The 121,896-nt window shown below is 39.9% G+C and overlaps 2 protein-coding genes and 2 non-coding genes across 4 annotated transcripts; 2 read left to right on the top strand and 2 right to left on the bottom strand.

Annotated features, from left to right (window-relative positions):
- Nucleotides 1-486: 486 nt before the first annotated feature.
- Nucleotides 487-28,254, top strand: Decr1 (2,4-dienoyl-CoA reductase 1). The gene is given in 10 exon segments (NM_057197.2): nucleotides 487-600; nucleotides 12,649-12,851; nucleotides 14,787-14,844; nucleotides 14,962-15,048; nucleotides 16,108-16,255; nucleotides 22,485-22,584; nucleotides 24,289-24,361; nucleotides 27,394-27,540; nucleotides 27,939-28,001; nucleotides 28,102-28,254. Coding segments are annotated over 10 exon segments (1,008 nt in total). The 5' UTR covers nucleotides 487-531; the 3' UTR covers nucleotides 28,162-28,254.
- Nucleotides 28,255-31,401: 3,147 nt separating this feature from the next.
- On the top strand, nucleotides 31,402-31,530 carry LOC120103326 (small nucleolar RNA SNORA17). Its single transcript, XR_015621603.1, has one exon. It is a non-coding gene; the product is annotated as a small nucleolar RNA SNORA17 (small nucleolar RNA).
- A 7,985-nt stretch (nucleotides 31,531-39,515) lies between these two features.
- On the bottom strand, nucleotides 39,516-63,849 carry Calb1 (calbindin 1). Its single transcript, NM_031984.2, is given in 11 exon segments — nucleotides 39,516-40,434; nucleotides 40,757-40,828; nucleotides 43,634-43,687; nucleotides 43,811-43,850; nucleotides 43,953-44,008; nucleotides 45,843-45,920; nucleotides 49,113-49,169; nucleotides 49,271-49,354; nucleotides 59,517-59,591; nucleotides 63,100-63,176; nucleotides 63,656-63,849. Coding segments are annotated over 11 exon segments (786 nt in total). The 5' UTR covers nucleotides 63,735-63,849; the 3' UTR covers nucleotides 39,516-40,320.
- A 40,925-nt stretch (nucleotides 63,850-104,774) lies between these two features.
- Nucleotides 104,775-104,904, bottom strand: LOC148005689 (small nucleolar RNA SNORA15). The gene has a single exon (XR_015621563.1). It is a non-coding gene; the product is annotated as a small nucleolar RNA SNORA15 (small nucleolar RNA).
- Between the last annotated feature and the right edge of the window lie 16,992 nt (nucleotides 104,905-121,896).

Below are 121,896 nucleotides of genomic sequence, written 5' to 3'. Positions count from 1 at the left end.
CAAGTCACTTATACTATACTGTGCGTTTGCTTTTCAAGTGTGCACTGGTTCCTTGGAGAAAAAAGCAAGGGCTTTGAGGGTCAGGGCCAAGCTTATTCTAATAGGTGGTGGCGTGCCCTCCGACATTTCACTGTCTGCTTGGCTTTAGAAAAGAGGCCATGCCTTTAGAAAAGAGTACATAATATTAATCTGATGGTATGTGACAGAGCTTCCCATGGACCATGGCTTTACACCTTGGAGGAATAAACTCCAACTGACCACAAGGCATTCAATGGACTAACTTCAGGTCACGTTGTTTCGGGAAACTTTTGTATTACGCAGGGCCTGGTCCTGAACCCGTTCCCCTGTGGACGAAATTCTCTCTTAAGAGGGAGCCGAGGGAGCCTAGAACTACATGGAGGAGGGGAGCCACCCCCTTCTGGGGCTAGCTGGTCCGGGATCGCAGCCTGGCCCTGCCCCTCCCTCCGCCCCTGAACTGAGACTTCCGGGCGGGGCGGACCCTGACACTAAGGACTCAGTTCTGCTGCAAACATGGCGCTGCTGGCCCGTGCGTTCTTTGCTGGGGTGTCCCGCCTCCCCTGCGATCCCGGTCCTCAGAGGGTAAGGCAGCGCGGCGTGGGTGAGGGCCAGGCTCGCTTCCACAGGCGAAGCTGAGCACGCAGAGCGCAAGAACAGGGGCCCCGGGCGCAGGCAGCTGAAACAGGGCCTTCGGGTGCAGGGAGGTGACAGATGCCAGGCGTCCCAGGGAGCAGAGGGTGCAAGGAGAGGGCTGAGGAGACCAGAGTTCCGGGATGTAAGGAGTTGTAATGAAAGAGGAGAGCATTCCAGGGACGCAGTGAGGGGAGAGAGACACAGCTAATTTTGAGAAGTCAGGGGTCTCAGGGCGCTGGGAGATGAGAGAATGAGGGGGTGGGGTGGAGGCAAGAACTCCCCACAAAGGAACTTTCATTTGTAAATAAACAGGTAATGCTACACGTGTCAGTCTGGATGAACTCTGGTCTGTTCAGTGAACAGCGGGGTTTAGTTGGGAGGTGGAAACCAGAGATTGCTTTGGCAGAAATCCAGGGACCTTTTACCTACTTTTAGCAGTGGCAAACCCTTAGTCAAAGCTAGCCTGAAGGGCATAGCTGCCAATTCTGTGGGTAGGAAAGAGAAGAGAGTAGGCTACTAGGTTGGTTCTGTTTCTGAAGCCTTCCTTGAGCATTGTTGCCCTTTTCCAACCCCCTCTCGCCCCCACCCCCACCCACAGTGCCTTGTTTTGTGGGACATGGCAGGGGTGACTTCATTTTCTATAGTTATTTTTCCAAAAAACAAAGGCACGCAAAAAGGATAATAAATGAAAGCCCTAACCTTGTGGAAGTTGGCTCTCACCTTCTACCTTGTGAAGTTAGTTCTCACCTTCTACCATTGGATCCCAGGGTCCAACTCTTGCTTGTCCGGCCCAAGTAAACAAGCGAGATGTAATGAAAGTAATTTGAAAATATCAAACCCAAGCCACATTTGGATTCACCTTCTAGGGGTGCATCGCGGTGGAATCCACGTTGTTTCCCTCCAGCTTATATTGCTTCGCCTGCCAACATTTCTCCCACCGGGTCAACAGTGGAAGTGAAATATATAAGTGAAGGAACCAGGGGAGAAATCGAAGAGGAAGAAGAAAAACCAAAAAGCATTAGGTCAAGACAACCCATGCCCCGTTAAAAATCTTTAGCTAAAAATCAGAATTTCCTTATCCCAGTAGAGAAGTCAGTCCATTCATTGATACCCCATCTCTACCTGCTTTGAGTTTGATAGACAGGCCCTGCAGTGTTCACTTTAGAAAAAAATGTGGGGTGATCCAAAGAACTGGGTACTGGAGGGCAGGGAGCTGTGAGAGGCAGGAGTGGGGGGCATGGAGGTGCAGAGAAACAGGAGGCCAAACAGGTCAGGACACAGGCTAGAAAGAGGCTCCAAATGTTAAGACAGAAATAGGTGTGGTGGCTTCTTCAAGTCAGAGCACCTTTTTCTGGAAAGAGTCTGTTCACTGGTCCAGTTGAGTTGATACTGTTTCTCTTTTCAAAGATAATGCCGCATGGCAAAGACAAACAGACAAAACCTCCACATTCCTTTCTGAGAACTGGTACTTTTCCAGGCCCGCAGATGCTCTTAGCGTCGCAGCAACAGAGTCACGGGTCAGAATCCCACTCTTTTGACACCACCGGACAGCACATTTCAGGAAAGAAAAAGTAATCAAAAAGAATTGCAACCTGACGTTTTGAAATTCATTTGCTTAAGAAAAATGTTAGAAGTCAGGTGTAGTGGAGCACACCTTTAACCCCAGCAGTTGGGAGACAGAGTCAGGTGGATCTCTGTGAGTTTAAGGCCAACCTGGTTCACACACTGAGTGACAGTCAGGGATGTGTAGAGAGACTCTATTTACAAAACACAATAGAGGTGCCTGTCTCCTTGACATATGAAGGCAGGAATTAAAAGCCTGTGGGGGAAGGAATAACATCTGTGCTTTGGAGGCTACCAAGCAACATCATGGTTTCGAGGGTAAATATATTATAGCTAAAACCTCATGTGTGAGAGAAATGTTCCAGTTGTCCTAAGCTCTATCTGTGAATGCTATTTCACACTGAACCTTGACCTAGGAAGGCCTGAGTTCAATCCAGTAAACATCTAGTATTCCCTCTGCTGAGAAGGACCTTGCCCCTTAGTTTGCGTTTCATTCTCTGATAAAACATTTAATTTAATCAGTTGTTAATTATGAAATGTGATTGAGGGCTTTCTTCAGAGAGACTCCCTGGCTGGAGAGGGAAGCCTGCATTCCGTGTGGAAATATCCTAGTTACATTTCCAGAGCATGGCTGGTAACTTATGATTGCACTTTGAAATACATTTAGTGCAACCAAAACAGGTGTAACCAAGAACTGGAGCAAAAGGCGATGCCGCCGTGTCTTGCAGCAGGACGAATAAAATTCTATTATTCCTTCTGTAATTCCGTTATATCTGGTTAGCTCACTGCTTGATCCTAGCACAGGGCCTGGCACAGAGTAAACACGGAAGAGGCGTGTTACGTGGGTGACTGTGCGTACCATGTGGAGTTGGAAATTTTATCGCCGTGGTGCACAGAACAATGTGTGGAAAATGATAGTTCAATGAGATACCACCAGCTCCAGCGGACTGAAAAATGTGGTGTATTATAAAGCACAGAGGAACGAAACTGTGTGCAAGGGAGGCAGGAAAGGCTGCCTCGAGGTGGATCCTAGCACTGGCTTGTGAGTCCAATGTCAGATTGCAAGGCCCGCAATTTCAGCCTAGGGCAGGAGAGATGGTTCTGTGGTTATGATTGCTTGCTGCTTTGTCGGACGACTGAAGCTTGTTGTACAGTACTCACATCGGCTAGTCACGAGCACTTGTAAGAACAGCTCCAGGGAATCTGACACCTACTTCTGCCCTTGCTGGGCACCTGCCTTCGTTATTGTTGAGGCACCATGACCAAAGCAACTCATAGCAGAAAGCCTTTAATTGGGGCTGCCTTACAGCTTCACAGGTGAGTCCATTATCGTCGTGGCAGGGACCATGGTGCTGGAGAGGTAGCTGACAGTTCTGCATCTGGATCTGCAGGAACACTCTAGGCTTGGCATGGGCTTTTGAAACCTCAAAGCACACCCCCAGTGACACACTTCCGCCCACAGGGCCACACCTCCTAATTGTAATTCTTTCAAATAGTTCTACCCCCTGTAGATGAGCCTATAGAGACCATTCTTGTACAAACCACCACGGCACAGCACAGCGCACACCCGTACATACAAACACACAGACACACACACATTAGTTAAAAAGTATATAAAAAAAGATAATTTCAGCCTGAAGAATAATGTTCCTCAACGAGTGAAGGTCATTGCCTGTTTCTGAAAGTCCCTATGAATTGATGTATAGAGTTTGTGTCTTAGGACCTAGAAAAAAATACACGAGGTTCTTCATCTCAGCCTACGGACATTGGAGAGCTTGGGGATGATGTTGGAGGAATCTTTTCCATTCAGGAGAAGATAACCCCAAAGTATCACTGTTTTATTTTTATCTTTTCACTTGAAAATATTTATTTTTATTTCATGTGTATGAATGTTTTATTTTTCTGTGTGTCTGTGCCCCAAATGCATTCCTGATGACTGCCGGGGGTCAGAAGAGGCCATCACTTTCCCTAGAACTGGAATTCTAGATGGTTTTAGTCACCATCCAGGTGCTGGGAACCAACCCAGGTCTTCAAGAAGAGCAATATGGCCTCTTTACTGCCGAACCGTCTTCTCCTGCCCCCATTTGAAATCCTTTTGGGTACAGGCTTTTGGGTAGCCTCAGATTCATGGTGACTCTCCTTGCCTCAAACTCAAGTGCTAGGATTAAAGTCATGTGCATCTCCCATCTTTAAGTATCTCTGTTTTTAGGTTAAGGTTTGTTCTGAGATCCAGCTGTGCCCTGTGAACTGCTGTGCTTCTGAACCGGTCCTAGTTACCACCTCAGAATGGTGTCCCAGTGTTGTCCAGTGGGGTAGCTAACTCCCAAGGGGAGGTAGGCCTTAGAAGCGTCTGTCCAGTGATTATCATCACAGTTTTCTGGATAGATGAAGCAGCTCTGTGGAAACATTGTGCCTCAAAGCAGAAAGGGCTGGGGTTTCAGAACAGTCCCTGAGGTGCCATGAAGTTCTAGGCAAGAGAGTAGCTTCTGTGTAGGTTCAGACTAAGTCCAGGTGGTGATAGCTAGGTTCCTGGGCAACTGTGACTGCCTTGAAGGACTTAGAGTTTCCCCGGGAAGGCAGTGGTGTGGTGGCAAAGATGGAGACGAGCTGACCACACTGGCTGGTCTTCCCAAATGGGAGGTGATGTGGCTTCAGGTAATGGGTTGCAGTGGAGATTAGAAGTAGAATGGGGTTCTATTCTATTCTAGTGAATGGTTAAGACAGGAGTTGGTGGGGAGAGGGATCAGGCTTCTCTGAGGGCCGCCATTAACATCTTATCAGATCCCCCCTGCACTTGCCACAGGCACCCTGGGTGCAGCTGTGTCCTCCTTCTACCTGTAACAATGCCCTACCTTCATTCCGTGTCATACTATAACTGCACCAAGGCTTAATGGACTATACATTTCACTTCATTTGTTTATCCCTTTCCCCCAAATCTAATCTCACCATGGGTAGAATAGTATATCTTTTTGTCTGTCCATTGCTGTACTATCATTGCCTACAATAGTGCTCGGGGCATAGTCGATGCTCAATAAAAACTTGCTAAGTAAGTGGATGAACTTTACCCTACCGTCTGTTTTCTGTCTAATACTTTCCCACATAAGCAAATCCTCAAATCCAACCAATCCTTTTCATAAGAGCAGTGGCTCTGATGTTTGCTCCAATAATGACAGTCATATGTTTCACTTGGCTTATGTAATAGGGAGTGAGTCGAAGATGTCTCCAAGGCAGGTAGAAATGAAGACTCCAGGGGAGCACCTCAGACGGTTTCCTAATTCGAGGCTGATTTCATCTTCTTTTATTGTGCAGTATTGGGAAGCATCTAAGTGTGCAGACAGATAAGAACTGTAATAACGGTAGGGAGTACACCCCAAAGCACAGAGTAATGACTTTTTCAAAAACTTTGGCTCATTGCTATGGGATGTGCCATTACTCAGAAATGTAATTTCTGCCTGGCTCCTGGCAACTGCATGATTCAGCCTAGCCTTTGGAGCTTGGAGTCCAGCAATGCCTTTTCTTTTACATTCAGGCTGGTTGCTGTGGCAACAAGATCTGAGCTCCTCAGAAACTCAGCACTCCAGCCTTCTGTGAGGCACTCTGCTGTAGGTTATAGAGTGGGCAGGCATGCTCAGGTGGTCCACACGGTTACAGAGATGTGCTTAACATGGCCCGTGAAGAGCCCAGCGTGACAGAGCTTGGACAATTTAGTTGTTTAAGTTTGTAGGCTCATGGTTGACATTTGGGGTGCTTGGCAGGTCTTCCCTTCTAAGAACCTACACGAGAACGTGGGAGAGAAGCTGTCCCTGTGTTTCCACATGCCTCCTGCTAAGAACCATAGGTGCTCTGCTGAAAAGGCAGTGTTTGGACTTAACCAAAAAGATCTCGTGGCTGGCACATAGAAGCGCATTCTGGCAAATGGACAAGAATTGCAAGCAGCAAAGGAAGGCTTAGTGGGCAGGCAGTACAGGGAGTGCTCTGGGAGTGAAAGATAAAAGTCAACGTGTATAAAGATACGAATTTTCAAACACATACTTTGAAACACACAGCTAGCCAGTTTTTGCCAAGCATATGTTATATGACAGCTAAAGAGTAGTCTGCACAAATGCCCACTTTTGTATGAATCTGAGTCAGAGTAAATTTGATCTAAAAATATTCACCTGACACAAATCAATTGACACTCAGCCCCACCCCCTCCCTGAAAGAACCATGGAAGGAGTTCGTTTTCTGTGATGGAACTCCCAGCCACATGTTAACCGAGGAGGCATCCTGAACTGTTTCTGTGCTGTGTTTCTAGAGTGTTGTCTCCATCTCCAACCTTCCTGTACTGTGTGCCTGCTCACGTGATTCACTTTTGTGTTGGATATTTCAGATGAAGTATAATCTTAATGAACATGTTGAATACTCAAGCAGTGTTATGCTGTGCCCATTTCGAACTCTTCTGAGTATGCTACACTGGCTAGTTTCCTGTGGATTGTTCCAGAAGCCTTTGTGTTTGTGCCAACACATATGGGAAGACAGCCCTTTATAAAAGGCACACAGATTGTGCGTCACTTCCTTTGCACCTTTCTCTTAACAAATGATGCTTCACTCTGTTGATATTCAACATACATGGTTGAGCAATTGGACAAACTGGCAGTGTTTGCCTTCAGCGTGCGAGTTGTGTGCTTTTAATAGGTAATAGGTCCATGCTTTATAAATAGCTGAATGTATGAGGACACTCTCATCAACTTTTGTAAAGAGGTAGGTAAGGATATCAATCTGTTTTCAATGCTGTCAATATAACCCAGGGCCTTGTACATGCTAGGCAAATGATTTACCACTGAGCTCACCTCTTGCCCCTTAACAAGTATCTTTGAACAAAATGGCCCTTTACCGCCCTCTTAATGAGTGGATACATTTTTGAATGTGGAAGGACTAGATCAATGTTTTATGTAACAGTTTGATCGATATTGCCAAATCGACCTCCAGAGAAGTAGGCACTAAATGGGAGGGGAAATGTTGATAATTTGCCTGGTTTTGACTGGTGATTCTGCTAAATGGAAAATGAGTAACTCAGGCTGGAGAGAAAAATAGAGCAAAGGTTAGAAGGTGAAAGTTCTTGGCAAGCTTTGGGAATGCTGCAGCATTAGTAACTGTAATGTGTCTAGTTGGAACTGATATGGTATTGTTATTGAAGAGCAAGCTGAGGCCACACTAGATGGGTGGCTTTCAAGACCTGAGTACAATTCCCAGAACCCATGTAAAACTGGGTCAGGTAGTAGATGTTTACAACCCCAGTGCTTGGGAGCCAGAGCTGGGAGAGCTCCTGTAGCATGCTGACTAGACAGTCTAGTCTAATCAGCATTTCCCAGGCCAGTGACAGACCCTGCTCCAAAAAACATGGTGGACAATTGCTGAGGATGATATCCAAGGTTTATCTTAGGCATGCGCATGTGCCCTCTCCCCCTCCCTCTCCCCCCTCCCCTCCTCTCCCTCTCCCTCTCCCTCTCCCCCTCCCTCTCCAATACACACACACACACACAATGGGAGAGAGAACAGAGATAGACAGAAGTAGAGAAACAAAGTGACTGGCAGAGAGGGAGAGAGAGGTTTTGTCTTTGATTCTGGATGTATCCTTGTTTTTGGAGGTATGCATTTTTATTGTGGAGACCTGATCAACAGCCATGACGTTGGTGGTAAAATAGCTGAGCTAACAGTTTTTAAATATCTATCTGTTCAGCCTCATAACTTCCTGTGAAAGTCTTTTGCTTAATGAATTTTACAGATTTGAAATTTAGCTTTCTTTTTTAAATAGAAACCTAGCATGTTTAAATACTATTTTCAAAAGGATATTTATATATGGAAATGCCAGAAGCTTATTTGTGGTACTAAAAGCAAAACAACACAAACAATGGCCTCTACAAAAACCCCAAACTTGTCCCACCGCTTTTTTATACTGATGCTTCGGTTTATATAGACAAGAGTTCTTACTGAAATGCCTCAGGTCACTAAAGGTCCCTTAAATGGAGGAGGCCACTGAAGTGGAAGGACATGCAGGTTGCAGAGGCTGGGCAGGCAGCAAAACTTGCCTCAGGTGGTCATGGTTCAAGGTTATGCTTACTCAATAGTTTTGCCATGAATTCTGAGTTTTCTTTGAATTCTCCTAACATTTTAGTGTTGATTCAAGGTTTCAAGACTTTGTGTTAGCTTCACAATACATATCTGGCTCAAGATTGCCAATGCATGTATCTTTTAGTTAATTTACTTATTTTAGGCTAACAAAATATCCTTAAATTAGGTATGAATCTCATGTTTTTTCATCCCTCACACAAAGGACAAAGACAATATTCCTTCTGACTTTCCATTTTGAGGAGGATACGTGTGATCACCCCCAGTATCCTCGCTGGATATGAAGTGGGAGGCTGATGAGTAAGGGGACAAAAGGGGGTGAGAGCAATTTTCCTAAGGCAGATTTAGAGCTCAACACGTAATCAGTTGGCATATCCAAAATAGGAAGATTTTACATAGTTCAGGACATGAAAGGTCTACCAAGAAATTAATGCTGGTTAGAAAGGTGTTATTTCCGATTAATAAAAACAAAAAGCCCAATTCACTTCTACATAAGCCATGTATAGGAAAACCACAATGTGAGATTTGAGGGCCATCCAGGGCACATTTACGTTACATCCGATTTTCCTAAGAGAAAGTGGCCAGGTGTACTTTTGGGGAATTCAAGACATTCCCTTATGGAAAGCCTTAGTGACAACCTGGTCCTGTGAGATCTAGTCATGTTCGTGAGTCTTTTTTTTTTTTTCTTTTCTCCATCTTTATCAAATTGGTTATTTCTCATTTACATTTCAATTGTTATTACCTTTCAGGGTTTCCAAGCAAACATCCCCCCCAACCCCTCCTCCTCCCCTTCTATATGGATGTTCCCCTCCCCATCCTCCTCCCCTTACCGCCCTCCTAAGAGACAACCTGTGAATAGGCTAAGAGATGGCAGAATTCGTGCTTACACAAGTGCTGTCAGCTGTCAGAAGCAATTAAAATAGCAAGTCAGTGTTTTCCCTTTCAATGGCAGGAAAGGAATTCATATAATTATTATTGATCCAATTGCATGAACTTACTAAGACATGCAATGATGCTTTTATTATCAAATATAACATTTTTACCTTTGTTTGCTTCCTCTGCCTGTTAGAAGGCTGATAGAATGCTTTTAAACATATGTAAATGTTCTTATTTAAATACCTAATTATCCTTCACAAAGCTTCAAATTCCTGCACAGATTGACCACAAATAAGTAAAAGTTCACGGCAGAACCTTAGGAACGTTGAAGCACTTCTTTCCCACTATTACCAGATAGTGACATCTCTGTCAGCCCACTTGCGTCCATTTCCTGAGTCATCATACTAATGGAGTCATTGTGGAGGTGGGTGGAAGTCTTAAGCAAATCTGCTGGTTATGAAGAAAAAGATGATTGTAGGTTGCTTGTATTATCGTTTCGTGGCAAAGAAGATACAGAGAGAGAGAAAAAAAAGCAGTGTTCATTAATGTGATGATGGAATTATGATGAAGATGAGATGTAACCCAGATTTGCAAAACTTGACCTTTGGCGATGATTTCGCCTGATTATTAAATAAGATACTAGCCAAGTAGATTTTGAAAATACTTAAAAACTAATATAAAAAATATTCATGACCCCATCGCTTAGAGATGATAACCGAGTATAGGAGACTCTGAGGCCAGACACATCTTGGATTTGAGGCAAGTCTTTACCTCATATTATTATTTGTTATAAATTTATTATGTTAAAATTTTTATTCATGCATCTGTGTGAGTATATGCCCTATGTTAGGAGTGCTTCATATCATGAAGAAGGTGTCAGATTGCCTGGAGCTGGCCTTACAGGTAGTTATGTCTGAATGCTGGAATCTCTCCAGCTCTCTTACTATCTTAAAAAGTAGGTTATTTGGCCATGTAGAGTTTCATTTTCGTGGTGTGAAAATGAGTCTGACAACAGAATTTGCATCATAGCTGTTATCTACAGGCAGCGTGGTCAGGCACTGCATAGATCACTGCTCACTGTTACTCTCTTCTTGTCTTTGTCCTGACTATATGTATATGTACAGACCCATCTCTACATAAATCTGTCTATATATTTATCAAGACCAGGTAGCTTCAGACTTGCTATGTATTTGGAGATGACCCTGAACTTTTCACCCCCAAGCCTCTACGTCTGTGGTATCGTGATTAGAAGTCTGTCCTACCAGTCCTACTTTTCTGTATAGTGCTGGCCATTGAATCCAGGGTTACTCTGCAGTACTCTGACATCTGAGCTACATTCCCCACCACTAAACATTGTGGGGGTATTTTTTGTAATTAAAAAGCTATCGAACCACAATAAATGATGTCTTGTATAAATTCAGTTGGGCAGCATTTTTTTTTAAATCGTTGCTCACAATCCTAATCATTTCTTTGGGAGTAATTTGAGGATACCATGGCTCAGCTGATGACAGCTCTGTAGCATGCAGAATGGTAGATTAGAATTGTGATCTTGCAACCATGACCTATCTTTTGGGGGAAATGTTGTATCCTTCCCTGGTGTATTAATGAAGCTTGAGAAGAACTTAGAGGTAAGCCAGAGGCAGTGTGTCAGGGTGTTTTAGAAGTGGGCTCCAGAGTTTGCCAGCTTGAATTTGATCCTGCACATGGCTGTGGTGATCACATGATTTGGTACATAATCCTAGCCCATAGTAACTGATAAATGAGTGTTGGTTTTTACTGTATGTTTTGTTCCACACTTGATGTTTGCTTTTATAATTAAAATGTTTGAGAATAGCAGTACTTTTCATGAGTAATTATTTTTTAAACTGTAAATAGAAAACTAAGCAAAAGAAGTATGCTTAAATTAATTTGAATTATTTACCCTTCGTTTTAAGTATAGCAAGAACATTTTACCTGCTTTGTTTATTTATTTTTTTTTGGCATAAAAAAGGCATTTGATAAAGTCTATAAAGAGTTTAAAAATAATTGTTGTCCTGGGGTCTTTATTGTTGTGAAGACACACTGTGACCACATAACTCTTATAAAGGAGAATATTTAATTGGGGCTGGCTTATAGTTCAGATGTAGCTCATTGTTATCATGGTGGGAAACATGGTGGCTCACGGGCAGACATGGTGCTGGAGAGGTAGCAGAGAGTTCTACATATGGCTCTACAGGAAACAGGAAGAGATCATAAGATACTGGACCTGACTTGAGCATCTGAGACCTCAAAGCCTCAGTGAGACACTTCCTCCAACAAGGCCACACCTACCTCAACAAGAACACGCCTCATAACAAACAGTGCCAGTTCCTAACAGCCCATGGGCCCATTTTCCTTCAAACTACCACAGTTGTCTTCAGAAATTCAAATACAAAATGAGGTTTTCATCTAAGTTACTCTTTTGTTAATAGATTGAGCTAAGTGGCCCGGGATGGCCTTGAACTTGCGATCCTTTTGCTTCAGCCTCTGAATGACTGTGGTCGAAGGTGTGTGCCGCTCACCTGGCTCAAATATGTTATTTCTCCCTCCCCTAAGACAGGGTTTCTCTGTGTACGCTTGGCTCTTCTAGAGCTAGCTTTGTAGACCAGACTGGCCTTGAACTCACAGCGATCTGCCTGCTTCTGCCTCCCACCACCAGTACCTGGATCAAATAGTCTTTTAAAAGACAAAAACCATAAAAGCTTTATGTTTTTTGTGAGTTGAGAAAGACTATCATATTACCAACTTGCTATGCATCTGAGGATGGCCTAGCATCCCTGATCCTATGCATTAGTTCTTCGTATGCTCTACTCCCCCAACTGTATTCTATTATATCATCATCATCATCATCATTGATATTGTTTTATGGTTTTTTGAGACAGGGTTTCTCTGTGCAGCCCTAGCTGTCCTGGAACTTACTTTGTAGGCCAGGCTGATCTCGAACTCTGATCTGCCTCCTGCCTCCTGCTGGGTTTCAAGGCACGCACCACCATTGCCCCTCAAGCTGTATTACTTTTTAAACTTGAATGTGAGTGTAACACCTGAGCATGGCGATGCTACCGTTTGTACCAGGGTACTGTGTACTGTGCACTGCTTCCTTTTCTTACTACTGTAGTTATTTTGCTTACAACAGTGTATGAAACCCATGGAGATGCTTCTGTTGGTCTCATTTTTGTGAGATGAGGAAACTAAGGCACAAAAAAGTTTCAGAACTTACCTACGCTTATACGACCACGGAGGAATTTCTTTCCTATGTTGTCTAAGCTCTTGAGCCCATGCTTCTTAAACCACCTCATTATACTACTTATTCACTTAATCAATGTTCTCATTCCGAAAAACACCTTAAATGCAGTCATGATAGGTAGAAGAGTTCTTCTCTTTTGTAAATACGCAGGAGTGCAAGTCTAAACTCTTTTTTTTTCTTCCTTTCAGTTTTTCAGCTTTGGAACGAAAACCCTGTATCAAAGCATCGATGCTCCACAGTCTAAATTCTTCCCACCCATCTTAAAGCCTATGCTACCACCTAATGCCTTTCAAGGAAAAGTGGCTTTCATCACAGGAGGAGGCACTGGCCTTGGCAAGGCAATGACAACTTTCCTGTCCAGCCTGGGTGCCCAGTGTGTGATCGCGAGCAGGTAAGTGTCACTTGAGAGTCTGTAAAGAAGCTGCCTGTGTCACAGTATTAAAAACAGGGCCATTTACATAAAATATTCTGTAGGTAGATTAAATAAGTTTCCTTGGAAAAATTCAGTTGCAGTTTGATTCATAAAAACAGTGGCAGTTATGAAACTGATGGTGCTTGCAGTTTCCATTTTCTGAGTATGAAGGTGGCGTTTAAAATGCCTCCATTGAAGTGGTTTTCATTTCTCTTGGAGTCCTTATCCTTTTTTGCTAATTCAATTGATAATTAACCTCATACCAGAAGAGTGGATGCAGCCCTGGTGGTTGTTTTACGGTAGATAAGAGTTACAATGTGTAAGTTGTGATGGCTATAAACCACACAGGCAGAAGTTCTTATGTGGGCGTATCCTGGCACCATCTGTGACATCTGAATCTTTAGATCCTTGTTAAAATCTTTGCCCATTTCATCATCTCAGTGACAGTTAGCAGTCTGCCATTCACAAATGAAATGCAAACTGGACAGAGTGTTTATTTTGTTCTTAGTGTTGCAATGCGTAAGAATTTTAAGATATTATTTTCACTTTAATGCTATATAGTTGGCATTCATGGTTTGTTTGTGTTTTGTTTTCTTTCAAGGATGTAAGACTGATCACGTAGAGTTATCCAAACTCATAAATTTAATGTGAAACCTATGCATATTATAACAGGAATACATTTCTTTGGTTGAAGAATGAATATAATGATTCTAATCAAGGAAGTAACGTAAATCAATAAGTAAGTCAGGGGTAGTTGCACATACCTGCAACCCTAGCACGTGGGAGATAGAAGTGGGAGGATGAAGGATTCAAGGTCACACTGTTTAATAATAGAGTTGAAGACAGCATTGATTACATAAGTTCTTTTTTCTAAAACAAAACCTTCCTAAATAATTTGATGTGTAGATAATGCTATATAAAAGTGACTAGTACCATGAATTCACTTCATATATTTAAAAGCAACCTTTATTTGCCTGATGTAGTTGTCATCTTGCAGGCTTACTGCTGAATGAACTCACCCTTTCTGAACTCTGGCTGGTTGGCTCAACTCAGCTGTTCAAACCCCTCTCCAAGCTGACTGATTCAGTCTGGTTTCGCTCAGCTTCTCGCTGAATTGATCTGCTTGGCCACAAATGAACTAGCAATCTGTTTAATCCGCTGGCTCCTTCTCATTCTCTGGCTCATTCTTCCTTCACCCATTTCTAGCTTGCTCTCTCTGCAATCTGTCTCTGTAAAACTGTAGCAGGAAAAACTGCTTCCTCTCACTCTCTCCCTGCTGCTGCCTTAAGCCCCCCTTCTTCTTGGGCTGAGAGTTGGGTATATCCCATCCTGTCGAATCTTTCTCTGATTGCTCAGTGGTTAAGAGCACTGACTGCTCTTCCAGAGGTCCCGAGTTCAATTCCCAGCAACCACATGGTGGCTCACAACCATCTGTAATGGGGTCTGATGCCCTCTTCTGGTGAGTCTGAAGACAGCTACAGTGTACTCACATACATGAAATAAATAAAGCTTTAAAAAAAAAAACTCAGGGTGTATCTGTATTCCAGCCAGACCATACTAAAATCCAGAGCAGCCATGTTGCTGGACTAAAATTCCTCTACACAGGGGCTGGGGATTTAGCTCGGTGGTAGAGCGCTTACCTAGGAAGCGCAAGGCCCTGGGTTCGGTCCCCAGCTCCAAAAAAAAAGAACCAAAAAAAAAAAAAAATTCCTCTACACAGATATATTTCAACTTAACTTTAAAAATGAAATTAATCAACTTGATTTTCATGTAAGTATAAATTTCATACTTTCGCAGAAATGTTTTTCTTTAAACTGTCCCTTGTCTGTGTTCTTAGAGAACAAAAAAGAACAATACAATATAAAAGCATTTTAGGACTCATGTGAAGTCCCCTAAGAATGTGCTTATTTCTAGGAATATTGATGTTCTGAAAGCTACTGCAGAAGAGATTACTTCTAAAACTGGAAATAAGGTATGCTTAGCAGCAACCCTTTAAGTCTGATGTGGGGATTATGACGCATTTATATAGGTTATTTGTGGATTTTGTCTTAGGAAGCCTGGAAATGGCTGAGTTTTCATCATTTTGCAGGTCTATGCGATTCGGTGTGACGTTCGAGATCCTGATATGGTACACAACACAGTACTGGAGCTGATCAAAGTTGCAGGGCATCCTGATGTAAGTGCAATGGGGCCGAAGCCTTTCAACGCACAGGGCTTTGATTCTGAGACCATCACCAGGATGCACACAGGGAATGAGCTGTTGAAATGAGAAGGGCCATGGTTGGGGAAAGCCAGCTCTGTTTCATGCAGAGAAAAGATTAGATGGACTTCTATGCCATTACCGTACAGGAATACTTAAAAAACACATTTGTAGTCACAGATCAAACTTGATTATGCTTTATTTAATGAGATTATACAATAGCAAGAGGAGTCATCCAAGAGCACAGTAGCTGGTTTTAGTGATTGGTTGGGTTAGCTTTTCCTGATAACTGTCGGTGTGTCTCAGGGGAAGAGAATGGTGCAGACCAGGGAAACGGTCGGAAATACCACACTTCTGTTTCCTGGGCCTGAGCGGAAACTCAGTGTTCAGTAATGAGTACTTCGCTGTTCCATGGCTCATTTATGAGAGAAAGCCTATTTCTTCCAATAGTCTCAAAGAGAACACTTCCCTGTGTTATAAGCCATTTCGGAGGGATCCCTAACACTGAAGGGGTCTCTTCAGTCCTGCAGTGCCTCGGAACCCAGCGGATCCTTCCCTGGGAGTGAGGAACCAGGCCACCGGTGAGCAAGTTCATTACTTAAAACTAAAGCACAGAATAACTTAAAAGGCAATTTCATTTTGATAATCTGTGGGTGGAAGGTGACATAGAGATTCCTTCTCCATGTACCACAGGCTAGCTCAAACTTCCTATGTACCCCAGGCTGGCTTTTAATTCTCAAGCCACTGCCTTCCAAGTGCTGGGATTGCAAGTGTGCACCCACACAGCTGTCTCAAAGGCATCTCGTGGTTATTCAGAGTAAAGTGTGGTTACCTGGTAAGTAAGCTGACCTACTTTTGTCATCTCTGTAGTCTACACTAGTTTAAAGACAGGACTGGGAATTCTGAGACTGGGAAGTAATACAGTTCGTCTTTACAGACTCCAGAAACATGCAAGTCAAATGAGTCTGGTGGATTGCCTCCCAGCGACTGTGGCGTTCAGATGTGCGTGCTAACACCTTGCCTTGTGTATTACAGGTGGTGATAAACAATGCGGCAGGGAACTTCATTTCTCCCAGTGAGAGACTGTCTCCCAATGGTTGGAAGACCATAACTGACATAGTTCTCAATGGTACAGCCTATGTGACGATAGAAATTGGAAAGCAGCTAATTAAAGCACAGAAAGGTAGGTCCGTTTATTCCCCCTGTGTTTATTGTGGGGGAAAGAGGGCTTTTTTTCAGTTGAGGCAGTACTAAGCCCTGACATAATTCAAGATGTAAATGAAATAGCCTGTCCTCACACATCTCATAGCCTGAAAATCCATGTTTACCGGAGGCTGTGGTAGAAGACTTGGCGTTTCAAGGGCATTCGGAAATTCCAAGATGGGATTGACTCCTTCCTGTAGCTGACTCCCTAATCATTATTATCTTCCATTTTCACACAGACTCCAATCTACTTTTACCTCCATAGAGGGCTGGTAGACGGGAAGGACAGATATATTTAGAGAATAATAAAGAATTCGATGTGGATAGAGAAGGGGACAGGAAGTAGGAAAAAATTGTGGAGAGGTGCCTAGTCATGTGACTGGGAAAGTCCCCAGTACCAAACTAGGGAGTTAGAGTCCACTGAAGTTACCTTGTGAAGAATGGTGATTTGCTGTAAAATATCACTGACCATATTGTGATGCTGGGAAGTTTGATTTTTTTTGGGGGGGGGTGGGGGGGTCATGTGGAAAGATGGTGTAGGTGATAAGGGAGGAGCCTTTAAAGATAATAGCAGCAGAACTTATGAGAGGAAGGTCTTTAGCTGGGGTGAATAGTTTGTTTAGAGGGGACATCTTGGAGACTGCAAACACGAGTAGTCAATACCACAAAGAGGCTAGATTTCAGTGGGCACTGCTAGAACATTTTTGTTATGACTGAACCAATTTCTCTATTAAGAGTTATGTCTACATAAATAGAAAATATGTAATGTCTTATATATACTTAACACATACACAGAGAAAGAGATAGATTGATAGATAGACAGACAGACAGACAGACAGACAGACAGACAGACAGAATGTTTTGGTAAATCTCCAACCCCAATAAGCCCGTGTAAAGAACACACAACTTAGTTACAGTATTTACAAGCTGCATGGCTAGATTGGGCAGATTCACCACTGCACTACTCTACTCCCCAACCATGAGATCTCTTGCTACTTGGGGCTCCTCCAGGCTACGTGGTTCTGCTCCGTCTTCCTATCACTTCCTCTTCCTCCATCTTCCTTTTTCTCTTCCTTCCTCTCCCACTCTAAAACCTCCACCTCCAACCCCCCTCCCCCCACTGCCCAGCCACAGGCTCTAACCTTTATTTGACCAATTAAAATGGGAAGAAGAGTTACATGAAATCACTTGAGAACCTGATGGATCCACTCCTCATCTGGACAGCCCCTCTTGAAGAGGCAGAATTATCATCAAAATACAAATAGCACCAATGCAATCCTTTAGAGGGGCAGTGGGAGAGGATTCCTAGAGATTGGTAGAGTGCTTTGTTTATTAGATTCTTGCTGTTGACTTTATGTAACAGACCTGTGCTGTGTGCTCTCCGGAGTAAAGACTACAAGATTGTGCCTCTCAATAATTTGGGGTCACCCACATGTGGCATATATACACACACATACAGACACCAAAACTAGATAAGATTGATGAAGCTAGAAAATGCATGCTGAAAGGGACTGGATATAGATCTCTCCTGAGAGACACATCCAGAGCATGTCCAATTCAGAGGTCAATGCTAGCAGCAAACCACTGAACTGAGAATAGGACCCCCTTGCGAGGAATTAGAGGAAGGATTGAAAGAGTTGAAGGAGCTTGCAACCCCATAAAAACAACAATGCCAACCAACCAGAGCTTCCAGGGACTAAACCACTACTGAAAGACTATATATACATGGACTGACCCAGGGCTCCAACTGCATATGTAGCAGAGAATAGCCTTGTTGAGGCACCAGGGGAAGGAGAAGTCCTTGGTCCTGCCAAGATTGGACCCCCAGTGCAGGGGAATATGGGGAGGCAGTAAGGGGAATACCGGTATGGGGGAGGGGGAGGGGAAGGAATGGAAACTTATGGACAGGAAACCAGGAAAGAGAATAGCATTTGAAATGTAAATAAAGAAATATATCTAATAAAAAATATAAAAAATATAAATTGTGGCTAGGACTTGAGCTTAGGGCACTTTTTCAGAGTAGGTAGAGCACACCAAACAAGGCCAAGGACTCTCAGTGGCTGGAGTGGGCTATGGAGGACATTGTATCTGTTCAGAAACTTGTCTGTGAGGTTCAGTTTCCTCTCCCCAGTGTGGATAATTCACAAACCAGCTTGAGAAGGCTTGGTCAAAGAAGTGTAAGGTGAAAAGCATCATCGAAAGGCACAGCTTTGCAAAAGATGGGAACTCCTTTCCCTAGCACTCAGGGTAAACCTCATCACCCATCTCCACTGTAAGCAAGGCGGATGTGATTTAGATCTGGACTTTTGTGGCACTGTTAATTTTATTTGCTGATTTATTATTTTCCCAACAGATAGATAGACTTGAGAAGGGAGTTGGAATTGTCAGCTGATTTCCTGCCTGCCTGCTGTTACTTTTTGTGTCCTTTGTCTTGTTGGCACTTACTCTCTCTGTCTCTCTGTCTCTGACTCTCTGTCTCTGTCTGTCTCTCTCTGTGTATGTGTGTATGTGTGTGTGTATGTGTGTGTATGTGTGTGTATATGTGTGTGTGTGTGTAGGTGTGTGTGTATGTGTATGTGTGTGTATGTGTGTGTATGTGTGTGTATATGTGTGTGTGTGTGTAGGTGTGTGTGTATGTGTATGTGTGTGTATGTGTGTGTATGTGTGTGTGTGTGTATGTGTATGTGTGTGTGTGTGTGTGGTGTGTGCACATGCGTGCGTGTTTTTTCTTTTTTCCCTCTAATTTCTGATCCTGCCTTTATTTCTCCGTCTCTTCTCCTTTTGCAGGCTTTTCATTTTTGGCTCTCTTTCTGTCTCAATGATAACTGTCTTTCTCTGCTTCATTATCTCTTATTTCTATTTTCCTCATCCTTAGGATCCTTAGTTTTCTGACTCACTTCCCGTTGTCTTTCATTTTAACACAGACTTCAATCTATTTTTACTCCCCACACTGGATTAAAATTCTATGGGCTTCATTATAAATGTATTAGGTTAAGCTTCTTTAAAAGACGAAGGCCCATTTCTGTTCTTCCTGGTTTGGAGACGCTGACTTCTGTGTGTCTAAGCTGGTCCTGCACTGAGGGGCTCACGTGCTTGTGGTCTCCCAAGCATGCCAGTGTGGGTGAGCCTGGATGTTGGTTTAGGGGGTGCATGTGAGCATATGTAGTCAGTCCAACACGAAAGGTCAATCTAGGAATGTCATGGGCTAGTTGTCCAGTGAGGGCTCCAGCTTCAAGTGAACTCTAGCTTCTTACAGGGTGGAGATGGGCACAGCAAGGGGTTGAGGGTCGAGGGCAGAGTAGCTAAAGTTAGAGTCACAGCTGCAGTGAGACAAAGTTAACAGTGAATAACTAACAAAGAAGTGTGCCTGGCGTGACTTGTCCCTCTACTGTTCTGGGTCCACTAAAGCCCCACACCCCTTGTCTTTCACACAAGGACATTTTGTACACAAGCTGATTTTAGAGATCGGAAAGGCCAAGTCCAATGTGTAGATGGAGTTGTGAGAATGGCTAAGGTAAGCACGCCTATTTGCACATCCTCAAGTGACAGTCCAGTACCTTCCTCCTCACACGCACTCCGGGCTGAGCTTCTTCTGGTTGTTTCTGTTCTCCGATAGGGCTGACCATGAGAATCTTTAACTATACAGAGGAGAGGAAGATCTTACAGACGTGTGCTTTGAAATGCTTTCTTTCTGGTCCTTCACGTTTAAACCACTTCCTTCTTTCCTCCTGTTGTTTTGAGGCAGTGTTTTATTATGTAGCCCAGGCTATCCTTCAGCTCTTGCTTCAGCCTTGAAAGAGTGGGGATTACAACTGTGTACCACCATACCTCACTTTCAAATGTACAGGAATTAAAATGTGTTTTGTAAAGCATATAAGTGTATTTTATCACACTTTTATAACATTAAACTTACAGATTTTTCATATCTAGTATTTAAGGAAGTAGAAAATCTAGTTTCTTGAAACCCAGAGCACTCTTCCAATTTTTAGTGCATTTAGTTTACCGAGACTCCACTGTGTCCCAGACGCAGTTGCTACGTCTGTGTGTGGTGTCACTTTTAACTCTGACTTTATGGGGTCAATTTAAGAAATTGGGAAACAAGGAAACATGCTCTTTGTCTTTGTTTCTGATATGTCATCCTTCTGTCCATCTGAATTTCTCCCTAATATTAATTTTATTTGGCTTCAAGGCTTGTCTTTAACTTCATTCTGGTGCAGATTAGGGGCTTTGACCTTTCTCTGAATTGGGGTAGAAGAAGACGGCACCTTCAGTTTCAGAATTCTTTGTTGTTGTGGTTGTTGGTTTGGGAGTTCAAAGATCACAGGATTCTTTACTCAGATTCTTAAAGGCTTCACTGTCTTCCTTGTGGCCCCCTGATGAGGGCTAGGTGAAGATGTTACCTGGGCTACCTTACCCGCCCGCTCCCGGGGGCTTCTTGTTTGCTTTTATAGTTTTCTGCCTTCTGTTTACCTCTTCTGGCATTTGTTTGCCTCCTAGAAACTGTAATTTTTTTTTTAACCAAATTAGATTTTTTTCAGTCTATGTTTCTCCCTCCCAGATCTCCGATTACACATATATTCTGCTAAAATGTCCCGTATGTCTGGTCTTTGGCTTGTAGTTAACTGTTTCCCCTGTGACTTTTGTGTTGGGTAGTTTTTATTGTGTTTTCATTGAAGATCTTCCACGGCTAAGCTCATTCCTTTAGTTATAAAATTTCAAATATTTTCTGCCATTGATGTTGTTTCTATTTTGGTATTTTTAATTACTTTTAGCGTTTCATTTATTTATTTGTTTGTGTTTGAGTATGCATACATGTGCACATATGTTTGGATATATTCTGCCGTGAGCATGTAAGGTCAAAGGACAACTTTCAGAATCAGCTTCTCTCTTTCTACTGTATGGGTTCTAGGGGTTGAACTCTGGTCGTCAGGCTTGGCAACTGGCTCCTTTACCCAGATGCTCATATAAGGGGCCTTGTCTTAACTCTTTTAACCTGTTTTCTTTGAAGTCTTTCATCAAGGTTATCATACTACATTTTACAACTCACCTTTAAACTTTATTTGTGAATGTATAGTAGCTTTCTCATTGGTATGATTCTTCTGAGCTGGCTACCAAATGTTTTGGCTGCTCATTTAGGATGCTTACCACCTCCCTCAGCCCTCTGTGAGTTTTTAGAGTCACCGTCTAGATCAGTGCTGCAATGGCAGTCGCCTTTTTCTAGATTCCATTGACACTTACCCTCAGGTATATAATGGGGCATCAGCACACACTCAGGGCGACTCTACTATGAAAAGTCATTGAGCACTGTTCCTGTTCACATCCCTTCTCAGAGCTGCTTCTCATCCAGAAAGTCTCAGATGGTGTTAAGCTTATCATCTTAGGATGGCATGCCTTCTCTGCCTGTTCCAAGGTGGCTGGCAGTGACAGTATCTACACCTCTAATACAGTTGTAGTGATGTGTATGAGTCCACCGTGGCTAGAGGTGGAAGCCCTTGATAGTTTAATTCTGATTTCTTTGTGTTGAAGTTGTTCTTGGTCATGGGATGTGTCTCTCAGATTTGGGCCTTTGTATTGAGAGGTCAGGCACAGAATCACAGACAGTGCAGACTGGCCATCCTCAAAACAGTATCTTAGGTTTCCTTTCTGTAAAGAGACACCATGACCAAGGCAACTCTTATAAAGGAAAACATTTCATTGGGGCTGGCTTACAGGTTCAGAGGTTCAGTCCATTATCATCATGGTGGGAAGCATGGCAGTGTACAGTCAGACATGGTGCTGGAGGAACTAAGATTTCTACATCTTGATCTGCAGGAAGCAGGAGAGGACTGTCTTCTGCAGGCAGCCAGAAGGAGGATCTAGACCTCACTGACCAGACTTGAGCATATATAAGACCCCATAGCCCCACCTCCACAGTGACACACTTCCTCTAACAAGGCTACACCTCTTCCAATAAGGCCACACCTATTGATAGTGCCACTTCATATGGACCAAGAATACTCAAACCTACAGACATTAAGACCAGGAGTAAGACGACACACTTTTCTTAGATTACTCTTTCAGCAATGAAGGGTAGTAAACTTAAAAACAAGAGTAGGCCCTCTAGATTTTGTGATTCCTTTCGGCACAGGACCACATTCTTGCCTGTCTTGTTTCTCAGATGTGAACAGAAGTAGCTGCAATGCTGATAACCACATCCTTTAACTTTCCAGGAGCTGCCTTTCTTGCTATCACTACGATCTATGCTGAGAGCGGATCAGGCTTTGTAATGCCAAGTTCTTCAGCCAAATCAGGCGTGGAAGCCATGAATAAGTGAGCACTACTGAGTTAATTGTATTCCTGAAAATAGATAAAGTTCTCTGGCCAAAAGGAAGACTGATTTGGGACAGGCTATGTCTGATCACAAGTTCCTGTGCCATAGGACTGATTTTACTGATGGGGACTTTGATTGATACTCTCCTACTGAATTTTATCTGTTGCAAAATTACAGTATCTTAAGGTCGTTATTATGTTAAAACCTTTCCCTTTTATAAACCTCTCAGGATGGAACGTTTTTAATGAGTTTTGTACTAAAATCAGTTGCACTTCTGAGGAAATAGTATGCTGTTTCTCACAGGCACTGCAAACTCCATACCTGTCTAGGCTATCATTTTCACTGGGTCATGGTAAGAGGAGGCAAATTTGCCATTTCATAAAACACTTTTTTTGGGGGCAGGGTTGTTGAAACTGGGTTTCTTTACACAGCCCCTGGTTGTCCTGGAACTCACTCTGTACACCAGGCTGGCCTTTTACTCACAGAAATCTGCCTGCCTATGCCAACCAAGTGTTAGGTACAAAGGCATGTGCCACCACATCTGGCTACATAAAACATCTTTAACTTTTTAAATATCTGTTTAGGTATATGGGTAGTTTGTCTGCATGCACATTTGTACAACAGAAGACATCATCAGATAGTTGCAAGTTGCAACGTGGGTTCTAGGGATTGAACTCAGGACCTTCAGGAGAGCAGCGACTGCTCTTAACCACTGAGCCATCTCTCCAACCCCCTTACATACAACATTTTAATGCATTGCTATTAGCTTCATTTGGGCTCCATTATGCTTCCTTGTCTGCTTTGGCCCTTCCCTTCCTGTCTATCTTGCTTATTTGGGCTATTTTTTATCTTTTAAGGTAACCTCGCTGTCCTTTTGCAACTGTGTTAAGTACAAATACACACACACATAAGAAACATGCCAGTCCAATCTGTAAAATATGATCCTGTTGAAAAGTAGACGTGTTAAGTACATTTCTAAGCAGGTTCATGTTCACCGTTAATACCGTATTTTCATTTAGGACATTCAGGATTTTGTTTGAGTCTTATTTCCTTTGCAGCCCTGGCCAGCAGTTATGTTAAAGCCTTGTTTTGTTAAACAAGGCTGTGTTACTGTTTTCATTAACTGTGTAATCCATCTCTTGCTCAGTTGATGCACTCGTGACAGTGCTTGCGGACATTGGGATCCAGAGCATAGTCTGTAAGGAAAAGTAATGACTTTTGTAAGTCTAAGCTTGGGCATCAGAGAGTGGTGGGGATGAGCCTGAAGTTCACATGTAAACCAGGTTGGCTTTGAACTCGTCGGAACCCACCTGCCTGTGTCTCCTAAGAGCTGGGAGTAAATGCATGTGTCACCTTGCCTGGCACGTTCGATTTCTTGTTGTACACCGTAGATTTACAGTGCTAAGGATGCTGGAATGTGTTGTGTAATAGAGGATGTAAAGGTACTAGGCGGCCTAGACTCTCAGAGGTTGACAGATTAGCGACATCAAATTGAGAAAAGTGGTTTAATCTTCCTGTACCCAGTTACCCACCTATTGGTAACTCAGGGAGTAGTAGTGACACTTACCTGACAGTGTGTGACTCCTGGGAGGCAGTGAATGTGCACTGAACCCTGGCTATTCATGCTCGAGCATACCGTACTCTGTCTTAGAATGCGCTTTATGTGCTTTAATTTTCGGTATTTTATCTCCCTTAATTTTTAGGTCTCTTGCAGCTGAATGGGGTAGATACGGAATGCGTTTCAACATAATTCAGCCAGGGCCTATCAAAACCAAAGTAAGTTTGATTTGGCACATTATAACACCATGAAGGATGAAAGAACGAAACAGTGATAGATGGGCATTCTCATTGCTGTGTGGGACTTTCCAGGGATGCCTGGATCCCAAACCCTTGTTGTAGAGAGTGTCTTTGCGTTTATCCAGTATAAGTAACTTCATATTCCCAGATACTTACATTATCAATTTTGACATTTTAGTAATTCATTTCTGTTACCATAGATACGTTATTGCCCTACATTTCTTAATATTTTTTGGCCTATTTAAAAATGTATTTTATGCGTATTCATGTATCGCCTACCTTCTTGACTGTGCACCATTTCCATGCAGTGGCTGTAGAGGAAGAAAAGGGCACAGAATGCCCTGGAGTTGGAGTTATGGGTGGTTATGTGTTGCCATGCGGAGGTTGGAAATAGAAGCCTGGGTGTCTGGATGTGTAGGGCTCTGGAGCCAGGAGGTGGTGTGTGTGTGTGGGTCTCTCTCCCAGCTAGGTGTGTGGGTTCAGGCGATGGGGAGAGAACTCAGGCGGGGGGAGGGGGGCGGGGAGGGCGGAGAGGGAGTGTTTCTGCCCGCCTCAGCTGCCTGTTCTGCTCCTTTCTGCTGCTGCTGCTTCAGTTGCTCGGGCAGGGCTGAGCCAGCAGAAGACTGAATCACAGGCAAGGCATGCAGGGGAGCTTCTGGAGGCCATTTTGGGAGAGCAGATTTCTTCCCCAAGAGGCGGTGTTACCAGTTCTTGTGACAGATGCTCTCAGATGATGGAATAATTCCCGCACACCTTTAATTTTGAACACGACTCTTAAGTACAGTTTTAGGGTGGGTCAGTGTCTGACAGCAGGTACTTCCTATTGGGTTGGCCTGAGAGCTTGGGAAGACCTCATCTACATATTTGGGGGCGTGGTCCTGCTTCTGCTCTGTCTTAAGCCTACATGATCTGTGGTCACATCCTTACCTGTGGAGGAGGGGCTTGAGGCATTGCCCTATGTGACTAGTCTGTCTCAAACCTCTCTACAGGGGTTTGTGGGGGGCTGCAGTTAGTGCGGCCTTGATCTGGGAGACTGGGAATGCACCTGCCATCCCTATTAGGGTTTCCAGGGATTCAACCTGTCTTGACCAGGAATTAGGGTAACTTTCACAGCTCACCGCCCAACATGGAGGAGCAGCCAGTGCTTGTAACCACTGAGCCACCTTTCCTGCCCAACGTTTGCACGGTTTAAAAGTCCCATTGCTTGTATAGTCTTATTTTTCAGTTGTGGCAATGTCCGTGTATCTGTAGCTTACGACGGCCTCTAGAAGTCTGAGAGGAAGGCTTTCAGGAATGTTCTCTTTGGCTCATTGCCATGTCTCTTCACTTTCAGCCAGTTATGTTTGTCTTTGACTCTACGTCTGGTGAGAATTCCCTCAGGAGGAGCGCACCTCACCAATGTCATTAACCTTGCAGACACCCACAACTCCCAGTCACTTTTATGGGCATCACTTAGAATGGCCACACACTTCTGCTCTCCCACATCGTCTCCTGATGACTTCACTCTTACTTAACATTTATTTCCTTGTAAAGCCAGAATGCATGATTCTTGAGATGCAACTTTGAAAACTCAGGAAATTACATAGACACCATACCAAGGTATAGTCATTGAGTAGTACGTAGTATTAAATTTTACAATGGAAATTGTACTACTTATTTATGAATCTAATAGATAGAAAATGCAAAGAAAGGGTGCCGGAGTGAATGGAAATTGAATATATTCAGTAATAAGAGTCTAATGGCAAAATAACTGAAAGCCAAAGTCCATAATTTGAGTGCCCTCCGTTGCACAATTTCCCAGAAGAACGGTAGTTGCAGAAGCTTCGTTCCTGGACTCCAGTGACTAGGAGAGATCATCTGTTTCTTGTGTTTATTTGTCTTGTGTTTCTTTACTTTTTAAATTTAGTTTTATTTTGTGTGTGTGTGGGTGTGTGTGTGTGAGTGCACATGTGTGTCTGCATGCACATCAGTGTACCACATGCATGCTTGGTGCCACGGAAGTCAGAAGAGAGCAGTGAGTCCCCTCAGAATTGGAGATAGGGATGGCTGTGAACCACCACGTAGGTGCTGGGAATGGGACTCGATCCTCTGCAAGAACCACAAGTGCTCATGACTGCTGAGCCATCTCTCCAGCACCTACATTGCATTTTTTGAGTTCCCATCATATTAAAAAAACTATTGGAAAAGATGTGAGGACATTTACTTTCAAGAGTCTCCCAAGTAGGAGTGTGTAGTGGAGAAGTGGGGATAGGAGTTGTTCCCAACCAAGAGATATTTCGTCTTAAAGACACAAAAGGGAAGCTGAAGAAGTTTCCTGGAGAGGTCTGATAGCATGAAAGTCGCACCAGCTGCTGCTTTTAGCCTCTGCTGCCTTGGGAGAGCTGCAGGCTCACCCAGCACCTCCAGGGCGAGCCTTCACCTGTGCTAGGGACCCTCGTTTTAAGTCTGCAAGCGTTGACCTCACCTTGCCGTGTCTGCACATCACAGCCCCAGACACTAGCCAGAGTGATTCCCTGCTCCCTCGTTCTCACGTACACTTGGAGTTAATAGCGCTTGCTTTGCCTTTTCTGTTTTTATTTTTAATGAAAAGAGACTAGATAACTTCTCCTAAGCTTCTCATATTTGAATTGCTTTTCTGTGTTTACTGAAGGAAATAGCAATCCACCGTCTCACCCGTTCAGTGTAATCCCAGAGCTCTTTTGGGTGTATTGCTTCCTCATTGGATTTTTTAAATAATGACTTGCCGAGGTCGGAGACATTAAAAACTAAGGTGACAGTTTGCATTCTTGGTAGGCCCTTTCTCCTTTTAAAGGGTAGATTTAGGGAAAATGACTTGTTTTGGCTCAGAGTGAATGTGAAACATTTTGGTGACAGTCTTTGTACAATGCCTAAGCTGTGAGCAGCATATTTTAGTGCAGCTGTGTTTTTTTTTTTTTGTGAAATTGAGAAATAAAACGCATTCAGGCATACATGGAGACACACTAACGTAACTTTTCTCCTTTGTTGTTAAGGGTGCCTTTAGCCGTTTGGACCCGACTGGAAAATTTGAGAAAGATATGATCGAGAGAATTCCCTGTGGTCGGCTGGGAACTGTGGAGGAACTTGCCAATCTAGCGACTTTCCTTTGCAGTGATTATGCCTCTTGGATCAATGGGGCAGTAAGCATTGTAGTGTCTTCACTTTTTGGGGGCTGAGGGAGCACTATTTTGGAGTGGATTAATAATGCTGAATATGGATATGATGTTAAAAAATAGGTGCAAGCAATATAAAATATTCACACATTACTCATCCTAATCCTTTACTCCGTGATAAATTAATTAAGTGCAAGTTGCCTTGGTGGACATGGTTTAAAGACGATCCTTAAATTGGGTAGAATTTTGTTGGTAAGCGCATTCTAAGCAGAAGGAATAAGTTCAGATTGTATCTCAGTTTTATCTTTTGTGATTTGAGCTTTGAGTGAGACTAGCAAGGAGGTTACATCCAGTTGGGATATGAAGATAGATAATGGTTGAGAGACTTTTCAAAAGGAGTGAAGGGGTTCGTGCTGTCTTTTCAGGTCATTCGATTTGACGGTGGAGAGGAAGTGTTTCTGTCAGGTGAATTCAACTCTCTAAAGAAGGTAACGGCATTTGGTTCACATATTATGACAGGCTAGGGTGCTGGGCTTAATTCAAACCGTGAGCAGACCCAGCTAAATAGACTCTGTTTCCTTCCATCAGGTCACCAAGGAGGAGTGGGATGTAATCGAAGGCCTCATCAGAAAGACAAAAGGCTCCTAAGACGTTCATGGCTTCCTCTGTGACAAACTAAAGTTTAGGGACTATATAGATGGACATTTGAGTTAATAAATTTTTTGTCTGATGATTTTTGTAGTTTGGGGGATTAAACCCCGGGTGTCTGGTATTTATTTATTTATTTATTTATTTATTTATTTATTTATTGTATGTACCCCGGGTGTCTGGTATTTATTTATTTATTTATTTATTTATTTATTTATTTATTTATTTATTGTATGTGAGTGCACATGTGTTCTACCGCTCATTTGCACCTCAGCCATAAATGGTCAACGTTGACCGAGTGAAAAGAGTGTGCAGGTCAGGGGTGGCCACTGTGTATTGAAGGGTAAAATTGGACAGGATATCTTTTCTTTAAAACATGTGAAAAACAAGAAGGGGTAAAGATTTCTTTTTCAAATTATTCTTGTGTTGGTGAGAGGGCTCTGTGGGTAAACGTGCTTGCTGCTAAGCCTGATGAACTGAGTTCAATGTCAAGGCCCCCCTCTGTAGGACAGAACCAACTCTCCAGAGTGGGTCTCTGCCTGCTACACATGCACACCCCACCCCAGGTGTGTGTGTGTGTGTGTGTGTGTGTGTGTGTGTGTGTGTGTACATAATGTAAAATTATTTTTCACAACTTCGACCATGTCTATAAATGGCTCAATTGCATTCACACTCTCCCATTGTTCTCTTTTATCTCCTTTCCTCTCCCTCGGAACCCTTTCTGTCCATGTCCGTCTCCTCATACTTTTAGGGTTGCTTCCATTGGTGTGGGTGGGAGGTCATTTCCTTCAGTAAGGGGGCTGACTGAACGGCTGTATGGAAGGACTATGATGCCCTTCTCCCAGCAACTATTCACTGCTGATAGTGTCCCAGGTCGGGGGAGTTGTGAAAGCTTTGATAGTACTGAGATGTGTGTGGAAATGTGAAAAATGGTTAAAAGGAGTAGGCTTCTGCGATCTGGTAAAGCAGAAGAACTTTAGGAGTGGAGGTAACCTGTGAGGTACACATCACACTGTGCCTGTGGCCGTGGGGTCTAGAAATGAGAGGAGTTACATTGATTTCAGAGGACCCTGCCTTCTCAGTATATTCTGTTTTTATTAATTAATTAATTAATTTAATGTTATGCCCTTTCCCGGTTTCCTGTCCATAAACCCCCTATCCCATCCCCTCACCTCCTTCTTCTATGAGGGTGTTCCCCCACCCTTCCATCTGCCCCTTCCCCCCTCCCCACCCTGACATTCCCCTACACTGGGGAGTCCAGCCTTGGCAGGACTAAGGGCTTCTCCACCCATTGGTGCTCAACACGGCCATCCTCTGCTACATAAGAAGCTGGAGCCATATGTCTGTCCATGTGTACTCTGGATGGTGGTTTAGTCCCTGGGAGCTCTGGTTGGTTGGTATTGTTGTTCTTATGGGGTTGCAAACCCCTTCAGCTCCTTCAGTCCTTTCTCTAACTCCTCCAATGGGGACCCCCCCGTTTTGATTTAGATTTGTGAACTGTCTTTCTTTATAACTCTGTGTTAATTCAACTTTACTATGTTAGGAGATTAAATATTATACCAGATGCTTTATTTGATACAGAATAACTGATAGTACTTGGCTCTTGAAACTAGCTAGTGGGAATGGCATAGTTGTAAAATAATTGTATCAAAGGCATTGGGATAAATATTATGTGGGATTTAGATGTTGGGGAAGGGGTAATTTATATTGCTTTTAAAGTTAGCAAACACAGTAATAAGAGATAGCAGTCAAAGATTTCTGTAAGTAGAAAATAACGAAGGCTATAAAATATTTTTGATTCTTACTAATATATATTTTTATTTGGGCTATCATCTTGTACTCTTGAGTATCAAATAAGAAAGCCATAGTCTTAAGCCTCCTAACTAGAATTGAGCCTATGTCTTTAGAAAGACCATCTGGCTTTCAGAGCAACTACTTATGGCACGTTCACTAGACTGACTGCCACCTTTGTCCTCTGTGCTACAGCAGGAAGCGGCTTTCACCTTTTCCTCACTAATAGATCTGTGCAAGAATGCAGGGTTAATGCTTACTATGTCTAAGACCTGTATGGTAACTATACATCGACAGTTATAATTGTGTCCATAAATGATGATTATTGTCCAGTAAACACATCCACAGTGTCACTGTTTTGGTTTGGAAACAGGCCCTTGAGAGTCACTGTGACACTGGTGTCCACTGGGCTGGTCTAAGATGCTAATACTTTTCCTGCACATCCTCTTAGTGCCAACTACCCCGCCCCCAGCATTACTTTGCCTCCTTCCCCTCCTCCCCATCTTCTGCGTTAAACTTGTCCATGCTTCTTCAACATTATAAGCTTTTTAGCGGTTGTATAATCTTGCAGATGTTCATCATCTCCCTCCTTCCTTTTGATTATTTTATGTACAGATGTGTGTCTGCACACACGTGTTTGGGTGCACAGAGGAGGCAGGATAGGCATTGAGAGCTACCTGCCTCCCATGGGGGTGAACTGGAGTCCTCCACAAGAGCAGTGCATGTTCCCAGCCATTTCTTCAGCCCCTGTTTTCTTCAACAAAATACTAGATTAGTTCCATTTTCTTTTTTGGATTCTACTTTATTTTCTCTTTTTAAAATTACATCTTATTTTTATTATTTAAAATGATATTTAAATTTAAATGTATTTTAATTATATTCTTCCCTTTCAAGGCCTTTTAGATTCTCTTCCTCTCCTTATCTACCCGACTTTAAATTCTTCCTTAATTGGGGCCTCCCAGAGACTTAACCAATGGAAGAGCGAGCATAGGCTGGACCTCCCCCGACTCCGTGCACATATGTAGCAGATATGCAGCTTGGTCTTTATGTGGTTCCCCCAACAACTGGAGCAGGGGCTGTCCCCAAGTCTGTTGCCTGCCCGGGGAATCCTGTTCCCATAACTAGGCTGCCTTGTCTGTCCTCAGTGGGAGAGGCTGTGCCTAGTCTTGCAGTGACTTGATGTGCGGGGAGGTGGGAGTTAGGGTCATACAGGGGACTCCCCCTTCTCAGAAGAGAAGAGGAGGGGGGTTGGGGGGAAGACCTGGGTGAGGAGGTACTGGGCAAAGAGGGGGCACTGATATGGGGATGTGAAATGAATAATGAAAAAGGAAAAAAAAATCTTAAAAAAAAAAACCAATAAAACAACAAAACTCCCCAAACCAAGAAAAACAGAATAACCTCTCCAGCCCGCAAAGAACCACCAAATCAAAACACTCTAAACAACTGAAGTCCGACCCTAGAGGCACTGCGGGTGTGGCTGCTGCAACACTTGTTTCAGTAGTTGGCAGAGAGAGAGAGCCTTTGTCTACACTTGGTGTTCTGACCTATAAACATCTGAATAACAAATAGGCTAGCATTCTCTGAAAAAAGGCCAGTCTGAGAGGACCACCAATCTGGCACCAGGGCATCTGGCGGGGCTTCTAGGGTGGGGAGCAAATCAGAAACTAGAACAATCCTGCTGGGACTGTGGGTCTCCGGAGGGAGTGAACCCAAGACAGAGAAGGGTCACTCGGACCTGCTGGTTACTGGTGCAATAGCCACGCCCCCCAACCCGGACTGGGAGCAAGCCTTAGATGACCAGCAGTCTAGAGCAGCGCAGGCCTGGGTGCTGGGGAACAGATCAAGCTCGAGATGGCTCCTACCAGGGGCCATAATGCACAAGCAGGGCATAGCACACCTGAGACCACTTCTGAGACAACCCCAGACACTCAAAGACCCCGGGTGCCACTAAGGAGCAAGTAAGTCATGGCTAAATGGAAGAGAAAGAGAAACAGAGCATTTGCAAAGAAGTGTGGACAAAAGGGTATTTGGTGGGATACACTGCAGCTTCCACAAGATTTTTTTTCTCTGTTGGAGGGGTTTGCAAGGGGGTGAAGGGGGGGGGTACTAAGGGAGGGGGATTGTGGAGCATGATGTGAAATTCACAAAGAACCAGCAAAAAGTTTAAAAAAAACACCTGAGTAGTCCATTATACATTAGTTAACTATTGAACAGGAGGCCCATCCTGCAGTGGTCGATATACCCAGTGTCACTCTTGAAAACGGATATTTTTTTCTCTTACAGCAGATGTAAGTGACAGTTTAGTTCTTAACTTTTACCCTAGTGGCTATGTTTTCATCCATTCATATATATATATATATATATATATATATATATATATATATATATATATATATGTATATATATGTATATATACATGTATATATATGCGCATATACATATATACACACATATATACACATATATAAACACATATACATACACATATATGATATGATATATATACATATATATCAGTAAGATGAAGCAATTATCGCATCAAAGTTGAACAAAATAAACCAACCAAAGGAAAAAAGCTCAAGACAAGGCACAAGAATCTTTCACTCAATTAAGAATCTCGAAACCACTAAACTGTACCAGTGATATTTACACAAACAGCCTGTGCAGGCCCTATGCTGCTGCTTCTGAGTTCATACGAGCTATGCTCATGTTGATTTAGAGGACCTTGTCTTCTTGGTGACCTCCTTTCCCTCCGTCTCTTACACTCCCTCTGCCTTCTCTCTTTTGGGGTTCTCTGAGCTCTGAGGGGAGCAATTTGACCGAGGCACCCTGTTTAGGACTATGTGTTTCAAGAGCTCTCAACATAATGTCTGGGCCTTTACAGTTTTCCTTTTGTTGCAGGAGGAAGCTCTCTGATGATCTGCGAACAGGGCACTGATCTGTGAGTACAGCAAGCACAATATCCCTAGGGGCCACATTTTTGCAACATTTCTTTTTCTCCTCCTGACAGCAGTAGTATTTGTTTCTACGTTTGGTCCATGGACTATCTAGTCTCAGGTTCTTGGTCACCCAAGTAGTGTCACATATTTGTTCTATCTAGTGGAGTGGCCTTAAGTCAAAGCAGCTATGGGTTGGTCACTCCAGCTTCTCTTGCAGGCAGGACACCATTGTAAATAAAGGGTTTGTGGCTGGCTGCTCCTTCCACAGTGCTAGCTAAATGAAGTCACCAGATAATGGGGGAGACAGTTCCATCTGGCCATCTCACATAATAGATTCCAGTACCAAGGCTGGGTTACATCTAATTGAGTTATTGGCCAATGGGACTCCATGGGGAGCCCCAAACAACCCAGGCTGTTGCCAAGAATATATATTGTTTCCCACAAACTAATATACAAGGACCCACTGCTGATGGCGACATCTACACAATTCCTGAAGTCAAGCAGGCACCTACATAGAGCCTTCATCCCAGTGTGCCAGCACCTTTAGTACAGGAAGGCACTCGTTTATTTTAAAGACATGATTATCACAGAAAGAATAAGAATACTGAAGAATAGAGAAAGAAATCTTGCTAATACTTGAGAATGTTTTATTCTTGGCCCTTTCTTTTTTATTTATTTATTTTTATAAAAAACATGTAATTTACCCAAAAAGTTTGCTTCAGGCCCACTCTGTAGCTAACTTTCTATAATAGTTTTTCTTTTTTCCCAGAACATTTTTTTAAAATGAGCATTGCTAGTTTTTGGGTCTTCCCGGTTTTCCTAAACATGTTGACTTTCTTCTGTGAATGGTGATTTAGCTTCAGTCTATTCCATACCCTCTTTCCTCTTCCCACCATTAACCAAATATATGCAAAGCCCACTCCTCCTTTCTACTGAGTACATCAATATATCCTCACCCACATTTTTGTTAAGTGGATATTGTATTTTTCTTTTTTTGTTTCACAAAATATTGGCCCCAGGGTTTTATTAGCTACCTCCTTTTCTTTTAACAGTTCAGATTATGTTATGTCCAAGGAAAAACTTAAACTCTGTAGTTTTACTTGGCTTATTTTGACTCTAAAAATTATTGAAATAAGGTAGGTGAGATTATTCAGTTAGGAAATTGTTTGTCATTCATCTGTGAAGACCTGAGTTTGGACCCTCAGCACCTCTCTCCCAAAGAAAGGTAAATATAAAACCTTGTACCTGTAATCCAAGCACTGGTGCAATGGAGACTGGAGGACCCCTGGGGTATGCTGGCGGACCAGCCCAGCCAATGAGAGACCATATCTCAGAAAAGAAGATTAAGATCAACTGAGGAAGACACCCAGCATCAACTCCTGCCTTTCACATATATAAGCACACATATACATTCACACACACATACAGATACCCTTGTAGGTCACAGCTGATCAGCCTGCTTCTAACAATCATCGGGTGATATTTCCATTAATTTCTGTAGGTAGTCCTGTTAATCATTTATGAAATTTTGTCTGAGACATTAATAGATTGATTTCCTCCATAGTGACCCAATTCTTTCCTTTTTCCAAAACAGAAGACACCAAAATGATGATAGGATATGTTCAGATTTAGATCATCTTCATGATCTACAGATAACTGGCGAGTAGGTTCCACAGGTCTTGTTCTAGAGCCTCACAGCAGCATCTGGAAGATTTTAGCCCTAACCTAAGCCTACCTTCTGGACCTTTATGTAGGTAGAAGAAGAGCTTGAAACCTCAGTTTGCTCTGTAGCTAGGGAAGACCTTAAAACTGATCCTTCTACATCCACCTCCCAAGTGCAGGGCACCACCCAGATAGCAGGGCACCACCATACACAATGTTTCCCATGCTGGGACTGAACCAAGGGCTTCTCGAGTGTTAGACATTCCCTCTATCAAGTTGTGTTACCAGTCTCCAAATCATTCTTTCCTCTTTGCCCCAACCCCTTGTTCTCAAGTCTTTACCATTTTTTTTGTTGTTATTTTGTTTTTGAAAAATCATTTTATTTTTTGAGGCAGGTCCTGGAACTCAGTATGGTGACCAGGTTGGTCCAGAGTGCTGAGATTAAATGCATGTGCCACCTGCCCAGCTTTTTAGCATTTCTGAGTGGCAATGTGTTAAATCCAGCCAGTGACAGCATAATTAGTCAGATTCTGAATTCTGTGGTTTAAATGTCTAAATTTGTTCATTCTTAGAACTAGTTTCTTTTGTAATTAAAATATTTCTTCTCTAATGATATTGATGGTTCTTTCTTAGCTAATGGATTTTAATCATTTAATATTTTGACTAATAAATTATAGTTGGATATATGTATGGATATAATTTATCTTTTTTTAATTTTTGAGATAGGGTTTCTTTGTGTAGCCCTGGCTGTCCTGGAACTCACTCTGTGGAACAGGCTGGCCTTGAACTCACAGAGATCCACTTCCTCTGCTTCCTGAGTGTTGGGATTAAAAGTGTGGGTCACCAACTGTTTGCCAATAATTTGATATCTTGGTATATTTATAAAATGTGGAATTGTTTAAACCCAGCAAAGAAGCATTTATTGACCGGTATTATTTTTATAATAAGACTTCTGAAGTTTATTTTTCCATTTTGAAATATATTATCCATCACCATTGACTGTGGTTCTGTAGTAGATCTTAAAATATTCTCTCTGTCCATCTGAACTCCTATGATTAGCTCTCCATCTCTGTGCACCCTGTTCCAGTGTCTGGGAACCATCATTTACTCTCTACCTTATGAGTTCACCTCTGTTATATATACACATATAACTGTGATCATACAACACTTTTTCAATATTGCAAATAAAACTGAACTGTAAAGAGGTAAATTATATTTAGTATTCAAAGTGTTCCTCATGATAGATTATTAGAAATTGTGTGGGTGTGTGGGTGTGGGTGTGTGGGTGTGGGTGTGCGTGTGTGTTATATGCAGGGGCATGAGTGCATATTATGTATGCTTATGTGTATGTGAAGGACAGAGAGCAGCTTTAAGTATTTTTCCTCAAGAATGATCCACCTTGTGTTTGGGGTAGGGTCTCTGCATTGGACCTGGTATTTGCCTTCTAGGCTGCCTGACCAGCAAGTGCAAATATCTGCTTGCTTCTGCTTCTCCATACTGGATTACAAGGCATAAGCCCTTACTTTGTTTCCTATGATTCTGGGACAATTTATTTCACCCTATATGCCATCTCTCCAGCCTTTCCACATTGATCAAAGGTTAGGAAGCTTTAGCATGATAAAACATTTTCACATATTTGTTCCAAAAATGTGCATGGATTTATAACCCCTGAGTACTGAAGTATCTGCTAGCAATGAAAACTATTTACCCATTGGATAAGAAACCAATCATAGTTTACCTAAGATGTATTTCATGGTTTGGCTGTATGTGCTTGGCTAGCGTATGGGTTTGATTACATTTCTATACTTGAGAATTTTGTGTTTTACTTGTTGATAGTGCGGTATTTAAAGTTTTTGTTTTGTATGAGCTTGTGTACTTTTTCTAATCACTGAGTTTTCTAATTATTATATGTTACATGAGAGATGAACCAAGGACCAAAGGTTGCAAGCGCAGCAGAGGGGATCCAAATAGAGATCATGCAAAGTTGCCCTACTAAGACTTTTATGAAAGAGAAAACTATTCACGAGTCATCAGACTGGCCACCCTTGGGCTGTAGCTACATCAGTGTGTTACCCTAAGAATTATTAGGACCACTCTCTTGGTACTCTTTTGGTACACATCCTTCACTCCATGGATGGAAGCGTTAACACTATCAATTAAAGCAGGGTTGTTGGTGACTCACAATTGCCATGTGAAAACCTTAGTGTCTCAAGATAGAGTGACAGTCATTGCTTCCTCTTGTTCATTTGTAACCTGATGCAGTAAGAGTACAACAGACTTTGAATAAAAGAAATATGCAGCAGCAGAAGTCTTAGACGACACCCTCAGGTACTTTGCTTTGCAGAAGAATCTACTGCCCATGGCCCAGAAGGTTATACGGCTTCTATCAGGTCAGGAAGTCAAGCTCATACCTGGGATCCAGTTATAGACCTTGTGAGTTCATAACTTCAAAATCTCGTGAGTTCATAACTTAAAGAGAATGGCAGGGTCTAAGCTAATTTATAAAATTCTTAACATGGAAAAATCCCATTTTAATAAACCTTCTAATTTAAGAAGAATATAAACAACGAGTCATCACAAAATCAACACATACATAATGTTCTGAAATAGACTAGAATTCAGAAACTCCACCCCTATTCCTCATAGAAGCTGCTACTTCCTCTTTGGGATGGGCATTTATACAAGCATTATGCCTGCTTTTGAAACATGCAATGCATTTCCTGCTGTTCTGGTTTTGACCGGTGCTACCTGTGTAGAAGCTGCTGATGCATCCGAATTGGTCTATACCATTTCTTTGAAAGTGTGGACTGAGTATGTACCCCAGCTTGGCAGTTCTGCTGTTGATAGATGTTTCAGTGGCTTCTAGTTTGAGTCCCTTCTCAATACAAGGTTGTTGTGAACTTGTCTGTCAGATGAAAATCTACATGTTCTCCAGTAGGTTGATAGTATGTTGATGTGAAATTGTCCAGCTGTATGGAATGGAAATTTAGTGGAGTATGCTCAAATCTAGGAGACACTGCTAAATTGTTTGCCAAAGTGTTTATACTTTAAGCTGCTATTACACAATGGGGGTATTTCCACCATACCACAGCCTCATGGGTAGGATCCCATTTTTAAAGTTTGTGCTTCTTATGATTAACAATAAAAATGATTATTAATTATGTTTCTTGGATAAGGAAATATCCTCTTGTGACATTTTATTTTCTCAATTTCCTCACATATTTCTCAATTGTGTTATATTTTAAAGTTAATATTTAGGAATAATGTGTACTTTGGCTATCTGTCTTTGTCAGTTACTTGTGTTACATTTTTTTTTCGTTCTTAGTGGTGTGTGTGTATGTGTTTTTTATAGAGAATGGTTTTTCAATGTTTCTTCTAAATGGCTAAAAACTATTTTGGTGTCCAGAGCACTAAAGATACCTTTAGTATTATCTGCATATCATTTATATTCATATTGAAACTAAACTTAAAATGTATTTTGTTTAAGATTTTGAGGCAGAATTTGTACCAGTGGTTTTACATTCATATTTCTAGATTTATATTTGTTTTATCCTTTTTTCTGCTCTCTTCCCAAGAGGAGGATCTGCTGACTTAATACAGTATAAGTATTTTGATCGTGTTCAGGAGTCCGACTCCACCATGATGATTCTGCTACTAGAATTATGACTGTTGTTGCTACCAGTACTCTAAGATCTTCTAAGAAATGCCAGTGTTGGGTATGGTGGCACACAGCTGTAATCCTGTCACTTGGGTGGCTGAGGCAAGAGGATCAAGAGTTCAAGGCCAGTATATGCTATGTGGTGAGATCCTGTTTCATAAATAAATAGATGAATACCTCCCAAAAAGCATAAAATAACATCAGAAAAACTATGACAATTTTATTTTCTATTGTAGGTTTTGTTCTACTGCTATGACTAAGAATGCCAAACTTGGTACCATTTTAAGGTCTATTTTGTTGAACAAACATTTCTATAAATGGAATTTAACACATTTTTGTCTGTTCCTATTTCTTTTTAGACCTTGCATAAAAACTGTGGCCAAATCACGTGAGGAAAAAGAAATCTCTAAATATTTGGATCGTCTAGGATTTCTTTCCTAGTTAATCTTTAAAACTCTTGATTTAAAGAGTCTAAAGGCTTGTAGTCATTCACTGAACAAAATTTGTATTAGAACTCTTAGGCTAAAATGATTCAAGGTATCTTCTTTTCTACCCTAATTGATAATAGATTGTATGACAATTAACACTTTGGGGCAAAAACAAATATGAGAGAGTAATGTAATTTTCTTTATTCTTGGTTGATAAATTTAGTCTAAAGTCACTGCTTCCAAATACATGCTGAAACAAAAGCCAGTTTATCAGTCCTCCTGGGTTTCTGTTGTTTGTTTGTTTTGACAGATTCCTTTTCTATTCATTCTTGAGGAAAAGATTCCACACTTGTTATTTTTAGGAATTTTCAGCTGACCTAAAAACTTCATTAGGTACTAACTATAAATTCATAAATGCTGCCATTGTTTCTTGCTTCATAATAAAGAATCCAGGCAACTAATCAAGATTCGTCACCGATGACCAGAATAGGACACACTAGCTAAAGGATACATGAAACTGAGTTACATGTGGGTCAGTGAGGGTTTTAGAATATCATTTGTATATAAGATAAATGATCACACTAGTATTTCTTTTCTGACCCTATCTTCAACTCATCTGGAATTCTGCAGATAGAAATAGAACTATTTTGAATGCTGATCTCAATATGAAACATAGAATCCACAGAATACACAAATTTTGATGAAATAACATTCAGTGATCAAGTTTCTGTGAATCTTACATTAAAATTCAATTACATATTAAAAATAGAGTAGTTATAGCTAGAAAAAAATATTTTCAGAGGCAGCAGATACCCTGGGTGGAAATGAACAGTTCTACATAGAAAATTCAGGAAGTATGCAAACTAGACACCAGAATACTCAGTACATTGAATTTAATCAGAGAGTACACACAGAATATGACACAAAACAGCAGTTTACTAGAATAATTGTCATCTGGAACACATGAAAATAATTTAGAAAATGGGCTAAGGTCATACTCTCTGCAATAGACTTCTTGGAAATATAGGCATAGTATCAGACAGATTTATGTGTCATCTGGCTACCTTCCCTTGCCACCAAGCCAGCTTGAACCAACAGTGTGGTATCTATTCAAGCAGTAGACATGCCACTGATCAGTAAATTAAATCTCTAGGGAGATCGTTTTATGATAAAGCCATAGTTAACTATTGATATTTGGTGCTTCACAAGCAGAAGCACATCCCTTCCACTAGATGGAAACAGCACAGAAGTGCTTTGTGGGACAGTTCTATGATTGCCTAAATTAAAAAACACTTGGCTTGTCATGAATTATTCTTTTACTCACTGACAGCTGTGCATTTACACATCTGACACTAGAATTGTTGAGATGGTAGAGTTTTAGGGAAATCCAAGTGTTCATCTGTATTTATGAAAGCAGAATCATGTTAGATTCATCTTTGAAAATGGATTATACTGACTGGCCTAAGCATAGACTTTCTTCTTTTCAATTATATGCTTACAAAAACTGTACATTACAAACAGTATAGAAACAAGCAGAAAAGAATGTGCCACACATCCTGGATAATTCTCTATATGCAGTAGAATTTACAGATATAAAAGAAAATACAGCCTACTCCTTTATAGCGCACAGTTATGGTTTTAGATACAATGTATCACTAGCAAGTGGTTGTGGCCACCAACTCTAGTTGTCCCCAGCAGAGAGAATAAGGGCAAGATCTGTTCGGTACAGCTTCCCTCCATCCGACAAGGCCATTATGTTCTTCTTGTATGTAGAAATATTGTTAATATCCAATTCCTGTATAGGACATAGATAACATTGCAATCCAATTAAAAATGGATGTTAGTTAACCACTGGCCAGTGATAAAACTTGAGGAACTGCTTGTTACACCAATCCTTTAAGAAGAGATCTCTTATAAATGCGAGTAGTCACCAGGTCGCTTCTAAATCAAATCTGTCTGTCACAGTTTACTGATTTGTGTTAGACTCAATTTGAGTTAAGAATTAAAATCTACTTCTGTCTTCTTCTTTCACTATATTTCCACAACAGGTGTATGATTGTTTCTGGGCAGTTCCCTAAAATCTGCTTAAGAAATAACTGACATGACTACTAAATTACCTGTTTGTTTTTCTCACACAGGTCTTTCAGTAAGGCATCCAGCTCATTTTCATCTATGTATCCGTTGCCATCCTGGGGGAGAAGAAATGAAACAGTATATATTAGAAGTAACTGGAGCCCTCCGATAAAATCTCCTTTAGTGAGTACCCCAACCTGCTGTGTTAGGGTAGAGCCCTTAAGAGTTCCAAAATAGGTGAGCACTTACATTTGTGAAATAGATTGAAAATTTCAGAGCATGCTCACATTTAATAATTCACTTCATGTTTGAAATATTTTCCATTGGTATAAGTAATTAAGTAAAACTAAATATTTTCTTATGACAAAGGAGACCACTGGCTTGGGGAAGCTGTGGTTGGCTTACTGTCACACCAGCCGGTGGCAGTTGTATAGAGTCTAGATCCAGGAATAGAAAAATTAGAAGCCAAAAGCATGAACTAACAAACTCCCACTTAATCTTTTCTCATACATGAAGTTGTAATTTTTGTTTTACTGAGAGAAACTTCTGTGGACTGTTTCCTCTAGTTTAATTTTCATTGAACTCTGCCAGTCATCGTCGTTATTGTTTCCCATTTACAAACAAGCTTGAGGCTCAGAGGGTTTGGGCTCCTTATTCAGATCCTCACAGTGGCATGCCTTAGGTTAGCATCTGAATCAGGTCATGGAATGCGAGAATGTTGAATGAATAACTTGGTTGTGTAATTTCATGCTTTGTAAAAATTGTGAGCCTTTAGTTTGAGGCTCTTGTTTTCTTTTGGTGACCACTATCCAGGTTTTCCAGAGGGTGAAATTATAGACAAGAAAAAAATTGAGAAACAAATAACAATATGATTTTTAAATACAGAACATTCTGAAGATAAAACATGTTGATATTAATAAGTAAGTTTAATAAAGTCATAGAATATAAAAATCTGCACCTACAAACCAGTCCTTGCAATAGTTCTAAAAATAGAATAAACTGCTTAAGAGTGAACTTAGTAATTAGAGTGAAACACAGCATGCTGACAGTTGTAAAACCTGGGTGATATATCAAAGACATAAGCCAATGGAGAAGCACCTGTGCTTATGGATTGGAAGACTTAATCTCCTTAAAGTGTTCATACTATTTAATTCTAAAGATCAGCATAATCCCTTTCTAAACTCCAATGGTATTTTAAGAAGAAATATAAAAGATACAAGTAAAATCATATATAATCACAAAATGCCCAAAGCTGAAATAGTTAAGAGAAAAAAAATAAAGGATGAAAACGGAGGTGTCAGACTGGTAAGATGGCTAGGGACAGAGACATTCTGTGGCATGTTTCCCTGTGCAAACAAATGTGAAAACAGCACCAGCAATTTCTGATTTCAAAACAAAGTACTCGAATTACAGTAGCCAAAACAGTATGGTATTTGCTTAGAGACTGATACAGAGATGAATAGAGAGGAATAGAATAGAATAGAACAGAACAGGAGTTTTGGAATTTGTCCACATGCAAAGAATCAACTGATCTTTCTCTAGGAGGCTGAATATAGGGACAACATATTCTCTTCAACAAAAAATATGAGGAAAAACTGTATCCACCTGCAAAAAGGGAAAAAATCTGGACCCCTGCTTTTCATCTGTGCAAAATTAACACAACACAAATATTTAAATCATGAAGATATAAAACCCCTAGAGCCAAGTATGGTGATACACGTCTTTAATCTTAGCTCTTGGGAGGCATTAGAAATAGGTCTGTGAGTTCAAGGCTAGCCTGGCTAATATCATGAGTTTCAGGCCAGCCAGCATGGGACCTTGTGTCAAAACCAGAACCCAAAGCAGACAACATGAACATATAAACTAGGTAGAAACTTCATGACAGCAGTCTTAGCAGTGAGCTTGTGGGTTATGAGCACAGAGCATAAACTGCAGTAAGACAATGGAACTCAACATAGATGTTGCAAAGAGCCATCCAGGGTAAAGGTAGCCTGCAGATGGGAGAAGATATCTGCAGACTATTTATCAGGTAAGGCAATAATTCCTTATCTAAAAGAATGTAATATTAAAAAGATGTAAGGAATATCTGTCATTCACCAGCATCAAACTAATCTTATTTTAAAATGGGCTAAAATATGAATAGATACTTCCCCCAAAAGATATAAATGGCTGATCAGTTTATGAAAAGGTGATCAGCCTTATTGTTCATCACAGAAATGCAAATTAAAACAAATAATGTAGCATTTCACAGCTGCAAGAAGAACTATTGTATACGAGCAAAGGAAGTAAGTGTTAGTGAGGATATGAAGAAATTGGAAACATGTACACTGTTAATAGAAAATCAAAATGGTTCAGCAATGTTGACACACCAACAAATTAAAAATAGAACTAACATGTGATAGAAAACATCACAATTCTGTTCTTTTATCTAAAAGTTCAGGATCTCTTAGAGGTATTAACATTCTATATTCGTTCAGTGTTTTCACAATTGCTAAGATGTGGAAACAGCCTAATGAAATAATATCTATAAGGAAATCATAAATACACATACAACACAAAATTATTCTGCATTTAAAAAGGACAGTCTGTAATGTATAATAAAATAGGTAAAACTTGACAGCATGCAAGGTGAAATAAGTTTGTCAGAGAAGGGTCATTATACAATGTTTCTAAACTAGTGAAACTCATGGAAGCAGGAGACTAGTGGATGTCAAGGAAGGGGAGGCAGAGAAAATGGGAAGTCACAGTAAATGTCCAGTCTCAGGTGAGTAAGGTGAGTGAGTTCTAAAGAACTGTCATCCAACCTTGCCCCTATAGCTAATACATACATGTCACATTTAACATCACAAGAGGATAAACTTCATATTAAATGATTTTCATAAGATTTTTTTAAAGAAAAAAAGGAAAGAAAATACTTTTACCTGATCATATAACTCAAAAGCCTTATTGAACTCTTTCCCACACATTTTGATTCCCTAGGAGTCAGAAGAAAGGTTCAGTCAAAAAGTGATATATATATATATATTTCTCTCAACAAATCTCCTATGATTTGAGTTTTTAAGGAAAACATTATTTACTATAGAGAAAAAACCACCTACCTGGAATTTAAGAAGGAAATTTTCCTGCACTGGTAGTAACCTTTTGGGAAAGAGAGAAAAAAAAAAAACCATTGTTAGTGGGTTGGGAATTTAGGTGAGGTCCTGCTTTTCCTAATGACATCTGTACAGTTCTGAACCTTACCTGGCCATCTCTGTCAGCTCCAGCTTCCCATCATTATTTGAGTCGAACAGCTTCAGCTGAAAGGTATTGTTATTGTTTGGGACACTGAGTTATACATTATTGAGTGAAGGAGACAAACATTCAAAAAAAATCAAACATCTTGAGTGGCTGTAACGTAAGCTCTCTAATACTGAGCTACACCCCCAGCGTGCTTTTTTGTTTTAATTGTTTTTAAAGCATGAAATTCAACAAAAGCAGTTAAGTAGGTAACAAGACTAAGTTATTTTGAATAATCTCAAATCATTTAATTTCCACTGGATACTAGAAACTTACTAATGTTTCCTAACTCACTTTTGTACTTAAATGTCACATACTGAGATGTACTTAGACATGAATACATATACTTATTTGGGAAACATTCCCATTTTTAGAAAGTAGTAAATATTGCCATAATGAAGGAAATGTTAATAACTAAATATTCCAAATGTAGCATTTTAAAATATATTTGAGAAAAAGGCCATGTTAAAGACAGTGCCTAGAGGTTTAGAGAGTTCTTTAGAGAAAAGTTTGAGATGTAAGAATTCTGTTTTGGAAGTACATCTTTTTTTTTTCAAGGTTAATATCGACACAACATTTTACAAACCCTTGACAATAAATTCTAATATTTTTACGCTGTCTACCGAGATACCGGACAACTAGATCACAGAGTTTAGTGCCCATAGGGAAATGTTTCCTCATCTATATATTTAAATTTTAATTAGCTCTTGATTAATTACTTCCTGGATTGGAACTGGTTTATGACATTTAATCAGATCTACTGGGCCAGACCAACAGGGGGAAGCTCCCATCTGAGTCACTTATGAAAGGCAGCCTCAGAGTCCTACCTGTAAAGGCGAATTTACTTTAAATAGAATCCCTTAAGATCGAGACAAATGAGAAAGTTGATAAATGTAGGTTATTGTCCACTCCCCAAAGAGAGGACCAAAGACAGCTTAGGTCTTGCCCTCATGATGCAGCAAGAATGTCTCTCACCTGTTTGATGCTACAGGAACAGATTTAACTGTACTGAGAATTTAAAACCCGGAAGGAAAATCTCAGCAGCACTGACAAGGACAGAAACCTCTAGAAGATTGTTCCTCAGGCTATCCCAAATCTAATATAGCACACAAGTAATGGTTTATGGTTTATTTATTTAACCCATGGGGTATGAACGTGTAATAACTTTTTAAGTATGTAGAGAAAATATAAACATATATATTATTTGGAACTGTTAATTCTATGATGTGTTTAGGTAAGTAAACCACCTACTTGAGACAAGTAATTTCATGACTGTTTATCTTCTCTAGAACCTCATTAATTTGTTTGCATTAGACACCTTTGTTTAAAGAAGTTTTGTGGCTACATTATTCATATTTTATAAAGGTACTTCTCATATGTTTAGTAAAACATCAAGTGTAAAGTGTGTTTGAATATGCTCATTTATAGCATGGATAACATATTTTAAAATAATAAAAAATCAAAGGAAAAGGAAACCTCATTTAAAGTCATTTAATGAATAAAATAATGAGCAGTTATTAAACTCTCGAAAAGTCTATGGTCTTCTAAACAACGACAACAATAAGCTCAAAATTTCTATGAGCAAAGGGTGATGTTACTTATCTGCTATGTATAAAGATAGCATGTAGAAGCTGTATATAACTTAGTGATACAGTTACTCCGGCTTTTAAAGAAAGGCTATGTTTTGAGAGATGAATGTGGCATAGCTTCCTCAGAAATGCTCCTCGGTAGTTATGTGGTGTGCAAGCTGTGGTTTATTTATTCCACCCTAGGTACTCTGAAGAGTTAGCAAAACCACAGACAATGCTCTTGATGAGTTCTCGCTCGCCTAAGTCTTTTCTAGTTAGCTCTTACCATGAGGTCTGTGTACTCAGCAAGTTTCGTATCATCCACGGTCTTGTTTGCTTTCTCTAGCAGGTCCTTAAGAAAGTTCTGTTGAGAAAAAGAGCACTCAGAAAATGTCACGGATAACGTGTCGCCTGCAACAAAATATATCTGGATGAATGCAGAGTATTCTGTGGTAGAGCCAGGTGAGGAGAGGAAAGTCAGGTTGTCATTGTGGCCTCCCAAAATGAAGCGACCTGTGACAGGCACAACACCTGCCTCTTCCTGAGACCCAGTGTGACACAGTCAGAGCTATGCTGTGCTCTTATGGTTGGGATTAAAGGAGAGTGTGGACTGTGTAATGTAAAAGGGCCGGAATTAAAACTTTAGATGTTATCGCAATGGATACTCCTCTTCCCCTGTATTCACGTGATCTTCCCGATAGAAGTATAAGGTGCCATATCTGTACCTCTCTAATCTGTGTGAAAAACGATCAGCAATCTGGATGGAAATATGGCTCTGATTCAAATGCATTTCCCTCCACACCCTGAGACATATTTGCCTATAAGTGTTCAGCGAGCGTGAAGCCCATCCCCCCAGATGGCCTGGTGGTTAGCTTTTAGGCGTCACCGGATGCAGACTCTTTCTTTCCATGCTTCCGCTGACTGTACCAAGTACAACAGTTGGTAACGTCAAATTCTTGAGGGACATATGAATCACATTAAAACAGAGCTTAATGTGGGAAGGGTGCAAATGACTATTAACTCGACAGTTGGAACTTGGGAGCAAGTTTCATTTTTGTTTGAGAGAGATAAAAATTAAACAAACGCTTAACAAAGGCTTGCTATACAGACGTCAGTGTGGATTCTGAGGGATGTAATAGCCTTTCGTTTCCTGCACGAATGTTCGTTGGCCATTCTTTCTTTTCCTCGGAAAATGAATTAATGCAGCTATGGAAACTGAGCAGACCTGAGCCCAGAAAGTCCTGGAGGGCCACATTTCTTTGGTATCCCTCACCGTGCTCCAGCTCCTTCGTTAAAGAGAACAAGCTCTTTACTTTTTTTCTGAGGGAGGGCTGCTTCCTGGTTTGATGCGTTTATTATCCCTTCGAACATTCTGCTTCAGATCCACAGTGAAATCCATAGAAAATTCAAAGTTATCTGGTGGGGGTGAGGTTTATTTTTGAGCTTTCTGAGGCTTTTTTGTCAGAGATTAATTGGGTTAAATAAAAAGCCTCATCAGACAGTGAAATGGTGGTCACAAAAATAGCCTTGGAAGAAACCTTGGGACACTAGGATTCAAAGTCATGTCTGAGAGCAAGTGATGTTTTACTCTATTATGGATCTTAAAATTAGCTTTCTTGAAATATCCATTAAAAAGAATGCCAATGTATCTTTAAAATTCTCCAGGGAGGAGGACTTCTATTTAGAATTTCCTTTCTCAGGATAAAATTTAGAACAAAGAATGAGACTCAGAATATTTTGAGGTCAGAATTGAAGTGAGCTAAAGTTTTCATTACGTACTGCGATAGTTTTGTTTCTTTTAAATGATTCTTTTAGTCTAAAAGAATAAAACCACAATATCTCCCCTAGCAGCTTGTGGACTCTAGCTACAGAGCAATGTTTCTAAAAGACGTTGCTTTCAAGAACCTTATGTTAAAAGTGTTAGTGCTTTAAAAAGGCTGCAGTTGACGCTTATAGCATTTTCACAGTGGTTCAAATGTACCAGTTCCATCTCTAAAATTCTATCCTTCTTAAATCATATCGATTTGAGATTTAATCATGTGTGATTAGGAAAATGATGCTCCCATTTTCCCACCTAGCCAAGCAGAAGCAGCTCTACGGTGGGTGAAGCTTGAGGCACATGCTGCTATAGAAAAACCATATTTTTTTGACGTTAGCAGACACTCTAGGACCAAGCCTAGGTTCCCTTCCCAGGCAGCTGTGTCACGATGAAAAGTTCACCAGCTGTTCTGAACTTCTGTCTCTCCAAACCTTGGGAGTCATAGTAAACTCGCCTGGCAAATTTTCTGAAGAATAAATGCTGAGAATCAATTCAGATGCGGTGCTATGCCTGTGACATAGAAAGCACACGCTCTCAACAATATTAACTTGCTTCCCTTCTAAGAATTAAAATAAACATGTGTGTGCGTGTGCGTGTGTCAGTGGGACAGTGCACAGGTGCTATGGCACACATGTACAGATCAGAAGATAGTTCTCCTTCCACCATTCGGGGCTCAGGAGATCAAGTGGTCAGACTTACTAGTGCCTTAACCCCTGAGGCATCTCAATAGTCCTTTCACCCACTAATCACTCCACATTCTGAAGGTAGAGGAAGTAGGGCCTTTCTGACTAAGGCGTCTTCCGGTTGGCTGGGGGAAATGAGGTGGAAGATCTGTTCTCATTCCTGTAATGAGTGTAATGTCCTTTCTTAGGCCTTACACTTCATAGAAGAGTGTGTCACGCCTTACTTGGGACTCAATAGCTTATCTGATACCATGGTATCGTTACCCCTGCTTTAAAGATAGGAAACAGTAGAATCCCATGGAGATTTGTCCTGAGGTTGTATTCGATTCAGATCACTTTTCCTTATGTCTCTCTCCCACATGTCTCCTCATCGCTGAGGAGTTCTGTCTGTGATGTACGAATCGATAGCTTCATTTTCAAAATTTTAGTTTTCCACACTTGTATAATTTGTATTGCTGATAGGCAGCGGGTTATGTACTGTATCTGAGGGCTTCGATACGGATGGGTCTGGGATTAAACATTACAGCCCTGTGTGTCCTTTCTGTATGGTCTTCAGTAGGTTCTTCAACATGTTACAGGCCCTTTGTCACTGGGGTAATGCTTATCTCACACAATATAGGTAAAGGTGAAATAAATATGCATAAGTACCACACGGTCTCTGTCACTTGTCTCTTTCAGAGGGAAATCTATTTAGGTGCTCGATTTATAAAATAAAATTTCCAGTTTCAACGGAGAGTGGTAGCATACTTAGCTGGCACGGTTAGCTACTTCTGTGTATGTACGACAACCACCCATCTATCTTATGTAATGATGTAGGTACAGCACAGAAAATGCTAATCTCTCACACAGATGAATAGAATCTCAAGAAGCACTTGAAGTCTGTCTTTCGATCTGGTGTTTCACTAATGATGCGAAGAGTGGGTGCAAATGTGCCACACTGCTCAACGTAAGTTTCTTCTGTAGGAGGGTTTTAGTTTTTTAAGATACGAATCCCTTAGCGGTTCATGGTTGCATCTGGGAAGAGCGTGCTGAGCCTCAGCTTTGATCCACTCACCTTAAGTTCCTCCGTTTCTATGAAGCCACTGTGGTCAGTGTCATACTTTCTCCAAGTCTGTAAGAAATTTGGAGATGGAAACCGATCTAAATAAATCAATAAACCCAACAATTGCCTTACTCCCAGCAGCTTTCTTTCAGGGAGGGTGATTTTTTTACCTTCATGAATTCCTCGCAGGACTTCAGTTGCTGGCATCGAAAGAGCAGCAGGAAATTCTCTTCGGTGGGTAAGACATGGGCCAACTGGAAAAGATGGAAAGACAGACATGAGGAGCCTGGAAAAGGGCCCACGCCATCGCCTGCTGCTTCGGTTTCGCTTCAGCATGGGCTGTGGGCAACGCTATTGGCTGAGAAAGGAGAAGCAGATAAATATGAGCTGACTAGTAGAGGAGAGGACACGGTTCACTGTCCCTGTCTGGTGCTTCGCTTCTGCAAAACTCGGTATCTGTGTCCCTGAGGACCTTCATGCCTAGAAGAAGAGATGGCGGTAGTGACCACATTTGATCTGCTGTGCATACACGCAGATGCTGCGGCCGAACCCCTAAGCCACCGATCAGGTCTTGGTTCTTTCGCGGTGCACAGGATGGGACACAGCAAGGCTGTAAATTTCACGAGGGATGAGAAAGTGTGAGAAACATGCATAAAGATGAGAGGAAGAAAAATTACACGTACACATGTCTAGTTCTGGAGAGAAACACAGTGGAGAGGGGCCTAAAACAACTGTAGAACAGTAGAAAGAGGTAGAGAGGCATATCACCAGAAAGAGGGGAAACCAGACAATACTCTTAAACTGTGATCTCTGCTTGAATCCGGAGCTCGGGTTAATCTTTGTTCATCACTGTGTGACTCTGTGACATTCTCCCTTAGATCTCTCTTCACAATCGCAACGCCTCTTCCTCTGTTTCTCCTTCCTTCCTTCCTTCCTTCCTTCCTTCCTTCCTTCCTTCCTTCCTCCCTTTCCTTCCTTCCTCCCTCTTTCCTTCCCTCCCCCATTCTCTGTCCCTCTCGAGGAGTAAGGAGTCACAGATCCCATTTGGAGACTAATCTATTGCATGTGGAGAAGGAGGGAGCTGGATTGATGGCCCCGTTGCTGGTGTGACTTCTATTTCTGGCTCTGCTGCTAATGAGCTGTGGTCCCCGGCAACTTCCCCAGCTGCATTGGCCCTCAGTACCTTCATCACTAGAAAAAGAAGGTGAAGGAGAAATGAATGTCTCAGGCTCAAAATATGTGCTGTTGGAATTACTGACCCTTTACCATTAAAGAATGAATACTCACATACAATATTTGACTGATTTTCAGCAGCGGTTGAGTTCCCTGAAGTGCAGACGTGACCCCTTATACTTGGTACCTTACATTTTAAATGTCTAGATCAGAGCTACTTAAATTTCTCCTGAGAATGTTTTAGGTGGCCCCAGGCAGGTGTAATATAAATATATAAACAAAACAGATAATAAACTGTAACAATTTAGTTTAAAATCATTCATTTTATGTAATTTTACCACTTATTAAAGAACTTAAATTGTTTTTATGTAAAGGTTACATCTCGGCTGGATGTTTGATACTACAGAATGTAGAACATCTTCAATCTCTTAGAACTGATCTGTCTGTAGCAATTTCCCTAAAGTACAATAAAATCATTAGTGTGGTGAGCGGCATTTCGTATAAATATGTAGTATAAAATGGCACAACCATGTTATTGCACCACCACAGAAATTGTTGAAAATTCTTTCCTAATCTCTAGCCAGAATTCATCCAATGAATTTTTGTGAAACTCAGTTCAGCCACTTCTAACAGAACGTTACAAAACCAAACATTGTAATACAGAACACAGATATACTAATTTGATGTATGTTCGGGAATGGCAGTAGGAAGGAAAATATTAGAAGTCTTTGCTTCCCACAATTAGACTATAATGTTAATCCAAGAGTAGAAAACTTCATATGTAGAGTAAAAAGACTGAAACTCACAGGGTATCCTAATGATAGCTGGGGAGTTTCAGGCAGTGTTTGCTGGCGTTGCATGGAATGATGCATGTGCAGTGCCAGGTGAACATGTGTGCTCAGCACCAAGGCTACAGTAATGTCGTACATGGCAAGTGAGCCAGGAACACCCTGGATTCGTTACACTTTTAAGTTTGAATTAATTCATTTTTTCCTGTGTGTTCGGAAAACTTTTACTGTTTTATAGGTCATTAGCCACAGTTTAAGAAGCTAGGGTTGAAATTAATATTAAGGCCATAAGATGTCCTAAGTGTTCAACTAAGTAATGGGCAAGATCATCACATCCACTTAAAATTCTTCCAACCTTTTAGGTCCATTAAGGTTTGAAGTTTAATGTAAAATGCCATTTTGCATTATGGATATGTGAATTGTATAATATGTCCTTTAAATTGTCTTGCTTTTCAGTCTTTGAAAAATGGCTGAAATTTCAATTTTGCCCATACTCGTTAAAATAATGTAAAAGACAAAACAAATAAATCTTGTCAATGTTTAGTATGACCCAGTCAGAGAATATCTTAACTAGAAGCAAAGGCCACTGATCTGGGTAGATGATAACTAGTGTGAGTATATATGAAGCAGTGTATGTAGATGATAACACACCTAAAAGATGAAAATAGGGCTTTAGGATTTGCCAGGAAGTTTAGAAATTAATCAGGCTTTGATCCATAAATATACTAATATCACTTTACTGTGAGATTATATGTAAATATAAAATATAATATACATAGTAATATATATGTATATACATATATGTATGTTTATATATTTGTATATATATGTGTACATGTATATATATATATATTTCAGGCATCTCATTACAACATTCAGGTATTGTCTGTATAGCTGATTTCTTTACCTATAAAATTCTGCCTGTTAGAAATAATACAGTTCAATATAATTCAAAGCCCAATATTTGAGTTGAGATACAAATTGAATGATCTGATCTGGTGACTTGCAGACTCTGAAACTCCGTTATATTTTATGACTGTTAATAAATTAAGGCTGCAACACTCTTCTTGCTTACAGAGAAGGACGAGTTGGTTGCTCCCTCACTCTTGAAATGCAAATGAAGCCTTTGTTGGTGATTGCTACCAGTGGCTATGAGAAGTTGAGCTTCTTTTCACTCAGGGAAATCTAGAAATCATTTTCCTTATGAGTCTTTCTTTCCTCTGCACCTGTATTTGGTCCTAGTAGAAAGTGACTATAAATGATTTTCATTATTAAAGAAGCATGAGTTAGGCCCACAAAGCAGATCTCCACCAAAGCTAAGAGGGAAGTGAAGAGAGAGGGAGAATTGTAGGCATAGAGCCAGCCTTCAAAGGGAGGAGAGACAACCACACTCCCAAAGCCTAGTGTAGAATACTGAAGTCATTCTGCAGAATACTTCTTTTAGAACTTCAAATGATGTGAGGAGGGAGGAAATATTTATCCAGGAGAGGGGTGAGAACAAAGAAGAAGCAAAATAGAAATCCTAGATCTTTTTTTTTTTTTTTTTTGGTTCTATTTTTCGGAGCTGGGGACCGAACCCAGGGCCTTGCGCTTCCTAGGCAAGCGCTCTACCACTGAGCTAAATCCCCAACCCCGAAATCCTAGATCTTAAAGAAGGAGTAAATAGGTCAGAGAGGAGTTGACCAATGGAACTTGATAAGCGTGCATGTTAGGAGGTTTTGTTTAATGCTGGAAGTCTGTTCGTGTTATGTGACAGCTATGATTAGCATATTCACTCATTTATGAAACTGGAAATAAGCAATCTCAACTCTTTACTTATTAGTATATAAATTTTAATGTTTTCAGTGGTTCTTTCTCAGGTCATTTCAAGAACTCAGAAAACTAGTCTGCATCCTATGCCCATCCAGACTCAAGAAAACCTAGCATATCGGGTGCCTAGGTTACATGGTTGTGATTTTTCTTGATGATTTTTTTAAATTAAAAATAGTTCATTGACATGATTTGGAACCAACATCTTTTACTAGTATAAGTTTCTATATTACCTAAATTTCATAGAACATATGTTGTCTTAAACTAAAAAGAGCGATTTCTTTTAAAAAACTATACTTCTGAAAAAATCCATCAACTAAACATAGAAAAAGTAAAAGAATACATTAGTTAGTAATGATTAGATATAAGATTTGGAAAATTCACCCACTTTTGTGCTATAAAGTTTATATAACTCACTTAAAGATCAGAGAATTCTAGACTGTCCCATATAAAGAGTCATCATCCTCATCCTCCTCTCCCTCCTCCTTTTGTTCCTTTTCTTCTTTCTCCTCCATTTCCCCCTTTCTTTCTCCTTCTCATTTTGGCTTTTCTAGACAAGGTTTCTTTGTGTAGACCAGGCGGCCCTCGAACTTAGAGATCCACTTGTCTTAGCCTCCAGAGTGCTGGGAGTAAAGTTGTACACCACCACACCCGCTGTTCTTTATGGATAGTATAGATTTATATTTCTTTGTGCATGCTGTTTTAATCTTAATTATGACATAATACTGACTGTATCTATATACAAACTGTTAAAAAATCTCATTAAGTTTTTAATGTTGCTTATATTTAAAATGAATTTTACTCATATATGAATGAGCTAACCCAATCACAGAAAGACATACATGGTATGCACTCACTGATAAGTGGCTATTAGCCCAAATGCTTGAATTACCCTAGATGCCAAGAACAAATGAAACTCAAGACGGATGATCAAAATGTGAATGCTTCACTCCTTCTCTAAAAGGGGAACAAGAATACCCTTGGCAGGGAAGAGAGAGGCAAAGATTAAAACAGAGACTGAAGGAACTACCATTCAGAGCCTGCCCCACATGTGGCCCATACATATACAGCCACCCAATTAGACAAGATGGATGAAGCAAAGAAGTGCAGACGGACAGGAGCCGGATGTAGATCGCTCCTGAGAGACACAGCCAGAATACAGCAAATACAGAGGCGAATGCCAGCAGCAAACTACTGAACTGAGAATAGGACCCCCGTTGAAGGAATCAGAGAAAGAACTGGAAGAGCTTGAAGGGGCTCGAGACCCCATATGTACAACAATGCCAAGCAACCAGAGCTTCCAGGGACTAAGCCACTACCTAAAGACTATACATGGACTGACCCTGGACTCTGACCTCATAGGTAGCAATGAATATCCTAGTAAGAGCACCAGTGGAAGGGGAAGCCCTGGTCCTCCTAAGACTGAACCCCCAGTGAACTAGACTGTTGGGGGGAGGGCGGCAATGGGGGGAGGGTTGGGAGGGGAACACCCATAAGGAAGGGGAGGGGGGAGGGGGATGTTTGCCCGGAAACCAAAGAATTATTATTAAGTATTAAATAAATTTAAAATAAATAAATAAAATAAATAAATTAAAAAAAGAAGTTTAAAAAAACATCACTAACGTGAAAAAAATATCATTGTAAGGCAAAATAGCTATTTAAAAAGCAATGCATGTGTTTGGATAATGTGTGCCTGGGGTGAATAGAAAGACTTCCTTTCAAGGTAAATTCTACAATGTGGGTGGTGCTGTGATTTCTGTTGCTCCCTTTGTCAATGCATACAAGTCATTATTCACATCTCAACCGGAGCATGGAGATTCTCCATCTATAGCAGTCAAGACAAGGTCTAGGATGTGCCAAAGGTCTCTCACAGAACGCCAGTTAGGACCACTTTATTCTCAAATGTTCAAGTCACTACGTCCACAGAAGTTCCCAGCCCTGATTCTTGGTTGATTTGTTAGTCACTAGGCTACCTGCTTTCTCTCTTATGAACTCCCCAATCTTTACTGGGAGTTGCAGAAAAAAAATTAGAGCGAATCAAAAGAATGAACAGAAAGTAAGACACATGTCTGTAGGTACAGATGGAATATCTTCAATCTTTGCTTATGGAATTGGTTGCTTGGCACTGAAAGTGGGGAAACAAACTTTTTTTCTAGTTGCCTGTCCTTGAAGATACCATCTACATTTTACTGACGCGATGAAGATGAATGATGTTAACTTTGTCTAGAGTGAGCTGTAAACCCTATCACCTGGCATTAAAGATGTGCACCACCATACCCACTTTTTTTTAATGGAAAGCGTAAATGTATATTTCTTTGTGTGTGCTGTTTTTATCTTAATTATAAAAATATTGACGACATCTATATGCAAAACATTCTTTCAAAAGCTCATTAAACTGTTAGCATTAGTCATTATAGTACCATCTTCTTTAAACAAAATTAATTTTATGTATTAAAAAAAAACAAATGAAATTACTGACGTCTACTGGAAGTAAAGTTCCCTTGGACATAATTCAGATTATTACTGGGCCATGGATCGGGGCTGGTGGGGATATTAGGAGATGCTTCTCTGAGTTGTTTCCTGTTCCAGAAGTATTATTGTGCACTCAACTGTCCCATTGCAGAAGTGTCTGCGCTGAAGACATCTGTAGGTTCAAGAAGGCTGAATCTCATGGTTAATCCACACAGGAGTATAAAAACCCTACCCTCTTACTCAAAATTTAGGAGATCTCTGAAGAGTAACCCCGCCACAAAGCTCACTATAGAGGAAGTCTCCATTAAAGCTTTGTTTATGAGGGCCCTGCGTTCCTCAGTGCCCAGGCCTATTGTTTTCATTCTGCCAAGTACTTCCTACCAATCCTTTTTACTGTGGTTTCACTCAGGTCAGCTTCCAGGGAACTCAGCCCTAGCAAGAGTTTGACTTGCTTTGCCATCTCCCTCCGTTCCCTTGCAGAATGTGGAGCATTTGCGTCATGCTTTAGAGAAGGTTGGAATCCCAGTCCTGCCTCATCTGGCTGCTAAATTCTACGTCATAGTAAGAGTCTTACAGGAAGACAGATGATTTGAAAAAGAAAATCCCTTTCCATAAAAAATTTCTAAGCAAGAGATAGACACAAAAGATAAAGCAAAATGCCACACGTCAGGAGAAGCCATGGATGGGAAGTTCATTGAGAGACAAAGAGCTGAGACAGACACATCAACATGCAAAAGAGCAGAATTCATCACATTTGAAGGCAACCGTGGGACAAATAACCCTTCCTGAGCGCGCATTAGGAAGGGTTCCTTTTTACATTTGAGGAGCCAGAGGGCTTTTCCTGTCAATGAGAAGTAAATCCAGGGAGTGTGGAAGGTAAATAATCATGAACTTAAAAATATTTGAGTTTAATAACTTAAATTTAATAAATTATGTGAGAAGGAGAAAGGAGTTTTGACATTTAGGACAATAGAGTAGGTTTTTCAGTGGCTTATTTCTGTATTTAATAATAATGCCAAATGTGCATCATAGGCTATTACAGTATTGTGCTCGACCTGAATTATCTCGTTTGACACATGCTCATAATAGACATACGAAGTTAGTGCCCAGTCGTGTTTGCCCATAGTCCAGGAAACATGTTCTGAGACTGTTTATATAACTTATAGTGTGAGGCACTTTTAAAGTCAGATAATGTAAGATTTTTATTTTGAGACACTTATCCCTTACCATCTCACCCTATATTCAAAAGGTGTTTCTAATACATCATTTAAGTCTATCCAGAACAAAATTTCAAACAGGATTTTATTATTAATCAGTTTCTACCATTCTAAGGTAGACGAGTAGTCTGGCAAGAAAATTAACTTTCATCTCGAGTAAGTGAACAAGCTTAAATTCCACCTTGGAAGAGAGGAGAAAATGGCTGAGGACTTTCCACTTCCCTTCAGTGGCTGTTGCAGTTTTTAGGTTAGAATAGCTTTTAGATCTATTTTTTTCAGTTGTATGCACTGACCTGGACAGATAGAAACACTAAGACTACAGAGGTTGATAGGCTCCTGCACAGCGCCCACGGGAACAGAGGGAGGCACTTAAAGGTTTGACCTCTAGCAAAAGGAAGAAATATCTGTGTGTACTTCATGTGAGAAAAAAAAATCGATGACCTGCTAAGTCATTGAGATTTCCTACTTAATTATTTTAATGGACCTTCTTAACATTGGAACAATATTAATCTAAATAAATTTAGAACATTTCTAACTGCAGTGGTGTTTGTTAAATTATCTCAAATTTCAATGCTTGTCTTTTGAATTTATACTAACAATTATGTTATCACTGAACTACCTTCATGTGAATTTTAAAATTTACTAAAGTCATTAAATTACCAAATTCAGAACATTAGACATATCAACATTTAAAAAATATGTTTAGGTAAAATGCATTCTGTGGAAAGTGTCAGTCTAGTATCAGGTCAGAACACTGAAAAATTAGGTAACATTTCTCCTTTTTAAAATTTAAAAAATTGGTGGTGCCCTCAGGGAAGCAGATTACTGCATGCATGTTAATTTACTTTGATTAGACTTCAATGAGTCCTGGAGTCTAAATTAAGTGAACATTACATACAAGCATACAGGTGTTCCTTGAACACTAAGGCATAGTGAACCATTTTGGAAACATGGGGTTTTGTGTTCTCTTATAGCCAGGTAGGCTTTTTATATTGGATGGCCTCATTACACACAGGACGTCTTAGCATGTAATATCTCATGTCAAATTGTGCATCTCAGTGTGCACATCCCCCAGCATCTCCCTGGTTTCTGTATGCTTCCTGTAACATTTTAATATTTTTTTCCAGGTAAGCATTCAGCTCTTAGCTACCCTGGACATACATTATAAACCACCATGGCAGTCTTCTTCCCATCCGCCTATTTAAAACTTCTCTTCTTTTTGGATAATCTCATTCAGTTGCCTTCTCCAAATTTTGGCTAATAACTGTTATGAGGGCTCACAAGGTACAGTGCACAAAGGTCATCAAGCTATGCAGTTTGGCAGGTTTGCTATTCTCTCTCTTTCTTAGAGCCATTTTCTTTTATACCCCATTTCATTTTATTCATTCAAAACCCATTTTGCCTTCCTTCTTACAGTTATTGTCTTAAATCTGTGGAGATTGTGTTTTATCATATCTTAAGACAATGCGTTTGCTGGGTGCCAGCTTCTCATTGATGTTAAAATTCAAAGGATGAGTCCAGAGTATAACCTGGATTCACTCATTTCACCTAATTATTCAACATCTTGTGAATAAGGTGCATGCTTTTGCTACATAATCTCATTTCACCAAACAAATGACACCATAAATAATTGAGTTCACTAGACTGCTTCAAGGTGAAATTGCTAAATACAAGATGATAATCTTCCTTCACCTAGAATTATAAAGTAGTCCAAGCTGTTAAAGAGACAATCTAGAATATCACGCGTTATAGACGTTCAAACTAGTTTTTGAGTAATTATTTATCTTTTACATATGGTCAGAAACAGTTTTATTATTCTGGTCTTGATTAGTCGGCCTCTGTATCAGCTGTACCTTCAATAACTATTACCTATTTATACAGTAATGAGTTGCACACAGGCAAAAGGGGAAAGTGTATGCTCCAGGGAGAAATTTTAATTACAAAGATAATAATAGTCTGTCCTCCCTTCACTCTATTTGTAGTAGGTGTTTAAAAATATGTGTATTTCACACTGGCACCACAAGTGTCCTAATAAGATAAATTATTTGGAAACCAGGTTAATTCTTTGAATCAAAAGTAAATTATAACTAATTTTTGAAGGCCACAGCACTTCACAACTGAAGAGACTGAGAATGTTTTTATGAACACAGTGGTTTGCCATATCTCAAAAAATATGCTCTTATTCATTTTTCTAGATAAAGCTTTCTATCCAGTTTAAAAAAAAAAAAACAGGTGGCAGAGCTAAACACAGCTAAGGCATCACTTGTAGGAATAAGGGAAGCCACATCTGTTTTGCAAATTGAGAATATCGATGGATGCATAAATGATTTCCTTTCCTCGATGATTACAGGCATAATAAGATGTCTTTAAGAGGAAAAGTCATTGTCAAAAGGCAAGAGTTGACATGCACAGTTTTAACCTCTAGAAATTCAACTGCGTGCCTACATACCAGAGAGTAAAGTGTTCACTCCCCGTAGGAAAGTTCTTGTGCCTTTGCTAAGGCCATCTATCAATCTGAAACAGAATTTCAGAAACCAGCCAGGATGCAGCCTTTGCCATGACAACTTCATGGGCCTGAAAAGATTTGCTTTGAAAATATCACAGAGAACTTTACACTGTTAAGTGTTGGGCACTGTGCTGGGGAGAGTATGGAGGGGACTATGAGAATAGGCTCACTTAGAAGGTGGGACTTACTTGGTCCGCCACATCAGTGAGCAGGAATGTGAGAGAGATTTAGCATTGCACTTCTAAGTCTGCAGACTAGGATTCAGACTACATTAAATGCTCCAGTCTCTTTAAGTTGTTACTATCTTTGATTTGATGTGTGGGAAGACAAGATTCTATATCACTGACATTGAATGACCTCTGTGGTTGAGTTATGTTTGACTTAAGATGACCTGATAAATTTTAAAGTTGAAGCTCACTCATTCCATCAGACAGATGCATAGGTTCCTTACCTCTACAATTCCTATTTTCCCATCATCTCTCTGCCCATATTGATCCACAAAGGTTTTCATCTCAGGTGATAGCTCCTAAAATTATAAAAAACATTATATAAGATGTTTGTAGAAAAAAGTTCTTATAATGATGTTAATAAATCACTGCAAAGAAAAAATTAAACGTGAAATAGAATAGCTGTTAACATACTTTTAAAATGTTTGCTCCATGGAAGGCTATTTTATTATGCTATATAGTCTTATTTGATAACATCTCCTTATTTTAATATAACGCCTTATCTGTGGGAGGTAGGAGTAGGTATTTGGCTCTCAACAAGCAAAATATGCATATGTGAAAGAGCTGTAAGGTTTGGAAACAATGGATCCTTCTGGCTTGAAGCAGGTGTTTGTTTATTAAATAATATTAGAGAATTAAGTGTTGGGAGAAAAGTGTGAGGAGAAAAGTGGGAGAAAATGACTGGACCAATTTGTGTTTTCACTAGGAACATATGAAAACATTGTCAAGCTTCCCTAGCTTCCATTTTCCTCAAGATACTATTTTTGCCATGTATTTTATTTTATAATAAACAGTACTTTGGCATGAGTAAGTAAGTGCTACCTTCTCCTTTGGCTTTTTACTCTTCAATGTTGTTATTCCTGTTTATAATCTCTTTACATATCAGCATACTAGAAAGTTATGAACTGTAAGCTATTTTAAATGGGTCTCAAACAAAGTCCACTTTAAATATCTGTTACGTGAACTGATCTATTTAAAATAGGTCAGTTCTTACTAATACCCTATTCTACCTCCTTGAGAAAGCAAATTAAGGACTCAATCTTCACCTTAATGAACAAGATGGCAGTGCCAGCCCTCAAGTTTACTGTAGGGGTAGAAGCTCGTCTAATATAATGTAAGGACCACACTGAAGTTGCAAAGCATGAATGCCAGTATTTACCCACTTGAAGCCATTGTAAATGTGTAGCAGAACTAAGGTAGAAAGCAGCAGTAAATGAATTTAGTTACACCGTTGTCCTTGAAGAACCCTTCTGCTATGGGTAATTTTCAGTTTGTGTTTATTAAATTTTGGTTTGGAAACAATTATAAGAAAATGAAAGTGTATAACTCAACAGTGCCAAGCATGTGAACATCAGTCCCAGACCATTCACACACCGTTTTAAGTGGACAAAAAACAAAGACTTTATATTTAAATATTAAAATTATGAAATACTACTAGCTCTAGGAGCAGACTTAATATACACCTCAGGAAGTTTCTGGGAAGCAACTGTGTTGCAGTCTATGTTTTAAATAGTGAGGAGCATGTAACCACCATCACCATCGTCATCAACTGCAGACTTATAAAGATGAGTGTGAATGGAATGATGACACATTGTTCAGAGCAGAAGAGTGGTGATTTTGGAACTAGGACACTGGACTACCATATTCACTTGGTGAAAATGAAAACATTCATATTATTAACATGATGAGTCAAATCAACGTTTCTCTCTGTCCTCATAAGTCAGGAAATGAGAAGTATGGTTTATCAGGTCCACATGTGTGCTTTTTATAGTGCAGAAACACATAAAAGTAGATTCATGGCAATAGATCACTAGTTTAAATGAAATGTGCATAATATATATGTATTCTTTCCCTAGATCTTAATTTAGATTTTTAGTTAACTAACCAAAGCCTATTATGTAACTCAGAAAAAATACTCAGGTATCAAGGTATTAAGCAATTTGATAGGGCCACATCCTTGTATGAAAGATTAATATTATCAAATTATAATCTAATTAGACCTTCTTGTGGACCAAAATTAGGTTCTAGGAGGCAGAGAAAAGAAATAAGCTCTCTCTACATTCTATAACTTCCACCTGAACTTTTTTAAATAAAAAAGTATTAAAATGAGATGAAAAATGCAGATCTCATGAACACATGTATTTATAGAATAGAACTCAATTTCAATATTAAAGTTGCTTCTGAGAGATTAAAATATGATCATGTAGCTATTAGAAGCACCATTCAAAACTGTAATTATAACATTTATGGAAAATAAGACTTTCCATATACATTTAATGTATTTTAAATGAGGAAGAAAACTCCTGCCTTATCAGCTAAAGATCCATAGAACTATAGTGATATTATTACATGAATTTATTTGCATGCTAATGCATAAGGGGAAAAGAGGGCAAAGTGCATAGAAGACATTTTTATTTGAACTTATTTTATTACACTTTAGATTGCACAATCTTAAATCTGAGTAAAACAATACCCAGAGCATGATCTGGTTTAAAGTCAGTTTGGCATGATTTTAGCAACCTGATAGTCTGCGTGTAATACATCAGAGTGCATTTACAGCTGTATGGAGATTCTTTTTACTGTTGTAAAGGAATATCTACTATACAAATCTCACCACAGACAGAACAACAGCAAAAATCCTCAGACAAACAAAAACCAACCCTCAAAACCCAAAAACTGTCCTATTAATCTCTCTCTCTCTCTCTCTCTCTCTCTCTCTCTCTCTCTCTCACACACACACACACACACACACACACACACGGCACTAGAAATGGCGGCATGCTATAACTAGGGATGATATGTGTATTATCTTTATGTAAAAACTTCTTTGTAATAATAGTCCAAAAGACCAAAGGCTATCAACATTTAACTACTCGATATCCAACCTTGCTTTCTGAAAAGCAGTCTTACATAAATGCCAACAGACCTGTAAAATTCTCAACCTACTCTTTACACATACATCTCATATGTCTAAAAGATGATTGGGTACATTTTATTTTTATATTGGCATCATCCTTTCCCAAAAAATAAATGTGGCCCAAAGGAATTCATTATTAAACAATATTTATAATTTATTTAACCAATGGCTTATGTCAAAACCATATCTTATTTAAAAAGAATCACTAATAGCTTCTCATCAGAATTCTTTTCTTTCCACGACACATGAAATTCTTACAGTGCTTTGTTTTATTGCTTTCTTAATTTGGGGGGTTTCTCTCCAACAAAAAAAGTAAAAAAAAATTCTTGCAAAATTCTCACTCACGCTTATTACAAGTTGCTTATCTTTTCTCAGGAATAAGGGTCAAGGCAAGCTGTAGTCTCGCCCCTCCCCCACTCCTTTCCCAGCTACTTTGACTTCGCAGCTGAAATTGGCATGAGAATCTGCAGATCTGCTCATGACCACCAAGGGGCAGGAATGTATTTCTACCCCTTACTTATGGTCTAGAAAAGAGAAGTTAGAAATCACACAACCAACTCAGTGATGAGGTGGGGATCTAACGAAGGGTCTTGCACATTGACATTTCCTTTTAAGACCTATTAAGGAAAGGAGGATTATAGGATATATATATGACCGATTTAAGACAGTAGGGATTTTCTCTTTAGACACCCCCCCCCACCACACACACACACACACACACACACACACACACACACACACACACATCATACCACACACTTTTTCTCCTGATGCAGTTTGGAAATACGTCCTCTCTCGCCTTTCTCAGTAAGCCTTTACTTTCACCCACAAAACCTCTTTTACGAAGCACAAGGATATGGTTGAAGGGTCCTGCACAAACCCATGCCTACCAATCCAGCCTTCTTTCGTGCCTGCAGAAGCTCCTGGATCAAGTTCTGCAGCTCCTTTCCTTCCAGGTAACCACTTCCTGAAAAGACAAAGAGACACCCAGGTGTCAGATGTCTCTTTCTAAGTTTCTTCTAGGTTCTTTCCAGGACAGACATCCTGGAAGGCTATGTATCCCGAGCACCGGTTAATCAGCAATGGTACAGCCGCGCGGCAGCGCTTGGCTTTCGGAGGTGTAAAACTTCAACTGCATAGAGGGCATAGGAGGGTAGTAGGGGTGCTGGGGATGGTGTTTGAAACTTTTGGGGAACAGAGTTTCCTTCTGTCCTACCATTACCGTTCCTAGAAAGGTGGATGCTTACAGCATGAGGATGGCGTACACACAATTTAAACTTCTAGGATGACGGGTCGGCAGGCGGGGGCGGGGGATAAGATTAGGCAGGGTGATGGAAGACGAAAAGAACAGAAGACGATGGTCGAGATGAAGAAGCACAATGGAAGGAAAGGGGAGGGAAAGGATGGGGACGGGTCTTGAAAGGGTTAAAAGAGAAAAATAATCACCATCAGCGTCGAAATGAAGCCAGATCTCAAAAAACTGTGAGGCTGTGATCAGAGATGACTGCAGGTGGGATTCTGCCATGGTGCAGCGGCTAGTTTGAGAGAGCGCTGAGCGCGAACCTCGGGACCAGAGGGCTGAGCAGGCTGAGCTGGGCGCGGCGCGGCCGGGCGCTGTCCGCGGTGCTGCTCCGTTCGGGCGTCCTCCGGAGTTCTCCGCACCCCGCACCCAGTTCTCAGTATTTATCCCGCCGGCCCCAGGCCGGGCCACGCCTCCTCCTGCCTCCCTTTCCTAGCTCCCGCCTCTTGCTCTCACCAACCTTCTTCCCCTCCCCTCCAGATTTCTCTCTTCCCTGGAAATAGCTGGAGCTGGAGTTTTGGAGTCTAGGAAGCAGCAGGTGGTGGGGATCCCTTTCTCAGGCTCATTTCTCCTCACATCCCCCTGATCCAGTGAGGCTTTTTACTCTGGAGTGTTAGAGTAAAGCAACGTATCTAGAATGACTTGATTTTTAGATGGAAGGGAAAACTGACTGATAAACTACCTTAGTGGCTATTTTGTCTGCTTATAATTTATCAAGCTACTCCAGTATTTGTTTGAACAAAATCATACTGTCAAGTATTAGGTTAAATTGATTTAATGCATACGATGGGGTGGTTAATCTAACAACGCTTCATATTGCGCTAATGGAGACCATCATGTGACTGTTTAAGATGTGAGCTGTCCTTGGAGACGGGAGAATGCAGGGCTCTGCTGCTTTTGCTGTTGTTACTTTTTAAGCTTGAGGTAAAATTATTGGAATGTAGTAGAATTAACGCATAAGAACTTAGAATGTTAGGAAGGAAGTGATTTTAGCGATGCCATCAGTTACTTGCAGCTTGCAAAGTAGAAACTGAAAGAAATGTAACACGTCGTCACCAGGCAAACCAGTGATCAGTAGGAGCCCCATCCAATGATTTTACCAGCTGTGCCCCTCCTATCTCTAGGTGAGGGATTTTTTTCAGAAACTGGACATTATTAGAGGTGGTAAAAACATCCAGTTACATGTTACAATTGGTATTTTAGTATGACAAATGCTGTATTTGGGTTATCATTTATGTATCATTTATAGTATTTATAAGCTATCTAATTGCCAATCCTTATGGTCTGATGAAAATAAACCCTAAGTGTCTGGTTATATATAATAACACAAAAGCAAAGCAGTGTGTATAAACTTTCAAAACGAGCTCATGAAGCGCCACACGTTTTGCCTGTGTTGTAGAATATGAAAACCTCCACATTTGTGCTTCTTCCAGGAGTGCGATTGTGAGACTTTGAATGCCTTCTCCCTACAGGTCTTGCGGCCATAATACTGGTTCTCATAGTTCTCAGCTTATTAACCAAGGTCAGAGGGTGTTATTTCTCAAATGTTCAGGAACCTCTCACTTTCTGGAAGAAGTGCCCACCCTTTGGACTTGCTTGTTAGGCCTCATTAACCGGCATTAAGGTGAATGGGTTCACGATCCCACGTATCATAAAAGGAGAAAAACAATCTCCAGCACAATTAAACTCTTTCCTACTTCATGTTACTGAACTATTGCCTCTCCGTTCAGTCTCAGGCTTCTATCGGTAGTTCAAATCACTCGCAACCTTTCAGGTTGAACAAATGCTTTCTCTGCCTTCAAGCATAAAAGTAAATGCTCAGATATTTTACTATGGTTTCAAGTACAGGGAGGATTTCATCACACTCTCTTATGAACCTGTCCACACATAGGACTTTTAATAGATTATTCAAGTCTTCTAGGGGAGAGATTCATGACTCTACCTGCTCGTGATTCCTGAAAGGTCCCTTTCCCCCATTCCCTAGGAGTTCAAAGGTTTATACAGATGTTTTGGTAAACGAACTCTATTCTTGGGTAGCTAGGTATAATGGGAAGTCTGTTTCCTTCAGGGCACTACCATTTCTAAAAATGCTGACCGATCAAATGTAGGTTATACAGAAGAGAGTAAATATGCTTGGGAACAGTGGGTTTAGATAAATTCATGGGGTCTGGACATGAATGGGAACTTATGGATTTAGATAGCAATGTTTGGCTTAGACGAGCTGGCCTCGTGTATCTGTTGGGCTTACCCAATGAGAGGGAGCAGACTGTATTGGAAGGCCGGTTTACTCACTGGCGGTATCTTTTACAGTTTAAACAGACTTCTTACCTTTGCAGTTCTTCACAAAGATGAGCACTTGTATAAGAGTGGTCTGTCCTCACAGGTATTCAGGGATACTCATTCATTCAAGCACTTTATTGATCACAATATATAACCCGAGGGTTAACAACGGTGAATGAGAATTTCTGCCCTTAATGGCTTAAAGTTCAGCAGAAATAATGTTGCCGTGAAGCCTACATGGTTGGCTTAGAGGTGCTTTGACTCTTCCAATCTCCTTCATGCTATAATTTTGTGACTGCTTGTTCTGGCCTATATTGGGATAAATATCATGAATTTGAATAAGAGATTTCTAGTAGGAAGCATAGGTTAAGGCCTTGAGAAGTGAATTTCTTTTGCTTTTCTTTTTAAAGATTTTATTTTTAGTTTTAATTGTGTGTGTGTGTGTGTGTGTGTGTGTGTGTGTACCTATAACATGTGTATTTGTGCGTGAGAGTGCATCACCCACAGTGGTGAGGAAAAGCTCTTGATCCTTTGGATATAAAGTTCCAGGCAGTTGGCGACTCATCTGACGTGTAGTCTAGGAATCAAACCTCAGTCTTCCATCATAGAGTTCATCCTTTCATGTCTTTCTGGCCCGTAGAAATGCATTTCTTGATGATAAACTACAGCAATTATTAAACCTTCAGCCTCACTAATTTCATTCCTGAATTACCAGAGACTGGTAAATGTTACAAAATACAAAACGCAGGTATTTTCTTTGTTTGTTTATTTGGTCGGTTGCTTTACATATGTTTTCCCTACATAACCCTGGCTGACCTGGCACTATGTAGACCAAGTTGTCCTTGAACTCTTAGAGAGTCACTTGCCTCTGTGCCTGCTGACTGTTGGGATTAAAGGTATGCACCACAAAACTTGGCCCCAAACCCATGCATTTTAACTTACTTAATGGTATGGTCGCCTTTAAAAAAAGAAAGAATTTCCTCTTTTCATTTAAGAGAAAAAGACTCCAAAATGAGAAGCCTACTATCATATATTTTTTAATAATTATACTAAAAGTCACCAGATCGTTGCAATTCATACAAATTTTCAATTCTGCACTCTGTTTTTGCTCACACTTTAGTATTTCAGAAATGATGAATCTAGAAGTTATTGCTCTATAAATCACACAAATTCTCAACAATTCTGCATTCTGTTTTTTTCTCGTATTTTAATATTTTTGAAACGATGAATCTGACAGTTATGGTTCTATAATTATCAGATCAATATTTGATAATCAGCAGTATTTTAATCATGAGGAAATCTATTAATGTCCTTTAAAAATGTCTTAGTGGGGTTAGTGACAGGCCTTTACAGATAGGGTACATATTACACCCATGATGCATTTGATTCCCAGAACCCACTTGAAGGGGAGGGGAGAGAACCAACTCCACAAAGGTGTCTTCTGATGTGGCCTGGCATGTGTGCCTATACACATCATACAAAACATAATAAAACAATAAATAAAATCTAAAAAATTTCAGTGGTTACTCATTTGCTTGACCTATAGAATTTAAATCTTTTGAGCCTAAAATTTAAACAGACATATAATATGGCATCATTTCCAATACTGCCCTTGTACTATCTAACAACAAAATCATTTATATATTTTGAGCATTGTTTCTTCTTTGGGATATCTGGTGACCCTTCATTTGGAATCTCCTTGTGGGAGCGGTATTACAGGATTTATCTCTAGCTTCTTACTAAGAGATAATATTTTGGCATTGGCATAACTTAAGCTACCTTCTTTCCCTCTGTCTTCCCTGACCCTTCAGTAGAAAGGTTCAGTTATTTACTAAGTGATTTAAAGAGTTAAACTAAGAACAATTAAGTTCATGAATTAAAGTCGACTAAAATCATGTTGGAAGTTTATTACATTTTGATTTTAATCTGATTACAAGTTAATACCCGACTAGAAGAAATTTACTACATGTTAATGTCTTTGAATTTAGAGTTGCCTTTATTTGTAAGTACAAATGAGACATGTCTAGTGGAATACCCTTATTGAAACATGAAATGGATGGAAATATTAGCCTTTTGTTTATTTCTGTGGTTCTGGGGATGGAACCAGGGTCGTGTGCATAGGAAATATGTGTCCTACTATGTTGTTAGAAGCCCAACCCCCCCAAATCAGCCCTGTGAACACATAATAGGAATTGAAAGTACACAAAGTATAAACATGTGTTTTTCAATGTCTCGTGTCTATCATCCGTCTGATTTCTATCTTCTCAGATGTTTTCTGTGTTGTTTCTCTACAGAGGCTTTTCGGTTCTCAGAGATTCCCTTTTCTTTTTTTTTTTTTTTTTGGTTCTTTTTTTTTCGGAGCTGGGGACTGAACCCAGGGCCTTGCGCTTCCTAGGTAAGCGCTCTACCACTGAGCTAAATCCCCAGCCCCGAGATTCCCTTTTCTTATAGTGTCTTTGTATATACATCCACTCTTCCTGGAACATCTGTATGAACATCATTTGGGAGGATGGTCAAGCATCATTTCTTCAAGATGTCCTTATTACATATTTTCTGCTCTGTTTCTGCTATATGCTGAGACAGGACCCAGTGCAATTATCATACCACAAAATGGCCATTGTGCAAAATAAAAATGTCCATTGTGACCAAGAGGTCACCAAGTTTTCATTTGTCTCTGCTTTTTCACAAATGCCTGGCTTAAACTTAATATTCAATAATATTTTATTTTTATTGTTTGTTTACTTTTTTATTTATGTATTGCCTTTTGAGACAGGATTTTATTGTTCAGTCCAGGCTGGATTAATATTTATGGTTCTGTGGCCTCTGCCTCTCAACTGCTAGGAATAGAGTGTTCATCACCATGTACAGCCTCAGTATTATAAAACTGATTTGATATCTGTAAAAATTCAGATTTAAGAAATTTTAATGAGCAGTCTGAACTTTCAATACATTATCAGCTTCTTACACTCTGCTTTTCTGTGACCCCAGGGACAGGCAGAGAGAAAGAGGATCAAGTGAATATACGTATTGCTTTATTCAAAGCAAATCTAAAAGCCAGTCAACAGAAATAATTGTTTGGAGGTATGGCTGAGAGTAACCGGGATATTAACGCTAGAGAAGTCTTGCCCCAAACTGAACTTACTGTATTCCAGTCTTTCCCTTCCCCACCACAGTCTACAAGCTTCTACTCTATACCTCACATTTTGCTCGAAGGGTAATTTATCTTTTAAATATGTTTTTAACAGAAATAGAGTCATATCACTTTCTCATCTCTCTTTCCTCCCTAGATTCCCTCCCAGGCCTTTTAGTCCTTCCCATTCCTTGTCCCTATTTTTAAGTTGATAGCCTTTTTCCTTTGTTATTTTTACATACATGTATATAACTATGTATATATGTGTGTATATCTATCTATTTATCTATATATATATATATATCTATATATATATATATCTCCTGCTAAATTTGTTTTTGTTGTTTGTGTGCAGATGTTTCAGGGATGACTACTCTGTGTTAGATAATCAATGAGGGGCTCATCCCTGGGAGAGGCTAATAATCTCCTCCAAGCAGTCAATATTTGCCTGCAGTTTCTTATCTGGGGGGTAGGTCTCTGAGAAATTTCCCCCTTCCATGTCACCATGCTCATTGATATCGGTATTGCTTAATTTTGTTTATGCAGCCATTTCTAGGATAGACTTTCACAGCAGACTTCATGGCACTCTGGCTCCTAGAGTCTCTCCCTCACCTCTCCTGTGACGCTCCTTGGTCCAATAATGCAAGGGGGTAAATGTAGATGCATCCATTCATGATCCATTGCTCTCTGCGTTGTGTCCAATTGTGGCTTTCTGTGATAGTCTCCATCTGCTATAAAGAGAGGCTTCCTTGATGAGAGGTGGTGGTCACATTTAACTGTGGATATAAGGATAAGATTTAGAATGTGGTAAGAAATTATGCTGGTCTAGCAAAGTGGTAGTAGCAGATTCTTTTCTATAATCCATGACTTCACTAGTTTTGGGAAGCTAGTTAGCTTTTCAGTACCACCAATGACTTCCCTCCTGTTGAGTGGGTCTTAGGTCTAATTAGATGGCTGTTAGTTACCACCAAGTTATGAATTCTACTTATTGCATGTTTGTGGATATCTTTCCATACATGTTGTACTTGTCATGCTTGTCATTATTGTGGTTCATTGGGTAGGGCTGTTTAAATGAGTACCACTTTCGGAAGCTTGCAAATTTGCCTAAAATTATACAGAATACATTTAACCATAGGCATATACCTATACATGTGCATATTTACAATTTAAAGGAAGTTAAGCCAGTTGGGCTGACTGTGTTCCCCACAAGACCCATACATTAACAAAAAATCCATACCAAGCTCAAGAAACCTCATGTTTTCTTTTGAGTGGTTGGAAAATGTAGACAATCCTAAAACAATATAGACTATCAGTGAACCCTTGGCTCGATACCTCTGCCTCTCAGGAGATGAGGATGGGTCCCTGTTGCTGAAGACACTGCACATGTCGGCCACAGGACTTTGAATGATTGCATCTGATTTGGTGGTTATTTAGGTTCCAAGCCATAGGTCTAGAAGTCTAGATGAAAGGAACATCCAACTAGGGTCTATTCCAAACCGTCTACAAACCCTCTCTTTCACCGTGTAACTCTTCAATCACCTTCAGTCTTGTCAGTTACTGAATAATTATTGCAGCTCTCACTTGCTCCCTGCCTTGCTCTGAATGCTTTTCCTGGTTCATTCTTCTCCTGAACATTTTATGGAAATATAGTTATCAAACAACAAATATTGCACTCTTAAAGTGTACATATTGGCATGTTCTGATGGATCGATTACTATTGTAAAACCATAACCCCAGTCAAGACAGTGGACAAGTCCATCACCCACGATGCTTTCTTCCCCATCTGCCTTTTCTTACCTCTCTCTTTACTTCCTTACCCATCTCTTCTCCGCTCCATATCGAGCCTTAGTTACTGTTGCTAACAATCAGTTTGCCTTTTCTAGGGCTTTATGTAAATGAGGTCATATAACATTTTTTTGGGGGGGTCTGGCTTCTTCCATTCAGTATAATTATTTTAAGATTCACTCATGTTGTTACATGTGTCAATCACTGGTTTATAAAAGATTTACACATATATTATGTATGCGGATGTGTGTGCCTGTGTGAGTTTAAGGACACCACGTACGTTCAGGAGTCCTGGAAGCCAGGAGAATGTCATGACCACTGGAATTAAGGTAACAGGTCGGTGCTTGTAGGAGGATGTTTGAGTGCTGCAAGAGCGCATGTGCTCTTCATGGATGATTCATCTTTACAACTCCATCACTTGTTATTTTTAAGATTCTGAGCAGCATTATTATTTTTTATTGCAAATAGATTTCTTTCATACAATATATTCTGATTATGCTTTCTCCTTCCCCAACGCTTCCCATATCCTCCCATCTCCCCACCCACCAAAATTCATAGCTCTTTTTGCTTGCTCTCATTAGAAAACAGGCAGAGAGAGAGATAGAGATATAGATAGATAGATAGATAGATAGATAGACAGACAGATAGATAGATAGAGAATAAAATAAGACAAAATGAAAACAAACCTGAATAAGACAAAACCAACAGTAAAGAAAATTAAAAGCACAAGAAACACAGACAGACACAAAAACACAGACAGAAATCACACAAACACATAAAAAAAATCAGAAACCATAATATATAAGTAAAAGACCTGTAAGAGGACAATGCTTAAATAAAGCATTTTGAGAAAATAAAACCAAAGTAAAGCAAAAATCCCATGGAATTTGTTTTGTGTTGGCCACCTACTGCTGGGGACAGGGCTTGCCCTTCAGTGTGGTTTGTATACCCAGTGGAACTCCATTAGACAAGATTGTGAGTGGTTACCAATTGGAGATAGCTTCTGAGTTAGGAGTGGGGGCTTGTGTGCACTTCCCTTCTCAGAGCTGGGACCCCCATCTGACTTAAACCTGTGCAGGCCTGTGAATGTTGCACAGTCCCAGACACACACACACACACACACACACACACACACACACACTCACACACATACACACACACACATTTATTTGTTTATCTATTTGTGTGCTGATGCTCATTCAATTTCTTGGTTTTACAAATAAAGCTCAAATGCACTTCCATGAACAAGCGGAGCTCATGGTGTTCTAATCCTCTCTGCTGAACTACTGGCTGCTGGAGTGGTCTGGCAGAGAGGGGTCATCTTTAGCTGTGTCCCCACTGGTGAGAACATCAAGCTCCACTCAGTAGCCCCACAGCTGTGGTCACACACACATAACACGTGTTAAACTCAGAGGGTCACAAACCAAGTAAACAGGACAAGAGCATGGGAAGGACCTATAGGGAGATAGTGGATTAACAGGAGTGGGAGGGAGAAAAAGAAGGAGGGAAGAGAGAGAGTAAGGAGAGTGGAGTTGTCACATCATCAAGTAACAAATCAGTTTAAAAAGATCACATGTCTGTTTTCACATATCTTGAGAGTGTATTTTGATATAGGTTTGCTAACTCAAATGAAAGAAACATGTTTACATTTTCAAGAAACTGTCAGATTACAAAGTTACTGTACAGTTTCACATAACAACAAGCAAGGCACAGTGTTTTTTAAACACCTCCCTAATGTCAGCACATTTTTTTTCCTTACAGATCTGACCTTGTGAGTGTGATGTCAGTTATCTAACTACATTTTTAATTTCTCCAATGGCCATCTTTCCGTATGCTGACTTCTTTCTTTCTTTGTTGTCGTGGTGCTGATGCTGGTGGTGGTGGTAGTGATGGTGGTGATGGTGGTGATGGCAGTGATGGTAGTGATTGTAGTGATGGTTGTTGTTGGTGGTGATGGTGGAGGTGGTGGTGGTGGTGATGGTGGTGATGGTGATAGTGGTGGTGATGATGGTGGTGGTGGTGGTGGTGGAGATGGTGGTAGTGTTGATTATATGTCCTGACTATATGTCCTGTATTGGATACACAATTCACAAGTAATTTCCCCTGGTCTATACTTTAAAATCCCATTGAAGCCCACTTCACAAATGTTTTTCTTCTGTGGACCACAGTTTTGGTGTATGGTATCTAAGACATCTCTGTTTAATTGAATATCATTACATTCTCATCTAAAGAAGTGGAGGAGTTTCCTTAATTCTTTGTTTAAAATTCATCTGTGCCCCTTTGAAAGAAAACATGACTGGGTCCTTGCCCTTCCATGGCTCCTGATCATGGTATATGAAGTTCTTTGCAAGTTTTCTTTCTCTGTTTGTTTCTCCCTATTTATCCCCCTTGGAGCTGAGGACTGAACTCAGGTGTTGTGCCTGATAGACAAGAGCCTACCTCCAATCTCCCAATGTCTTTTTTTTGTTTTGTTTTGTTTTAATGTTTTATTTTATGTGTAATTTATGTGTAGTGCCATTGTGCCTGTCTGCATGTCTACATGCCACATGTGTGCCTGGTGCCAGCAAAGTCCAGAAGACATGGCTGGATCCTGAGAACTGGAGTTATCAGTGATTATGATTTGCTTTTTGGGAGCTGAGGAGAACAGGCAGGCACTGCTCTTCGTATCTGAGTCAAACCCAGCAATGTCACAATGTTGTTTTGGTAAACATTGATTTTAATTTCTTTACCCAATTTTTCAACTGTACTGAATTGTTTACTTTACCCAAGCATTTTCCATTCTGAGTATTTTCATATGCCATTTCCTTCCCCCTAATCTTCCAGGATTAAGAACCACCATGTCTTAAGCCTTCTTTGACCTTTCTTTGTTGCTCTGATGGATCCGTCCTTTTTCTGTATTTACAGTAACTTTTAGTTTGCTTTCATTATATACACAATTACGATTCTCAGACTGTAGGTCTGCTCCTCTGTCCATGGGAACAGAAACGAGGTCTCTAATTTGTTGCCTCCTCATTGTGAAACACGATGTTGGGAACATGGTGAATGTTCGATTAATAGCCAGGTAGATGAGCAGAGCTGGGGTAGGGAGATTGATGCTCTATATCAGAAGGGCTTTATGGAAGGGTAAGTGCTTGCTCCAGGACCCCAACATCACAGCTGCATATCAGAAAGCTCCAAAAATCTTCTGTTGCTTAGACACTAGGATAGTTAATCGGAACCTCAAAGAATGCGACCCAGACATGAATGTATTTAAAAACTTACTATGATGATTTAAATATATAAACCAAGTTGAACAATACTTCTAATATACCAGTTTTTGTTTTATTTATTTATTTATTTATTTATTTATTCATTCATTCATTCATTCATTCATTCATTTATTTATTGTGTATTTGCATCACACTCTAACTAGGAAGCCCTGGTTGGCCTGGATGTTTCTATGTAGGACAGACTGGACTCTTGCCATCCTAGAATCTAAGGACTTCCTTTCATCTCTGTCAATTTCACTTTTTGGATACTCAGTGTAGGTGGAATCAAGCATTATGTAGTCTATGGCTGAGGTGTCTCCATGTTATAGCATGCATCCGCATGCTTTCCTTATTGAAAGCTAGCTGATAGTATGTGCTTGAGTTTATTTCCGAGCTCTCTAGTCTTCTCTTGCTCTGTGTCTCTTTTTTGTACCAGTACTATTCTGCTTTAAAATCTATAGCTTTGAATCATTTGACACTAGAAAATAGGCTTCCAGCTTTTTTCTTTTTAAAATCAAGATTGCGTTGGCTAAGCAGGGTCTTCCGTGGCTCTATGTGAAGTTAGGTATAGTTCTTTTTTTCCTTTTTCTATGGAAAAAAACTGGATTTGATATGTGTTGTGTTTTCTTTGGGTGATTTTGACACTTAAACAATGTTATTTCTTCCTATTCATTAGCCTGGAGTATCTCTCCATTCAGTTATGACTTCCATCAGTGTTTTACAATTTTTAGTGTGCAAATCCTTCATATCTCTGGTTTAGTTTATTCTTAAGGGTTTTGTTGATTTTGAGGATATCATAAGTAGTATTGCTTCCCTTTTTGGTTTGGTCATTTTTGTTAGAAAGAAATTTAAGGTTTTATTTTGTTTTTTCAGTATCAATTATGTATCATGGAATTTTACTGCATTTGTTAGATCTAACGTGGTTTTTGTTTGTAATGATTTTAGAATTTTCTATATATAGAATCTTGCTAGGTACAAACAAGAGTGATTTTATTTATTTCCTAGATAGATTTATTTATTTATTTATTTTGCATTCAGATGACTTTAGTGCTTTCATTTTTTTATTTACTAATAAATAATTTTAAGAGTCCAGAAATTATGTGAGGCAGAAAGGAGAATATTCTTTTTAAAATTATTATTATTATTTTATTTATTTACAATGCAGCCGTTGTTCCCTCCCAATCCCCCTCTTACAGTTCCTCATCCCATTCCTCCTCCCCTTTACCTCTGAGAGGGTACTCCTTCCCCACCAGGCTTACCTCTGGCCTCAAGTCTTTTGAGGATTAATTGTGTCTTCTTCTACTGAGGCCAGACCAAGCAGTCCTCTGCTATAAATGTGCTGGGAACCATGGACCAGTTCATGTATGCTGCCTGGTTGGTGGCTCAGTGTTTAAGAGATTTCGGGGGTCTGAGTTAGTTGAGACTATTGGTTTTCCTATGGGGTCACCTTCCTCCTCAGCTTCTTCCAACTTTTCCCTAATTCAACCACAGGAGTCCCTGGTTTCAGTCCAATGGTTGGGAGTGGGTATCTGCATCTGTCTCTGTCAGCTGCTAGTAGGAGATGGATTCCAAGTTGGGCTGATCATTGAACCCCTTAAACTAAAATGCTCAATACTGAGTGTTTCATTTCCCTCAGTGTCTTCTTCATTTTTGTCCCTGCAGTTCTTTTAGACAGGGACAATTCTGGTTAGAAATTTTGCTGGTGGTTCGGTAACCCCATCCCTCCACTTAAGACCCTGTCTATCTACTGGAGGCAGACTCCTCGAGTTCCCTCCACCCTTTTTGGCAATTTTGGTTAAGGTCACCCCCATTGAGTCCTGACAGTCTCTCACCTCATTTTTCTAGAGTGATTGCTTTGTCTACTAATTAACATTCCCACCAAACATGCATAGGACTTTCCCTTCCACATCCATGCCTCCCCTTACTGTCCTCCATCTGTTTGGTAGTTCTAGAGTTAACTCAAACTTACTCGCACGGAGCCTCCAAGAACGTACCAATTACAGCCCAGATATTTCCACCCTGGTGCTTCTTCCCACAGAGGTTTGTGCCTGTGGTTCTGTCTAGGGTAATCTTGTGATGTCTCTTTTCCTTTGTCCGTCTCTCCAGTCTTCAGGGAGTGGTTTGTCCTATGACTTTACCTGCTCTACAGATCAAGAACCATTGATTTTTCCAGCCACATTCGTCTCTTACACACTGTTAACTTTGAGTGACAACTTTAAAGCTCCTTCAGACAACTGCTAGTAGGATTTCAGAATGGGGGGGGGGTTTCATTTGAGTTCTTTTGGGGGAATTCTTTTGGTGACTCCAGTCACCTGCATGGCATTATTCTCAAACACTGCCCGTGTCATTAAGAAAAAGTTTTAAGACAAATTCACCAGTGGCAGCCAGATAATCCCATATAACTTTTTAATGCTGCCGGTATATGCGGGAATGCTCTGGGACATGCTTTAGTTTCTGTCTTAATGGGTATTCACGTCTAGCTTCTCTTTGTGTTTCCCAAATAATTCCATAAGAAACAAGAGTTTATGTATGTGTCAATAGGTTAAAAAATTAAAAATTTGACTTCATGATATTATGCGAACAGAAATCTAATGTGCCTTCATATTTTTAAGTTTTCCATTAAGCTGAGTGTGCAGATGTGCATGCACAGCAGGGTGCTGTGCTGTGAACCTTTACTGTACACAAGAGAGTAAAGAGATCACCATCTACAGGATGCTTGTGTACTTCCTTAGTTTCCGTTTTAGCTAGTGCTTTATGGAGGGAAAAGAAAGAGCAGATTATGAATGCACTTAATTGTGTCCTATGCAGTGGTAAAGAGGTCATGTCTTGAGGTAAAAATATGGGAGATGACTGAGATTCATGCACATTTCAAGGGAGATTATTTTTTGATTCTTGAGTTATTTTTTAAATTTTTATTTAAAAATTTTCATTCGATGTATTTGATTATGTTCCTTCTTCTCCGACTCCTCCCAGGTCCTCCCCACTCCCACGCACACCTATTTTCTTGTTCTTACACTCCTTCTTTAGGTGGCGAGTTATAAAAGATTCAGCATCTTTTAATGTTGTTCCATCCTGCATTCAACGATAACAGATATCTCTGACTGTGTGTCTTGTCATAATAGGAGTAGCACGAGCTTGGCAGTTAGGGTGACATGTTTAAAAATGCTTATCTTGCTACTTTCTAATTTGACCAAAACCAGTCTTGTCATCTGAAAAAATGGTGACATTTATCTCAGGCTACAATAAAGATTGAAGAGGATTAACAAGGAAGCTAACCATGTATATCACGCTTGACTGTGTGCTAGGCAGGTCAACATGTTAGTGATTGATGCAGTTAAAATAATCTTCTACTAACACTTACAAACTACAGCTCAATTTATATTTAAGAGTCTTTTTCTTTATTAACTTGAGTATTTCTTATTTACATTTCAAATGTTATTCCCTTTCCCGGTTTCCAGGCCAACATCCCCCTAACCCCTCCCCCTCTCCTTCTGTATGGGTGTTTCCCTCCCCATCCTCCCCCCATTACCACCCTCCCCAAACAATCACATTCACTGGGGGTTCAGTCTTAGCAGGACCCAGGGCTTCCCCTTCCACTGGTGCTCTTACTAGGCTATTCATTGCTACCTATGAGGTCAGAGTCCAGGGTCAGTCCATGTATAGTCTTTGGGTAGTGACTTAGCCCCTGGAAGCTCTGGTTGCTTGGCATTGTTGTTCATATGGGGTCTCGAGCCCCTTCAAGCTCTTCCAGACCTTTCTCTGATTCCTTCAACGGGGGGTCCCATTCTCAGTTCAGTGGTTTGCTGCTGGCATTCGCCTATGTATTTGCTGTATTCTGGCTGTGTCTCTCAGGAGAGATCTACATCTGGTTCCTGTCGGCCTGCACTTCTTTGCTTCATCCATGTTGTCTAATTGGGTGTCTATATATGTATGGGCCACATGTGGGGCAGGCTCTGAATGGGTGTTCCTTCTGTCTCTGTTTTAATCTTTGCCTCTCTATTCCCTGCCAAGGGTATTCTTGTTCCCCTTTTAAAGAAGGAGTGAAGCATTCACATTTTGATCATCCGCTTGAGTTTCATGTGTTCTGTGCATCTAGGGTAATTCAAGCATTTGGGTTAATAGCCACTTATCAATGAGTGCATACCATGTGTGTTTTTCTGTGATTGGGTTACTTCATTCAGGATGATATTTTCCAGTTCCCTCCATTTGCCTATGAATTTCATAAAGTCATTGCTGAGTAATATTCCATTGTGTAGATGTACCACATTTTCTGTATCCATTCCTCTGTTGAAGGGCATCTGGGTTCTTTCCAGCTTCTGGCTATTATAAATAAGGCTGCGATGAACATAGTGGAGCACGTGTCTTTTTTATATGTTGGGGCATCTTTTGGGTATATGCCCAAGAGTGGTATAGCTCAGGTAGTTCATACATTTAAAAGTCTTAAGATGCATATAATCCCGAACTGAAAGTGACTGATGAAATAATTCCCATGCTTGGTTTAATGCCAGAATTCCGTGGTGAATTTTATTCATGTTGATTATTAAATATGTTAATTTTTTCATGGTTTCTTATGATTCATTAACTGCAGGTACTTACCTGAATGAGCTTTTGGTGTGTGTGTTAAACACAAAATATCAGCATGAAATAAAATGGAGCCTGTTGATCATGATGAAGACCTTTCTTCACCTTTTGAGGTGCAGTCCCGTGTTCCTTCATAGCATCTGAGAGAAGCACCTGTGGGTAAGTCCACCATTTTTAATATCCTGGAACTCACTTGTCTGAGCTAAGATGGCTACAACTTCATTGGGCAATTTAATCCTGTGGGACCACTGTGCATATACAGTGTAATGACTGGATTTTCTTCACGGTAACATGAGTATAATGTTACAGAAACAGTAAAATTTTCTTTTGGGCTAGAGAGATGGATCTGTGGTTAAGAACACATACTGTCTTCCAGAGAACCTGAGACTTGCAACCAAATTCATTTGCATCTGCTACTTTCTTGCCTCTACAGGCTCCTGTTCTCTCTCTCCCTCCTTCCCTCCCCCCCCCTCTCTTTCACACACACACACACCATAAAAATTAAAATGAATCTTTAAAAGAAGTAATTTTTAAAAACAATGTCTTTTGCCCATCAGGATAGCTTATTTAAAAATTGTATTCTTCTCTATTTTGTTTTTGGAATAATGAAGGTTTTTGTATGTTCAGAATTAAGTCAGGTCGAAGACTTTACAATGCACCTTTAAATCAATTCTCTTTAAGCAAATGTGCCTATGGAACACTAAACAAAGATCCTATGGGAAAATGAGAATCAACTAGAATCAGGTACCATACTCCATGCAGAGGGAGACATCAGGCACCATGGGAATTTAAAGTAATAAAACATGATAATCACAATGTTAACAACAATAAACATTGTTTAACAATGATTTGAGCTTAAGTTAACTGAGCTTTACCCATTGATAGATAAGTGTTCAAAAAGTGAATGCACGAATATCCAAACATATGTGTAGTCAGAGCCATTTTTACTTATGAAGCACAATGATACTAATGAAATTGCAGGGAAACTGACTTTTCCATAGGTGAGTCACATATTCTGGTGTATCCCACGTCCGTAATTAAGAATGTTACTGCTCAACAGGGTCAATGGTCCCTATGTGCTCCCCACTGAATGTAAACAAAGGACACAGTTCTAAACCATCCGCTGTGTTTCCCAGGGCACACCTTTTAAACTATGACTTGTGATCCCATTTTGGGGCAACATAACTGAATGTGGGGGTTATGAAAAAATTGCAACAGTAAAACGCTTCTGAATATGTAATGACAGAAAATTAATTCCTATTATGTAATGAATCTAAAGTGTTTCTGACAGTCTGTACGTGAGTGGCAGCTCATGACTTCACCTCAGTCTTGGTTCTGAGCACACAACATGTGCACTTTGCACTGTGCATGTTGCCACACAACACCAATAGGCAGTGCTTGAAGCACCTCAGCTCAGACTTGAGATTTTGGCACAGCACAAATTGCTGTGGGTTCATTGTATATTTCTATTTCGCACTCTTACAAAAACAAAAATGTTGTAATTATGGAAAACAATGATATCAAATCAGTATGTTTTTGCTTTGTCCTGTTTTTAGAGTGCTTAACCTTAAAATTTATCGGAACACCTGAGTTGAGTTTCAAAAACAAGAAAACATTAAGTAAAATTTGGCTTCCGATTATGATAGAATTTTGAGCAACTTTTGAGATAGCTTATGGTTTCACATTTTGCCCTGCTGTTGGGGTGTGGTAATGCTGATGGGCAGGCGAAATGCAGAAGAGCGCTAGACTTTATTTACCCTGCCCTGGAGCTGTTGGTTGGTAGGCTCAAGGGAAGTGCCAACACCGCTCAGGTTGTGGGAAAACAGCCTAGGATCCAGACTAGAAGCCACTGTCTCTTCAGGAGATGGGAACAGAGTGGGCCAGTGGGCTGAGGGTGAGCCCTGGGCGGCAGATAGGGGCAGGGGGAGGGGCTAGGGTTAGGAGTGGGAGGGGAACTTTGGCTTAGCTCATTGGTGAAAATCCTAAACTTAGCTGTGGTTGTCTGGGAGTACAGAAGGGCCTTCTATAAGAGGCATAGGCAGCGTGGCTCTGTAGGCCAAGTCCTTCATGCTCCCCATGGTGGTTCTTGATGAAAGAGACAGTCCTTGGTTCCAAACTGTTTATTGATTGTTCATTGTGGAAAATAGGTGTATACCATCTCCTAAGGGTGGATCAGAGGTTAAATACCTTTTGCAGGAAGGAATGTCTGAGAAGAGAAGCTTAGTGCCTAAACCCTCGGGACCTCTAGATACCTCATTAGCATGGAGAACTCTGGGTTATGTGACCACAGAGCACATTTCCTATGTGAGAAGTAAGGCACGTGTTCCAGGCCAGGAATCTGGTAGGGAGCAGGGAGTCCCGTACTGTCCCAGGTGGATGCTTGGGTGCCGGGACTCTGAACCTGCCTAACCTTAGCAAGTTTCCTGGCATGGTCCATTGTTCCATAATACTCTTAAACTTACTTCTGAAATTTTGCCTCACTATGCATATATACATATATGTGTATATGCATGTGCAAAGTGCCATTTCCCAGCATTGATGATTCTAAAGTTCAAGTATCAGTCCATTCAGGAAAACTACGAAGATGTTCTGTATTTTTGTACTAAAGGTTCAGCCAATAACTGATTCTTTATGTAAAAATCAACAAGCACCTTATTTCATTAGTATGCAAATTTGCTGTCATTTTTAATTTATGACCAAATTACACATACCAAAGAAATGTGTGGAAATGAATGTCTTTATGATTTCTGTTTAATGTTTGATTTGTGCATCCATTTTGCAAGCTGGGAAAGGGGTTGCTAATGGGAAAAGGTTAAGGGACCCTTTACTAGGAATTCTTGGCCACAGACTTGGAAGTAGATATGGAATTTCAGCACAATGGGGCACGTGCCATTAACAGATAATGTAAATACTAAAGAGTGTACAAAGACATCAGAGCAGATCTGAAGATGCCAGTGTATACGAGGACAATGTGGAGGCAGGGAAGACGGTGGTGTTCATGGCATTTGAGGATACAACACACAGACACAGACACACACACACACACACACACACACACACAGACACATGCATGCACACAGAGGCAAGAGGGAAACACAGTGTACTCATAGACTTGAACACTTCAACTCTTGCTGTAAGATTTAAATATCTCACAATTAAGAGATGTTGATGAGACATATGTGGCCAAAATCACATATCTGAAATAAATCCACAACTTGGGCTACTTGTTGTTTGATGATTTGCTATAAACTACATTTCGAATGAAATGCTCTGCTTCATATCGCTTTCCCATTTCTGTGCTGTAAATACTCCCACAGTGTCTGACTTCATGCTAATAATAATCAAATGAGAGGCTTGCAAAAATATTCGGATATTCATGGCTCTTGAGCTTAATGAGACTATGGATTTTATTTAAATCCTATGATGTAGTAGGACTCCTCTGGCATGGTGCTAGAGAACGAAGATGCACACAGCCTCATTATTGTTCTAATAGGGGAGCGGAGGGAGTACAGGTCTTCATCCAGCTCCATGGAAACTGGAAACTCGGAGAAGGTTTTGTTATTAGACCATGTGCATTGGGATTCAGACTTTCAATTCCCTGCTCTGACCTCACTCAGATTGGGACATGGGGAGCTTCCTGCTCCTGTGAGTGCTTCACTGACACCCCTGGGGATGGCGGTTACTGTCAACATAGGTGGGAATCCTGCCTTCCTGTTCAGTGTTCTCTGACACTGCAGCAGAAGGAAGACCTGGAGAACGCATGTTCTATTTACCTCTTCATCTATGCAGGGAGGTTTGGGGTGTGGCCACAGTTTTCTCTGTTATGTATGGTTGGTGGCAGTTTTTTGGCTTTATTAGGATACCACTCTGGGGGGGATGTAAGCTAGAGATAACAGCTTTCTTGTTGCCTTGGTGCTTTAAATGTCAGATTCTACATATCTTTTAACCATTCATGAAAAGGTTACCTAGAAAGCTAGCAGGTAGGAAATGGAGAGTTTTCGATTTCAAAATCTGAGAAAAAAAATCCACAAATGTATTCTTAGTACTTGACTTGTCCTGTCAACTGAGTGCTGCTGACAAAATTGAAGACTCATGAAGTGGACTGGACCAAAATTTAAGACCTTCTTCCAACACTGAAGGCTTTGAGGCAGGTGTCACACCGTGTGCTGTGGGTTTGACTAATGAGTGCTGGGATCACAGACATGCACCACTGTGCATCATTAGACTGTGAAGTTCTTAAAACATTCGAAACAAACAGCTTCATGATGCCTTGTCTAGTGAAGAGGATTGTGGGCCTGAAGTACAGCAAGCTGCAGCATGAGACTCACGATTTTACTGCTCCTGGGGTCTTCTTGTCTGCTAGTCCCAATAAGAAAAGAAGTGTGTGTGTGTGTGTGTGTGTGTGTGTGTGTGTGTGTGTGCAGGTATGTGTGTGTGTGCAGGTGTGTGTGTGTGTGCAGGTGTGTGTGTGTAAGTATGTGTGTGTATGTGTGTGTGCAGGTATGTGTGTGTGTGCAGGTGTGTGTGTGTGTGCAGGTGTGTGTGTGTGTGCAGGTGTGTGTGTGTATGTGTGCAGGTGTGTGTGTGTGTAAGTATGTGTGTGTATGTGTGTGTGCAGGTATGTGTGTGTGCAGCTGTGTGTGTGTATGTATGTGTGCAGGTGTGTGTGTGTAAGTATGTGTGTGTATGTGTGTGTGCAGGTATGTGTGTGTGTGCAGGTGTGTGTGTGTATGTGTGCAGGTGTGTGTGTAAGTATGTGTGTGTATGTGTGTGTGCAGGTATGTGTGTGTGTGCAGGTGTGTGTGTGTGTATGTGTGCAGGTGTGTGTGTAAGTATGTGTGTGTATGTGTGTGTGCAGGTATGTGTGTGTGTGCAGGTATGTGTGTGTGTATGTGTGCAGGTGTGTGTGTGTAAGTATGTGTGTGTATGTGTGTGCAGGTATGTGTGTGTGTGCAGCTGTGTGTGTGTGTATGTGTGCAGGTGTGTGTGTGTGTAAGTATGTGTGTGTATGTGTGTGTGCAGGTATGTGTGTGTGTGCAGGTGTGTGTGTGTGTGCGTGTGTGCATGAACACATGCACACCCATGTGTGTGCAGGTGTGAGGGAGTATGAAAAGGTCATTTACTGTAGACACCAAATGTATACATTTAAGTAGCTTAGGTCCCAGCACACTTTGTGCTCATCATTTTGTGAAATCCATCATCAGCTACATATAAAAATGTTTGAATATTTAGCCTGAAGAACTTTTGAATATTTTGGAAAGTTCTCAGGAAGAGGAAGGCACTGGTTTTATTTTGGTCAAATTTATGAGCCTGTAAATTTGTAACTTCAGGTATTTATAATACAAAATTTTAAAAGTAAAATTTCAGGCATACAAAGTAATGGGTTTGATTTGACTTTTCCCTAGCATACACCACTGTCTATTGTTCTCATTGGTTCCTTTCCCCCCACTGCACTCCTCACCCTCCTCTGGCTACTCTCTTCCCTCGTCTTCCCTTTTCTACTTTCATACCACAAGCATTACATTTTCTTCTCTTTTTAGAATTTCTGAGAACAATTCAAACCTCAAGTAATGAACTACAGCATTTGCCTGCATGTATTTAATCTAACTCCACTGTGCACTTGTCTATATACAAGAAGTCATAATTATTCCTGGGGAAAAACATTCATTTTAGAAACACGTCGGTACTGGGGAGAGCCTTAATAAGCAGGAGCAGCCCTGAAATGAATCCCGGAAATTATAAAATGTATAATTCTACATGGTTTTATTATAGAGATAGGTCAATTGCACGTGACTGAGAAGCAAAGGCATTTTGAGATGGGTATCTCAACGAGGTTTTATATGGAAAAACCCATACCAAAATACACAGCCTGAAAAGGTTAACTAGTTCATCACTTGACCTCTGTGAACTTGAAATGGATTAGGTATGTACTGCTGTAGGGAGGGAGGGTTGAGGAAAGCAGGCATCATAACTGGACGTTTCTGGTACAAACTTGTTACTCAGTGTGGGAATCACCCAGATGAAATTTCTTCATTACATCTTTATCTACTCATGTTCTTGGCTATTCTCACCGCAGGCTCCAGTAACAACAAAGACCAATTTAATGTTCATTCCCAAGCCTGCTTTGATTAACATCAGTGCCTGTGAACTGTAAACGGTGAAGGTGAAATTGGTATCCTTTGTAGTTTCCAGAAGGTGCAAACTGAGGGAATTATGAAATAGAAATATTACTTTACTCTTAAGGATGTGCTGTATATTATTCCTGTGGAGATTTTCATTTAAATGGCTTAAGGCTAGACCTTTCAATATGTACATTTAAATGGAGTCATATACTTTTTGCTAATAACAGCTCATGCAGTTGAGAATGAAAAGACCAGAGTCATAATGTTAGAAAATCTGTTGTCTAATAAGACAAGACTGAGCATATGAGAGAACTGACATTTGGTGAGGGTTAGAATGAAGATCTACCCACCTGATTAATTTGTGTGAAATCTGAGACAAAATGAACTTGTTGGCTTACATTTGGTGTACAACTTTGATACTTGTGTTTCTTTAAAGCATGACCTTAAATTCCTTCTGTGTGTCAGATCCTGAATCTGTGAAAGACCACTGCTAGCTAGGGTGGTAATCAGGACACTGAGAGACGAGGGAAGAGGAGACTCTTACAATGCCTCCAAAGCAGGGATATTTGAGAGATGAGAACAGGGTGAAAACACAGATGCAGGCTCGAAGCTTTCTAGAATTTTATCACCTTGAGATTTCAGCAGCAACAGCTCTCCTCTCCCACTTGAGGTTCTCAAAGTAAAAGCACCACGTTGTTGTCTCTGTTTAAGGAGTTCTTTCATATTTTTGTAACCCTTTTAGTGAAGATTGTGCTTCTAAGGTAGAAAAATTTAGATTTGATTTCTGAGTTTCGATTTCCATGACAACCAAATTCTGCCATTCGGTTTTCTTTGCCTCTTGGGAGAAGGGGGCCATGTTTTAACATGGCAATGTAGACTAACAACTTTTAGATTAATAGGAGTTTATTTCCGTTTTATTTTAACTGAATCTTTCCAGGAGACAGAAATTCTGTTTTCTACACAAAGCCCAACTTTGTTCTGTTTTGACCTTTATCCTTATTCCAGCATTTAATGACCTTCATTTAAAATGAAATTTTCCTTGTAAATAGAATCTAAGCTTCTTGCCGCCCGATCTTGCTCCACTAGAGAGAGAAGAAACACACAGATTTGATTTTCTGCTGCAAAATTGGAGTCTCATCCCTCTGCTTATGAAAATCAGATTTTTGTAAGTTTTTACTAATATTTGGTGCTGTTTCCCTGTTGTACAACTTAGGGCAAAAGATGTTTATAAAACATAATCCAAGCTTAACAACCATTGAGAAAAAGATTATTTGGCCGACTACCATCTTTGAATTTTTAATCATGTTTATTCATGCTCCACGAAAGCCACAATCCGGTAATTTTCAGTGACCTTTCTCATCAGCAGTGTAAATCAGCTGGTGAATTTCTCAACCTGAAGTTTCATGGAAATTTGAGATTTCATAGATGTGGGAAAATTGAGATTGCTTTAGTTATTGGACACTAGGGAGAATATTTGAGAAAATAGACAGGTGGGGTATTATGAAAAACTATTCTTTCTTTTAATTTCAAAACCAACCAATGTATTGGTCGTACTCAGTGGAGCAAAAATTCTTCGTGACTAGGTTCAAAAAATGCTTATGGTACTGGGGCATTGATGACCTGGGTAGAAGAAATCAATCAGAATCTGGAGGAGATCCATGTGGTTAAACCCGTCACTCAAACTCTCCTCCTTTTCTTGATAAGTAGAGGTGACTTCTAAGCAACAATTAATAGAAAACAAAATAAATCTCATACATGTCTATATGTGTGTGTGAGTCTATGTCTATGTCTATGTATGTGCAAAAACCAACTCTATAAGGAGAGATTTTATTTTCGATGCTATGAACGTTGCCAAAGGTCAAAATTAGTTCAGTCTTCCTTTTAGTTCCTTAGCAAAGACGGAGTTGGGAATTAAATGGGCATCCTACAGCACTCTTTCCTACCGAGAAGCAGTGTTTGGTGTTGCTAGGCAGTCCTGCCCTGCTCATTCTGGCCATTCTGAATTCGAATAAGCTACCTGACAATGAAAATGGGGTTTTGTTCTCACATTTCTTCTGTCACCATGGAAATGTAAAAGAATTTGTTTTCATAGTTCAGATTCTGGTCTGCTCCTAGTTAACAAGGTGCTTGAGTTCCACGGTCTGTACTGGTTTTCTAAAATAGAGGTATTTATAAAACCATCCAAAATGGACCCAAGTATAAAGTGAATCCATATTGCCTAAGTCTACTTAAGAGACAAGGTTGAATATTGTGCAGGTAGGATGGCGAAGAGGGAGAAACCTAGCTTGGTGCGAGAAGCTTATACTTAGTGGTTGAATCAACGCTTATTACCTTTATGACTTTGGAAAAGTGATGTCAGGCTTTAAAAAAAGAAACAAAAAAATGCTTGTGCCCTCCTTTGTAACATGGAGGAAGTAAGACTTAGCTAAGCTTTTGCATGATTTAAATTGGAAGGAGCACATGCTCAGATTAACATTCTTTTCTGGTCATCCGGTCACCTTTGTCATTAATGACTAACATACGATTTACCAGGCATTCTAGCACCTCTCAACATACCCTATATAATAACTGCCCTGGGAGAGGATTAGACACTTAACCAAAGCTAAAGACATTTGACAGTGAGAATACATTCAGGTGCCTGATTACTTCTGTTTTAAAAAGCAAATAACCGTTTATCCTCTGTTTTCATCCGGTTTGTCGATGTTCCATAGTTACATTAGGATGATAAATAGGCCCTTTGGTTGTGCAGTGGAGGTAGGCATTTGCAATATTGCTAATAAAACTTTTATTAAAACTCTGGGTTACTTCCCCAAATCAGTTTACTAAACAGAAGGAAAGCATAAATCAATAATTGGCTTGTAAATCTTATCATGCGAAATGAATTTAACTCCTACAGCTTTCACACAAAATATTCTGTCCTGTATCTGTTTTATTTTTTATTTTCATTTTTATTCATCTCTTAGATGTTATGCCCCAGCTGCGGTTTCCCCTCCCTCCCCTTCCCCCAGTCACACTTCCCCCATTTCTCCTTTCCTCACAGACACAACCCTATTCTTCCAACTCCACCCACTACCCTCTCCCCTCACACAAGAGTAGGTCTCCCAGGGATGTCAACCAAACACCACATAACAACCTACAATAAGAGCAGGCACATGACATTACATCAAGGCAGGACAAGGCAACCCATCAAGAGAAATAGGGTTCCAGCAGCAGCCAAAAGAGTCCCACTGTGACGAATTACACGAGAACATCAAGGTACTCAGTCATAACATTCTGAGGACATAGGTCAGATCCCCACAGGCTCCCTGGCCTCAGTGAACCCCTGTGAGTTCGGGTCAGTTGATTCTGTGGGTCACGTTCCTGTGGTATATCCATGATCCCTTGGTTCATCCGATCCTTCCACCACCTCCTCCACAGAACTCTAGAGCTCTGCCTAATGCTTGGCTGTGGGACTCCATATATGCTACTATCAGTTGCTGGGTAAAGTCTTTCTGTCCACTCTGTAGGCAGGACGAACTGTAAGTTGAAAGTTTCGTGCCTGAGTTGGTGTCCCAATCCTTCCACTTGAGGTCTTGCCTGATTACAAAAGACGGTCAGTTCAGGATCCAATCCCCCATTACTAAGAGCCTTTGCTAGGGTCACTCTTAGACTCCATGGAGTTTCTATGGCAGTAGGTTTTTATCTCCCCCTCCCCCCGAAATGATCCCCAATTCCAGTTGTCTCTCCCGGTATTTTCTCCCTCCCTCCAAACCTGATCCATCCTGTTCTCAATCCCACCTGCCCTCAGTAAAGTGCTGAAATTGATTCTATTTTCCTTTCTTAGGAAGATCCTCGAAGCCTACCTTAGGGCATCATTGTTACTTAGCTTCTCTAGGTCTCTGGACTGTGGAATGATTGTATTTTTCTTTTTTCTTTTTCAAGCACTCTACCACTGAGCTAAATCCCCAACGATTGTATTTTTCTTTACAGCTACTCTCCACTTATGAGTGAGAGCGTACCATGTTTGTCTTTCTAGGCCTGAACTACCTTATTCAGGATGTTTTTTTCCTTCTGTTATATCTTTTTTTCCTCCAAATTTCATGGTATCCCCCCCCTTTTTTTTAAACCAAATTGTCTTTATACATTCTTTGGTTGAGGAATATCTAGGTCGTTTCCACTTTTTGGCTATTATGAATAAAGCTGCTACAAACATAGTTAAGCAAGTATCCTTATGGTAAGGATGGAGCATCTTTTGGACATATGCCTGGGGGAAAATAAAACAGTCAAATTGTCTTTCAAAATGGCTGTGCAAGTTTACACTTTCACTGGCAATGGAGGAGTGTTCCTCTTGCCCCGCATCCTCACCAGCATGAGCTGTCACTTGTGTTTTTGATCTTAGCCATTCTGAGAGGTTTAAGATGAAATCTCAACATTGTTTCCATTTTCATTTTACTGATGGATAAGGATGCTGAACATGCTCTCTGTTTAGATCTATACTCCACTTTTAAATTGGATTATTTGTTTTGCTCATGTCCAGTTTCTAAAGTTTTTTTTTAAAATATATTCTGGATATCAGTCCTCTTCAGATGTAGAGTTAATGAAAACCTTTTCCCATTCTATGAGTTGCTGTTTTGTCCCATAGACAGTATTCTGTGCCTTACAGAAGATGTTCAGTTACCATTTATTAATTGTCAATCTTAGTGCCTACGTTGTTGGTGTTCTGTTCAGGAAGTTGTCTCCTGTGCCAATGCACTCAAGGCTATTGCACACTTTCTCTTCTGTCAGAGTCAGTGTGGTTGATTCTATGTTGAGGTCTTTGATCCACTTGGAGTTGAGGATTTTTTCTTCATCTGTGTGTTTGCTTGTCTTTTATTTTTATTAGTTATTTTATTTATTTACATTTTAAATGTTACCCCCCTTCCCAGTTTTCCCTCCACAAATCTTGGATCCTTTCCTGCCCACCCACTCCCACCTCAGGGTTTCTTTGTGTAGTTTTTGTTGTACTGAAACTTGTTTTGGAGTTCAGATATCAGAACTCAGATATCTGTCTGTATCTGCCTCATGAATGCTTGGATTAAAGTTGTGAACCACAACAGCCTGGCCTGTACTTGAGTTTTGTACAAGGTGATAGATAAGGACCTATTTGCATTCTTCTACAGGCAGACATCCAATTAGGCTGGCACCATTTGTTGAAGATGCGCTCTCTCTCTCTCTCTCTCTCTCTCTCTCTCTCTCTCTCTCTCTCTCTCCTTTACAAAAAGTCAGATGTCCTTAGGTATATGGATTCACTCACTTCTGGATCAATTCCATTGATCAACCTGTCGGTTTTTATGCCAATACCAAGTGATTATTATTACTAGAGCTCTGTAGTACAGCTTGTAATCAGGGATGATGGTTCTCCCAAGTTCTTTTATTGTATAGGATTGACTTTCCTATTCTGTTTTTGCTATCATTGTTGTTTTGTTTTTCCAGAGGAAGTTGAGAATTATCCTTTCAAGGTCTGTGAAGAATTGTGTTGGAATTTTTAAGGTAATTGTGTTGAATCTGTAGATTGTTTTTGGTAGGATAACCATTTTTACTACGTTAATCCTAAGAATCCATGAGCATGGGAAATCTTTACATTTTCTAATGTCTTCTTCAAAGACTTGAAGTTCTTCTAGAGTATACCAAGATATTTTATATCGTGTGTGGCTATTGTGAAAGGTGTTATTTCTCTGATTTCTTTCTCAGCCCATTTATCATTTGTATATAGCAGGACTACTGATTATTTTGAGTTAATCTTGTATCACATATGTGTACTCGCATATCATCTGCAAATAGAGATACTTTGACTTCTTCTCTTCCAATTTGTATCCCCTTGATATCCTTTAGTTGTCTTATTGTTCTAGGAAGAACTTCTATTATATTGAATAAATACAGAGAGAATGGACAGCCTTGTCTTGCCCCTAATTTTAGTGGAATTGCTTTCAGTTTCTCTTTACTTAATTTGATGTTGGCTATCAGCTTCCTGTAAATAGCCTTTACTTTATTTATGTATGTCTGTTGTATTGCTGATCTTTCTAAGAATTTTATTATGAAGGGTTGTTGAATTTTGTGAAAGGTTTTGTCAGTATCTAATGAGATGGTCATGTGTTTTTAAACTTTCAATTTGTTTATATAGATTACATTTACCGATTTTCCTATATTGAACCATACTTGCATCTCTGGAACAAAGACTACTTTACTTGGAAGATGATCTTGTTGATGGGTCTTGGATTCAATTTGTGTATATATATTTTTATTGGATATTTTATGCATTTACATTTCACCTGTTATCTCCCTTCCCAGTTTCCCCTCAGGAACCCCCTGTCGCTTCCTCCTCCCCCACTGCTTCTATGAGGGTGCTCTCCCACCCACTCACTCCTGTCTCACCACCCTAGCATCCTGCTAAACTGGGGCATTGAGCCTCCATAGGACCAAGGGTCTCCCCTAACATTGATGCCAGATAAGGTAATCCTCTGCTACATATGCACCTGGAGCCATGTGTCCGTCCGTGTGTACACTTTAGTTGGTGGTTTGTCCCTGGGAGTCCCGGAGGGGTATTGATATTGTTGTTCTCCCTATGGGGTTTCAAACCCCTTCAGCTCCTGCAGTCCTTCCCCTAAGTCCTCCATTGGAGTCCCTGTGCTCAGTCCCATGGTTGACTGTGAGCACCCACATCTGTATTGGCCAGGCTCTGGCAGACCCTCTCAGGTGACAGCTATGCCAGGCTCCTGTCAGCAAGTACTTCTTGGCATCAGCAATAGTATCTGAGTTTGGTGCCTGCATATGGGATGGGTCCTTAGGTAGGGCAGTCTATGGATGGCCTTTCCTTCAGCCTCTGCTCCATTCTTTGCCCTGTATTTCCTTTAGACAGAAGCAGTTCTGGGTTAATATTTGTGAGATGGGTGGGTGGCCATCCCTCAACAGTGGCTGTGCATAACCTTTGGATATGATCTTCTCTATAGGTTCTCTCTCCCCTTTGTTGGGTATTTCAACTAATGTCATCCCTGTTGGGTCCTGGAAGCTTCTTGCTTTCCTGGCAAGCAAGGTTACCCCCAGTTCCCCATAGCCCACTGCTATACACCTCTGTTCAATTTCTTAACCCTCTGTACTTCTCCCACATCTCTTCCCACACCCGATCATGCCCCCTTTCCCCTTTTCCTCCTTTATCCCATTTTTTGCAGAAGATACATCTTCATTTTTAGCGTTTAAAATGGCACACATTAAAAAAAAGATCTACATTGGTTAAAAGACAGATAAAGTTTAGAGTCGATGAGCAGCCCTTGCCTTGTAGTTGTAAACATATCTATCACTGAACACAGATCAACCAGACCATAGCTCTATGCTACAGATACACCTGCCATTGTTTTTGTAAATAAAGTCTCATTGATACACCATCATAACAGTATTGTCTGTTGTCTTGGCTGTTTTCGCTGCAGTATCAGAACTTAAGAATTGAAGAAGTACCTACTTTATTGATCTCAGCTCTTAGGTTGATTATTTTCTGCCAACTGCTCCTCTTGGGTTCGTTTGAATCTTTTGTTCTAGAGCTTTCAGGTGTGTTGTTTAAATGCTAGTATGTGACCTCTCCAATTTCCTTATGAAGGTACTTAGTGCTATGAACTTTCTGCTTAGCATTACTTTCATTGTGTTCCATAAACCTGGGTTATTTCTTCCTTGACTCTAGTCATTCCATGGAGAGTTGATTAATTTCTATGAGTTTGTAGGCTTTCTGTTGTTTCTGGTTTTATTGAAATCAAGCTTGAATCAGTGGTGGTCTGATAGTATGCATTGGATTATTATTATTTTTTTTGTATCTGTTGAGACTTTGTGACAGTGTTATGTGGTCAGTTTTTGAGAATGTTCTGTGAGATTCTGAGAAGAAGGAACATTCTTTTGTTTGGGTGAAATGTTCTGTAGGTATCTGTAAGGTCCACTTGATTTATAACCTCTCTTATATTTATAACCACTTAATTTGTAACCTCTGCTAGTTCAAGTGTTTCTTTGTTAAGTTTTTGTTTGGATGACTTATCTATTGGTGAGAGTAAGATATTGTTGTTTCCTACTTTCCATGTATGAGGGTCAATGTGTAATTTTAACTTTAGTAACGTTTCTTTTTACAAATATGGATACCTTTGCATTTGAAGTATGGATGTTAAGAAGTGAAATGTCATCTTGATGGGTATTTTTTCTTTGATGACTGTGAAATGTCTTTATCTCTTTTAATTAATTTTGGTTGAAAGTTAATTTTGTAGATATTAGAATAGCTATAACAGCTTGCTTCTTGGGTCCATTTGCTTGGAAAATGGTTTTCCAACCTTTCATTCTGAAGGAATGGTTTTCTTTGATGGTGAGGTGTGTTTCTTCTATGCAGCAGAAGGATAAAAGCTGTTTTTCTATTCATTCTGTCCTTCTATGTCTTTTTATTGGAGGAATTGAGTCCATTGATATTTGAGACTGTTGAGATTATTGGGTTGGTTTGGGACTTTCCTTTCTGATCCAAAGCAGTTGGTATTCAGTAAGCTTCTTGTACATTTATAAGCAGCTCCTTCTTTAGGTTTAGAAAAAATTCTTCTATTATTTTTTGAAAATATTTTCTGGGCCTCTGAGCTGGAAATCTGCTTCTTCTATTTCTATTTTTCTTAGCTTTGTTCTTTTAATAGGGTCCTACATTTCATGGATGTTTTGTGCTAGGAACTTTTTAAATTTAATATTTCCTTTGGGTTATTTACCAATTTCTTCTACTATAACTTCTATGCCTGAGATTCTTTCTTCCATCTCTTGAATTCTATTGGTGATGCTTAAGTCTGCAGTTCCTATTCAGTCACCTAGATTCTTCCATTTCTGGGATTCCCTCATTTTGTGTTTTCTTTATTGCTTCTATTTCCATTTTCAGGTCTTGAACAGTTTTATTCATTTCCTTCACCTGTTTGATTTCCTAGATTTCTTTAAGGAATTTGTTCATTTCCTCTTTAAGGGTTTGTATCATCTTCATATGATTGGATTTAAAGTCATTTTCTGTCTGTTCAAATATCCAGGGTTTGCTATAGTATGATAGCTGGACTTTGGTGGTATCATATTGCCCTGACTGTTTTTGATTGTGCTCTTTGGCTTCTAATTATCTGTGGGAATGGGTTATTATAGGTTTATTGATGATTTCTGACTTTATTTTTATTGGATGGATGTTTTTCTTTTGCATTCTGTTTCCCTTTTGGTCCTCTGGAATAAGTGGCCTATGCTTCTGGTGACCAGAAAGTCTTCAAATTTAGTAACATGTCTCCATTGAGCTTTTGATACTTGGGTGATCTCTGGAGTTTTGGTTGTTTGATTTGTCTCTGGAGTTTTAGGGTTCTGAAAACTGGCTTCGTCTTTGGGGTTCTTGATACTGATGTGGCTCCTGGTGTTCCAGTTACCTGGGACTCCTGGGGCTCCTAGTGCCAGCATGGCCTCAGAGTCTTCTGTTGGGGTTGTGGGCTAGGATTTGGAGCCCAGGGGAGAAGATTCATCTAATGTTTATCTATGCTAGTGACATATATTTTTGATAAGTGTAAACAGTAATCAATCTTATTGTCCAGCAGAACAAATTTTTCCTTATTATATCTTTTCATAGCATGGAACTTAAAAGAGAACTTGCATGTTGTCAGTTTTTGTCCCCCACCCTGTGTGTTCTGGGGAATGACCTCAGGTTCTCAAACTTGGGAGCAAATGCTTTTCCCTGGTAAGCCATCTCTCTGGGCTCAGGAATTTATTCTTTTAGAGATTTAACAACTGGTTTGCCAATATAGTATATCTTGTATTATTTATATAAGTAATGTAATTGACAGTGAATTACATCTGAAAAGTGTTTTGTGTAAATCTGACATCTTTAGAATTGCATTGAGATTTTCTTTGAAAAATCTAACATAATAAAATTGAAAGAGAACAGGGAGGAGCAATGGGAGGGTTTAAATGGAGTAAAGGCAACAGAAAGATGTTTAAGTAAAATACTGTCTCAAAAATAAACAAAAGAGGCTGGCATGCTAAACACTTCAGTTAGGGAGTCTAGTCCCAACCTTCAGCAAATGTTCACAGTTTCTTTATAGAAAATTTATGCGGTTCTTTGGCTTATCTTAGGAATAATATAGGAATAATATAGGAATAATAATAATTATAATAATAATAAATAAAAATTCTTAATTTTAAGAATATTGTGAATAGGACTATTTCTCTTCACCATGTACTTTATTTTTTGAGTTGTCTTGAAGGCTTTGATGTGGTTGTATCATGGGAAGATCTCTGTGACAACAGTCTCTTCTGGGTAGGCACTGTGTCAAGCTTGTTATTTACTGGTCAAGAGTTGGATTTCATAATTTTTCTCTCCCTTTTCTATCAAGTTCAGAGGGAAATATGTGAAAATTTCTATGTATGTTCATGGCTTTCTTTTTTATTTAATATTGAGTTTTTAGTTTCTAAAGCTTGTCATTTTTACAAAACAACACAATGAAAAGCAAGTCCTAAATCCCTGCAAAGTTTGTACAATTTCTGTGCCTTTTATGATTATGATATTGACATCTTATGCAAATACTAAACACAGGCAGATTGTCCTGCTAACCAAAGGCATTCAGGTGTTTTGTTTGGGGGTGACTTTATAAAATTAACTTTTTATTGTACCAGTTGTTTTTTTCCAAGAAGTAATTTTATCTGTTAGACCCAATGAAAATATTTTATAGTTTCACGTTTGTTATTTAAAAAAACATTAAGCTGAAACACATAATGAGTACTTGTTTTATTTGTGGGAGTTCAAGGCAACAAAACTCAGCTTTATTTGTGTGTCATAAATATGAAATGTCCCAAGGTACAAGCACACCTGTTCTCTGACTTCAGTGATTTTTCAGAAAAAGTTTTTTGTTTATTCCCCTTAGTTTTTAAAAGTTGATGTTATTTGGAAAAGATGATTTTTTTTCTGTAGACTGTTTTTTAATTATGAAGGGTTGAATTTGGAACATTTTGATGCATGTTTATAGTGTAGTTTGAACACATTCCCATCCCATTTCTATTCCTCTGCCCTACTTAGTATTATCCTGCTCACTACTTTCCTACATTCCCCAGGGTATGCATATGCAAAACCACAACTCTTACTGCTAAGGGGCTAAGCCATAGTTTATTCTGCAGCCAAATATAAATGACCATGGCCTAGGAGCATGTATTTAGGTTATTCCAAATTCCATGTTCCCATGTAAAAGCAATTCCATGATAATTTTTTATAGTCTTAGGATAAAGAAAGTTGTAAGTCAAGGTAATTTTCACATTATAAAAAATTCAGCAAGGATAATTGCAGAAGGAAAAACCTTGCTATAGATCTTACAAGTCATTGGTCTGCATTTTCAGCATCTTGGTTGTTGTAAACTAGGTTCTTGTTAAATTAATATATTCCAAAATGGTTTTTATCTGTTAGACACAGGATCATAGGTTCTACAAACATGTGGGCAAAGAGTGGTTATTAGATGGCCAGAGATAGACAAAGATAAATTATAACCAACCTCTGGAATGTACCATTCTGAACCCCGTATATTCATCAAAGGTTTAGTCAGTCGTCCTCGTAGAAGAGTCCACTTTGAAGATGCAGATGCCTTTTGGAAAATTTTGTTTGCAAGAGTTTTCCTTTCTATGTGGCCAACTAGCCACAGGACTTAGAAAACATAGATCCGTCTGGCTCCCAAATCCATGAGTTTTCCTACAGTAGTTCAGTAATTTTTATAATGAGTTTATTGAATAGCTATAATTTCTTATTACATACTTAATGAGAACCTGGCAAAACAATTACTAATAGCTTGACTGAATATAATTACTTTTAATTATGTCTTGCTATTTTAGATTTTCAGTCAGAAAAACAAATCAATTATATTTGTTCCTTCCTTCCTTCTTTCCATTCTCCATCTCTCCTACCCTAGCTCCCTCCTGTCCTCCTTTCCTCCCTCCCTTCTTCCATCCTTTCTTCTTTCTCTCACTTCTAGTAGAAATTAACCTCAAATTCGTTATGTAGGCAGAGATGACCTTTAATCCTTATTCTCCTGCCTTCACCTCACAGATGCTGAGAATTATAGATATGTATCACCACACTAGTTTTATATGGAGCAATGGATGGAACATGGTGTTTCATGCACACAAAGGCAAATACTTTATAATCACATAACATTTTGTATGCAATTTAAGGAGGCTCCATGAATTTTTCTGTTACTTGTCAGTTGAACTCAGGATAATATTGTATTAGAAGACATTTGATAAATAATTTTCTTAAAACATTATGCTTTTCTTGAGACTGGAGTTTAATGATGTATATGTACTATGGACTTGAGGTGATATTGTTAACTAAGAGGAAATATGACTTCCTCATATATTTGTATGTATGTATGTATGTATGTATATCATCTAATCTGATATGTCTTTCTGAAATAATTATATTTTAACCACTGTAGTCTTCTTTCCTTACCTTTTGTTCTCTACATTTCATTATGTGACCTTTCTTTCGAATTTTATTCTCTATATCACACCTAATCTCTATATTCTATATTAAATTACAAATAATTTCGATGACCTCACATACAGCTCATTATGACACAATCATTTAGTTCATTAATTCACAATCATTTAATCATTCAACTCATTAGAGAATAATTTAAAGGGGCTGTTTTTATACACTAATGTCTACTATTCTTTGTCCATGCATCTGGGTTTGGAAAATTATTGGGTAGGACTTATAATTAAACATTCTTGAAGACGTTGTTGACAGTATGTCATGAAAAATAATTCAGTGGAAGAGGAACATGTTAATCATTACTGTATCCAATGGTCAGACAGGTTATAGAACACAGTTGAAACATTATTCCTTACTAAAATTCCTTTAGCCTATTCAATCGTTTTACTGGTTACTGATGGTGGTGTACTAATGAACTGTTGATGTTACTGAATAAATTCATTGGTTCACTATTTCTTTGACTAACAAGTAATGCTCTTGATGGATAGTGGCCATGCATAATTGATTTTTGTGAGAATTTGTCAGATCAGGTTCTGTAGCTACATCTGAAGTTAGACATAGGACATTTAAATAAAGATCTTAATTACTCTGATATGAAAACCCAAGTCATCGCAAATCAGTCATGAGATAAATGCAGTTGTGACTTGTTTGGTTTGGACTGGTGGTATTTGATTATAGTTTGAAGTCTCAAACATATAAAAAATGAAAGGGGGAGAAAGCTGAACTCCTAGAAGTGTGGACAATCCTGAGACCTCAGGGGAGACCACCACTTCTGCCCACTTCAGCTCAAATTCCAGGTCCAAGAAGAAACTGCATAATGGCCTCTGGATAAAGGAATATAGGAACAGTCAATGGCAGGAACCGGCTGGTTTCTTCCTGAGCCCAGAACAGAACTGAACTGGTCCCACAGCTCCCTGCATCCAAATTCTGTGGGGTAGAGAACTGGACCCTCAGAAGTGTGGACGATCCTAAGAATTCAGAGAAGACAACTACTTTCTACCCACATACCTGATCCAAGAGGAAATCGCCTAGTGCCATCTGTGCCCTCTGGGCACAGGGACCTAGGAACAGTCAGAGGCAGGACCCTTCCAGTTTTTGCCTGCACCAAGAGCTGAAAGCCAGTCACCAGGAGCACCTACACATCTGAGAGCAGAGGTAAGACCAACTCTTCTGCACCAAGCAACCCACCAGAGGCTTCAGGTCACACAAACCCAGGAGCAGCTCTCCGTTCCCAGATCTGGCTGAAAGATCCTATCTGATCACCATAGACTAAGGCTGGTCTTCAATAACAACAAAAACAACAGAAAAACCACTATACATGGAAGTTGAACAATGCTCTATTCAATGGAAGAAATAAAGAAAGAAATTAAAGACTTCTTAGAATTTAATGAAAATAAAGGCACAACATACTCCCACTTATGGGGCATAATGAAAGCAGTGCTAAAAGGAAAACTCATAGATCTGAGTGCTTCCAAAGACAAACAGGAGAGAACATACATTAGCAGCTTGACAGCACAATTAACACCTCTAGAACAAAAAGAAGCAAAACACTGAAGAGGAATATAAGGCAGGAAATAATCAAACTCAGGGCTGAAATAAACCAAGTAGAAACAAAAAGGACTATACAAAGAATCAACAAAACCAAGAGCTGGTTCTTTGAGAAAATCAAAAAGATAGATAAAACCCTTAGCCACACTAAACAGAGGGCACAGAGAGTGTGTCCAAATTAACAAAATCAGAAATGAAAAGGGAGACATGGCAACAGAATCAGAGGAAATTAAAAAATCATCAGATCCTACTACAAAAGCCTATATTCAACAAAACTTGAAAATCTGCAGGAAATGGACAATTTTTTTAGACAAATATCTGGGACCAAAGTTAAATCAGGAACAGATAAACCATCTAAAGAACCCCATAACTCCTAAAGAAATAAAGGCAGTCATTAAAAGTCTCCCAAGCAAAAAAAGTCCAGGACCAGATGGGTTTAGTGCAGAATTCTATCAGACCTTCATAGAAGACCTCATACCAATACTGTTCAAATTATTCTACAAAATAGAAACAGACAGAACACTGCCAAATTCCTTCTATGAAGCCACAATTACTCTTATACTGAAACCACACAAAGACCCAACAAAGAGAATTTCAGACCGAGTTCCTTTTTGAATATTGACACAAAAATACTCAATGAAATTCTTGCAAACCTAAACCAAGAACACATCAAAACAATCATCCATCATGATCAAGTAGGCCTCATCCCAGGTATGCAGGTGTGGTTCAATATTCAGAAATGCATCAACATAATCCACTATAAACAAACTGAAAGAACAAAACCACATGATTATTTTATTAGATGCTGAGAAAGGATTTGACAAAATTCAACACACCTTCATGATAAAAGTCCTGGAAAGATCAAGAATTCAAGGCCCATACCTAAACATAGTAAAAGCAATATACAGCAAACCAGTAGCTAACATTAAACTAAATGGAGAGAAACTTGAAGCAATCCCACTAAAATCAGGGGCTCCCTCTCTCCACTTATTCAATACAGTTCTTGAAGTTCTAGCCAGAGCAATCAGACAACAAAAGGAGGTCAAAGGGATACAAATTTGAAAGGAAGAATTTGAAATATCACTATTTGCAGATGATATGATAATATGCTTAAGTGACCCCAGGAGTTCCACCAGAGAACTACTAAGCCTGTTAAACAACTTTAGCAAAGTGGCTGGGTATAAAATTAACTCAAACACATTAGTAGCATTCCTATACTCAAAGTATAAACAGGCTGAGAAAGAAATTAGGGAAATGACAACCTTCATAATAGTCCCAAATAATGTGAAATGCCTCGGCATGACTTTAACCAAGCAAGTGAAAGTACTGTATGATATGTCCTTCAGGTCTCTGAAGAAAGAAATTGAAGATCTCAGACGATAGAAAGACCTCCCATGCTCATGGATTAATATAGTAAAAATGACCATTTTATCAAAAACAATCTACAGGTTCAATGCAATCCCCATCAAAATTCCAATTCAATTCTTCATAGAGTTAGAAAGAGTAATTTGCAAATTCATTTGGAGTAAGAAAAAACCCAGGAGAGCTAAAACAATCTTCAGCAATAAAAGAACTTCTGGGGAAATCAACATCCCTGACCTCAAGCAGTATTGCAGAGCAATAGTGATAAAAACTGTATGGTATTGGTACAGAGACAGGCAGATAGATCAGTGGAATAGAATTGAAGACCCAGAAATGAACTCACACACCTGTGGTCATTTGATCTTTGATAAAAGGAGCCAAAACCATCCAATGGAAAAAAAGATAATATTTTCAACAAATGGAGCTGGTTCATCTGGAGGTCAGCATGTAGAATGAAAATTGATCCATTCTTATAACCATATACAAAGCTTAAGTCTAAGTGGATCAAGGACCTCCACATCAAACCAGATACCATCAAATTAATAGAAGAAAAAGTGGGGAAGTATCTCGAACACATGGGCACTGGAGAAAATTTCCTGAACAGAACACCAATGGCTTATGCTCTAAGATCAAGAATCGACAAATGGGACCTCATAAAACTGCGAAGTTTCTGTAAGGCAAAGGACACTGTCATTAGGACAAAAGGGCAACCAACAGATTGGGAAAAGATCTTTACCAAGCCTACATCCGATAGAGGGTTAATATCCAACATATACAAAGAACTCAAGAAGTTAGACTTCAGTGAGCCAAATAACCCTATTGAAAAATTGGGTAGAGTGCTAAACAAAACATTTTCAGCTGGGGGATATCGAGGGGCTGAGAAGCACCTAAAGAAATGGTCAGCATCCTTAATCATCAGGGAAATGCAAATCAAAACAACCCTGAGATTCCAACTCACATTAGCCAGAATGGCTATGATCAAAAACTCAGGCTGGTGAGGATGTGGAGAAAGAGGAACACTTCTCCATTCTTGGTGGGATTGCAAACTGGTACAACCTCTCTGGAAATCAGTCTGGAGGTTCCTCAGAAAATTGAACATTGCACTACCTGAGGACCCAGCTACATACCCAAATGATGCTCCAACATATAACAAAGACACATGCTGCACTATGTTCATAGCAACCTTATTTATAATAGCCAGAAGCTGGAAAGAACCCAGATGCCCTTCAACAGAGGAATGGATACAGGAAATATGGTACATCTACACAATGGAATATTACTCAGCTATCAAAAACAATGACTTCATGAAATTCATAGGCAAATGGAATGAACTAGGAAATATCCTGAGTAAGGTAACCCAATCACAGAAAATAAGTGGCTGTTAGTTCAAAAGCTCGAATTACCCAAGATACAATCCACAGACCACATGAAGCTCAAGAAGAAGGATGACCAAAGTGGGGATACTTCACTCCTTCTTAAAAGGGGAACAAAAATATTCATAGGAGGGGATATCGAGGCAAAGTTTGGAGCAGAGACTGAAGGAACGGCCATTCAGAGCCTGCTCCACATGGTTATACAGCCCATATATATCTTCCACCAAAACTCGAGAAGATAGATGAAGCTAAGAAGTTCGTGCTGACAGAAGCCTGAGATAGCTGTCTCCTGAGAGACACGGCCAGAGCTTGTCAAATACAGAGGCGAATGCTAACAGCAAACCATTGAACTGAGAACAGCTAACCCATTGGAAGTATTAGAGAAAGGATTGAAAGAGCTAAAGGGGCTTGCAACTCAATAAGAACATCAATGCCAACCAAGCGGAGTTCCCAGGGTCGAAACCGCTACCCAAAGACTATACATGGACTGACTCATGGCTCCAGCTGCATATGCAGTAAAGGATGGCCTTTTTGGGCACCAATGGAAGTAGAAGCCCTTGCTCCTGCCAAGGATGGACTTCCCCTGACCCCCAGTGTAGGGGAATGTCGGGAGGGGGCGGGATGGAGGGTGGATGCGGAGGGGAACACTCTCATAAAAGAAGGGGAGAGGGATCCGTTATGGGGCTTATGTCTAGGAATCTGGGAAAGGGATTAAAATTTGAAATGTAAATAAAAACATATCCAATAAAAGAAAAGAAATCGAAGAGTTCTGCAGAAAATACGGCAGTTTGTTTTTCACACTAGAAGTGAGCGTTCTGTCATCACTAGGTCTCTACCGTCTGAATTTCAGCTGGACTCATCTTTGAATGCACTTTGTTTTTTTTTTTTTTTATAGAGATGAAGATGAATGATTTCTGGTGCATCTTTTCAAATGAAGGAAAGTGATGAGAGAATGGCATACAGGGAAAAGCACATTTCTTACTAAAACAAAATGTTATCCTTGTTTTTATGTAAACCGTACTTCTATCCCCAAGCAACAACTTAAAAATACTATTAGAGGGCTGGGGATTTAGCTCAGTGGTAGAGCGCTTACCTAGGAAGCGCAAGGCCCTGGGTTCGGTCCCCAGCTCCGAAAAAAAGAACCAAAAAAAAAAATACTATTAGGTGAACAACCATATTAGGAAATACGATTAATAAGTGGAAATCCTGTCCAATGAGAAACGTAAGGACTTGAGAAAACTGGGTCCTACCTTTTCAATTAAAAAATCTGAGTAGTATCTCTGTAAGATTCAGATAAGTAATAACTGCAAATATTTTCTGGGTATTAGAAATATTTTTTTGCTCATTTTTTTTGAGATAGGGTCTCCCAATAGTGGCCTAGGTCATCTCACTGTGAATCAAAGGAGGAACTGCAGTTCTCTTTGCTTGACCTCCTGAGTGATTACACGTGTGAACTGTCACACCTCGCTCTAGAAATATTCCTTTTAAATAGATGAGGAATTTGTAAAAAGAAATTGCAGAAAGTATTATATGTCCTATCAGGAAATAATAAATTAGTAAATCTAATTTCAACCAGCAATACTAGCTTAGAATATTGAAGAAATAGCTGAGAACCTCATGTAGAATTTGATAGAGGACTTCAGTCAGTGCCTAATATAGTTGATGAACACCCATACATACTAAGTACCACCAGGCTAGCTACATCCATGTACGGTATAAATAATATCAACGATATTGAAGACGTTTTGGGCACAGTGCTCCTCTGTAGGAGGCACATCAGAAAACAAACTGTGTTGAGGAGCCTTGACACACTAGACTTTCAGCAAATATTAGGATTAGATTATAGGTGGTACCCGCATAGAAGTATGTTAATACCAAACGCTCATGAGATCTCAGGTGATGAAATCTGTAGGGGTGCATTGCCATTTTTCAGGTACTAGTTGGTATCAAGAGGTTAGCAAAGATGGTTTCTGTCTTGGAGTAAATAAGTAAGACTTCAACCTGAAAGTGATCCTGTGACTTGCACACTAGAGCTTTGCCTGAGGCATTGCAGACACATTGCAATGCTGTGTGACATAGAGACGACTCATTCATGGTGCTTTGGGGTTTTTAGAAGATATAGTGGCAGGAGAGAGAGAGGGGAGGGGAGGGAAAGGGAGGGGAGGGAAGGAGGGAGGATGGTAAAGAAACTGTTCATGCTCCAGCTCTTTAGAGATCAATGGATTGTAACTCTTGATTTTTCTGGTTGATGTTAAAATTGACCTGCAAACTGTGAAAGGACTTGCCCAACAGTTACAAGTAATTGAATATACCATGTCAAGCAAATAATACATCTCTGAGGAACTCATCTGACAAAGAGGGTTTAGTTTCTATTCCTCTGATGGAAATGGCTTCATGAAGTGACAGCTACAGATTACACTGTACAGTTTGAATATTGAAGTTGTGACAATTCAGGAGAATTCTCTGTGATTTTTAAGATTTGCAAAAATGACTTGACATTGTTTTAACAAAACTATGCTTTCCAATTAAAATCATGTGAGCAGGGAGACTCTGGAGGAATTTACTGAACTGAAGGAATATGTTGCTAAAAACTGAATAGCTTTTCTGGGATGCTGGATCCCATCCAATTGTGTTCCTAATAGTATAAACATTGTACAAAGATTGTAGGCATATTACAATGGATTTATGCTTGTGAATTGAACAAAAATGAAGAAAAAATTTCAATGAAGAGTATAAAACTACAGTCTATGCTACATGGTCAAGATAAAATTTACAGTTAGACAAGGTCATCTGGGTGTGACTTCTGCCTTTTTCTTCTTTTTTCTTTTCTTTTTTGTTTTTTATTGGCTAGTTTATGTACGTATTTGGATTTCAAATGTTTTTCCCTTTCCAGGTCTCCCCTTCTCCCTTCCCCTCTCCCCTTGGTTCTATGAGGATGCTCACCCCCCACTCCCATCTCAACATCCTGTGACTTCTGATCTTAATGTGTTTATCGAATATATGATTTATTTGTACTCTTCTCTATAACCCATGTTTGCATGATTATCTGTGACATATCTAATAAAAATTATAATTTGTTTTCAGATCCTTTAATACAAGTCTTCATATAAAAAACAATCTTATTATTTATGAGTATCATAGGCAGCCTGCTAAACCATGCACTGGGCTCTTCTGGAAGCTCACAAAGCCATGAAGTGTTTTTAATTAATTAATTGTTTGATTAATTTTTGTTACTGTGTTTATACATTGAGCAGTTGATGTCTTTCAACAATTTTCTTTTTCTTCTTCTTTTTTCTTTTTCTTCTTTTTTCTTTCTTCTTCTTCTTGTACTCACTTTTAATGATGATATACCATAAAGTATAGCATACCAGCCATCTTAAAGGAAGACTTTACTTTTGCATGGTGTTTGGCTGTGTAAATTACTGACTGAAGAACACAGTATTCAGCCATGCCTTAGTTTTCTTATTTTCTAAATGCCTTCCTAAGTGATGAATTGAATTAGAAACTCTTGCCTCAGAGTTTTCCTTGAGAAAATGACAAGAACCAATTTGGCTTTGCCCTCTAAATGCCTTTAAAATAATGACCAGAAACTGGTGCTGGCTGATCTTTCTGGATGGACATGGCCTGATTAGTGTATTTGCCATGACAATGGCCGTTGGCTGTGACTGTTCACTTCTTCACTCATATTTACTTAGATTTGCTAACATTGTTGGTGTTCTTTTCCACAATGCTGCACATTCTAAGTAACTGGAAGCAAGAAGAGGCAAATGTATACAAGTCATTTATTCCAATTAAGGCAAGCATATTCCAACATTGTTGTTTAGGAAATGTTGTATACAAGTAACAATGTTCTTAAGATTGTCATGGTGATGTCTGTTGTTTTTGTCAAAGTTTACTGTACTTCATGGTCATTATTATCAATAATTATAATTTTCTTAATTTTATTGTTAAAAAATACATCAGGGCACCTGTTCTGAATATTGAATTCATTATACTAAGTGGACATAAGTGTCCTTTGAGATAATATTTTTAGAATAATTGAAATGAAACCCAATAGTTGAGTAATATGTAATAATCAGGCGAGACTGCATTGCATTGTTGGTAAATACACAGCTTTTTTCTTTTATTGGATTTTTAAAAATTTACATTTCAGTTTCCCCTCCAGAACCCCCTTAGCCCATATCCCCTCCCCCTGCTTCTATGAGGATGCTTCCCCACCCACCCACCTACTCTCTCCTGCCTCCCTGCCTTGACATTCCCCTACACTGGGACATTGAGCTTTCACAGGACCAAGAGTCTCTCCTCCCACTGATGCCCCACAATGCCATCTTCTGCTACATATGTGGCTGGAGCCATGGATATGTCTATGTGTACTCATTGGTTAGTGATTTAGTTTCTGATTGGTTGACATTATTGTTCTTCCTATGGTGTTGCAAACCCCTTCAGCTCCTTCAGTCCTTTAACTCCTTCATTGTGGACCATGTTCTCAGTTCAATGGTTGGCATCAAGCATCTGTCTCTATTAGTCATGCTCTGGCAGAGCCTCTCAAGAGACAGTTATATCGGGCTCTTGTCAGCATGCACACTTCTTGGTATCAGCAGTAGTGTCTGGGTTTGGTGTCTGTATATGGGCTGGATCCCTAGGTGAGGCAGTCTCTGGTTGGCCCTTCCTTCAGTCTCTGCTCCACACTCCATATTTCCTCCTGTGAATATTTTCTTCCCCCTTCTAAGGAGGACTGAAACACCCACACTTTGATTGTCCTTCTTCTTGAACTTCATGTGGCCATACAGGTTATTTCTTCACTTGATCTTAGCCAAAAGGCCGAGAAGCGATATACAGGCTATTTCTTACACTTTACTCTTACTGACAGGTTTCTGTACCTGGGCTCATGGAGGCTGCATACTTGATAGTGGTACTATCTAGAATGGCGTTATCCCTTCACACTGGACGATCATGCAAAGAATTTTCTGAATTCATTTTTCCTGGTCAAAATCAGTCTTTTCCTAGGTGCAAACAGATGGAGGAACAAATACAATACTTGATAAATGTTAGTATTGTTGTTACGACATGGTAAACAAACTAGAAAGTTTAGAAACTATAAAGTTTACTATAGTTGTGGGATATAGATTCTAGAATAGCGGTTAGATTGCTTATATGCATTTCTGTATTGAAAATAAACTTATTTTTTAGGAATACCATAAGTAGGATGCTAGGATCTCCTGGAAATTCACAAAATAGTAGAATGCTTTTTAATTAATTAATTAATTAATTAATTAATTAATTGTGTGTATGTCTGTGTCTGTGTCTGTGTGTGTGTGTGCCATCAAAAGGTCAGCCTTGGGTGTTATTTCACAGGAGCTGACTACCTTATTTATTGAGACAGGATTTCTAATTGCCCTGAAGCTTACTGGCTAAGAAGCCCTCAGAGATCTGGTTATTTCTGCCTCCCCAGCATGTGGACAACAGGGGTGGGTTGTGGGGATCGATCTTGGGTCTTTCTGCTTATGTGGCAAGCACTTTACCAACTGAGCTTCGTCATTAGCCTAAAGTGTGATTTGAATATCATTGACTGATAGCAATATATGAGCAAAAGAGCTTTGGTACAATGTTGTAGATCCTAGTGCAGAGCGGATACCCTGCACCCTAGAGCTATTTCTGTCATTTAAGGGATGGCCATTTTCTACTCAGAAATTAGGGACTTCAGAAATTATTTCCAGGTGTGAATCACTTTGCTTATTCTGCCAAAGATAATTGTGTTACCCTCCACAATGATGATTGTCCTGGGGCTTTGAACCTGCCAAGGGTAGAGTCACATATTTTTAGGCGTAGACATCCTTGCATTGACTTAACAAGGGCTTTCCATTCTTAAAGAGAAATTTCTACTATCCAATGAGATCTACTGTGCTCCTCACTTCCCAGGTTTATGCAAGGGTTGGAGATTCTGAGATTCATACTTCTAATCAGAATCTCTAGAGTGTGTACATGTGAGTTATTTTATACATTATTTTCTTAACTATTCACAAACCTTTGGATATAAATAAGGAACAAAATCATTTACCCAGGCAATGTTTGTTGAGAAGTAAGGGTATGATAAGTGTGAGAATAGCTGATATATGTATCATATAACACTTTTATATGTCCCATGTGAGTGTTCAATGATGGTTTCCACAGAAACAATACTTACTCGGGCATTGAAACTTGTACAGGGCCGGAGAAGTCTTACCTGGAAAAAGCTTATCTATTCTACAACAAATAGTCAAAAGTATCTGTTCTTCTTTAGTATCATCATGTAAATTTGATCTCTGCCTTTTGCTCAATGCACCACTGCTGCCTCACTGCATATTATTACAGCACTCATTACACTACAATGATGTACTCCTTTTTTCCTTACTAAATGTTCTTGAAGTAAAGGTTTCCACCCATTTCCCTCAATAATAAATTTATTCATGTTACAACCTGATCACAGTCCCATCCTCATACCACCTCCCTCATTTCCCCATTCCTTTTTACTCAGAAAAGGGGCATTCCCTCTTGGGTACACACTCCCCTGGTATATTAAGTCACAGCAGTGAATCCTCTCCCATTGAGGCCAGATAAGGCAGCCCAGTTACAGGAAAGGGATCCAAAGAGACAGCTCCCACTCTAACTGTTAAGGGGACCCACATGAAGAACAAACTGAACACCCGCTACATCTGTGTAGTGCATGTAGGTTCAGCCCATGCATGTTCTTTAGTTGTTAGTTCAGTCTCTGTGAGTCCCTATGGACCCAGGTTAAAAGGCCCAGGTCTTTTTGTAGAGTCCTTGACCTCTGGCTTCCTTGGTTCTAGCAGCCACTCTTCTACAAGATTCTCCAAGCTGTGCCTGCTATTTGGCTGTGGGTGTCTGCATCTGTTTCCATTAGCTGCTAAAAGAAGCCTCTCAGAAGACAGTTATGCTAAGCTCCTGTCTGCCAGCATAACAGAGTATAATTAATAATATCAGAGGTTGGCACTCTCCCACATGGTAGCTCTCAAGTTCAGCCAGTCATTGGTTGGTCTTTTTCCCAATCTGTGCTCCATCTTTATCCCTACACTTCTTGTAGGGTTGGGTCAAAGGTTTTGTGTATGTTGATGCCCCCTTACCTACACTGGAAGTCCTGCCTGGCTATAGGATGTGGCCTCTTTTTGCTGTATATCCACCACTGGTAGAGTTCTCAGCTAGGGTCATGACCATAGACTCCTGGAAGCCTTACCCAACTCAGAGATGCCCATCCACCACTGATTTCTGTTTTCTCTCCCAGCCTTCCCCCTTCCACACTCCTGATCCCCACCCCTATTCCCCTACTTATCCCTCTCCCATCCAGATCGCTCCTTCCAATTACTTCAGATGTAGTTTCCCCTTTAGAGTGAGATTCAAACATTTTCCCTTGGGCATTCCTTGCTACTTAGGAACACGGAGTCTGTGTATTGTGGCCTGGTTATTCTCTACTTCATGGCTAATGTCCACTTATAATTGTGTACATACCATGAGTGTTTTTCTGGGTCTGGTTACCTCAATCAGGATGATATTTTCTAGTTCCATCCATTTGCCTGCAAATTTCATGATGTTTAAAAATAGCTGAGTAATAGTGTTCCATTGTGTAAATGCACCACATTTTTCTTTATCCATTCTATGGTTGAGAGACATCTAAGTTGTTTCCAGCTTCTGGCTAGTATGAATAAAGCTGCTATGAACATAGTGGAGCAAGTGCTTTGTAGTATGATGGGCATCTTTTGGGTATACACCCCAGAGTAATATAGCTGGATCTTGAGGCTGGACTATTCCAAATTATCTGAGAAACTGCCAGATTGATTATCACAGTGATTGTATTAGTTTGCACTCCCACCAGCAATTGAGAAGTGTTCCCCTTGGTCCACATCTTTGCCAACATATGCTGTCCCCTGAGTTTTGATCTTAGACATTTTGCTGGGTGCAAGATGGACTCTCAGAGACCTTTTGATATACATTTCCCTGATGACTAAGGACACTGAACATTCTATGAAGCCAGTCACCCTGATACCTAAACCACACAAAGACTCATCAGAAAAAGAGAATTTCAGACCGATTTTCCTTACAACATTCATGCAAAAATACTCAATAAAATACTCCCAAACTGAATCCAAGTACACATAAAAAATATCATCCACCATGATCAAGTAGGTTTCATCCCAGGAATGCAGGAATGGTTCAATATACAATGTAATCCCTGAGCTCAAAGAAAAACAATTCATTATCATATCATTAGATGCTGAAAAGCCTTTGTCAATATTCAACATCTTTTCACATTAAATGTATTGGAGAGATCAGGGATATAAGGTGCATACCTAAGCAGAATAAAGGAAATATACAGCAAGGTAATAGCCAACAGCAAATTAAGTGGAGAGAAACTTAAAGCAATTCCACTAAAATCAGGGACAAGACAAAGCTTCTCCCTCTCTCCCTACCTATTTGGTATAGTACTTGAAGTTCTAGGTAGAGCAATAAGCCAACTAAAGGAGATCAAGTAAATACAAACTTGAAAGGTAGAAGTCAAAGTATTGGTGTTTGCAGATGATATAATAGTATACACAAGTGACTCCAAAAATTCTACCAGGGAACTCCTACAGCTGATAAACACCTTCAGCAAAGTGGCTGGATACAAAATGAACTAAGAAAATCCGTAGCTATCCTTAATACAAATGATAAACAGGCTGAGAAAGACATTAGGGAAATGACATCCTTCACAATAGTCACAAATAATATAAAATACCTGGGTATGATTCTAACCAAGCAAGTGAAACATCTGTATGACAACAGCTTCAAGTCTCAGAAGAAAGAAATTGAAGAAGACATCAGAAGATGGAAAGGTCATAGATCAGTAGGATTATCATAATAAAAATGACCATCTTATCAAAAAGCAATAAAACATTTAATGCAATCCCATTAAAATTCCAACACAGTTCTTCACAGACCTTGAAAAAGTGATTCTCAATTTCATATGGAAAAACAAAGAAAACCCAGGATACCTAAAACAATCTTGTACAATGAAAGAACTTCTGGACGTATCAGCCTCCCTGTTTCAAGCTGTATTACAGTGCAATAATAATAAAAATCACATGGTTTTGGAATAAAAAGACAGGTTGATTAACAGAATCTAGTCACAGACCCAAAAATAAACCCACGAAATTTCTTTGACAAAGAAGCCAAAACCATTCAATTAAAAAAAATGGACAGGAAACCGGGAAAGGGAATAACATTTGAAATGTAAGTAAAGAAATATATTCAATAAAAAATAAAAAGAAAGCACCTTCAACAAATGGTGCTGGTCTTACTGGATGTCTGTATGTAGAAGAATGCAAATAGATCCATATTTATCACCTTCCACAAAATTCAAGTTCAAGTAGATCAAAGACCTCAACATAAAACTGGATACACTAAATCTAAAGAAATAAAAATAAGGAATAGCCTTGAACACATTGGTATAGGAGACAACTTCATGAACAGAACATTAACAGCTCAGGCACTAAGATAAACAACTAATTTCATAAATATGGAAGTTCATAAATATGAAAAGCTTTTGTAAGGCAAAGGACACTGTCAATAAGACCAAATGTCAGCCTACAGAATGGAATAAGATCTTTACCAATCCTACAACAGATAGAGGTCTTATATCCAAAATATACAAAGAACTCAAGAAGTTAGACCTCAGGGAGACAAATAACCCTATTAAAAATGGGGTTCAGAGCTAAACAAACAATTCACAGCTGAGGAGTGCCTAAAGGCTGAGAAACACCTAAAGAAATGTTCAACTTCTTTAGTCATAAGGGAAATGCAAATCAAAACAACCCTGAGATTTCACCTCACACCAGTGAGAATGGCTAAGATCAAAAACTCAGGTGACAGCAGATGCTGGCGAGGATGCGGAGAAAGAGGAACACTCCTTCATTGTTGGTGGGATTGCAGACTGGTACAACCACTCTGGAAATCAATCTAGAGGTTCCTCAGAAAATTGGACATTGAACTGCCTGAGGATCCAGCTATACCTCTCTTGGGCATATACCCAAAAGATGCCCCAACATATAAAAAAGACACGTGCTCCACTATGTTCATAGCAGCCTTATTTATAATAGCCAGAAGCTGGAAAGAACCCAGATGCCCTTCAACAGAGGAATGGATACAGAAAATGTGGTACATCTACACAATGGAATATTATTCAGCTATCAAAAACAACGACTTTATGAAATTCGTAGGCAAATGGTTGGAACTGGAAAATATCATTCTGAGTGAGCTAACCCAATCACAGAAAGACATACATGGTATGCACTCATTGATAAGTGGCTATTAGCCCAAATGCTTGAATTGCCCTAGATGCCTAGAACAAATGAAACTCAAGACGGATGATCAAAATGTGAATGTTTCACGCCTTCTTTAAAAGGGGAACAAGAATACCCTTGGCAGGGAAGAGAGAGGCAAAGATTAAAACAGAGACTGAAGTAACACCCATTCAGAGCCTGACCCACATGTGGCCCATACATATACAGCCACCCAATTAGACAAGATGGATGAAGCAAAGAAGTGCAGACCGACAGGAGCCGGATGTAGATCGCTCCTGAGAGACACAGCCAGAATACAGCAAATACAGAGGCGAATGCCAGCAGCAAACCACTGAACTGAGAATAGAACCCCCGTTGAAGGAATCAGAGAAAGGTCTGGAAGAGCTTGAAGGGGCTCGAGACCCCCATATGTACAACAATGCCAAGCAACCAGAGCTTCCAGGGACTAAGCCACTACCTAAAGACTATACATGGACTGACCCTGGACTCTGACCTCATAGGTAGCAATGAATATCCTAGTAAGAGCACCAGTGGAAGGGGAAGCCCTGGGTCCTCCTAAGACTGAACCCCCAGTGAACTAGACTGTTAGGGGGAGGGCGGCAATGGGGGGAGGGATGAGAGGGGAATACCCATAAGGAAGGGGAGGGGGGAGGGGGATGTTTGCCCGGAAACCAGGAAAGGGAATAACACTCGAAATGTATATAAGAAATACTCAAGTTAATAAAAAAAAAGAATTCACCTGAAAAAAAAAAGATCTTCACCACCCTTACATCTGACAGAGGAGTTTTATCCCAAATATATAAAGAACTCAAGAAATTAAATATCAACAAACCAAATAACCCAATTAAAAGTGGGGTATAGAGTTAAACAGAGACTTTTCAACAGAGGACTTTCTAATGGCCAAAAAGCACTTGAAAAATGTTCAAATATTCTAGTTTTTCACATCTGCATATAGAACATTTTGATGCCTTTACGCAATAGTTGCTTTAAATAATATCTTCATCCTGGAGAACATAAGTGATTACGTAATACTTTCCAGGAGAGTACTTTTCAATGTTAACTTAGGCATCAGTGTGAAAGAGGAGGAAACAGTAGCATGTTCGTTTACTTCTTTTTATGGGTTTGCTTTCTTAAAACAGTTTTATCTATGCATCCTAGGTAGGTATGAATTTTGCTATCCAGTTCAACATACTGTTCTTATATCTCAGTTTTCTGAGTGTTTGGATTGCAGGTGTGAGACAGGAAGTACATATTTATTTAGCTTTACAAAACTTTTAGTATCTCACTTTGGCCTAGGCTGCCCAAGAATTTACTATGCAGCTTATGCTGGCCTAAAACTCTCCATGTTGTGATTACAGATATTAAAGATCTAGTTAATAGTCACTTGTTTCTTCAATCCCCTGACTATTTAGCTACTCAGAGACAAAATGAGACATAAAGATAGTTGGCTTTAAGGCAGCAGAAGTTGAGGAAAGGCTCTGCTTACAAGATCCATCAGAAGCTGAAGGAACATAGCATGCTAGAAATGTCCATAGTATAGAGGAAGAGAAGGAGAAGGAAGTAGAATAATTTTATGACGTCTAGCTTGCAAACATAGTGATGTCATTGAGATTCAGAATACACTGGAAAAACAGGGCTAGGGAAAATTAACAAGGGTCAAGAAGGATATAATCCTGAATAAGACCAAAGTATAAAGACATACACATACCATAATGAAGCCTATCAGTTTATACATTAACTTAAAAACAGTTCTTGTCCAGGATAGCTAAAGCTATCCTCAACAATAAGAGGACTTCAGGGGGAATCACTATCCCTGAACTCAAGCAGTATTACAGAGCAATAGTCATAAAAACTGCATGGTATTGGTACAGAGACAGACAGATAGACCAATGGAATGAGGACCCAGAAATGAACCCACACACCTATGGTCACTTGATTTTTGACAAAGGAGCCAAAACCATCAAATGGGAAAAAGATAGCATTTTCAGCAAATGGTGCTGGTTCAACTGGAGGGCAACATGTAGAAGAATGCAGATCGATCCATGCTTATCACCCTGTACAAAGCTTAAGTCCAAGTGGATCAAGGACCTCCACATCAAACCAGACACACTCAAACTAATAGAAGAAGTGGGGCAGCATCTCGAACACATGGGCACTGGAAAAAATTTCCTGAACAAAACACCAATGGCTTATGCTCTAAGATCAAGAATCGACAAATGGGATCTCATAAAACTGCAAAGCTTCTGTAAGCAAAGGACACTGTGGGTAGAACAATACGGCAACCAACAGATTGGGAAAAGATCTTTACCAATCCTACAACAGATATAGGCCTTATATCCAAAATATACAAAGAACTCAAGAAGTTAGACCTCAGGGAGACAAATAACCCTATTAAAAATGGGGTTCAGAGCTAAACAAGGAATTCACAGCTGAGGAATGCCTAAAGGCTGAGAAACACCTAAAGAAATGTTCAACATCTTTAGTCATAAGAGAAATGCAAATCAAAACAACCCTGAGATTTCACCTCACACCAGTGAGAATGGCTAAGATCAAAAACTCAGGTGACAGCAGATGCTGGCGAGGATGTGGAGAAAGAGGAACACTCCTCCACTGTTGTTGGGATTGCAGACTGGTACAACCATTCTGGAAATCAGTCTGGAGATTCCTCAGAAAATTGGACATTGAACTACCTGAGGATCCAGCTATACCTCTCTTGGGCATATACCCAAAAGATGCCCCAACATATAAAAAAGACACGTGCTCCACTATGTTCATAGCAGCCTTATTTATAATAGCCAGAAGCTGGAAAGAACCCAGATGCCCTTCAACAGAGGAATGGATACAGAAAATGTGGTACATCTACACAATGGAATATTACTCAGCTATCAAAAACAATGACTTTATGAAATTCATAGGCAAATGGAGGGAACTGGAAAATATCATTCTGAGTGAAGTAACCCAATCACAGAAAGACATACATGGTATGCACTCATTGATAAGTGGCTATTAGCCCTAATGCTTGAATTACCCTAGATGCACAGAACACATGAAACTCAAGATGGATGACCAAAATATGAATGCTTCACTCCTTCTTTGAAAGGGAAACAAGAATACCCTTGACAGGGAATAGAGAGGCAAAGATTAAAACAGAGACAGAAGGAACACCCATTCAGAGCCTGCCCCACATGTGGCCCATACATATACAGCCACCCAATTAGACAAGATGGGTGAAGCAAAGAAGTGCAGGCCAACAGGAGCCGGATGTAGATCTCTCCCGAGAGACACAGCCAGAATACAGCAAATACAGAGGCGAATGCCAGCAGCAAACCACTGAACTGAGAATAGGACCCCCGTTGAAGGAATCAGAGAAAGAACTGGAAGAGCTTGAAGAGGCTCGAGACCCCATATGAACAACAATGCCAAGCAACCAGAGCTTCCAGGGACTAAGCCACTACCTAAAGACTATACATGGACTGACCCTGGACTCTGACCTCATAGGTAGGATTGAATATCCTAGTAAGAGTACCAGTGTAAGGAAAAGCCCTTGATCCTGCTAAGACTGAACCCTCAGTGAACTAGATTGTTGGGGGGGAGGGTGGCAATGGGGGGAGGATGGGGAGGGGAACACCCATATAGAAGGGGAGGGGGGATGTTGGCCCGGAAACTGGGAAAGGGAATAACACTCGAAATGTAAATAAGAAATACTCAAGTCAATAAAACAAAACAAAACAAAAAAGACCAAACCAAACCAAACCAAACCAAACAAAACAAAACAGTTCTTGTAAAGGAGGAAATAACCATCAGGATACAGGTGGTTCTCTCTGCTGAAGGAGCTGTAGTAAAGGTGCTGTGTAGCAGAATGAGAGACACATTGGCACTGGCAGAGCCCTGTGATGCATTCTTCCCTTGGGAAGTCAACAAGAGAGAGATGAACCAAGATGTACAAGTTATATGGTGAGTAATCTTCAAGTTTCTTCTGGAATGAACTTGACACACAAAGTATGTATAGCTTACAACTGTGAATTCTTTAAAAAGAACATAGAAATGTATGTGATAGTTTTATTTCAGAAAAGCTTTATTTAAAGTTAATTTTCATAAAAAATAATAATTGCGGACTAAATTAAAGGTGAAATTGGTAATTCTTTACCCACAATGCATTTCCATTATTCCAATGGTTTTGTTGAGGGCTTTGCCTTATGTTACAAAACTTTAAGAATATGTTTTTGTTTCTTCAATAATTTTTTACCTAACAATTATTTAATGATTAGCATACTAAACAGGTAACCTTTCATTGATCAAAAATGTTAATATTCCTGAAAAGACTTCATTTGCGTTTCTCATATCACCAGGGTCACAAATACAGAATTGCAAGGAACATGTTGCCCATAACAACACATTCCCATCACATTATTTGCTTTGAGCAATATAATTTTGCTGTTTTGATTTTTTGCAGATATATTTTGGGCATATGAGAAATATACTTGCTCAAATCAAGATGAGAAATGAAGCCACATATTATTTTATTTAGAATTCCTTATAGAGATAAAATAAAATCAGAACTTGTGGAATAAATTAAAAATAACATAAAACCAACACTTCAAAGGTTTTATGACCATGAGCGCAGTAATGAAACACCTGGTACATCTGTAAAGAAAAAGTTAAAAATAAATCAACTATCAAGGTTAGCTCTGATTCAATTGTGTATTGCACCAGGGTTCATGTGATTGAAAGTTTGGTCTTTAGGGTGGTGGTTTGGGAATGCAGTGGGGTCTACGGTGGCTAGTTCCTCTGCTCCAGTGGATGGCTTGACATCTTTGCATATTTAGACAGAAGTCGTTGGATTTAGCAGGTTATCAACAAAAAAAACATGAAGTTAGGAAGAAGATTTACTGGGGAGGACATAGAGTGAGTTAGACGGAGATATCTGGGAGTAGATATGATCATATTTCATTCTTTGCCTGTTTTCAGGTCTAAAAAAAACAGAATACTGAAAAAAAGGAAGTGGTAGCATATATAGTCTTGATGTAACTCTTTTTGTAGATCTTTTCCATGAGAAGATTGCTAATACAGGAGGAAACCTGGCTTACTTCATTCTCTCTGTTCCTCCATAGAGATGTGTGTATTTTCTGTCATTGCTGTCTGCATCGTGTGGTGATGCAGCTTAAGGGTAGCCTTTGTGAAGTCTTAGCTATGGCATTTAGACTTCAGTGTAAAGACTACAAGCTAAGTATTTGTTTTCACTTCTAAGTTTCCCATGTTGGGAATTTCTTCACTCAATGAAAAGCTGACTAATATGGTGAGAGACACAAACTTGAAACAAAATTTGAAGCTAAAGACCAAATCTAAAGTCTTGATTTCACCAAGACTCTTAAGTCTATTGCTTATGGATAAAAGAAGAGACCAGAGATAGACTCTAATGTATATTAAACCTGTCAGTAAACACTAACATGTTGGTAAGTGTCATTTGTGATCTCTTTCATTGTTTTGCTTGAAGTGTAAGTAGTCAGTTGACACTGGAGTTTCTGAATAAATTTGCTTGCGATGATCTTGCCATTACTACAGATAAACAATTTCAAAGTTCTTCTAATTGTCATAAACGGTTCAGATTGTACTTAATTCTGGAAGCCTACTGTGTTTGTTTTTAAAGGACACAAATATAATTCTCTTATTAGGTTATGAGCCTAGCCTTTAATGACTGAGCCATCTCTCCAGCCCAAATGTAATTCTCAAAGCACTTACAGAGAACCTCATGCAATTTTTAGGTAGCTAGAAGGCTATGCCCTACCTAGGAGAATGCGTCTGCCCCTTCCCTCCCACAGACTGAACTGGAGATAGTGTATACTGCAGCCTTGTACTGTATCAGCGAGGTGGAGCAGATCCTGTAACTTGAGCTTCAGCTGATGCTTGTGATAATTCAGAAACATACACCTTCCACTCTCTGTAATTTGGATATTGCTATCTTGCAAGCTGCTTGGTAGGTTAGATGATAGTGAAATTAAGTCCCTTAAGCAATGTGTGTGCATTGTCAGTTTCTTTGGAAGCTGAGTTAAGGATTCCTGAAAATGTGATTGCCAGTGAGTTAAATCAAGATAGGAGTCAGTCCCTTAAAAGGGTTGCTTTTATGAGGGAGCAAGACCCTGGCTGTGGTAGACAGATACTGCACTCCCAGGGAAGTGTAAGTATTAGAAGGCTCTCAGTATAGTTGCTGCTTATAAATATTTTAAATTTGATTTTAGCCACAGAATAACTTCATGTTTTTTTCCATTTACAAAGTTAATTTAATTCACTATACTTAAAAGATGTGTTTTCTAAGAATAGCATGAATTTGCCACTATAATAGTTTGATGGGTTCCTTTCTTCTACTTCTGTGATTAAATTTCTTCGTTTATAAAATATTGAACAAAGCATATATTTTAATTAGGTAACTCAGTAACAAATAGTTCTATTCTGTTGAAAATTTAAATTTCATATATGAAAATACAATTTTTGTGTAATATGAAATTTCTGGGTGGGTACATGATTTCATTATATTTCTACTTTCCTATCTACTTGTAAATAATTATCACCAATTTATTCCCTTGGATGCTTTGGTCATTTTATATTTAAGGGACAAAATGGAGTTTAAATATGCATGGTGCTAACTTGGATATTTATGATCACAATAAAAATAATATTGTAGAGCAATTTTAATCCGTCAATATGTCTACTCTGGCAAGGGATCACATCCAAAGATCCAGGTCTATATGATCTGGCTGGAAGGCAGACACACCCTCAATAAGTACGTACCTTTAATTCCAAACAATGTAGGTAAGATTATTTTGTTGAAGGAAGCAACCACGTTTGAAAGTGACATGTAATTGAGGTACAGAGAAAGTGACGAAATGGGGAAAGATTTGACAGAATAAATCAGAATTAGGACACACCCCACTCTCATGGTAACAGCAAAGGAAGAAGAAGCTATTTAAGAGCAGCACAGTGGGGAAAGTCAGTCAGTTGGGAGTTCACTCAGTTAAGAGGCAGTGGAGTGGAGTTCAGTTCATGGCAATTCAATTCTTAGACTTTGGAAGCAGTTTTACCTGGACAGTTTTACAGAGACAGGTTGTAGAGGAAGACTGAATGAGCCAAACAAAAGGAAGGGGCCAGAAGATTAGAAGCCAGTTTGAGTCAGTGAGCTTGGAGAGGAGTTTGAACAAGAAGAGCTGAGATGAACCAGCCAACCAGAACTCAGAAAAGGTAAACTTATTTTGCAGTAAGCCCCTGAGACAACAATAAAATAAAAGTTAGTTTCACATAAACTTGTTCTTATTGGAACCTGTCTATTTTTGAAGATAAACAAGCTTTGATAAGCAACATAGTGAAAGTTGTTTAAAATTTCATTTCAAGTAAGTAATTTATTTTTAGTCAGGGTTAATTATAGCAGTCTAGAAATCAGCCTGAGGTGCTGTATGTGATTGGCCTCCTCAGTCCACAACACTTAGAACATTGTTCGTTAACCGTGGGTCTGAGGAGTCCTACTTCTCACACAGGAGAAGAAAACCAAGGACGTTGGTGGTGAAAGCAAAAGGGACTGAAGAAGGTGGAGCTTCCAGAAAATGGTCAGGTGGAAAATTTCTGTAGGGCTGGCGATGTATGGAGGCTGAAGAGAAGGCACGTGGCCACACCAAAGATGTGCCACGATCAGCAGGGCCTACAGGGCAAAGGCAGAAGATGCTTTCATGAAGGAAGAAACTATCAACTGCATAACCAATAGTGTGACACGTGTGGTTTATAGGCCAGGGGTCTCACGACAGATCATATTTTCTTTCCTATTGCCATAGAAGGATAATTGAGAATGGATGGTTTATCTTTAAAAAAAACTTTATTGATTCTTTGTGAATTTTGCACACCAATCCCACTCATCTCCCCATCCCTCTCTATCAATCCTTCTCCCTCGCAACCTCCCCCAGAAAGAAAACAAACAGCACAAAAGAAAACATAAAAGAAAAATCTCATTGTGGAAGCTATAGCGCGTCACAATGTGTCCCGAAGTGTGCCCCTATGTTTATACATCTTTACTTGCAAATGTTCAATTGCAATGAGTCACTGCTCTACTCTGAGGCCCTTGGCTTCTGCCACACTATCAATACTGGGTCCTCGTTGTTGTCGCCTCACGTCATGGCAATCTTGCAGGTTCTGTAGGATCAGCCCCTTCACTTTCTCATTCACAGATGGGGTAGCTGTTGGCTTGGGTCAGCTCAAAGCCCTAGATCTGGATGGTACCTGAGTGGCTGGGTTGTTGTCCTGCCAGCTCACCTGTGCCTGCTTCACTAGGATTACCTCTCCCAGGGAATGACGGGCTATTCTGCATCCATATCACCAGGGCCCAGTCTTCAGCACTACTACACAAGGGGCAGGGCCAGGTCTCCTGCTCTATTATTTCTAAAACGTGTTATGGCTACTAGGTAGGCTTGGTGACGCCCTGTAATTTCAGTCTCAGAAGGTGGAGACAGGGGATACTCAGAGCAAGCTGGCTAGCAGGACTATTGCATACGCACATGCATACTCCCTACATGTGTACCTGTACACATGAAAAACATGCATACACACATACACACAATTGAAAAATAGGAGAAAAAAAGTTGTGAGGTTTATTTTGGTTTATGGTTCTTAGCTCCCAGGGAGAGTCTTATGTTACTTCAACTCACAGCCAGGAAGTTCAAGGAGGAGCAGGCGTGCAAAATCACACAAGCCCAAGATGAAATGAAGAAAAAATTACATTCAAGAGAAGGACATTAATTCTTTTAATGAACTAATCACTTAAAATGCCATTTCCCAACTCCATTACAAAAGTAATCACATTTCCACCTGAGTTTTACAAAGGAGGAGCCCTGTTCAAACCCTAGCAATCCCAGGAGGGATGTTTTGGCATTCGAGAATGAATAGCATATAACAGGATTGTGCTGCATTCAAGTCGGAAGAACGAAAGAATAAACTCTTCTATTAGTAAAATTATTACCAATTTTAATCTCTGCATATTTACACCCTTATAGCAATTAAGAATTTTCTTGTGCTCAGAATTTATGCTTTGCTCACCCGAGGGATCTTTTTTGCTTGTTTGCATTGATGAGGTGAAAATCCAGGGCCTCAGGAATGCCAGGCCAAACTCTATCGGTGAGCATATGAATGTGTCTCCATTCCTCTTCTGAGTATTAGTCTATTTGCTTGGACGAGGAAATTGAAACTCTAAGGTAAAGAGATGCATGTTTTTAGAAAATGCTTCTGTCAAAGAGATGCTGGGACCCTCATCCAAACATTGCACGGAGAGCTAGAAACCTTGGAACACACATCTCTAAAGGAGATGTCTTTATCCTATTCCTACCCTCAGAGTTCAGGGAACCCCACAGAAGAGGAAACAAAGTGTAAGAGTCAGAGTGGATGGAGGATACCAGGGAAACAAAGTGCTCTGAGGAAACTGAGCAAAGCCATATGAACTCACAAGGACTGAAGCAGCTCACACAGGACCAGCATAGGTCTGCACCGGATCCTCCTCTTTGTGTGTTATGACTTTCAGTTTACTGCTTTTATGGGATTCTTAAGCGTGTGATGCTCTGATTTTTGTACCTAAACTTAGGACTCTTTTCCTTCTATTGGGTTTCCTGGTCCAGGCTCTGTGTGATGGTTTTGTTTTATCTGATTATTTTTTAATTTCATGTTATTTGGTTTCTATTACTGTGTTTATGCTTGGTAGATAGGAAACTTCCACAATATTAAATTAATTCTTCCAACCTGTGAACATTTTCTTTGACTTCTGTATTGCATATTTTTTCCAACTTGGATAATTACACTCTTATTGAAGTTTAACAAACGTATGCCCTTCTATCATCTATCTAATTTAATGTATTGCAATTTTCAGCCTGAGTGCTCACCTTTGGTTCTTTGAAAAGTAGTTTTCATTCTTTGTTGATGGTCTGCATTTAAATATCAATTATGATCATCTTTTGACCAAACTATTTCCTCTAGAAAATTTAGAGATTTTAATCTGGAGAAGTAGCATTCAGATCTTGTCAAGCTTGATTTATGCACTATCACTTTTCCCCAAGGCCACTGTCAGCATTTTGACCCTCTGTATGCTGG

This window comes from Rattus norvegicus, chromosome 5, assembly GCF_021556685.1.
Source record: "Rattus norvegicus strain SHRSP/BbbUtx chromosome 5, alternate assembly SHRSP_T2T, whole genome shotgun sequence".
In the NCBI taxonomy this organism is placed as follows: domain Eukaryota; kingdom Metazoa; phylum Chordata; class Mammalia; order Rodentia; family Muridae; genus Rattus; species Rattus norvegicus.
The sequence above is the reverse complement of the archived record's forward strand: the minus strand, read 5'-3'. Positions and strand labels throughout refer to the sequence as shown.